A 144,179-nucleotide genomic window follows, 5' to 3' on the forward strand; every position below is an offset into this window, starting at 1 on the left:
AAGGTCATCACTGACAACTATGGTCTGTTTTATTTCAACAAGAATAGGGAGCACAGACTGCATAAAATAAAAAGTCTGCACGCTCAGATTGACGAAGTCAAAGACAGCAAGTTCATACACGAAATGTCATGGACATCCATTATGTTATTCACGATATTTTATTTTACTGTCCTGAAGAAAGAGTTAATACAAATGCTTACAATATTGTCCATACTCATATAATTTTCAATGGACTGATCGAAACTCGAGTTCAGGGACGTGTCAAAATTTGCTTTTCCCATTTTGTTATCTGCCATGACTGATCTAAGTAGGTAATGAAAATCAGTCTGTGAAATAATATAATTAATGACAAGGTCGTATAAACTGTACAGAAATGTAAAAATGTATAATAGCATCGGTTGGTCATCACCATTTATACAAAGAAATACTTGCAGATTTAGCGAAAATAGTGGAGCTATCAATCCGTGATGAGTAGTGTACCCATAAATGTCTAATATTTTCCAGAGAATGTGTGAAAGCTGTCCTGTGTGCATGTGGTAGAGCTGTACTGTGATTGTCTGATCTAAAGCTGTTCTGTGTTTGTATGTTCTAAAGCTGTATTGTGTATGTTCTAAAGCTGTACTGCGATTGTGTGTTCTACAGCTGTATTGTGTTCGTATGTGTTAAAGCTGTCCTGTTTTTTTATCTGCTCAAACTGTATTTCGTTTGCATGTGCCAAACGTTGACCTGTGTTTGTATGTGGTAATGTGCTATAGCTCTATTGTGTTTGCATGTGTTAAAGCTGTCCTGTGATCATTTGTGCTAAATCTGTCCTGTGTTTGTATGTGCTAAAGTTGCAATCTGTTTGTGTGTGCTAAAGCGCTCCTGTGTTTGCATGTGCTAAACCTGTATTTATATGTGGTAAATTGGTCTAGTTTTTGTATGCACTAAAGTTGTCACATGCTTGTATGTACTAAAGCTGTCATGTGTTTATATGTGCTAAGGCTGTTGTATGTTTTAAGTGCAAAGTAGATTAATAATGTTGGAACATTGCGTGACGCTAACCTGTATACGAACATCTTTATTTAATGGTAACTCACTTAGATCTCAGTGTAATTAAAGTGAGTATCCTAATCAACGGATACGATGAACCCTATCAGATGGATAGATCAAATCATAATAGAGGTATATCAGTTTATTGCATGGAGTCATTATTATCTCATTGAAGAACCGACCTTGAATCACAAAGCGATGACATCATTTGGGTGGAAGCCATCCTGAAAACCATGTAAATGCTAGTCGGCACTATATATCGCCCTAAACATTCGGATACACTATTGTGGTCTAGGCTTGAACGAACTCTTAGTGTAGTGTTAGATGGCACACCACATATTATCTTTTGTGACTGGACTGTAAATTTCCTAAAGTTGTTACCATCTGTTGTCTGTTTTATTAACCGTGTTAACATCTGTCTCTAACGTATTACCCGCATATAACCTGTTTGACATATTTACTGAGCCGATTCGAATATGACAGATTAGAAGCTCTCTCTCGGATCCAGTAATTCTAAGAGGGCCGCACGCATGTGATTGACTCGCTGTAGACCCTATTGAAACTACTATCAGTGAACATGATTCCACCTTTGATGTAATAGATACACCCGTTAAGGTCAGTTGTACTTTTAAGAGATATCTTTGGATTTACAAAGCGGCAAAGTTTGGATAGATTATGTGAGTTTGTTATTACAAAAATGGACTGAACTGTTTCCTGACGGTATAAATGTTGATCCGAACTTGAAGGACATATTGATACAATAACACTGGTCAACAGTGAAATCATTACTGACTTGAAAAGGCCCTAATCTGTAGTATTTTGGTGTGCCGAACACGAATATAACCGTGAAAAATTTGTATTGGCTCTCGTTTTGAAGATATTCATATACCTCATTTTCTATGTTTCACTGTGTAAATTTCTCCAGTAGGACTGCAGCAACATCCGGAATAATGATGTAACATTGCATAATACCATCATGCTCACATCATCCACAGTTGATTGCATCATTTTCTGATGCAATGCAATACTAATGCCATACGGCTGCTGAAGTAAGTTGACGTCAGCAGTGTACTATACATGTGTAGGCCTATTATACTAATGCCAGGCGGCTGCTGAAGCTGACGTAAGCAGTGTACTATATAAAGCCCAATCAGATAGGTTCAGCATTTAAAATATTTTAGACGTTGTGCGAGACAGTTCAAGCTACTGTTACATAAAACTTATTATTTTATCCATTTACGTACAATAAAGAACAGTAATGCCTCGAAAGTGTGTTAATACCACGGACAATTTTTGCTATATTTGTGGGGAAGTGACATTTGCCAACCAGAAGAAAAGTATCAATTCTCAAGTGAAGAAGGCATATCATCTTTACTTCGGATGCAAGGTTGGTGACCAAGACAAGCCTTGGGCTCCGCATATATGCTGTGCTACATGTACAACACAGCTTTCACAGTGGTTGAATTGCAAAAGGTCATCAATGCCGTTTGCAGTCCCAATGGTGTGGAGAGAGCCAAGCAACCACCTAAATGACTGTTACTTCTGCTTGGTTCCTCCTCTTTCCGGCGGAATAACGAAGCGAAAGAAGTCGAGAATAGTCTACCCAAACATTCCGTCTGCATTGAGACCAGTTCCACATGGTGAGGGACTTCCTATTCCAGAACCTCCAGCAGAATATTCTCTTGATTCATCTGACGAAGACAAAGGTGAGTCGACCTGTTCTTCTCCTGGTCCATCAGCATGCAGTGATCCAGATTTTCACTGTGGTGCATCATCAACCCCACACAGAATAACACAGGAAGAACTATATGACCTGATTCGTGATTTGGACTTATCAAAGAACAAGGCAGAATTGCTAGGATCAAGACTCCAACAATGGAATCTTCTAGAAGAAGATGTCACAATTACTGCATATCGAAAGCGCCACCAGCAATTGGAGCCTTTCTTCAGAAAGGAAAGTAATCTGATATTCTGTTCCGATATTGAGGGCCTCATGAATGCTTTAAAAATCACTCATGACCCACAAGAATGGAGACTATTTGTGGACTCTTCGAAACTGAGTCTCAAGGCTGTGCTTTTGCACAATGGAAACATTCTTCCATCTATTCCAGTAGCGTATGCTGTCCACATGAAAGAGACATACGATAACTTAAGGCAGCTACTGAATTCCATTGAGTATAACAAGTACAGCTGGCACCTCTGTGGTGATTTGAAGGTAGTTGCCCTTTTAATGGGACTGCAGCAAGGATATACAAAATACATGTGTTTCTTATGCGAGTGGGATAGCCGAGCAAGGGAAATGCACTACATGAGGAAGGAATGGACTCACAGGCAGAATGTAGCCATTGGAGAGAAGAATATCCAACACCCAGCTCTGGTTGAGGCTCAGAAAATCTTGCTACCACCCCTTCACATCAAACTAGGTTTGATGAAGAACTTCGTGAAAGCCATTGACCGGACTTTGCCAGCATTCCGATACCTGCATGAAAAATTCCCTCGACTCAGCGAAGCAAAGATTAAAGAGGGAGTTTTTGTGGGTCCTCAGATTCGAGAGCGTTTCAAAGATGACCGGTTCAACAACTTGCTGGAAGGTGACGCGAAACAAGCATGGAATGCTTTTCGCCTAGTTTCTACAAACTTCCTCGGAAATGTTAGGGCAGAAAACTATAAGGAACTAGTAGAAGACATGTTGATGAAGTATAAGAAACTTGGCTGCAATATGTCTCTAAAGATTCACTTCCTTCATTCCCATTTGGATTTCTTTCCTAGCAACTGTGGTATTGTTAGTGATGAACACGGCGAACGTTTTCATCAAGATATCGCAACAATGGAACAAAGATACCAGGGAAAATGGTCCACTACAATGCTGGCTGACTAATGCTGGACACTCCTCAGAGATGCTCCCGAACAGCTGTACAAGAGACAGGCGAAGAAATCTAAGATGTAGTCAATGACTTGATTTTTTATAGGTAGGCTATTACAGTTGACCTTTTACTGTTGGAATGCATTTCGTTATGTAAACATTAATTTCTTGCAGATTACAAAAAAACTAGAGCCAATTTTGCAATTTGACTGTCATATTCGTGTTCAGCACATAAAAATTGATAAGAATTGACTAATTTTATTTCAGTAACATGACTTTTGTAAAAATTTGTTGTCCAGTGTAATCCACTTGCACATTGCACAAACTGACTCCCAAAACGATTTCCATGTAGAAGAGTTGATGTTACTCAGATGACCAGTGTCAGGCTGTCATATTTAATTTAGAATCATATAAAATGTCACAATGTTTACACATATATTTTGACAGTTATTTATGTATTTCACTAAAGAACTAATTATATAAAATAGTAAACTTAAAAGCATGAATATTGAAAGCTTGGCATAAAAATCACGTCAAAGTTACCCTTTAACATTATGAGTTCTACGCAACTACTCAAAGTGGATTCATGTATTATTCTGAAATTCAATTGAATTCTTTAACTCATTTCTTCACTTAAACACAATTAAACTACAAAATTCAAATAAATACTATAATCTGTTAGATGCACTTTGACCGTCCAATAAACAAAACTGAAACTGTGCAAACTTTCTTGACTTGAAATATAAATACAAACTCGGCCACGCGCGTGTTACAATTTTGAAATTACATTTTGTCAGAAATGGGATGTTGTAAGGTCCCCTCTCCTCATGGTGCTTTCGTTATCGTTATCTTGGAGATGATAGACCACGGTGTTATCGCCCGGATCGAGTAAACAATAATTTAAAAAATATGAAATTAACGAATGGAATAGTAGAGCTATGGGATAGGACAATACGATTCCATGAATGTAAGCAATTTAATAAATTACATAAAAATAATAAAATTGAACATTACATTTGAATGATTACATTTATCTAAGAAATAAAGTTACACAATTTATGCGAAGTTCAATTAGCTGTTCTGTTACACTGATGAAACAAGTTTCATCATTTAATCGAGGGACTGATCTAACTCAAAATACCGCATATCAGCATCACCTGTGTACGTTCGGTCTTTTTCAAATCACTGTTGGTAATAGGTCGGCGTTGTAATATTTCTTTTCCTTCTCTCTCTCTCTCTCTCTCTCTCTCTCTCTCTCTCTCTCTCTCTCTCTTTTAGTCTCCTTGTCCCATCAACAGTCTTGGATTTAGACTTCTCTCTTTTCCACTGTGCAGTACAGGTATTGAGCTATTTTTGTTTTAAATAAAATATAATACCCAACCTAAGTATGTGTCAGGTTTTTCTGGTATCTAGCAATAATCCCACCCATTATACGACAGCTATTGTCTTATGGTTATGCAATATAACTAAGGTAAGTTCAGTTTGCAAACTGATATTGGTACACAAAGAACCTATTAACGAGAATTTATGGGTTTTTTTCTTCGAACGGCTATTCGCGTTTCTAACTGGAACTACGACATAATTAGGTTTCTTCGATAACCATTACACCCCACTGTGGGCTATACATGACTAGCTGACTATGTCAGTCAACACACGTTCATTATGCTAACACCACCGATTCTTAATTGAAAGAATTCATAACCTAATTACACAAACGAATTAATATACTTCACTCCTTGTCCTAACTACTTACCTTGCTAATTAGCGATTCATTTACATACATTTCCAGACATAGAACAATCAATTCTTAGCATACATGATACAAATATTTAAGACAGATAATTTACTTCTCACAATTCTTATCAGAAGAAATGCATATCTCTGTAGCACCCATGATTACTATATCATTCAAAACAAATTAATTAATTCTCACAATGGGTATCAGAGTAGTGCGTGAAATTCACACACTACATGATTTCCATTACATTCACGACTGATGAATATACGAGTATTTTCTGAACTTAAGAAAAATTGGAGCAAGAATTTAAAACGAATAAATTAAAGAAATTACAAACTTACATCAATGAACATATTTGTGTGCAATTGCAACTAACCTTGTGCTTTTTTGAGACTAGCTCTTACTCTGAAGTTAAATCTATCTCATTTAGAGCCCTCAACTTTCTAAAATTTGTCCCTTGGACAATCTAATCAGAAATACTTGTTATTTCCTGAAGCTCAAAGTCTGGTTTCCGTCAGAACGTAGATTAATTTTACGAGGGAGATTACTTAAAACTTTGAATTTTGTCTGGGGAACACCCCCTCGTTTAGCTGAGGCAATCATTGTTTCTTTTTTTAACCACCAAAAAATTTTAATACTCCCAGTGAAGTCAAAATAATTTTCTCTGTTCCGCCTTTATTAACAGCTATTGTGGAAAATATCATTTTATGGCACCTGTTTCAAATGGCCCAAGATTTCCCAAAAGTTTGGTCTGTTGTGTCTTAGCTTTGTCATTTCATGCTACATGACCTTACCCTAGCATCTCTGTCTCACTGTTATCAAACGGACTCTAATTGGAATTCACTTATGCCTTCAAACAAGAAAAGTTTCCTATTACAATCTGCCAAATTATTGCCAGCCTAGTCCATAAGTCATCCCTACTAGTTACGTATCAGGCTGACACGAAAGAATGTAATGCGAAATTATTAACACAAGTTTGCATTATTACGTAGGCTTCTTCTTGAAGAGTAAAATTCAGCGTTTTCACTCTCGATAATTTTTGAGATGTAATCCAAGTTACCTCAGTCCTTAGTTGAACTCTTCACATCAGATTCCCCTAGTCTACTTAAATAATCCGCCCTTACCATAATATACCTGGACCTGGTACTACTGGAGAAATAATGACCTTCTAATTAACCGTCCATTAGTCAACTTAGCTTGTACTAAATAGGCGAGTGGTTGGTGTTCAGTTTCCAAAATAAACTTTCATCGAAACAAGTAGCGTTGGAATTTAGATATTGTGAAGATAATTCCCAAGCATTCTTTCTCCAAGACTGAATAAGTGTAGTCTACAGCAGACAACGTCTTACTACCATATGCAACCGGAAATAAGTTTTCATATTATTAATGCAATATCACTGTCCATAAATCTCTGTTACAAGCGTAAATAAGCAAGACAAAGTTCTTTGTAAAGTATGGGGATACTACTACTGCGTCTGACGTCAGTCTGTCCTTTAACGTCTGAAATGCATGTTCACAAGCGTCTGTCCAGATAAACTTTGTCGGAGCCTTCTTCCTTGTCTAGTCGGTCAATGTACTAACAATAACACTGAAGTTAGCTGCATACCTACGATAATAACATGTCAGTCCCAAGAATGGTTGTACTTTGTCTTAGTGGTCGGTCGTAAAGCGTTCCTATGTAGGTCAACTTTAGACCTATTTGGGTTAATGTGCCTTTGCTGAAAGTGTGACCTAGGTATGGTAATTTTCTAACCCTGCTTGGCACTTAGATGGTCATTTGGTAAGTCCCGTCGGTCTAAGTCGTTCTAAAACTTTTCATAGCAAAATTATGGGTTCGTCCCGAGTAACTATTGCTAACAGTAAGTCTTGCATGAAATTCGAAACTCCGGTTCCCCTTAACGGTTCGAGTAACTTTCTCATTATAAGTGTGAAGTCAGCAGGCGCATTCTAGACCCCGAATGGTATGACTATTGATTGGTACGTTTAGTACGACTCTATGGTCTTAAAATAAATAATATAAAATAGTGAGAAGCAACCAGCCGTGTAAAACTCTATAAATAAATTATTTCCCAAGATTACACAGTGAAAATGTAAAAAAAGGAAAAAGAATTTACGGTATTGCAAATTAAATTCCAAATTATCATAGAATTACAGTCATATGTCCCAATGATTAAAGTTCTGAATAAACATTAGTGGTGGAAATCCAAATCAAATCCAGCTCTGGAAGTGTTGATGTGCCTGTGGTAGCCAGTGTATTGGTGGTGTGCCATCTTGTTTTGTTGGATCACAACAATACAATCCAAGAACATATCCTTATTTGAAATCTCACCAAAAAATCAAGTCTCTGTTTCCATGAATGTTATTTTTATGAGCACTTTGTATTTCCAGTGAATAAATAATTTGAATAAATAAAAGTCAAGCCCAAATGAACTGCTGGACACAACAACAATACTATTAATTCTACTCAGATCGTTAAAGCATGAATTAATAATTTCTAGAACAACAATATCTTATAATTCTCTACTTGACTTCAGGTCACAATTAGTAATTTCTTAAAGCAGAAACTATAATCTAATGAAAAATATCCTTCTAGAAGATTCTGAATATTTACAACATAAAATCTTAGTTATAATTGGAATATAATCGTTACAAATAGCGGCAATCGTTTCCCTCAGCATTAAAATAATTTCCACAGGAATACTCCATGCTTTAGATAGCTAAATTGAATTTCCACTTGTGATGGCATTTGGGAATTTGTAAATGAGAAGATCATTTTGTAAACAAAAAAAAACCCCACCTGTTTTTGAACTTGTTCGTTCGGGATATCGACCATGAAAATATTTTGACCTTTATTGATTTTGAGAGCTTGCGTAGTATGAATTGTTTCCAAAAAGGTAACTTCGCAATCAGCTTCGTGATCCAGTTAAATGGTTTTAAGCAATTTGGCTGTGAAACAACATGATGTATTGTTGGGGAACACATTCATAGAACTGTCACTCGGACAGAAGAACTAAAATTGGTTGTTCGTAATTGGATAGATTTTGTTTCCGAGAAGTCATTAGATTTCAAAGGTAATGATTTTCCAAATGTTCCAAAAGAGGGATGCTGTTGTCGTGACTGGATCAGCTGTTGTGTTGGTGACTCAAGTTGAATACAAGGCTACCGTTGTTGTTACTGTCCGTAGTATACTTCAAGGAAGGACTGGGAATAAGATAACCTCTACAACTGCTGAGTAATATTGTCCACAATTGTTTGTCTCCTTCTTGCAAGCTGAACTTGCTCCGATGACACAATATAGCACAAAGATCCAGCAGAAAATTATGATTTGATTGTTAGGTACACGTTCACCACACAACACCCGAAGAGGTTGTTTCATCAGTTCGTGAAAAGATGTACTCTGAGATGGAGCTGATGTGTTTTACAGAATGATGGTTACGTCTTCTCTTTATATTCGATGAATCGTGAAGCGTCAGTCAAAGAATGAAAACTAGGTGGATATCTTTTCCAATGTACTTTCACTTCTTAAAGCCGATGTTTGCATATTGTACGTGTTTTGCGATCAAGAATGATTTTGATATCGCACACATCTTCCGCATTGTTGGTCGCTTGCTGTAACTCAGGCAAGTAAAAGGCTGCTACACTCTTACGATGTATTGGAGCAGACGGAGTTTGAAACACTTCTCGTGTATCTTCTTCCATCCTTGTGGCTGTGGTTGTCTTGGTTGGTTTTTGTTCGGTTTCATGATTGTCTTGAAATCTTTCAGAGTAGCTTTGGCCGTTTGGTCTTAGGTTTTATAGGGAAAGAGCTGAAGGCGTTGTATTTCTTGGTCATCTCGGTTAGATTAAGATAATGACGTAAATGAGGTATCCGTTGTTGATACCAACGATCTAGTACCATCCGTCATTTATGTGGAACAAAAATGAGTTTTGCAACTTTTATAAAATCCAAAGATACAAATGTTTTATTTTTCCAGAAAATTGTGTCCTTTCTGATCTTTTTCTTTCTCTCCTTAGCTCTTGTGTCCTCCTAAAATTTGTCCAGTAATTGATCCTAACAAAGAGGTAACCACTTTTAACAAGGGTAGTATCAGCATGGGTAGAAATCCTCATCGTTGAACCAGCGTATTCTTTCTTTTGACTGATGGAGGATGAGATTAAAAAGGAGGTCATGTTGAATGCAGTTTGAATTAAAGAGGTGCAGGAAGTGATTATAGATTTTCTTGTTTCTTTCAGATAGGCGCCAAAGAGAAGGCATTTATGACAGAACCTCCTACTTTGCACTAATGGTGAAAGACATTGGTACGAAATCTCAAATAGTCGGGAGTGGTCGGTTTTAAATCAGTGAGTAAATACGAATGAGGTGTATGAGTGGCATCGTGATACGCATGATTCAACCAAGGTGTTCCTAACTGTTTGGCTAACACTTGAACCATAGACCTTTAAACAATACCAATAATGGGAAATGAAACTGATGGTGCGACGTGCTTTACTTTGTTGAAATAAATCATGAAATAATACTAGCATTAGGAAAATGTCCTTTTCGTGTAAACCAAAATTTAAGTTCTTCTTCGTCATTTAACACCTCCTAGACTTTCTTGGAGTAATGTGTAAGTCGATTGCCAACTCTTTGTAACACCACACGAGAAGTTGTGTTGGACGATCAATCTAGTGTGATTTGTGTCTGACAAAACGTTTGACAAATTAGGTATTACGTGAACCACTGGGTGTAGCAATCTATATGTTAAAGAGATGGAGAAGATACAAGGCGTCAAAACCTTGACGATCTAATATTTGGTCAATTACACTGAGAAGAGGGGGAGGATTTTGTAGTGACTATCGTGTGGAGAATTCGGGGATTACTATCAACAACACCATGTATTTTTATGCACATCTGATTTTATTCTTTTGAAAAAATTTAACCAAAAAAAAATTTTCATTTCAATAATTACAGCACTTAATTCTCAAATTACTCCGTACATCAGTGAGGCACAAATTAAAATGACTGCAAGTACATATAAATAAGTAAATGTACAAAGTTCTCGATCTATGTTTGTCCCATGAAATCTATGTACGACCTTTGGTGTTCTTCTAGTGTATGCAGAATTTCGTACTTTCTAATTTTTCCAGGAATGTTATTTCTTCCTCATTATTTTCTATGTACAATGGTACTCATATTATTACTTTTGTATAATTGTGGTATTTCTTCTCTGTTTCAAGTTCGTCTTCCACGGTCTCTAACACTGTTTGTAATTTCATTATCACTTCTTGCACTAGTTGTAAGTTGTTTTCTTCGATGCGTGACACACGGTGTCTTGAGCAAAGTCAGCCACTAACTGAATCTATTCATCGAAGCAAAGATTTTTCCAGTCACTTACATCATTTCAGTCGTAAAAATGTTGGTGTAACCAACTGTCTCAAGACACTTCTTGGTAATCATGAAGAATGGATAATATTCGACAAATGTCTTCTTCACTCGGAGTTACACAACTTGTTTTTAACACTATTTTCAACACTGTTAGCAATATTTGTCTTTCGTTCACGGATAAAGTTTTCGTGGTCATGTCTTTGCTCTGTGTACTTTTCATAAATAATCCACAATGAATATGATGGGAAAAGAGATCAGAGACAAGTAGTCACTTTTATTATTATTATTATTATTATTATTATTAAGAAAAAAACCGCAATACACCTAGGATATGTATTATTTACGTATCCGTTTATAGCTTTGAAAGATTTTAGCACTTATTTGTTGATTATGGTGAAGCGGTATTGGGAAGATATTTACCAATCCCGGTAATTATCCTATTTCTAGGAGCAGAAGTCATAATGCGGACGGTACTAACAAGATTTTACAATGGCATCGATAAGTTTCATAAAATGAACCCTGCCTAATTTCTTAACGTAATGAATTATCTGAATATATATGGGCATACGTGTCCTGTCCCATCCAAGAATAAAACATTTTCTTCTTCACTGCACATACATCGTATACATGCGACTCTATTTTCAAAATAGGTAAACTATGCGGCACACACGTCAACGCCGAAATATGATTGGCTCAAAAGGTTATACTTATTGTCACACGAGCTCGAACTTGTCTCAGCAGTAAAAAATCGCGAAAATCGCCCGTTTCCGAGCCCGTAACTTCAGTTTGGTACAACGCAGAAAAGTCAATACGGCTTGATGAATAGAAAAATATCTCAGGAGTAAAACAAGCCATATAGTATGGACGTGTGCCTTTAAAGACGGAAATAGCAGAAGAAAATCGTGGGTCATGGGTGGAACGAAGTATTTGGAAGTTACGTACCTTCTCTCATATATCATGATAGAGAGGGTCCTATTTCAGAACGGGTCATGGGGGTAAGCAAAGGTATTTTTGTCACTCGGTATGATTTTTTTCCGTTCAGATTAACTTTTTTGTTCTTCTCAACATCAAGCTCGCGTCGAGCACCTGTGATCAGAAGGGCATTTGGATTGCGCCACAAATAAAGTTTGGCTTAATATTCTATGACTGTGAACTATGTTAGACAAATGCTGTCACGTGACGCAGCTAATTTTATATTCATCTTGCGAAAGAAGGTTTTTATGCCTTGGTCAATTTTGGTGTTATTTCTATCCAATGGCTCAGTCAGTCGTTCATACAGAAGAACATACAGGTTCATATACGGACCAGTTTAATTTGATAGCATGGGAAATTAACAAACATTGACAACCGAAATTGTATCCTTTATCTAAATTTACAATAATTCCATAAGTTATGGAAACGAAATGGAAGATTACTGAAATCAGAAGAAATTATTTTTGTAAAAAAGCTATCAACCTTACAACAACAAAAAATTCCCCCGATATCCAACAAAAAATATTGCTGACAGCACGTGTAGAATATACATTGATAGCATAAAATAAAAATAAAGTGTCTCAGAATGTAACGAAAAGACGCAAAGCATAATTTATTGAATAAATGTATATTCTGTGTGTATTTGAATAAAATAGACAGAATTTTTTTTTAACAAACAGAAAAAAGTCTTAGGTAAGGCATGTTATTTAAAAGGTTATAAAGTCAAAGGTAAGGCATGTCATATAAAAGATTATAAAGTCTAAAGTAAGGCATGTCATTTTAAAGGTTATAAAGTCTAAGGTAAGGCATGTCATTAAAAAGGTGAACAAGTTTAAGGTAAGGCATGTCTATGGTAAGGCATGTCATTTAAAAGGTTATAAAGTCTAAGGTAAGGCATGTCATTTAAAAGGTTTATAAAGTCTAAAGTAAGGCATGTCATTAAAAAGGTGAACAAGTTTAAGGTAAGGCATATCATTTAAAAGGTTATAAAGTCTAAGGTAAGGCATGTCATTTTAAAGGTTATAAAGTCTAAGGTAAGGCATGTCATTAAAAAGGTGAACAAGTTTAAGGTAAGGCATGTCATTTAAAAGGTTATAAAGTCTAAGGTAAGGCATGTCATTCAAAAGGTTTTAAAGTTTAAGGTAAGGCATGTCATTTAAAAGGTGAACAAGTTTAAGGTAAGGCATGTCATTTAAAAGGTTATAAAGTCTAAGGTAAGGCATGTCATTTAAAAGGTTTATAAAGTCTAAAGTAAGGCATGTCATTAAAAAGGTGAACAAGTTTAAGGTAAGGCATGTCATTTAAAAGGTTATAAAGTCTAAGGTAAGGCATGTCATTTTAAAGGTTATAAAGTCTAAGGTAAGGCATGTCATTAAAAAGGTGAACAAGTTTAAGGTAAGGCATGTCATTTAAAAGGTTATAAAGTCTAAGGTAAGGCATGTCATTTAAAAGGTTTTAAAGTTTAAGGTAAGGCATGTCATTTAAAATGTGAACAAGTTTAAGGTAAGGCATGTCATTTAAAAGGTTATAAAGTCTAAGGTAAGGCATGTCATTTAAAAGGTTATAAAGTCTAAGGTAAGGCATGCCATTTAAAAGGTTTTAAAATCTAAGGTAAGGCATGTCATTTAAAAGGTTATAAAGTTTAAGGTAAGGCATGTCATTTAAAAGGTAAAAACTATTAAGCTTAGGCATGTCATTTAAAAGGTGAACAAGTTTAAGGTAAGTTTTTTCTTTTAGGGAGTGAAAACGTCTACCGTAAGGTATTTTTAAAAAGTGAAAAAAGTCTAAGGTAAGGCATGTCTTTTAAAAGGTGAAAAAAGGTCTAAGCTAAGGCATGTAATATGAAAGGTGAAAAAGTCTTAGGTAAGGCATTTCATATAAGAAGTGAAATTACGGTAAGGCATGTCATTAAACGGTGAAAACTAAGGTAATATATGTCATTAAAAGGTGAAAATGTCTAAGGTACGACTTGTCATTTAAAGGTTAACAAAATAGAGTTAACGAGACTAGACCCTAAAAGGCGCATTTTGGGTTGAAGACAAAGTACGCAACAAATTGCACCCGAATATGTTGAACGGTTCCTTAGTCATGTAATATACAAGGACAGACTTTGGTGGAAATATAATATTGACAAAATAAATGACAATATCTCTTTTAAATTTGAAGCTGACAAGACGACACACATAAAAGGCATATGCACATGTAATAAGCTATGCACCTACGAAATGGAATCCAATTTTATGTTACTGTTACAGACCTCACGTTACATGCGAATTCTCGTGTGAAGAGATGAAGTTAATTATCAAGGGCTATAACTCCGCCAGAAAAGTATTTTCTAAAACAAAACCCATAAAAGAAATCTCGACGTATACGAGACCATGTACGCACCAAACTATATTAGAACATTTTGTTTCCCGAACTACGCACGTTAGAATTATTGTGAAGATGCAATAGAAAAGGGCAATAACTTCGGATTCCTAATTAAGAAAAAGGACAAGGAAAAGGGACAAAACACACATTTTGCCCACGATTGCAATAAATCCAAAAAATAATTAATAAATAACATGCAAGGTATCATAAAGAGCACTATATATATATTCGATGCTGCACCTTTAAAAAAAATCCATCCATCGCATTATGCTAGAAAAAGTAAATTTATTCCTCATCACTTGAGCCATAACGAGAAGCGTTATCCCCAGTGTCTGAAATGTCAAAACTGCCAAAACTTTCATGTCCTTTTATCAAGCGTAGCAGGTGGATTGAACTTTAGACAGATAAGGGTTTCAATGGTAAACAGAAAGAACCATTCACTTTTCATACACCATACCCTGCTATTGTATACTATGTTTATAACGAAAAGAATCCAACATGGATTTTGTTCGCTTATTATTAGTTACGAAAACCTGCGAGTTATGTCCGTCCGCCTTTATTCTGATATATTTGTACATACAATATAAAAACTGCGGGTAATATAGTAGCGCGTGTTATAATTGGAAGTGTGCTATATTTGCTAATTTACATTAAGGAAGAAAACCGGAAATATTACTACTTGTTTTTTCAAAAGTGATTTATTCTGGCACGAAAAACTCATCTTAATACCTGCTGTTGTGACAAATCAGGCCTTAAGGGACACGTAGAATATGTGATGTACAACATCAACAATAAGGACGTTTCTTTTTGGAAAGTAGATTTCCTGAATCATTTCCAAAGGAAAAAGAAACACGAGAAGGGTCTACTGACTTTATAAATGAACCCCGTAAAGGTCTCATTAGTTTAAAAGCTGCATGCCAGATTTTTAAAATCTATCTTTATTTTATTAAGTAATGGTGTGGAAACCAAAGTCATAGGGAGCCATGCCTAGTGTATACGGAAAGATGCAGAGAGAACGTGCACATAATTTATCAACTTTATGATTGAAACCAAGAATCTTTGATGCGTTAGAACAGTCATCAAGTTAGTACTAAAGGAAAGAATATAGTTATGACACTGGTAAATCAGGGCTGATGTTTTTTCGGGGGGATTGGACCACAGGGGGGCACGTGCCCCCCCCCCTCCCCACCCCCCACCCCCGACTTTCCCCAGATTGCCGTGGATAAAATTGCAGGTGTTCAAATAAACCATATACAATTCTACATCCTGGGGTATCAAACTCAAGTCATCACGAGTGCTACGTTTGAAACAGTAAATTGGTCCGAGGGTGGCATCAATGCATTATTTTCATAAGCGAAAACCGTTTAAAAGGTAGCAAATGAAATGTAAACAAGTTAGTAAACGATGTAGCAATCGAATTTTTATCAAAACTGCCGGACTGCGACCCCTTGCCTAAACCGTCTAATACTTAGTGTAATATAGCTGAAATAATTATTCATTTACGAGGACAATTTAAGGACTGCTTTCAGGGTGTATCTGTAAATCAATAAATATCCATCACCACCATCATAAGTACCCCGCCCCGCCCCCCCCCCCCCCCCATCATAATCCGGTCCTGTTGTCAATATATGCGTGACTTTACTGTCAAAATTTTTTAAAAGTAGCATGAAAATAAAAGTACAGAACTATGAGTGTATTCATTAGATACATGAAGGCATGGACATCAGGAAGCCTGAAGAAAGGAAAATTATCTAGGATTCAATCAGCGAAACATAATGCATCTAAGAAAGGTATCAAATAAAGGATAAATATAATGAACTAAACATTATGACCACGCGCTCGTGGAAGCTATAATGAAGAGAGAGCGCCTTTCGAACACCTCAGACATTTCCATATTAATCCATGTGAACGAACGTAATTCAGAATTTAGTTCTCAACATCGATGAATCACATCCTAGGTTTCATGCTCGAATTAACGGAAAAGGTCGAGGACTTTCCGAATGGAGAAGTCTATTTTTATGTCCTATCACGTTTTATGACCGGAAGTAAAACTTTTCTCTATGTTATGAAGGGATAAGTAACACTTCTTACACTGAACCCATAGTGCTGGGAGTTTCTTTTCATCATTTAATCCTTTAAATTAAATGGGGAGGGAGCTAATTCTTTCTTATTCCACTCGCGACATGTCATAATAGGCCACGTCACAAAATAACACCCCTGACCGACCCATCCAATGGGAATTTTCTCCAGACTCGTAAACAGGTTTGTTATAAATATATTAATATTATGGATCGTAAAGATATATATATATATATATATATATATATATATATATATATATATATATATATATATATATATATATATATATATATATATACTATGGAATCTACATACACTCACCAACAATAAAAGACACAATATATATACAAATGAGAATATAATAATACAGTTGCGCAGAAAGAGGTCTTATCAATGACACAAAATATATACAAAATATAGCAATATAGGAGTTCAATACACGTGAAAGAGCATATGCAATCAGGTTATCTTTTCACTTAATGTGCCTAATTTTAATGGTTTATCCCTGTAACATAAAACTCGATCTCAACAATCTTTGGCTTTTATGTTTCATTGTGCTGATGAAAGTAAGTGGGTTGTGATCATTGAATAACTAGAGAAGAGGCTAAATTAGCACACACTTCGAAGTGTTGCAAAGCCAATTTTGAAGTCAAGCACTCCTTCTCGATAGTGGAATAACTTATCTGGTGCTTGTTTAATTTTCTTGTTAACTGTCTCCGTCACATCCAACTACTGAACATAAAATCGTTCCAAATGGATGAGCTGGAGAGATTGTAGAGCGAGTTAGAGGGATCTTGGACGGAGTTAGAGAGATCGTAGATCGGGCTGAAGAAGGCGAGCTGGAGTAAGGCGAGTTGCAGAGACAGTTCAGTACACTGGAGAGGGGGAGCGAGGTGCAATTGCCAGGAATGGGATAGAAGAAAATGGATGAGCTGGAGTGGTCAATAATTGTATAGATGAATGAAATGATGGATCCTTCTATGAGGAAACTGTTCAATAAAGTCTTCAAAATTAGCAGAAAATTGTTCTCGATGAAGCCGAGTACAATTAACTGACTTTATCATTTCATAGAAGTACAATCGGAAATCGCAAAGAACTGACCCAATCCGGTCGCAAACAGGGAAAACCATTTTCCTTTGACATAATTTGCTCGTATATTTCATGGTTACTAGTATAAATCAGTACATAAATTAATAACAAAATGCAAAGAGGATATGTGGATATTATATGAATAACCTCGGTCCATCATGCTACTTCCATCAAGGTGAGAAACATGAACAGGCATGTTAGAAGCTAAATAGAGATAAACAGTTTTATTAATATTTTTATTTTGTATAATGCACACTTATTAAAGATAGAGAAAAGAAATAAACAAATAATTTTTTTAAAAATAAAAATAAATAATAATGATAATAATAATAATAATAATAATAATAATAATAATAATAATAATAATAATAAATCTTGATATATAATTGACGAATGTTCAAGATTTCATCAGAACTCAATTTATATAATAAAAATGTATGGCGTGCATAATACTTATTATCAAGTATTTTATAAATAATTAATCATAATATATTGAGAATTAATCTAAAAATGCACTTTCATTTTTAAAGAATTAATAAACTTATTTTTATGATATTAGTTTGTAGAATAATATAAAAATATTCTTAACTAACTGTAAACAGGGGACATAATTCAAGAAAGAAAAAACAACAGGATTAATGTATGTCGTATATTGTTTTTGAATTTAGTCCTTTTGGATATACCGTATTAAGACGGTGCATCCAATCAGTTTCCTTTAGCAGATGTTCCATCTCAGAATCAGCTTTAACAATACTTTCGTCTTGTGATAAGGTACGTAAAGAATTTAGTTCTTCTTTAGATATGTTAGTAAAATGTTTTCTTTTAGGACGGCTATTTAAAATTTCTTGTTTAGTTGCTTCAGTATAAAAATCAAGATAAATATCTCGTCCACTAGAAGGTGTAATTGAACCTTGTGTGATGTGACGGGTTGTTATGCCGCCACTGTGGTAGGTGTTATGGTTGGGGTGGGGTGTTCCCAATATTTTATTTAAATTATTATAGAAGTCCCACCCAGGCTCGAATTTGGTTGGAAGTTAAATTAGTGAAAGATAGAGGTAAAGCTCCGAGCCCCCAGTCAGCAATGCCGACGGTTAAATAACTGAATATACAAAAAAGTGAAATTCAGCGAATAACAATTTAATGACAATTCAATAGTCAAATGATTAAAATTTCCAAAGTCCTCCCCTTCCGCTTGACCCTGTGATATCCTATTGCATCATTTATTAGTAGTGTGAGATAGATTTCCACCAGTCCTTGTATTCTACTCATCTGCGTATTCTTCTCTCTATTCCTTTTATTACTTCTCCTCTTCCTCCCGACTTTCTCCTAATTCCTTCTCCTCTTCGACTTCTCTATACTCCTCCTCCTTCTCCATTGTCTCCTGCTCGACTCATTTTTCTCTTCCTCCTCGACTTTCTCCACCGACTAGATTTGTCGACTCCGACTGCTCTGCTAGTCTCACTTCCGTCTCCCCTCTTAGAGACTCGGGACTTAACTGAACCGGAAGTTCTGTCCCCCAAAAAGCTTCTTTTACGAAGCTTTGTTTTTCCTTAGAATCTCCTCTCTAAGTTTACCGCCAAATACGAGTGGCTTCCTCTCAGTAACCCTATATTGCTTAGCAATCTTCCTAGGCGAGACTAAATTTTGGGTTGTAAGTTAGAAGTTATAATTCGGATATAAATTGTTTTCAAACCGTCCGTCTCAGTTCCGATTGGATGTCGTTTTGACCCAATCCAATCAAACTTAGCGGACAATGTCATTCTCGCTGTCTGTCCTTGTGGGGATGGATTTAGAACACGCCCCGTTTCCCTCTTCCGAGTTCCTCTGATCTTAGGACAAAGCTGTAACACATAGGTGGAAAATCTCGCTATCTAACGCCTGTACCGATTCAACCTTGCGTAAGAGATTAATTCTAACCTGCGGCATTGTTCAGACATCAAACCATGATTTGTAATAATACTTTAGTTTATAGACCACTTATGAACTGGGGTTGAACAAACGTGACACTCTTGAAGCTATCCTTCACTTTAGTCACACTTATGTTCTACTTTAAGCTCTTTATGAAACAACTGAGCCTGGTCCATTTCCATCCTGCCCAACAAGTCCACTCCGTCACTCCGACGTATTCTTATCATCTTGAATAGTTTTTCTAAGCTTCATTTGCTACTTGGAATCACTGTCTGAATAAAATTTCAATATTTTGTCCATGTGCTACTTTATATCGCAAACAGTTGATGAACCAATACCATATGTGTCACACAGCTTTCTTACGGAGACACCAAGATCCAGTTTTTTTAACAGTTCTACTTTATGTTGTATCGATATTGACTGGTGGTAACGCTTGACACCACCACTGACACTTGCATCTTTCTTTGAAGCAATAGCCAGGGTTAAATGTAAGTAAAATAAGCTAAGAATCGTACAAAATACAAGTATCACCACCAATAACTGCAGTGTAAACAATGCAAGTGAGTGCGCGCACAGTAAATTAATTTGGCGGTTACGGGAATTTCAAGTGTCCTCTAGTAATTTTGTCCGGATTAAAAGAGGTGCCGGACCATCCGTTGCCGGAAAATCGGTGGTTTACCTGTATTTTATTATTTTATTTTCTTCACTGAATCGTCTTAAATAAAATCCATGGGCTTATAAAACTTTCTACTTTCCTTAGTTCTAATTAATTTTATAAGAGACCCTCATAGCAGCTTTACGTTTGTCAGGGGAATAAAACGATGAGTATAATGTTATCATGCAAATATATGTGCAAAGGTATTATATTCAGCCTTTTCGCTCTGCGTTCTTCCGTTTGTCAAAAATCCCTAATTATGAGGGGATATACTATAGAGGTGTTCGTTTAGCGTGTACAGGAAGTCAGGCGATTTTACTGGGTAAACTTATCTACACAGAGACCTCTGATGAGAATCGACCCGGAATATGAAAGTTCTTACAAAGGAATGATACATTTCAACCAAATGCCGCCATGCGTAACCTATGATGTGCTGAAAAATGGAATTAAACCCGCAGAACCAAACCAAAGGCATCTACGCTCTTTTCATAATACAGGTTTTGTAAACCTCAGCAATCACCATAAGTCCGTCCTAAGTAAGAGACAATACTTTATATAATGTGTTATAAGTTGTTGAACACGTACTTTATGTAAGTTGACGGCCACGCACTCGTCCAGTGACACGAAACAATTTGGTGGTCCAGTTGTGTAAGTAACCTTTGTCAAAAGTGCGTTTGGTTTTGCCAATGCGCACCCAATCTCCTGCTGCCAACACTGCACCTTTCTTGGGGACTGTCTCCATCGCCGACGTACCGAACAGGCGTTCGAAAACGGTCACTTTTTTGTCGGGATTCACTTCTTGGGGGGCACATCCGATGCTTCGATGGTGCGATTGGTCGTACGCTTGGACCAAATGCGGCAAGACGTCGATGTACTTGAGAGTGTGTTGATCCGTAAAATATTTCCATATGAGTTCTTTTAAAGTGCGTTGAAAACGTTCCACGATGCTGACTTTTGTTTCGAGATTCTCGGTGGTGAAAAAATGAATGTGATTTTTTCTAATTCTTTTTGAAAAGCTTGATTCAGAAATTCGGTGCCTTTGTCAGTTTGCCATCGAAGAGGGTGACAACTACTTTGTTTTAACGACAGTTTTAAGGCTCGCACTAACTCACTGCTCGATTTGGAATTAAATGGCACTAATCAGGCAAAATAGGAAACGACGGCGATGACACAAAACAAATATTTGTTGCCACGATTGTAGGTGGCTAAATGAGAGACATCGGTTAAATCGGCTTGCTATTGATGATCGATGCCCTCCACTCGGGTGCGACTTCTAGAAAAAATTTCTTCGAATGGGCTTGTGTAAAGTGTACGTAGCTTGTTCTTGTAACCATCATCGCACTTGAGGTAAACGGAGGCTTTTTAGACGGGTTATGTCAGCACGACACAATTTCTGAACTTCTCTGTATCCATGCACCTCCTCCATTTTTGTTAATCACCCACTCTTCACTGATGCTACTCTTTTTATCTTGTAGTATTTTCTTAGATTATAATGCTTTGCGTGTCCGGCGAGCAATAGGTGTCGAGGAGGAGGAGAATGTCTGAACAGGGTTAATCGGTTCTTGTTTCACCTCTGTCTTCACCTTCCTTTTCTCTTTTGTGGAAGAAGGGGTGGCAATCATCTTTATAATCCATCCAATTCTGGATGTATGTGCTGTTGTTAAATTGCGCACTTTCTCTGGTGGTGTTATTAACTTGCGTACTTTTTCTGGTGGAGTTTGAAACTCTTCTTTTCCTTTTTCTGTCTTGGTCACTCGGGGTAGTGGTAGTGGTGGACTTTTCATCAGGGTCTTAAAATCTTTCATAGTCGACTGTCCTGTTTCGTCGACAGTTTTCTGGTGAAATAGTTGCCATCGTTGCAATAGTTGATGGTACATTTGAAGTTTTTCTGTTTGAGACAAATCGTTGCGATCCATCAGCGATTGCAATTCATGTTTTAACTGGATCATCTCGGTTAAATGAAGATTGGGAGGCAATTGCTGGGTCCGTTGCCCTTGCCAACGATGGAATTCCATCCATCGTTTGTAAGGCACTGAATTCAGTTTTCGTCCTTCCTTCAGATTACAAAGGTCATGTCTGAGATCTTTTGACCCCAGAGGTTCTCTTTGTCTTCTTTGTCCTTTTTTATCCTGCTCCCATGAGTCCTTCCAGCATTGTTCTCAATACTCCTTTCAGCAAGGGTCCTAACAACATGGGCGAAATTCCTCTGCGTTAAACCAACATCTTCTTCTTTTGATGGATGGGTGTTTTCTTCTTGACCATTTGGCGAAGAACGTGTCGATGCTTGGCTGAGCGTTCTTTCTGATGTGAAGACAAATATAGTGTGCCTTACAAGACGGTCAGAGAACATTCATACACGGTATCGACGACGTCTTTGGCGGATGTTTGAATGAGCTGTTTTGCATGGGTGGAGGTTCTTTTGATCCGACGGACAAACGAAGTCCTTTCCTTGTCTTTCCTTTGGGGTTAGAAGAGGGTTGGCTTCTGGTGGTTGACATCTTCGTTTGTTCCGGAGCAAGAAACACTGATTTCCATTCTGAGGCTGTACGCCGATCGCCACTCTTTGTTACACCACAAGATTCGTTGAGGTGTACGATCGATCAAATGATGTTTATGATCGATCAAACGTTTGACAAAGTCGGTTATGCCTTAACCGCTACGTCCGGCAATTACCATGTTAAAGCGATGGCAAAGATACAAAGCCTCCACACTAGCACGATCTAAGTTTCGTCGATGACTTTGAAAGTGGAGGAAGAAGGAGCAGAGACAGTAAAGATAGACATAGTGTAGGAAATGTCACTTTTGACACGAAGACAGACAAGACAAGAATTTTTTATACTTTTTCAGAAACGTTTATTGCAAGTTAAAATAGAACAACACGAAAGACAAACATACATAAAAGCAAAAGGGTTAAGTACAGCAGTTAAATGCGGATCACAACGATCAGAGTGGAAAATAAACAAGTCTTTGTAAAACATGTTTTTGGTAACAAAGGTGTCCTAGGGACAGTGTGTACTGTTCTTACAGTCTGTACATTGGGTTAAGTCACACAGGTGTCATCCCGGAACGGTCTTTCGGGAATGTCCATGACAGTCCTGTCCTGAAGAGAGTGGTTTCTCTAGGTGTAGGGTTCTTCTTCTGGCACTGTCACTAACCCAGATTTAAAAGTTACTTTTTTCACTGAACGTTTGAATTTAGTATCACAACTCTTGAGCATAATTGGCCACTTCTTCGACCCAAGCCTCGAAGCCCCAACTTTTCCAGTCACGTACATCTGTTAAGTGAAGGTGTAGGTCACAATTTACACACACAACGTCGTACACATCTTCAGTACCTAAAGGTTGACGAATCTTATATACCGTAGAGAACTATCCAAATAAAAACGCAAGGCTTTTAACAGAATGAGTCTCTCGTGGACATTTAAAGGGACCACTTTCATGTTTTTTGTTGGTACCTCACTGTAAAAATCGTACAGAACCCACAAGAATCGGTTGGTAAACGAAATCCCAGAAAGCAGGTCACTAAGACACACACCCCACGACGATCCCAATTCAATGGAAAAAGTTAGAGTAATCCTCCACCGTCTGAATACTCTCATTGATTTCCTTGCATGGAATTTGTTGTATCACCACTGACAAAGGCTGTGGCATAGTAGCCAGTTTTTATACATCTTTTTGTCGGAGGCAATAAATGTACTTTCTGTACAGAGATTATCGTACTTCAGAGGCGAATCTAAATGATTTAGTCACGAACTTGCACATCAGACTCCGTTCAGAAGTTTACTCTTGAACTAAGTTTACATTGTGTAAAAGATTTTGGTACCCCTCTAACTCTTCTTCTAGAATTCGTTGCAGTATGTCTACCTTGTACTAAAAATAATCAGTCACAACAAACCACAAACCAGTCCATCTCTCCCACGTCCAGTTGAACAATGTCTGATCACTAGAACATTTTCATCTGAATAAGTCCTCTTATAGCATTCAGGTACCAGTGATTTAAACATCGGTGACGTAACGGATACAATAGTTCTTTGCGTTTCACTTGTATTTTGACCAGCTCTCGGTAAACGCCTTCTCTCAACTCCACAGGCAAACCATGAATGATCTCTTGTAAAGTATTCATTTAGTGTCCTTCAAGAATCAGGAATTGCTGTGTCGTGGCCAATAGTCTCATTTATATTGTGACTGAAGTAGTGTCCTCCCGAAATCAGTCTTCGTTTACTTTGGAAAATAGCAATGTTCTCTTGCAAAGTATCCATCCAGAGATTACTGAGGTCGTCCCACTAAAGGTAGGTAGTGACAATTTGGAGACTATCGAGCATATTCCGGGTAAGCCGAATGTTTTGCTTCCACTCGTGGCGTGACACACCGCAAGTGAAGCACTTAACTTTATCCCCTTCGCCCAAGTAGATAAATCTGGCTCTGGCTAATTCTTCGGGGGTCAGTCCTCCTAGATATTTAGGCCATCTTCCTTGGAAGGTTTGGAATCGACTTTCAAAGTTTCAGTATTTAGGCAAACGCACAGGTACAAATATTCTTTTTTCACAGGCTCATTTCGATGAGGGTACGGTGAAACCCACAGGAGTTTGCTCATCTTTGGATGGCATCCTTAGGGTGGTAGAGGCAATAAGCGAGGAGGATGACATCCACTATGAAAACCAGTAAAGAGGCCATGATTACGAGTGGCATCGCTTTCGCAACCGTTAGGTTTGACAAGTACAGCATAATATTCCATGGTAGGTGTAGTGTTAGTAGTCATAGCAAAGTTCCCATGATGTGACACTAAATCTCTGAGGTCACAGTGTACGTCGTCTATGCAATCGCAAATCACAGCATCGCACTCCACTTGAGAATCACCGAACATGAATGAAGTCTGTTTAAACGTATTGAGCATGGGCTGTCACGTAAGCCGCAATGATGACATTTCCAAATTCATCAACTTCTACAAAGTCCAGTAATTGACTAAGATAAAGGCCTCACGAACGACGTCCACGTCTTTCATGTATTTGGTTTTGTCGTGAATCATCTGGAAGTAGCGGGAAGGTTCTGTCAAATACTCCATCTTAGGTAAACCAGATCGTTGTACCATTTTACTACACCATCAATTTAACAACACTTTGGCAAATGACCGCCTTCCTTCGTTTTTCTCAATGTGGTCTAAAGCGATGCCTTCATGCTCCCATTATTTCTCATTGATTGTATTTTGGTCTTCGGGAGAGAGGCACCAGGCAGGATAGCCGCTGGCTTCTTGTTTCAGTTTCATAAAAGCACCAATGTAGTCTGCAAAAATGCCTTTCTTTGTCTCGTCAACTTTGCATTATGTATCTCTCTCAGGAAAGTGGTAAATTTCATACACTTTTAACAATTGGTATCCCAGGTCCGGAGCTTTAAAGAATTATACGCTGACCCACGTTCCCGTAAAGGCGCGTTCTTCCTGGGTGTGCTGACAAGATTGGTCTTGATTGCACGTTCCGACACAAGTACGACACAAGAGAAACATCAGTTTTCCTAGGCAATGGTGAGCTTAAACTGGATGGTAAAAGTCCGTGGGAGGCAAGACTTTGCACTTGATGAATCCTTCGTATTGTTGAATGCTGTCCAGGTCGATGTGTTCCGTCAGCAATTGCGGATGACCTGCGTGAAAGCGACAGTATTTGCAAAACGTAAGGGTATAGCAAACATACGTCCACATATCTGATTTCTTCTTCTTTCTCTCGTCGGCGTGGTACAGCAAACAGGTGGCATTCGTCCGTCCTCCGTACAAACTGTCCAGCGGGTTCAGAGGGTCCACCAACTTCTCACTTTCAACTATAAGTTTAAACTCCGGATACGTTTTCAAACGGTGATTGTAATCGTGTTCCCACATTTGCATCACTTGGCATCCTTGCTGTTCTAACTTCAAGCCCCGCTGACAAGTGTCGTGGTAGAAGTCTTCCATGGTTCATTGTAAAAACTGAATTTTGGTGTCACGTTGAGGGTAGTTGTTGTGGGGTTTAATGCCATTTTTCAGCACAATGGGCTATACATGGCGGCCAGTATTGCTGGTGGAGGAAGAACCCGAGAAAACCCTGGAAAGAACCAACGACCCACGAGAAGCTACTGGCAAGCTTTCTCACATAGCAGAGGGGACATTCGTGAAATAAGCATCCGTTAAGATCGTAAACGATTTGTGGGATTTCTATGTCCTAGCCATCCACAGAATTACGTTCCGATGGTCTTTTCGCCTCCTCAGTTGCGAACATATTGGATCCATATGTCTTCCTTTTCGCACAAGTAATGTAGCCAGCGTAAGGCTTTGACCGAATATTGACGTTTGACAAAGTTCGTCGTTTGAGGACTTATGACAGCCAGGGTGTTTTCGGGCATTAATCGTTGGCGGTATACTAAGGAACACGCTCTGGCAATGTTGCAGACTTCTTTCAAAGGATCGATCCCTCCGTGCTCCAAGAACAATTCTCGAAATTTTTCACAGCAACTCCGTAAAATGTCCACGTCGGAACGACAATACTTTAACATTTCTTTCTGAAAGTCGAAAGGGTCTGAGGCGTTAGTCTGGTACCAAGCGTAGAAAGCTTCTCCTTGTTCTATGCGCGTGTTGTAGGGGTCGTAATAGTGAGCTTCAGCAAATTGGGTAGAACGGCGTGTTAATTTGCTTAGGTATTAAACAAAAGTGCGGAAATAACCTTTAGTCATTTCTGTCATTCCAAACGTTTCAGGCATTCGGCTAAAAGGCATTGCCAAGTAAATCATCGAATCTTTAAACTGCACTTGTCCCACTTGCATGGAAATGAATTTGGCTCCGTTCAAAGTCACTTTAGGACGTTCTGTACTTTGGTCGGTATAGTATCTCAAAAGAAACTGTCCATCATATCCCGAGAAATTGTGAGCCATCATCGTGGCATGGTGATGACAATCTCCGTAATGTTCGATGCCCTCTTGGCTCCACGTCTCGTCGATGGGGTCTAAGATCCATTGGATGAAATCGGCTAGCTTGTTCGGTCCCCGAAAGATTTTTCACATCATCCAGGAATCATGCTGCTGTGAGGGCAATGACTAAAGAGAGGCTCTTTGATGCACCTCTGGCACGCTTGATGAGCTACACGGAAATTAGGAATGTGATTGCCGGTCTCTTTCATGCATTGGAAATGGAAAAAGATGAAATTCCTTTTCTTCTGGTCATCATCTTCCTCTTGAAGTTTGGAATGGTATTTTTAAATGATGAATTTGTGTTCCAAGTTCACAACTTAGCGACAAATGTGACGTCGTTTCTTTCCTCGACAAACGTGCAACCTGGCACTGCTGCTACATATGCCTTGTCCACATGTAGGGCACAATCTCAGGAGTTGGCATGCACTTTTCTGCGGTGAACCAGATGTTGTTGGTAACAGGTAGGGCAGAATAAAATGTGCTCTCAAGCTGGGCAATGCACTCGTTCTTGTTGAGAGGTCAAACATCCTGATCACTTCGATCCACAATGCTTGTATTGCTCTCGATTGTTATAGCCATAGTCACATTTCTCACAATAATAACCGTATCCCAGGAATACAGTGATACTGGTGATGGCATCAAAATGTTCATTGTGATGATAGACTTGAATGAAATTTCCGTCTGTGAAAGTTTCGCCTCGAAACAATAGAGGTCCGCGCACTTCTTGAGGGTGCACTTTCAAGGTGTAGCGTGGAGCCGGGATATCTTGCAATTTTTGCATTTCAGGAATGCCACAGGATGTGTCTTTGGAGATCTCCCTTAGTTGTAACGAGTTCTGCTTCTCTTCATTGTTTATCTCGGTCCGGTTTTCGAATGTTCTCCCAGGCTCTTTTCCATTCTACCGTGTCGTTCTTTTTCTCATACGTTCGTTCTACGACCATGGCACGGGCTAAACAATCTTGTCTTGAGGGTTGTTAATTCGGACGAGACTCTTTTTGGTGCTGCGAATTTTGTCCACCAATGACACCTTTATGCATCCTATCCCTTAGGGAAGAGAAACGTGGGTCATGAACAGTGTCGCTTTTCCTTGATGATGTGAAACTTGTCGTTGGATTGTTGCACGTGTTGAACCTTTTCGATGACTTTGGAAGGTGTAAGTCCTGCCGGGTTGCTAAACGCGATCCAAACGGGGAACTTGAAACTGTCGTGATGAATGGAACGTCTCAAGCGATCGTCTTCTTTGACTTCACTTTGTCGTTTCAGTGTGGTTAACAAAGAATCCCACGCTCAGTGATAACCCCCTCTGCTTTCTCCAACGGTATTTCGGACTTGAAATCTTTAAACTTCACCGTGTACGTGTAAGCCTTAGTTCTAAATTTTCTAGAGGAGCACTTTTCCGTGTCTCGAATGTGGTAGTACTTTTCGAGTGATACTGGTGAACTTTGGTTGGGTGTAGACTTTCTGGGTCTGGATTCTGGCTCACTCACGTCATCTTCAAAATCACTTGCATGAATTTCAACCAAGACTTCAGCTACTGTACGACGCGATAAATCACGTTTCTGCCTCTTACTTTATTCTCCTGTCTCCACGAAATGATGCGATCGTTTCATCTTGACTGCAAAATGTCCAATGATTACATTTTAAAAGCTATGGGTCCCTATATCCATGTTTGACTAGTGTATTCCCTTCCAGTATTCAGTTCACTTCAAACCGACCAGAAAGATGGAAGAGCCCACACAGATTGAACTACTGAATAGAGCTTTGCGAGGTGTCATACGAAAGTTTTCTTCAGACAAGTCGACGGACTACTTCCCCTCCTTTCGAGATAAGTCAAGATACTTGCTACATCTGTAAGAAGAAAGGGCATTGGACTACAGAGTGTCCAGACGGTCGGAATTGCAAGACAGGTGTCAGAAGAGACAGAAGTCAAGATACCTGTTATCATTGTCAAGAGAAAGGACATTGGTCTTCAGAATGCCCTATAAAACAACAGTAGCAAGAGGAAGAGAGGGAGGGAGGGGTTCAGAACAGAAAGAAAAGGTTTCTTCCCAAAAGGAAGAACCCATACAGGTCCAGAAAGAGAAAAGAGAAGAAAAGAAGACGAGACGAACGGAAAAAGAAGACGGAGGAAAAACCTGTGCAAGTAAAGAAATTCAATAAAGGAGAGTGGAAAAAAGACAGAAGTATGCGAACTTGTTAAAGTGTGTTGGGAACTGGATTGTAAAATGTAGTAGAATAGACAAGATAGAAGATGTTAGTGTCTCTTGGTCTTGATTTTTTTGAATATGGACTCACACTCACGCACTCACACACGCACATCATGGGCAAAATGGATTTTGAGTTTTAATTGATTTTGGCGAAATGAATACTATCTCTTTTCGATAGAAGTGGGTGGCCCTGACAAGGACCGTTGGGTGTTTGTTTTTTGAAAAAACAAGCTCAGGAACGGACGTAATCAGCTTTAACTGCTTTAAGCATTTGCCACAGCCAAGGCCTACTTCTGGACTTGCTCCTGTCGATGATGATTGGGTAGAATTCACTAGGGTGTGTATCTCAGGCGTAGCAACAGGGTTGGGTTGCTTGGTTCGGGAAGGCCTTTTTCTCTTGGGTCATATTAAAGAAGTCGGATACATTTGTTTCAGACTTCTTAATTCTGCCAAAATACCGTTACCGTTTGACTTTCACTGTCCTCCTTCTCTCCGAGACCTTGTTTCTTCTCTGTTGCAGCTTTTTCTTCCGGTCATTTCCTTCTTCTTGCCTCTTCTTCTTGATGTTGCTGTTGCTGTTTAAGGAGAAAAGCTTGTTATACTTCTCTTCTGCTGCTGTAAAAAACTCTCCAATTCTTTTTTCTGTCTCTTTTAAAAACCCTAGACGTGTGGTAAGGAAGGAGAAGGTGGTGAACGTGCTGGTACCAGAACAAGAAGAGAGAGAATCCACTAAATCCCAATTAAAATCGGTCTCTTCTGGATGTAGAACTGTGTTCACTTTGGTAGCCACTGCTATGCCATCGCTTCTCGTTTCCACGGCCGGTGTACCCCAATTCATCGTCTTCTTAGTTTCCGTCATGTTTTAAAACTTTGTCGCATTAATTCACTGAGCACGGATGCTAAGGCACCTATATAGCGAATGTGACGTCACACGAGGCTCTCTTCAGATTGAAAGACAGACTCCGTACTGTGGCTGAATTTTGTAACGCGTGTTAGTATTGGTGAAAAAACTCAATCTGTTTCAATCCGCTTTTCCACTATAAATAACCACGATTCATTTCATTCGCTTCATCTGTTCTCGTCACAAGATGTGGACATACATTGAATCATCTACCCTCGTTAGTACATTGCACAATCCACTTCGATTCCAGTCCAACAATCTAACAAAAGGATGCACGCGACTTATATCTAAGACAAGACAAGACACTGTAAAGTAGGTAATCTGCTCGAGACTATCAGCTTGATGGAGCAAGTACAGCACGTCCTGGATCGGGAAGAAGAACTGGAGTCCTATCACACACCATCGACTAGCTACATGAAGACGGGTATCATCTCTGAGACTTTCTAAACAGTTCGTCACAGACTAGTTCAGGGAGAAGACGAGAAAATCAAAGCAGCTTGGGCAGAGGAGAGAAGGGTAAAAGAGCGGGAGAAGGAGAGGCGGCAATTTCAAGACCTGAACCAGAACTGGATGAAGATCCAGGATTTATTTTGCTGAATGGGTCTTCCAGACTGGATGCCAGAGGAGGAGAACAAATAAAACTGGTTCAAAGATACTACTGATCTTAGTTTTCGATTTGTAGATTCCTGAATTTGCAGTGATCACAAAGGACAACTGGTGACGAAAAATCCTAACGACCCTTTCAAGACAACACAGATCTCTAAAAAAGAGTGATATTATTCCTATTTCCAAATAGTATACATTTTGTATGTTTGTGCATGTTGATGTTGTTGACAAGCAAACTTTAAACCCCCTATTCTGATTCTCCTTTGATAGTATATTTGCATGTGCGAGAGTATAGTGGTGTGTCTAAAAACACTTCCTACTCTTGTGTGTGATAGCATATTTGTATGTTGTGTGAAAGTTTGTGTATCATGTAAACCTATCGGCTAATGTTAATTTTCCGTCTGGCTCTCAATTGTCCCCGTGTGTAAACATACGAGTTAGCTAAAAATCCCGTTTGGCTCTCAAGTGTCCCCCACATGCAAACCTTTGACCTAATGTTAATTCCCATTTGGTCTCAAGTGTCCCCCAGCACGTAAACCTAAGGGGTAATGTTAATTCCTCTATGGCTATGAAGAGGATGATACAACTAGTTTTCTCACAGAAAATTTCTTACTGCTACTGTACTGCAATTATGGGATGTGAGAGAGAGAGAGAGAGAGAGAGAGAGAGAAGGGGATGGACCTTACTCAGAGATTAGAGAAAAAATACTGTAAGTTTTGCGCATTTAAGAATATTTCAGTTGACACACAGGTATTTCTTTTGTTCGACATGAAAACACTATTATTCAGTATGTTTTCTTCTAGTGTATGTTTGCAATTTAATGTAAGGCGATTTTAAACAGATAATTATTTTTAAATCCATGTTAACACATTATACACGTCATTATTGCAAGGAATTAACATTCTCCATAAACAATTGCTATAGATTTTTGTCTGCAGTTATTGAAAATTTACTTGGATTATACGGCACTGTGTTTAATGTTAGCCAAACGATGCATAGATGTAGTAGGACATTGTACAATGCAATTTTCTGGAAGCGCATCCTTGGAGACCTTATTGCATATTAAAGGAAGTATGCGAGAATAAAACTAAGGGAAATAAATCATATTTTCTACATATCAAATGAAATGTGTCCTTGTCCGGATTGCACCGTTTCACTGACATGCTGATGGATATATGGTTACACAGATAGACAACATACATATAGATGGATATTTAGGTAGAGATAGATAAACAATCTTACCAATATGTGTGGATAGCATTAGCAAATATGATCAGAAGGGGATTCGGTTTGCGCCACAAATAAAGCTTAGCTTAATTTTATATGAGTATGGACTATGTTAGGTAACTGCTGTCACGTGATTTTGTATTAATCTAGTGAAAGATGGCTTTTACCTCTTGGTAAATTTTGGGGTTATTTATATCCAATGACTCAGTCAGTCATACATACAGAAGGACAGACAGGCAGACAAATAGGCGGATGGATAGGTTGATATGCGGACCAGTTTAAGTTCATAGCATGGGAAATTAACAATTATCAATGACTGAAATACTATCCTTTATTTAAACTTATAATAATTCAATGTGTTACAAATACATAATGGAAAATTAATGAAATCGAAAGAAATTATTATTGCAAAAAAAAACCTTACAAAATAAAATTTCCCCAGAAGTCCAACCGAAAAAAGATACTGCTGGCAAATTACAGTAAATGTTGAATATATATAGATAATAGAAAATAAAAATTAAAAGTTTCTAAAAAGTGGAAGGAAAAGACGCAAAACATATATTTATTGAATCAATGAGTATTTGGCATCTATTTGAATAAAATAAAAAGACAATTATTTAATTTTTTAAATAAACAGAAAAAAGTCTAAGGTAAGGCGTGTCATTTAAGAGGTTAAAATGTCTAATGCAATGTATGTCATTTAACAGGCAAAAACGTAAAGGTAAGGTATGTTATTTAAAAGGTAAAAAAGTCTAAATTAAGGTATTTTCTTTTAGGAAGTGAAAAAGCCTAAAGTGAGTCATGTCATATAAAAGTGACGAAGCCATAGATATGGCGTGGCATTTAAGAGGTGAAAATGTATACGGTAGGGCATGCATTTCAAGATTTTAAAAAAAGTCTAAGGTAGGATATTTCTTTGAGGAAGCGAACAAGTTTACGGTAATGTATTTCTTTTAAGAAGTAAAAACGTCTGAGGTAAGACATGCCATTGAAAAGGTGAATAGATCTAAGGTAAGGCATGTCATTTAAAGGGTGAAAAAGTCGAAGTTGGGCATAATAATTAAAAGGTGAAAGATAAGGTAAGGAGTGTCGTTAAGACGTGAAAAAGCCTAAGGTAATGCATATGATATGAAAAGCGAAAAGTCAACGGTAAAGTAACGTGTTTTTTTTTTTTTAAAAAAGAACAAAAAGACTAAGGTAAGTTATTTCTTTTAATAACAGAAAGAGTCTAAAGTAAAGTATATCATTTAATAGGTGAAAATTTCTAAGGTAAATCATGTCATTTAAAAAGTTAAAAAGTCTACGATAAAACAAGCCATTTAAAAAGTCAAAAAGTCTAACGCAGAGCATGTCATTTAAGAGGTGCAAACGCCTGATGTAATTCATGTCATTTAAAGGTTGAAAAAGTCTGAAGTAAAGCATGTCATTTACAAAGAGGAAAAGTCTAAGGTAAGGCATGTCATTTAAAAGGTGAAAAAAAAGTTTAAGGTAAAGGATGTCATTTAAAAGATTAAAATGTTTAAGGTGTGAAAATTGCAAACAAGAAAACAGGTTTAATACAAGACCGAGTATCATGCAATCCACAAGCTTAACTTGACAAGCACATCTATATGGAACTATCTGTACCTGGCTACTAGAGTTCGTGTATATAGAACACTTTGTACCTGGCTACTATAATACATGTATATAGAACACTTTGTACCTGGCTACTATAGTACGTGTATACAGAACACTTTGTACCTGGCTACTATGTATAGTATGTGTATATAGAACACTTTGTACCTGGCTACTATATAGTACGTGTATACAGAACACTTTGTACCTGGCTAATGTATATGTATATATAACATTTTGTACCTGGCTGTGACTATAGTACAGGTATATAGGACACTTTGTACATGGCTACTATAGTACGTGTATATAGGACACTTTGTACATGGCTACTATAGTACGTGTATATAGAACACTTTGTACTTGGCTACAATAGTACGTGTATATAGAACACTTTGTACCTGGCTACTATAGTACGTGTATATATAACACTTTGTATCTGGCTAATATAGTACGTGTATATAGAACACTTTGTACCTGGTTACTATATATAGTACGTGTATATAGAACACTTTGTACCTGGCTGCTATAGTACGTGTATATAGAACACTTTGTACCGGATTGCTATAGTAGGTGTATATAGAACACTTTGTACCGGACTGCTATAGTATGTGTATATAGAACACTTTGTACCGGACTGCTATAGTATGTGTATATAGAACACTTTGTACCGGACTGCTATAGTAGGTGTATATAGAACACTTTGTACCTGGTTACTATATATAGTACGTGTATATAGAACACTTTGTACCTGGCTGCTATAGTAGGTGTATATAGAACACTTTGTACCGGATTGCTATAGTAGGTGTATATAGAACACTTTGTACCGGACTGCTATAGTAGGTGTATATAGAACACTTTGTACAGGACTGCTATAGAAACTCGTATGAAACTCTTAATACAGGGCTACCTTAGTACATGGATGTAGAGCTCTTTGTACTGGGCTACTAGAGTTTGTTTATTTTGTTGGTTAAAAAAATACAGTGTAAAAGCTGTATTCAGTTTGAAGATATATTCATTAAACACTGAACATGGCTTGATTATACTTTGGCGAGGCTGCTTACTGGAATATTACGAAGAAATCTCTATGATCAAGTAGACTTCTGGTCAGAGGAAAGGGAAGTAACCCTTGTCCCAGAGTTATTAGTTATCCATGTCAAATCACTAAATGAAAAACCTTCACAGCCTAAATGATGTATTTTCCTGTTTAACCCTTGTCATGTTCATCAAAAGAGAGAAAAATAGTATAGACCCAGGCGTGATTTACAGTACCAACCATAAACACTAATAATTATTTTGACTCGAATTGTTTAATTTTACATCATCTTATAATAGATACACCTACCACAAAATACATGTAATTATTTGTCTTTGTAAAAATGGCAGTAAAATAAGAAATATGTCATCTCTGACCATTCCATACTGAGCTTTTACTAGCCATACCAAAATTTTACTGTGCATTGTTCATTCTTGTTAAAGATGAGAGATAATATTTATATATGACTCATTTCTTGCACAGAATACAGGTGAAAAATATTCTTTGATCACACTGAATACTTCACTACTAATGAGATAGCAGAATCACGTATTTACAAAATGTCAGAAAGCATGATTCCATATCTAATGGAAAAATATATTTCAGGCAAACTAAAAACAGGCCACCAGAAATTCGTCTAGATCGATTTGTCCATCACCATTTATGTCGGCCGCTTGCAGAATCTTCTCAACATCCTCATTATTGTAGGTCTTTGTTGTCTGGCACATTTTAGCCACTTCATCCCGACCCATCTTCCTGGTGACCGGATTGCACAGCTTCATGAATTCTGCCTTTAAGGTCTCTCTATAATAATAATAATAATAATAATAATAATAATAATAACAACAACAATAATAATAATAATAATAATAAGAAGAAGAAGAAGTTGAAGAAGAAGAAGAAGATTTGGAGATAGCATCAATGGGTGCATCGCCCCCAACACCTCTCAAATTTGCTCTGAGGAGCCTTAAATACTAGTTGGAATATGAAAGTTCGGAGATGAACAGTCAGGAGATGTCTGTGTGTGTGTGGTTTGGATTTTTAACGTAGCTTTTACAATTTTGTCATCATATCGCTACGATGTCTGTAGTATGACAGTTTATAGTGATGTCTAGCACTGGGGCATCATGCCGAAGACATGTAGCATGGTGTCCCACCCATTCACATTATCCTGACACCAGGCGGACAAGTCATAGTACTAACCTCTTAATGCTGAGCGCCAAGCGAGGCAGCTGTTAGTACCATTTGATATGACTCAGCCTCCCAGCACTGGAATTCCACTCATCCAAAGGTTCCAAAATAAAATTGCACAGTAACTTTGGCTGAAAATCAAGGTTAGGAAACTGAGCAATTAGGGTCAATAACCCTTCTGAATGATAGTGTGGAATATTTGAAACTAAATCCATGTAAAGGCTTGTCATTATAAAGCTACATTCAAATCTGGTTAAAATGCTATCATGGTTACTAAAGTTATCCAGAGTCATGAGGCCGCAATAAGGGCCATAACTCCCATAAATGTTATGGAAGGCTGGAAACAAAGTACACTCAAGGTCTCATCAATCTAAAGCCACCTCCTACTATTTTAGCTAAATACAGCAAATATTAGTGAAGTTATCATCCGGAAACAAATGATACGCATAGAATACCTATAACGGACATGAGAATTTATCAGGCAATATTCATAGGAAATTGTAGCAGAATATTTTGATTGGTTTTAGAGCTACGATACATCCCATGTGAACGTATGAAGCAACTGTCAGGTGCTATAACTCTGTGCAAAATAAAGTTAACAAGACGAAACCCATAAAATGCGCATTTTGAGTTCAAGACAATGTACACAATAAAATGCATCCGAATATGTTAAACGGTTCCTCGGCCATGCATACAAGGATATACATTGGTGGAGATGTGATATCGATAGAAAAAGGTTAACGGTTCCTTTAAATTTGGAACTGACAGAAGACACACTCAAGGAGGATTCTACAGATATGAACTTCGGAGAGAGTGGTAGGTATAAGGTGAAGTTGTTTAAATTTGCAACACACGCAATGGAGAGAATATTCGTATATATTTATGTTGTTCTCATGTACTGTGGCTGAAAGTTCCTCGGATATTGTACTTATGGTAACTGTACATAATCTAAGCACACAGCCGACTAAAATGACTGCTTAGCTTGAATTGGTGTAAAATACACTATCTTTAGCAATTATTAATATAGGGAAAATAAATGTTGCCATACTAGACAATATCTGCTTCTGAAAATGCAATGACTTAATTACCATCTATATCTGAAAGTGCAATGATTGAATTACCATATATATATATATATATATATATATATATATATATATATATATATATATATATATATATATATATATATATATATATATATATATATAATGTAAAAAGAAGGTATTTGCTCTCTTTTATAATTCGCCTCTGAAGTCCAGGAAGTGAAAATGACCAAGCGGAGCTAGCAGTTTTTTTTTAAAGGTGTACATCTGAAGTAAGGCCAAGCTGTAAACAACACATATATCACACATCAGTTATACACTAATATGAAGGGAATTAAAGTACTTCGAACAATACCTAAGATATACAATGTGTTTTAATATATGTATTAGATTGATGCGTATCGTTCAAATTCTGACAAAATTAGATCCAAATAGTACTAGGAAAAATAAACAATCGCCCTTGAAAGCCTTAGATATCATACAATCCTACAATGCTTCGCTATGTAATCACATTAAAGACGTATCTTTATCATACAATCCTACAATGGGTTGCTGTATAATCACATTAAAGGCGTATCTTTATCATACAATCCTACAATGCGTTGCTATGTAATCACATTGAAGGCGTATCTTTATCATATAATCCTACTATGCGTCACTGTGTAATCACAATAAAAGCCGTATCTTTATCATACAATCCTACAATGCGTTGCTGTGTAATCACATTAAAGGCGTATCTTTATCATACAATATGTCGCTATGTAATCACATTAAAGACGTATCTTTATAGTACAATCATACAATACGTTGCTGTGTAATCACATTAAAGACGTATATTTATCATACAATCCTGCAATGCGTCGCTATGTAATCACATTAAGACGCATCTTTATCGTGTTCAGATTCTTGACACCTCTTTTTGCTACTGCAGTGGAACAGAAACCAACCTACATTTCTTCATATTCTGTCCCAAATACAGTCACGATCGAACCTGGTTCATAAGACAAATTACCCTCAGTGTCATCTCTGATTGTTAGGTTAGATTTGCTGCTACGGGGAAAGCTCGATACAAATGAACAATATTGAATTTTACAACATGCATGCAAATATATAAATGATACCGGACACGATTTCAATAATTAATTCCGATTATTTATGCTGTCGCTAGGCTTCTCTCTCTCTCTCTCTCTCTCTCTCTCTCTCTCCAATTATTGCAATACTCCATTGTTTGTTACTCTCTTAGGGAGGGATATAATAAGGTAAGGAGAGGCAAAAGAAGTTGTCAGACCTGGTGTCCAAGTCAATTTTATCAATAAACCGTCCATTGTGAAATCAGACGCTTCAATGAACAAGAAACAAATAAACAAAATTCTCGTGAATGACCTGAATTTATATGAGACTCACAGAGTCACCAATTCTGTAATTCTGACCTAAACAAATAGCAAAATGAGGTGTCAGCAACCAGACTGACTGACGTTGGACTCCCCACGATGAACGAATAATCATTAAAACCAAACAAAGAAATACATGCAAACGCTAATACAAATAGCATACACCATGGGTATATTACACAACTGTAATTCCCTTTTTATCTACGTGCATGATTGTTGTTGTTGTAGGGTTTAAGGCCATTTTTCAGCACAAGATAAACTATACATGGCGGCCAGTATAAATGGAAAACCCCGGAAAGAACCGACCCATAAGAAACTACTGGCAAGCATTCCCACATTGGTCGAGCCCTATACTCAAACCCACGCAGTCAGAGGTGAGATGGCAGTGATCTGTAATGGTGAGCGCTTTAGACCACTCGGGGCTCTCCAAGAAGTTATAGTGTGTGGTAGCAGCAAAAAGGGAGAGGTAGACACCCAAAAATAGCGGCAGACACATTTTTATTACCCAACGAGGTGCCAGTGATCAATCTAACTGACGTTGGATATGTCTTAAATATTGAGTAATTTATAATGTTCGATTGTTGGATTGCTGAGTGCGAATTTTCTTTCTCATTGTACGTAAACACACCCTCCCACCCCGTGAATCGCTAAGTGCGAAACGAAATATTGGAGATTTTGAGTGCTTTCCATGCTGAATCTTAGTTTCTTAAATTTATAATGAAGCACGAATGACAAACGAGCGGTAGCGATTATTAATAATCTTGACACAAGTACAAATTCATAATGCAATTTATTGCAGTGACTTTGTGGCGTGACGGGTTGTTATGCCATCACTGTGGTAGGTGTGGGGTGGGGTGCTTCCAATATTAATTTAAATTATTATAGAACTCACACCCAAGCTCCATTTTGGTTGGAAGTTAAATTAGTCAAAGATAGATGTAGAGAAGCGAGCCCCAGTCAGCAATGCAGACTGTTAAATGATTGAATATACAAAAAAAGTGAAATTCAACTAATAACAATTTAATGAAAGTTCAATAACCAAATGGTTAAAATTTCCCAAGTACTCTCCTTCCCCTCGACCCTCTGATAGCCTTTTGCATCATTTGATTTGTAGTGTGAGATAGCTTTCCACCCGTCCTTTTATTCTACTCATATGTGTATTCTTCTCTCCTATTCCTCCTATTCCTTCTCCTTTTCGTCCCGGCTTTCTCCAAATACCTTCTCTCCACCGACTCCTCGATACTCCTCCTGCTTCTCTCTATCTCCTTATCGACTCCTTTTCCTCCTCCTCCTCCTCGACTCTCTCTTGACTAGACTTCTCGACTCCGACTGTTCTGCTAGTCGCACTTCCGTTTCCCCTTTTTAGAGACTCGGGACTTAATTGAACCGGAAGTTCTGTTACCCAAAATGCTTCTGGCCTTTACGAAGCCTTGTCTTTCCTTAGAATAACCTCTCTAAGTTTTACCACCAAATTACGAGTGGCTCTCTCGGAGTAACCATATTTTGCTCATCAATCTTCCGATAATTCTGATAAAAATTGTTATCACACCCTCCGTCTCAAATCCGATTGGATGTCTCTTTGATTCGATTCAATCAATTTTAGCGGACAATATCCTTCTCGCTGTATGTCTACATGGGGACTAACTTAGAACACGCCCCAGTCCCTTGCGGTTCTTCTGATCTTAGGACAAAGCTGTAACACCTAGGTGTGAAGTTGCTCGATCTAACGCCTGTGCTGATTGAAGATGCCGGATCTTCTCTCTGGTCACGGTACATTGCGTTCGAGATTAACTCTAGTCCGCGGCTATGTTCAGACATTAAACATGGTTTGTACTAATACCTTAGTTTATACACGACTTATGCACATGGATGAGCAAACGTGACAGACTCCACAATGTCTGATTTCTGGAACTTTTGACACCCTAATGATCTACTAGTTGTATCGAGGAAAAATGTACGTGGTCAGCGTAAATTATTCGAGCTTCACAAGGAAAAATTTCCAACTCAACAAGTCCTGCTATGTTAGTGACCAACAGATACACGTCGACTAAATATATTCGTTGACATTCCGGCAGCAAATAGAGTTTGCCGGAGACAAACAACTCGTTCTTGATGATATCGTCGAGGTTCCAGTGGAGGCTGTACAACAGGCGTTGTCGTTAAACCCATCGTGCTGGACTCTGGGATATGCGATAACAATCCATTCGTTTCGGGGATTAACAATATCAAACACTGTTATCCTGATTGTCGATGATCGCACAGAATGGTCAAATTTAGTTTATCTGGCTGTGTCTAGAGCAACAAAAATATCTCAGTTGCACAGGGTTATCTACGTGTTGGAGTTGACCACAGCGTTACAAACAACAACGAGGTCACCAGGAATTATCAAAGCAGCGAAGACAAAATGACAAATTATGCGCGGGATGACACCAAAACAAAATGATGCCAGTTTGATCTTGATGTGGAATTTGTCATGACGCTAAAACAACGACATAACAATCATTGCGACAGCTGTAACACAATAATGTTGCGGCAATATTTTCTTAACGACGTACGACAATTTACCGTGGGCAGAATCGAAAGCAGTCTCGGCCACACACGGGAAAATGTTTTGAATGTAACAGACATTCAGGAGCTTCGTTCCCCAGCGTGTGATTCTTGTTAGTGCGCTTTGTTGGCGCGTGGAGGGGTGGTGGTGGAGGCGACGTGAAGAGGGCAGATATACGCTGGCGGCCGAGTACAGATTTATCCAATTACTCCAATGCGAAATGGAAATCATTTCGAGTACGAGTTGGGAAGACATTTCTCAACCCGGGTAATAAGCCAGTTTCTACGAGCAGACGTCACGCTGTACAGCATTTACGAGACTGTATAGCAGCATGAATTAGTTGCAGAACATACTGGTTTCTTAACACAAGGAATTCTCTGGATATTTTAGGTTATGCAGGTTTAGTAATTTCAGATAGGAATAATTCTTTGTACTCGATGCTTGGGTCATGGGTTGTACTGCACAGCGCAAGGTACAAAATACGGCTTGGAAAGGCTTATTATCAAGTCGTACAAATGTGAAATAAATAAAACAACATGCAGGTGTGAAATCTGAATTTTTTATTGTGTGGTTATTAGGCAATTAGCGTTTAACAACCCTTCCACAGCGACTCATATCTTGAGGTCATAGAAAATAGGGAAAACATGGACGCCAAATCAGGCTCATGTAACTGTATGATTTGCTCAGTTGTGAAATTTCCTAGCATATAAAAATATTACTACACACCGTGTACGTGTAGGAAAATAAAGGAAACTACTGAGCTGTTGGCGTTAAGAAAATCTAAGAAAATTTGATTTCTAATCTTACAGTTAAAAGTCCATCACACACACACACACACACACACACACACACACATATATATATATATATATATATATATATATATATATATATATATATATATATATATATATATATATATATACCTTCGATGTGGCAGCATCATTTCTTGCAGGAACTCTTTCTTCGAGATGCTCTTGCTTCCGTCCTTGTCTAGATCGGTGAAAATGTCCTGTAAATTGTACAATTTAAGCATCTCAATTCAAATTCCACTTTTACTTCTTCGACGTACATAGCATTTTACTGCATTGTATTTTACACAAATAATTCGTTAATGTCGAAGCTCTACAACTGATAACAAGTTACAGTAAATCATCGAATGTAGCACTCGGGTTATCCAAGTTTTTCCCTACCATGAACTTCCCCCTCCCCCTGTTACGGGTTATATGTGCCCGCGTGTTATGCAATTCGATTTTAATTCGTATTACCACGTTGTAGTAATAGTTTAGAAGACTCGTTTCCTATTTCAAGCAATGCACCAAGTTCGAAAAAGTAAATGAATCTAATGTTGATTATGTAGTTGCTTTTCAGTTCAGTTGAACTTTAAATTAAATGTGTCGAAGTTTAAAGACGATGTAATAACAAGAAACAAGATCAAACATTCATTCCGCATCTTTATTTAAATAACTTACTAATTTATGAAGAGCGGCATTGTTGTTGCGTTTACTAAAATCTTAGACTGACCTAGATAGAATTTTATAATATAAACGTGCATCGCGCAGTATAGCAATGCCAATACTGTTAAGAAATGAGTTATAAAACTTGTGTTAATTAGAATTTGTGAACTTCTATAGCACCAAATAAAAGTTATAACATTACTTACTGTAAAGCTAATAACTGTTAATAAATATGATACTGAAACTTAAAGATATCCATCCTACGCACTGCCGTACAATAAACAGTACACGATGCAGTCAATGTCTAAAAAAGTAATTTTATTCTGCATCATTTGGGTCAAAACTAGCAGCAGCATCCACAGTATCTGAATTTTCAAAACCGTCAAAAACTTCCTTCCTGCACGCTCTTCCAAATCATCATAACCTCGGCGAAACGTGCTTCATTGACGTTTGAGACCTGTGATGCTGCGTCTAATTAGCTTCATTGACGGTTGAGACCTGTGATGCTGCGTCTAATTCGCTTCGTAGACGGATTAGACATGTGATGCTGCGTCTAATTCGCTTCATTGACGGTTGAGACCTGTGATGCTGCGTCTAATTCGCTTCGTAGAACGGATTAGACATGTGATGCTGCGTCTAATTCGCTTCGTAGAACGGATTAGACCTGTGATGCTGCGTCTAATTCGCTTCGTAGAACGGATTAGAGCTACACGAGTCAAAGCTTCCGGAAGAATTTCACATTTACGGAATCCATTGCACGGCTTTGAAGAACACTTATGCTATATTAAATGATATGGCCTCCCAGGAGAAACAAGATATAGAATTTCGCAATCCAAATTTAAACTGGCCGGCTATATGGAAAAATTGGGCAGGTATAAGACAAGCTTCCATACAAAGTCGGCTCTTCCTATATATACCAAACCTGCACGATAAGTGGCTGACAGGCGAGGCTGTCTTTAAGAGGCATATTATAAGTGTTATACCGCATTGTAGATTATGCGGCAATCATGTGGATTCAAAGGATCACTTAATACTCAGATGTCCTAAAATAAATATAGAAAGACAGGAGTTAAAGAATATTTTCTTTAAAAATACGGTATACTAGAAGATAAGCAATTTCTATTTAAAAATAATATTAATGACATGAAGATTTATAATGAATTAATAAATTATTTTAAGTCCATAATGAAGATAGCACGGGAAGACTTTAAAATCAAATAATATCCACCTTCAAACCAATTTAGATAATAGTATACCTTGAAGAGGTCCTTGTACTTAACTAACAAACTATCTATAACAAATACCTCGTATAAATTAACACATTACTTAGAGCAACAATTACACATGCAAGGGACAGGGATTTGTCCTTGCTGACTAATGAACATATGACGGTACGACGCCTAAGCTACGTGACTCACGTGTGGTAGTACGGGTCGTACCGGATCTCCCCGACAGCAAGGTCAGCAAGAACATTACCAGGAACACGGGGAACAAACTAGTAAACAATACGAGGTATAAATACACACAACATGCACACGCTTAACATGCAAATGTCTATTTCAATCCTTTCTTTCTTTCCTCCTACACAAGCAGATACACTAAAATTATATTATAGGTTCCAAAAGACCGAGAGGCACGGTACTGACACAAAGAGATCACAAGTGTCACCGCCGAATTTCCTGAGCCATAAAGGAACCATTAATTAAGTAATAACTTCAAGAATTTGATCTCTAATAACCAATCCATACAAAAAAAAAAAAACAACAGCAAAAGGATAATTGACAAAACAAATAGCACACACATAAAGCAAACACCGGACAACACTGATCCCTGGCAAGGATCACTCTTTGTATTAAAACACCAAGACCAGCCAGAGTCAATGAGATTCTAAACACTAGAGTAGGGCGGTGTATAAACCCTAGATCAAAATTAATTAAATCGAAATTGTAATAAATGTAATACAAACAAAAGTTACACGATGGGGGGGGAAAACAAAAACACATACAATCCTTTAATTTACGGCACTCTGGGGATCCCTTCTATGATGCAAGTCTGAGAGGGACCACACCAGTAAACATTTAACAAAGAGAGCACATGGTGTCATCGTGGAAGGGTTAAAGGTGAGGAAACTAAATTTAAATTGAGCAGTTTGGTTGAAACGGCTCTGTTGCAGTATGTCCTGTTATCAATCGGAGTACGTGGATGGAACTTCAGACAGTTTAGCCTCTCAATGGTAAATAGAAAAGATGATTCACCACATCATACTTTTTTATTCAATGTATATAATTAAAAGAATCCAACACAGATTTTGGTCTTTTATTATTCTTTACGAAAACCTGCAGGTTATGTATGTCAGCCCGTATTCTGATATATTTTTACATACAATAGAAAAAAACTTCTGGTAATATAAGAGTGCGTGTTGTACTTGTTTTACTGTAAAGAAAATCGGAAATAACACTGCTTCTTGACATAAGAGATTGATTCTGGCACGGAAATGTCATGTTGTATATGTAACAAACCAAACCTACAGGGACACGTAGAATACGTGATGTACAACATCAATAATAAGGACCAGAGCTCCACGTTTCTTTTTGGAAAGTAGATTTCCTGAATTATTTCCAAGAGAAATACGATTAAAGCCTACATACTTGATAAATCAATCTCTATTATGTCCAATCAGTATGAAAACTGCATGCCAAGTTTTCTTGAAATCTATCCATGGTTAAGAAATGGCGTGGAAACCAAAGTCAGGACAACAGATACTTCCCGATAAGATCACTAGCAGACGATATATTCTGCCCGGTGTATCTCGACGACGAGCAACCTGGCAGTTAGTTTCTCCTACATGCGGCCACCAAAATCGACCATTTTGAACAAGACACACCGAAGCAAAATCAACCTATAAATTAAAAATATAGATACTACAGAAAGCCTGGTTTGTGATCTGTTTATGCATGTATTTTTTTGTACCAGCATCTTGAGATTTAATGAATTGATTTCAACTTCCAAACACCATATAAACTCAATGGTAAGTCTACCAGCATACCACATATATGGCTGCTGATGACATCATTCGGGGACTATTGTATATGATGATGTGGATGATATAAATCAAACTAATTCAAGGTGTGTCAACATAAAGTTACATCCTAAATTTGGTTTATATCCAAAAATATTTAGAAAAGTTTTATTGCAGATCCCAAAGTTCGAAGAATAGAAAACCAGTGTTAGTAAGTCATTCATGTGGAACGCTGTGGATTGCCATGGAACGCTGTAGAACACCGCCGAATTATGTGGAACTGCTATAATCCATCTCATTCAGATAAATCTTCATGGCAGATATGGTTGACATTCAACAATCTATGGTAAAGTTGTGCTCGATACCAACTTATATATAAGCGTACATGTGGTGAACGTGCCCTCAGCTGACATCTTTTCGCTTGAGGCATCATCGTTGCAAGTGACGTGAGACAGTCCGCACCGCTGTCGCCCGTGGCTTGCAAAGATACAGGGGCATGGAACATGAAATATTTCCTTCGAACAATGCCATGTTTTTAACGTTGACACATACAATTAGAGATGTGCGAAGAATGCATCTATTGATATGATGCTTGTTTGTTTTGCATGTCAGGTTATCTGTACCATATTGTTGCATACGCCAGCCATTATGTACAGATCTTAATGGACGAGTCCTATAGAAACATTTGGTACCAATAACACGTTCCTTGCTCAACCAGACTTCAGTAACAGCTTTCACATAAAATTCTTGTCAAAACTACCTGACCTGCTTTTAGTCCAAACAGAAAAATGTGTGATTCAGTTTGCACAGGTTTTAAAATTAGGGTAGGCAGGTTTATTTATATATATAAAACAATATATATTAAATGTGATTTATTTTTTAATTTATTTTCTTTTTATTATTTTTTAACCTTTTAAGAAAGTGTCGGCAATGAGAAATGAACGATCGGCCACCCGGAAACACGCATAATATTTTGATTGGCTTTATGTGCAATACATTTAAAGAAAAAAGATCTGTTTATGCCTGAGGCACATACAAAAAAAATTGTGCGAAATTATGATACATATTGGGCAAGCATTATTTTCTCGCATTCAATTCTTTATAAACTCTCTGCAACACATTTTATTTTGGTGGTTTGGAAAGCCTTTTGACACAGAAACCAGTGAAAGGATTATTCATGCATGAAATAAATGTATACAGATCACTGGTCCGTATATATATATACCAGGCAGGACAATTCTCATATTTCACAGTAATGTAAGCAGGTATTGTTGTCACATGTCATCAACCTAGTTCTGACGAATTCATTTGAAAAGTTTAATGAAATGTGGGAGCCAGGCAGACCGATGAAGAGGTAGAAAACGCCATGGACAGACAGGCAGTCAGGTGTAAATACAGATCGGCGAGATAAAGATTGTGGCAGATACTTATAGAAAACAAACGGGTAGACGAATGAGTTGATGCACAGGCGAAAAGACAGACATCAAACACAGCGAAAGAGAGTTGGGGAGAAGAGATAAATGCTAAGATGAAACATAGAGACAGAGAGAACAAGTCGACAGAAACATAAAGAGGCATATGGTAAGATGTCGAGAGAAATGAAGACAGAAACATAAATTAAAATCTTTACTGCTTAGACCAAAAACCTTTGACGCCGGTAGAACAGTTAAGTTAGTACTAAAGGTATGGATATAATTATAACATTGGTAAACTAGGGCCAGATTAAGGGCGAAGGGCTGAGATTAGGGGCGAAATGCTGAGACAGGTGGCACGTGCCATGCCCCACTCCACAATTGGAGCCTTCTCCAGCGTGCCATGAATAAAATTTTAGGTGTTCAAATAAACGATAAATAGATCTGAAACATGGGCTCTCAAACCCAAAGCACCACGAGGTTCCTATTAGACGAATATATTGGCTCGTGGGACCCATCACTGAAATCTTTTCATACAGCGAAAGCGTCTCATATAAAAGGTAGTCAGTGAAATGATGGAAGACAGAAAAAATATACAATGTAACAATCATGTTTTTATATAATCAAAACTGACTGACTGTTATATAAAAAAAAAAATGCACAATTATTTATTTTAAAATTTCCGGGTGTTGTTGATGGCCGCAGGAAATAACTCCACGGACCACATTCAGTCCGCGGGACACATGTTTTAGACCCCTTGTCTAAACCGTCTAATACTTAGCCTAATATAGTTATTATTACACATACAAAATCGGCAGTTAAAAGACTGCTTTCAGGGTGCATCTGTACATCCATAAGCCCCCAACCATTGTAAGAACCTGCCGCCACACCCACCCCGTGTGGTAAATGGATGCGTGACTTTTCTGTCAACATAAGCTAAAAGTGGCATGCAAATGAAAATACAGAAGTAGGAGTGTATTTAATAGATATACGTAGGCGTGGAATGAGGAAGCCTGAAGAAAAGAAAACTAGAAAGGATTTCAATCAGTGGAAGATAGTGCACCTGAGACAGGTATCAAATGAAGGTTAAATACAATTGCCCAAAAGAGGGATAAATACAATTGCCCCAAAGAGGTTAAGCATTGCTATCAACAATATACTTGCAGCGGTTGTGCAAAAACAAGAACACACACACACACACACACACACAAGAGGCTCAGTGAATGAATGATCATGTTGCACGTCTTATCTGAACATTTTGAAACTTACCACGATGACGCTGTCAGGTATGCATTTTACTTCTCCTCCCTTTTTTTTCTCAGCTAAAAATGTATGCAGACCGGCTTTTAATTCGTGTATAGTCAAACTGCCATCTTTATTTGAGTCAGCGTAGGTCCAAAACTCCTCACATTGCTCCGGTGTAAGGGACATTTTTTGATGTTTGGACAGGTCCCTGCAAGGAAAGAACTCTTCTTATGACCCAGCTTGATACCTGTAATGTTAATTCTCCGTGGCTCGAACGAATGAAAGGGACACTATTCATAGTGTACATATAAATAACTACCTAGTGCGGTATAGATTCATCAAGCGCGGGGGGGGGGGGGGGGGGGCAGCGGTTGGAGTAGTATTAACTGACCATCTTTTTGTCAAAAGGTTGTAATTTACAACAAATCTGACTGTCATGCCAAATATATCAAGCTTAAGTATACCGAGTTGATAACATCATATATGAGTTATTTCACTAGAGTATTTCCTGGCGATTATAGTTTGTATAATAGGAAATGAGTTTCAACTGGGCACATAACATGTTTACTAATAAGACTATGGGGCCAACAAATTTCAAGTAGGAAAATAGACGAAATAAGAAAATAAATTAATGTTTACACTTTTATTTAGACTGATTCTTGTTTCTTTTCATCATTGAAACAATTTTTAGCGCTGCATACTATGAAAGACTATATACACGCATTTCTTCTCTCTCTCTCTCTCTCTCTCTCTCTCTCTCTCTCTCTCTCCATTTTGTTATCGGCGTTCAATCCAATTAGGTGAGACATAGGCAGTTTTTAAACAACACTTCCATCTGACATAAGCAGTTTTTAAGCAATACTTCCATCTGACGGAAGCAGTTTTTAAACAACACTTCCAGCTGACACAAGCAATTTTTAAACACTTCCAACTGACATAAACAGTTTTTAAACAACACTCCCATCTGACATAAGCAGTTTTTAAACAACACTTCCAACTGACATAAGCAGTTTTTAAACAACACTTCCATCTGGCATAGTCATCTAACCGTTTGTAAATTCAGTTCTTTCTTTTGTATTTATTTCTTGTTTTGTTTGTCTCTGTTATATAATTGCCGTCGAGAAAGACTCAGTGAGAGCTGAAAGCGCCTGTTATTTCTTGTTTTGTTTGTCTCTGTTATATAATTGCTTTCAAGAAACACTCAGTGAGAGCTGAAAGCGCCTGTTAGTTAGTTCCAAAGTCATATCAATTGACATAAAGGACGCAAGACAGATTTTTGACACATTTTCTTTTTGATAACATTTGACATCTGTTAAATCTGTCATATTATGATAATTAGTTGTTGTTGATAGATCAACCAATCATGCATGATGTTAATTATGTCTTATCAAAAAGTAGAGAAGCAATACTCAAATTTAATCCAGTCCACCTTTACAACTTAATTCAGTCAACTGTCATTCACGAAAGAAAAGGCCGCAAAAATACATTTTTTACTCCAAACCTGAAACGACTCACAAAACAAAAAGAAACGAATTTAGCAATCTATGCATGTGTGATAATTCTTTTCTATCGTCCCAAGTTTAAAATATCGAACTATCTGTACTGAACTTTAATGCATAATTTAGCAAAATATATATTATCAGCATACAAACCATCCCCGTCCGCCTCGGATGCGGGAGGTCCTGGGTTCAATCCCCGACCGAGTCAAACCAAAGACTTACAAAAATGGTACTAACAGCTGTCTCGCTTGGCGCTCAGCATTAAGAGGTTAGTGTTAGGACTGGTTGGCCTGGTGTCAGAATAATGTGACTGGGTGGGACATCATGCTACATGTCTGCGGCATGATGCCCCAGTGCAAGACATCACTATACACTGCCACATTGCAGACATCGTAGCGATATGACTGAAAAATTGTTAAAGCTACGTTAAAAATCCAAATCATACAAACCACCCCCAACTATTTTGTGGACTTCATACATCGATTTAACAATTTCCCAGAGTTAAGTATCCGTACACCGTGTTCATAATGCCGTAGCACACTGCCTTATACATCTGTGGATATTTATGTAATCGTGGGTTTCCAATAAAATATATCGTTTTAGTCTGATAACAGTGACCATATCCGGGCGATATATGTTTGGGTCTTCCTGTCTAGCTTTTGATTAGAAAGAATTATACAAGACTGTAAGGAATAAACATCGAAATTATTTATTTGTGAATTACCTTAATTACAAGAACAGGTGAACATGCAATTACCGAATGTCAATAAAATTACACACACACACACACACACACACACACACACACACACACACACACAGACATGGACGTCTGTGGTGAAGGATTCACACAGAAACGTGTAAATGAATCAGATTAGATCTCCAAAATATTAGAGAGTAAAATCCTTGATTTTGCTCTCATGGAGGGGCCTATGTGAGTTGGCAAATATTTGTCGAGTAACGAAAAGCACATTAGTTTCGGCCAGAGAACAATTAATTAGATTTATGGGGACAAGCGCTTGTTAAATCGATATACTGCAGCGATTCCTAATGTCTGGTAGGTAGAGGTAGAGATTTTTAAATTAAACATTCGTGTACGTAACCGCGAGACGGACTATTAGGGACACGGCTAACTTCGATTTCATGGTAGAACTATTAAACTTGAAAAATTCCAGTTGACAACAATTTTGGCGCCTAGAGGAAAAGGCGTTAAATATATTTCATCATGATTGGTTACGCTAAATAGGGGCGTGTTTCCAACGCTAAATTTCCTAGCTGTAAATATTCCCACCCCCACAAAAATCTAATTAGTCTAAACATTGCTGCAAAAGTAAAGGTACAGGGGACTCCGATCGTCAATTTGGAAGAAATTCTCTTGTAAAACATTTGTCCAAGGTCCGGATGTCTGGAAGGTCGACGGGCATAATTTTGGCGGTATAAACGAACAACGCTTGAAAGCACAAAAGGTATTTGCATCAAATTCATGAGATTCGTTGATACCAATATAATGTTTTGCTTGAATTATTTGATAATATGTGCATGAATTTAGTCGTTTAAATTCGTAGATCAATTCTCTTGATTCTTAATGTGAGTATAACTGTGTTGAGTTTTATATATATATATATATATATATATATATATATATATATATATATATATGAATTCGTACAATAATCTTCTTTATATAAGGTTGTCGAATTGTTTGAATCAGTCATCTTTTTATATTAATTAGGTTCTAAGAATTTCATATATTTCTTTAGTTGATATGAGTTACGAGAATCCGTGTAAATTCACCGATATCAGGGGATTGCATGTATGCTAAAGACTTGAATGTGTATTCGCTGAACATAACGTAACGCCAGGTAGTGAACTTCATTCATTCATTTGAGTAACTGAGAATAGAGCGGAACTTCTAAGTCTCCTGTGTTAATGCGAAGTGATGAATTAGCCATTAAGAAGTACAGTAATCTTATAAAACTAGGTTTGTTTTGGTCTGCCATGCTTGACCCAATTAAAAAGTCTTTTGTATCTGTTTCAATACCGATAGTAGATCTGATAATGGGAGGGGAGTAATGTTCTATCCCCAGTAGGATAACCGACAGGACATTTAGGTTGTTCTCTGTTTGTTTTCAAAGGGGAAAATAACTCTTCAGACGTATTCCCACACGTATCCTCAGATTTACCTACGCACTGACGTATCTACGTGCTTACATACCCACCTACCCACCCAAAGTTTGACGGCCGAAAGGAGGCGAGACAGTAGGGAGGTTGGGAGGGAAAGAGAAAGGAAAAAGATAAAAGGACAGAGAACAGCTAGAGTGAAATTGGAGTGAACCAGGGATAAGCAGGTTATGCAATAGTACAAGGCAACGACTTCGATTGTTCACTCGATTGTATGATGAACTAATCCTATCAATAAAACAGATCGACTATTTTTTATAATTATATTTGTGTTCTGAATTCGGTGCAAGATTTATTCCAAAAGAAGTGTATCTTCCTGATGTATTGTATTATCACCATTGATCTATGTTGTGGTGTTGCTCTGGGGCGTGTTCTTGGACCTGTTCTCTTAATTCTATACACTCAGCCGTTCTCAAGTGTCAAATATCATCATCCAGTGTCTCACCAATTGTACGCTTATGATACCCAAATATACAAATCTATCCACCCAACTGAAGCTGATACTACCATCCAAGGTGTAGAGAGGCGCATTTCTGATGTGAAATCATGGATGACATGTAACAAGCTGCAGATGAATGATGATAAAACTGAGGCCATTCTGATTACAACACAAAGACTTTCTCATTCACATCCTTTACCTCAAACAATAAATATCAGCAACACCAACATTAAATTCACACAATCAGTACGAAACCTAGATGTTACTCTGGACAGTACTCTCACATTGTACCAACATGTCGTTAACATATGCAAGGCTGCATATCTTGAGCTGAGACGCAACAGCTCAGTTCGCAAATATCTTTCAGCTGATGCCACTAAAACACTTGTATGTTGATTATTACTTTCAAGACTGGACTATTGTAAATCAGTTATGTCTGGTTCATCTCAATATCTACTCCAAAAACTTCAAAATGTTAAAAACACAGATGCTCGGATCATACTTAGAGTACCACGATCAGAGCACACCTCGCCACTGCTCTGTACCCTACACTGGCTATCCATTCGATCCAGAAGAAAACAGAAAATTTGTTCTCTGTGCTACATTTCACTGTTGGACTCTAGTTAAACATACCTATCCGACCTCACCCATGTGTACAATACCAGCAAGATACTTACGCTCCTCTTCTGACAACCGTACACTCATTATTCCCACTATGAAAACAAAGTCACATGGACAGCGTTATTTTGCATACCAGGGCCCAGCAACGTGGAATGAATTGCCCATTGAACTTAGACACAAAGACACAGTGATCACATTCAAGAGTTCTCTCAAAACGCACTTATTTCGACTGCAAGAACAAACTTAAAGACCTAATACTGTTTCCTTCCTTAAATATTCTCAGCATGTTTTTTTCTGTTTTCTAATTTCATGGTGTTTGTGTTTGCAATCATATCATTATATATGTTTGTTTTATCTTATAGGTGTTGTCTAATTCTGTAAAGCGCTTAGAGCTTCTAAAGATTAGACGCTATACAAAGTCCTCATTATTATTATTATTATTATTATTATTAATGCAATTAATAAAATTGTGATTTTTAATGTACGGGGGATTGAATCGTTTTGTTTTATATATCTGCTCCGATCTTTATTTATTCTACCTAAAAGTTTACTCGATCCTGGCAATAACTCCGAGGGCGATCATCTCCTAGATACCGATAACCGAATAAAGCTGACAACTTAAAAGACGGTACAATCCGCCGATCGACCCTCACCCTTTACAAAGAGTGGATGCGTTTACAGGTGGTATCCCTGTGGCACCAATTTTCCATCCCACCATACTAATGTAAAGCACACATTCTCGATAGTGGAATAATTTCTCTGGTGCTTGTTTAATTGTTTTAGAGAAATTATCACGATGGATGATCCACACAATTGTTTTTCTTCAAATAATATGCCTCCTACCCCTGCATCACTTGCATCAACCGATATTTCTAAATGATTGGTCGAAATCTAGAGCTGAAACAACTCTTGCGCTCCTAATTATGGCCTTTAATTTATCAAAAGCCTTCTGACAGTTGTCAGACCAATACAGTCTGGCTTTCCTGCTCTACAAACTGGTCAGTGGTTTATTAATTATGGAATCATACGCATCACACTGAGCACATCGTATATCAAATATTGCCGTCCCATAATGCACTGGAAGATCTAAATCTACGCTGTGGATTGGGCAAAAACAATCGACTGTGATCTGCCGGCGTAACACGCAACTATTGAATGCAAAATCGTTCAAAACGAATGAGCTGGAGAGATAGCATGGCGGGATAGAGAGAATGTAGATTGAGGTGAAGAAGGCGAGCTGGAATAGGGCGAGTAGCATAAATCTTGAAGTTGACTGGAGAGAACGAGCTGCACACGAATCGGCGAGAGAGAAAACAGGAGGAAATGGAATAATCAGTAATTAGGTGAATGAAATGATGGATAATTATACGAGGAAATGATGGATAATTATACTAGGAAATGATGGATATTTATACAAGGAAATGATGGATAATTATATGAGGAAATGATGGATAATTATATGTGGAAATCATGGATAATTATATGAGGAAATGATGGATAATTATATGAGGAAATGATGGATCATTATTTGTGGAAATTATTGATTATTATATGAGGAAATGATGGATAATTATATGAGGAAACGATGGATAATTATATGAGGAAATGATGGATAATTATATGTGGAAATGGTGGATAATTATATGAGCAAATGATGGATAATTATATGTGGAAATGATGGATAATTATATGTGGAAATGATGGATAATTATATGAGGAAACTGTTCAATAAAGTCTTCAACAGTATTAGAAAATTGTTCTCTTTGAAGACGATTAAAATTCACTGACTTTATCATTTCATATAAGTGTAATCAGAAATCATACAGAGGTGACTCAAAACGGTCGCAAACAAGAGAAATAAAGTATATAATCCCAGACAACCATTTAAAAAATATAATTTGCTAGTTTATTTCATGTTTATTAGTATAAATCAGTACAGAAATTGATGACAACAAATGCGAAAAGGTGGTGGAGATATTGTATGAACAACCTCTGTCCACGAAGTTACCTCCATCAAAGGAAAAGTGAAAAACAAGAGAAGAAATATGTACATATTGTAAGCCAATATCATTATGTTCCTTTGTTGCGTTTATTTTTAAAACATAAACTATGGAGAAAACAAAAAGACCAGTAATGATTGAAATTGAAAGATATCTATTTGATGAAGCATGTTTTGCATGATGGCCTTCGATTTTCTTTGTCTCCTCATCGGTATTTGTTCAAAATAAACAAAACCTCTTCGATGATTAGTTATCGCAAATACATGCTTATCATGTAATGCCGTTTTTCCTTTCCAGCTTTTTGTTGAAAAACTAGAAGTATTAAATTGAACCTTTTCATTCTGCGTTCTTCCGTTTATCAAAAATCCCTAAGTATTAGGGGGATACACTATAAGGGTGTTCATTGCGCATATACAGGAAGTCAGGATGTTTTTCTGGGTAAATCTGCCTACATAGCAACCTCTGATGAGATTGAACCAGGATGATAGAAGTTCTTATTGGGAGAAAGTGGCTATCTACTGTGGGGACATCAGCTGGGCCACTATGAGGAGCTTTCGACGTATCATGTATTTTCCAATTCTTCTCCACGCTCTCAACAGTTTACTCTAAAACCCTCCAGCTTACCCAACGATCTCTGCAGTTTACCTTAAGATATCGAAAGCGCGCTCTACGATCTCTCCAGCTCAATCTACCATCTCTACAGGTCATACATTTTTGAACGATTTGGCATTCCTTACCCAACTAGCTCACTGACATTTCACCATTGTCCGCGTCCATTCGAGTCTCGGCCCGACCGATGTAGGTATGTGAGAAAGCTTACCAGTAGCTTCCCGTTTGTCTATGGTTCTTCCCGAGATTTTCCAGGTTATTCTAAATATACTGGCCGCCATGGATAACCTATCATGTACCGAAAAATGCCCCTTAAAGTACAAAACCAAACCAAATGCAACTACGCTGTTCACGCTGTTCACATATAAAAAATATAGGTTATATAAACCTCAGTAATCACTTCAAGTCTCCTTAGCAGCCGACACTACTTTATATAGGCCTAAGGTGTTTTAAGTTGTAGAACACGTACTTTAAAATGTGCGCCATGCATGAGAACACGTACTTTATATAATGAGTGCCAAGTTGTAGAGCACATAGTTTATAATGTGTGCCAAATTGCAGAACACGTACTTTATATAAGTTGTGCCAAGTTGTAGAACATCCGAAGTAAAATATGTTTCACAAATACTGAAATAAAACTGTTAGCCACCACCAACATCTGAGCTTTACAGTAGTGTATTTGCAAGTATGTTGCCTACTCTATTAACCAATTATAAGAAAATGAAGAATGATGGGGAACACTGTGACATTTCCGCTCTGAAAAATCACCTTATTTAAAACGCATATGTGAACCAGAGGCAGATGCAGTGGAAAGGAGGCTAGGGTTGGACAGGTAAATTCATGTCCTAGAAACACATAAAATGGAAGAGCTTACTGGGATTTAGCCCCCACTTGCATCCACCCGCCCGTGCCCTAGTTTGCATAAACAAATAACCAATTACCTTAAAATTTACTTCCCCCCACCCCGCAGAACACTATTTCGGAATCCGCTCCTATGAACAAACATCCCAGGTTTTCTTCTAGTTTCCTGATTGATAGTTTCCCTCTGTGATATAATTCGTCACTGTGATATTGAAATCTACGGTTATTTTGTTATCTCCTCAAAATGTGTAAGACTGAAATGGTGCCTGAAATGAAACGTAAACCACGTTCTGGTATTCGAAGCAGTAGTCCACAAGACTGTAACAATACCACATAGGTATACTCACGTTAGACATTCTTTTCAAATAATACAACATATATTAACCTTAAAATTGTCTCTCAGAAATCATTAACGAAGGCATGTTGCCTGTTATACACAGTGTTGTATCATTGTTCAAATTGCATGAATCATGATCTCGATACTACAGTGTTGTAAATGGATAAATAATTTTGTCCACAGGCTTTGAGACATGTCTATAAATAACTTCAGAATCATCACAGTGCGTGTCACATGATCAAACGCACAACAGAGCTGCAATGAGGAGCGTGCTAAATCAAATAGAATGGTGATTTAAGAGAATGAAATTATGTCGGAAAGGAAGTAAGAGGGAACGACGGGTAACAAATCCCCGAAAATATGCCACTGTGGTAGACTTCCCTGTATGTCACAAATAATTTGGTCAGGATACAGCATTTAAGGGCGTTGAATATAAGAAAACCAAAAACAAATCTTTGGTCTTATAATTATTTACAGCACGTGCATTTTAGCTAAATATTTCGTTCACTACTGGAAGACAAGGGTGTTCCATGTTAATAATTGATATGATATTCAAAATGCCTTTAATATATTTCTCAAAAATACTACGCTTATTGTTTGCTTTTTTCTTCATTGAATCATCTTAAATAAACACCATAGGTTTAGAAAACTATCTACTTTCCTTAGTTTTCGCTTTGTTTAGTCATCCTCATGAAAACTTTCTACTTTCCTTAGTTTTCGCTTTGTTTAGTCATCCTCATGAAAACTATCTACTTTCCTTAGTTTTCGCTTTGTTTAGTCATCCTCATGAAAACTATCATCCACACCATGTGCACCCGCACATAGGGGCAAGGGATTTCACCTCTAAACATGTTTTGGCCTCCATCCGTAAAACTTAATAGCACACAACTATATGTTACCCCCTCCCCCCAAAAAAAAATAAAAAACGGGGCCCCAAGTGGCCGAGTGGTCTAAAGCGCTCTCCGTTGCGGATCACTGCCATCTCACCTCTGTCTGCGTGGGTTCGAGTCTCGGATTCGGCCAATCTGGGTATGTGAGAAAGCTTGCCAGTAGCTTCTCGAGGGTCCGTGGTTCTTTCCGGGCATTTCGCGGGTTCTTCCTCCATCATTAATACTGACCGCCATGTATAGCCTATCGTGTGCTGAAAAATGGCGTTAAACCCTACAACAACAACAACAAAACCCCGAAAATAATTCTGCAAACAACCTTGATCCACACCACTCATCATCATCATCATCATCATCGTCGTCATCGTCTGCAAAAACAGCGTTGTTAAATACGATACTGTAAAGGGCATTTTATTCTACAATGAACTTGATACAAGTTGTTACCGTCTACCATTTCATTGATACTAGTTGTTATCGAATCCTTCATTTTCGACGAAAGATTGAAAAACAAATTGTATTTTCCCTGGGAGTATCGTAATGGTCTTGTTCATTTGATGCATGCATGTACTGACAATAAATTAGAAGAAGCTACCTAACGCATATTGGCATGCTATTTCTCTATTCCTCGTTCCAACTCTCTCGGTCCCAGCCCAGAAGACCCAAACACATAGATTCAAGGCGATGGTTCAGTTCTTAGGCATGTCGTGCACATTTCGATATTCGAATTTTTCCAGTACTTTGCAATAGAATCACGCGGCGTTTTGACCCTGATGCACGCACGCACACCCACAGAAGGACAAAAATGACCACCATGAAAAGTGCAGTACACTGAGAAGAAATAAAGATAAATCTTAAAACAATAAGCACACAATGTGTAAACTTACCTCAGTTTTACAAAGCAACAGCTTGATCTGTTTTTGCCTCACTCTATGAAGTCAATCAATATAACACTGTTCCAGGTATTAGGACAGAATTTTTCAGTACAAGTAACAAGATTGGAAATTCCTCTAAATTGTGTTAAGAGTAAGTTTTGATTAAATTGTATTAGAAGTAAATTGATAAATCATACTGAAAGTAATCTTCTACTTAAATATATTGAGATTTAATCCAATTATTCGTATCCTACTATTCAACAATGATTGCGCTATTATGATCAAGTACGAACAGTCTTATACAAAATATTACTTGTATCGCAGACTCAGCACAAAAACAGTATGTTCAGCAGGTTATAAAAATAGCGAACTAGACAGATTCCAAAAATTCTTATGGAGGGCAAATGTGCTGATCTTGCAGAAGTACTTACGTAATAATGTACATAGACCTAGACAATAATCTGTAAGAGACTACGAAGCCTCGCTTTGAGATTCTGGCCAAACGCAAGAGCTAAAGAACACGCCATATTTGGCGTTGTCTTAAGAAAGCGGGTATATTAAGCCCAGCCGCGGGTCGACACCAGTTTTGCTAGCCAGAAACTCAAGCAGGCTCTGTCTTTTGCAGCTCGATCCCGAGTACCTTCAATTCCCCAAGAATGTAGTCACGTCTTCATCATCGAGTGACACTACATCAAATGACTTGAACCTCCTTCCTTTCTTCTCTCTCTCTCTCTCTCTCGGAATTGAGAAACGGATTAACTTAGACTCTACGAATTATAAAACTCTTCGTAAAAGCCGGTGGAGAAAGAACAAAACAATTCGTAAAAGTTGGAGGAGAATAAAATGAAGTGAAAAAAATGGATAGTGTCACTCCGCATATTGATGATTTACGAGAGAGAATCGCGCCAAGACCTTGCGACCATCAGATGTCACGCCGCCCAGCTACGCTACATGAACTCTGGAACGACTTGACAACTCTTCTGCTCTTCTGTGATTTTCGTACTTTTCGCACACAAGAAGGGTTTGTTCTGAAACATCAGCGCCAGAAACATTACAAAGGCAACGAACATATTACAAGTATACAATGTATACATTGCCGGTGAGAATTCTTCTTGCAGTAACACCTGAAATTCCAGACATGTCGAATGCATACTATACATAGTCCAGCCCCGAATTCGAGCTACCTACAACCCAGTCTGAAATACATCTATCCATGCCAAAAACAGATTTTCATGGGTCCAACAGCGACATCTCCGCCAGGCCCCAAGTCAACGACAGTAGCAACGACAGTTTCCTTTCCAGTGATAGTGACTCGAACTTTTACAATTTGAACTCTTTCTATATTAAAGACAATAAGTGTATTGTTTACTGTTCATTTAATATACAGTTCGTTTCATAAGGAGAATATTTCTGGACTGTGGTAATTCTCACACAGGTATGTTTTTGCTATACCATATTTTGTATCTTGAATTACAAAACAATACAAGGTTAGTGCGTTAATTTCAAAATATTTCCAAACAAAATGATTTAATTTATGCTGTATTTAATGTCTTATTTAGTAACAATAACACCTTCTATTTACCTACTTCAGTAACATTCATCGCGCTAGCTAAGATTTCTACTACAGAGAGTGAATGAACCTACCGACTTTAACTTGCATTCCAGACTAAGCTTTTACATCAAACCTGTTCGTACTGAAATCTGAAACCACCGTATACACGTTTCGTAGCCTACACATATAATAATGTCTTACCGTATTCGCTTATCTTAGGGAGAATTGTAATTTCCGCCAAACCGTCTCAAACATATTGATGCAGATGTTTATTGTGTCAGCCCAATAGGGTTCGATAATGTTATTGAGAGTTTTCTCTTATGTTTTTATACGAATCGTATGAATATATACCTTATGGTATTGTGTCACGGCGATAACGCCATAGGAACGGCTCTAATGCCTTCAAACCAGTCAGAAGAGGTGCTACCTTCCCTGGTTAGGCAACATCGATTGATGTTGTCGTGTTGTTCATTATATATGTATTCTAAAATGATAAATTAGTCAAAGTGTTGGAGCGATTACTCGAAACCGAGTTTTCCGCGTTGAACAGCTCTCATAAGACATGAGCAGCTATTGGCCTACATACGGCCAACTTCTAAGTCAAATTTGTTTGAAACGATAACGGCGATACATTCTCTTTGCTACGTCACAGGTAACTTCGGTAATACACGCCCATTTCAAAGTTGTACTTGACCACACCAACCAGTGTACGATTATAATGATAGATTATAATGATATTTTCACTTTTGCTCTTATGTTAGATACGATTTCTAATTCATACATACGCAGTTCAAGGTTTGATTGCAAGTGAATATACGTTATGGTTATAAGGTAGGACATAACACAACATTAAAATTGTTACTTTCCTTATTCTGGGCTAATACCAAATTCTTATGACATTCTCTTCGCAACCATTTTTACTTCATTGTTGCTGGTATTTCATTGTTGATATTATCTATGCAATAGGAAGATGCGCTCAATATCGGCTCACTAGTACTATCCATGAAAACGGGAATTCTTTTCACCACACTTGGCTGAAGCAAAATAATAACCGTAGTCACCCAAAAATATGTTATGCTGATGTTGCACAGAGTAACTTCTTTAAAAGAAAATAAAAATAACAAAAAAGAGTAAAATAACATACAAACAAAAATATAAAAAATTAAAGATAACAAGAACTGCATGTTAATATTAGTGTTATAATTATTTAACAAGCCTAGTGGTAGAAGTAGATTGCGTATGATTCTACTGAATATTTTTCAGTGCTTTTTCTCATTGTAATTTTTGTATTTTACTGAGTACCTTGAAGTGTTTTTTCTCTCATTGTACCTTTTAATATTTTATGGATACTTGCATTGTTTTTCTCATTGTATATTTTGTATTTTACTCTATATTTGCAGTGTTCTTCTCATGTATTTTTGAATTTACAATATATCTCACGACGTTTTATTATTGAATGTCCTGATCCGTCATCTTTTACCTTCTATTTATGAATGTAATTTTTTTTCTCTCGAGCCTCGAGGACTCGGCTCAAATGAACCGGAGGGTATTATTAGGACAGAATTTTTCAGTACAAGTAACAAGATTGGAAATTCCTCTAAATTGTGTTAAGAGTAAGTTTTGATTAAATTGTATTAGAAGTAAATTGATAAATCATACTGAAAGTAATCTTCTACTTAAATATATTGAGATTTAATCCAATTATTCGTATCCTACTATTCAACAATGATTGCGCTATTATGATCAAGTACGAACAGTCTTATACAAAATATTACTTGTATCGCAGACTCAGCACAAAAACAGTATGTTCAGCAGGTTATAAAAATAGCGAACTAGACAGATTCCAAAAATTCTTATGGAGGGCAAATGTGCTGATCTTGCAGAAGTACTTACGTAATAATGTACATAGACCTAGACAATAATCTGTAAGAGACTACGAAGCCTCGCTTTGAGATTCTGGCCAAACGCAAGAGCTAAAGAACACGCCATATTTGGCGTTGTCTTAAGAAAGCGGGTATATTAAGCCCAGCCGCGGGTCGACACCAGTTTTGCTAGCCAGAAACTCAAGCAGGCTCTGTCTTTTGCAGCTCGATCCCGAGTACCTTCAATTCCCCAAGAATGTAGTCACGTCTTCATCATCGAGTGACACTACATCAAATGACTTGAACCTCCTTCCTTTCTTCTCTCTCTCTCTCTCTCTCGGAATTGAGAAACGGATTAACTTAGAGTTTACGAAGTAAAACTTTTCGTAAAACAGGTATGAAGCAGGTTTTATACCGCTAGTAGCTGTATATCTAATGCATATATAAAAACTAAATAATCCATGTATAATTTATTTGTATACTACAGCGTGGCATTTATGCTTTTTGTTCAGGTGCATATTATAAATGTATAAATGATAAAGCTTAAGTTTAAAAAATGTGAACGAGAAAAAGTTCTTCATTCCAAAAATTGGAAGACAAAATCATCAATATTATTTTAATTTTTTTGAATACCGGTGTATGAAAAATAAAAATGACACATGAAATAACAGATCAATTATTTACCATAAGTCTTCTGTGACATGACGGGTTGTTATGCCGTCACTGTGGTAGGTGTGGGTAGGGTTTTCCAATATTTTATTTTAATTATTATAGAAATACCACCCAGGCTTGACTTTGGTTGGAAGTTAAATTAGTGAAAGATATAAATAAAACCCCGAGCCCCCAGTCAGCAATGCCGACGGTTAAATGATTTTTTATACAAAAAAGGTGAAATTCAACGAATAACAATTTCATGACAATACAATAATCAAATGATTAAAATTTCCCCCAAGTACTCTCCTTCCGCTCGAACCTGCCTATTGCATCATTTGATTATAAGTGTGAGATAGCTTTCCACCTGTCCGTGTATTCTACTCATCTGTGTATTCTTCTCTCATATTCCTCCAATTCCTTCTCGTCTTCCTCCAGACTTCCTTCAAATTCGTTCTATGCCTCGACTTCTATATACTCTTCATCCTTCTTCACTTTCTCCTCATCGACTCCTTTTCCTTCTCCTCCTGAACTCTCTCCACCGAATAGACTTGTCGACGCCGACTGCTATGCTAGTTGCACATCCGCCTTCCCTCTTAGAGCCTCGGTACTTAACTGAACTGGAAGTTCTGTCCCCCCCCCAAAAAAAAAAAAATTCTTGTGAAAACACAAGGACGGTACAATATTTTCCTTAGCTCTCCTATCTCACAATACACCCAGCCTATCATCAGATAACGGCTCTTAAATTTATTCGGTCACGCATTCATTCACATCGAAATACTCATAGGTTCTTGTATGGTAAAACAGCGTCGTAATAAAAGCACGGTATCTATTACCTCTCATACATACAACAATAAATTGCGTCACATCAGCACACATGCCTAGTCCCATTATACTACACAATATCACAACAATCAGACGCATTTCTTTACATTGCAACTCATACGAAGTACACAAATATTCAAATATCCATGCTCTGATATATCCATACATTCATATTAACTAATCTTACACACTTCAACCACTTTTCAAATTCACAGTTCAGGCATGTGTACAATCTAACATGTCACAGGAATAAATGCACTAGTTTGTTACGAAGTAACCTAATAACGAATTTCAAAATTAATTCTGACCACAAGCTAACAATCTAGATAATTCTCTACATAATACTCAAATTCATTTCTCAAATATGTATGTAAATTAAAACCTACGTACTAAACGGTCCTGCTAATTAAGTATACACATTACACATAATTAGAATTACAATGCCGTAATATTTTGCAAAAATCGAGCAAATAACTTACTGACCTTTACGAAGCTTTGTCTTTACTTGGAACCTCATCTTTAAGTTTTACCGCCAAATTACGAATGGCTTACTCAGAGTAACCGTATATTGCTCAGCAATCTTCCTAGGCGAGACTGAAGTTTTCGCTTGCTAGTTAAAAGTTATAATTCGGATCGACATTGTTACCATACCCTCTATCTCAATTCCCATTGGACGTCGCTTTGATTCGATCCAATCAAACTTAGCGGACAATGTCCTTCTCGATGTCTGTCCACGTGGGGACAGATTTAGAACACGCCTTGTTCCTCACGGGTTCCTCTGATCTTGGGACAAAGCTGTTACACATGGGTGGGAAGTCACGCTATCTAACGCATGTGTCGATTCAAGATGCCGGATCGTCTCTCTGGTTACTGTAACCTTGCGTAAGAGATTAACTCTTGCCCGCGGCAATGTTCAAACATCAAACCGTGGCTTGTAATAATACCTTAGTTTATACATGACTTAAGAACTTGGGCTGAGCAAACGTGACATCTTCCAGTAGAAAAGTGAATAAAAGATAATATATTACGTTACGTACCAATAATAGAAAAGAAAAAGGAACATAAAACAACAACAACGAAATAACTTATGATTTGGGACATCTTGGTGCAGTACGTAAAATTCAGTGGTGACATGTTAGATGTGTGCCTTTGCAGTCCCGTGTTCAATCAAACGTTCCGAAATACGTATGGGTGTGTGGTCGAGCTTCCATCGTCTGTGCCTTTCTCTGGGTTATTCGGTAATTCGATTTTCTCAACCACTAAGATCACAAGACAATGTCGTCACTATTAAAAACACCAGCACAATCACAAGACAATGTCTTCATTATTAAAAGCGCTAGCACAGTCACAAGACTATGACTTCACTATTAAAAACACAAGCACAATCACACGATTATGTCGTCACTATTAAAAACAACATCACAATCACAAGACTATGTCTTCACTATTAAAATCACAAGCACAATCACACGACTATATCGTCACTATTAAAAACAACATCACAAGCACAAGATGATGGCTTCACTATTAGAAACACCCGCACAATAAAAAAAACTGTGTCATCACTATTAAAAATACCAGCACAATCGCAAGACGATATCTTCGCTATCAAAAACACACCCGATTCACTAATAGAACCAGTCACATCGCACACAAAAAGTGAATTTAGGCTCAGGAACTATTTGTACAGTGTTATTGCGCAATTCATTTAGGTCCCACTACTAATGTACAGTGTTTCAACATAATGAATGGAGGTTCAACAACTATTGTACAGTGTAACAACGAATTGCATTTAGGTTCACCAACTTTTTTTTCCAGAGTTACCACGTTATGAATTTAGTTTCAACAACTATTTCCAGCTTTTGCCACGTAATAAATTTAGGTTCTTCAACTATTCGCAGTGTTACCACGTAATGCTAGTAACAACACATATTTTTAAAAAGAAATGTAATATAGCACACATTTTATGGAATGAACGCACAAAGTAAACTTCGACAAAAGCCACCACTTTTCTTTCCTTCATGCTAAGGCAGATCTTACTTTCTCTATGGTAGTTTTTTCTTCTTCTTCAGAACGGCCTGAGTTTGTCACGTGATTTGTACAGAATAAAAAGAATGACTTAGATTTCTGGGTAAAACATCTAATGCCATAAAACTCACACGAAAAGGTATTTGAGGTCTAACATACAACAAAGCACAAAGGAAACGTGATTGCGGTCTAAATTACAACAAAGCACACAGGAAACGTGATTGCGGTCTAAATTACAACAAAGCACACAGGAAACGTGATTGCGGTCTAAATTACAACAAGGCACACAGGAAACGGTAATTGAGGTCTAACATACAACAAAGCACACAGGAAACGTGACTGCGGTCTAAAATACAACAAAGCACACAGGAAACGGTAATTGAGGTCTAACAAACAACAAAGCTTATAGGAAACGGTAATTGAGGTCTAAAATACAACAAAGCACACAGGAAACGTGATTGCGGTCTAAAATACAACAAAGCACACAGGAAACGGTAATTGAGGTCTAACATACAACAAAGCACACAGGAAACGTGATTGCGGTCTAAAATACAACAAAGCACACAGGAAACGGTAATTGAGGTCTAACATACAACAAAGCTTATAGAAAACGGTAATTGAGGTCTAACATACAACAAAGCACACAGGAAACGTGATTGTGGTCTAAAATACAACAAAGCACACAGGAAACGGTAATTGAGGTCTAACATACAACAAAGCACACAGGAAACGTGATTGCGGTCTAAAATACAACAAAGCACACAGGAAACGTGACTGCGGTCTAAATTACAACAAAGCACACAGGAAACGGTAATTGAGGTCTAAAATATAACAAAGCTTATAGGAAACGGTAATTGAGGTCTAACATACAACAAAGCACACAGGAATCATGATTGCGGTCTAAAATACAACAAAGCACACAGGAAACGGTAATTGAGGTCTAACATACAACAAATCTTATAGGAAAAGGTAATTGAGGTCTAACATACAACAAAGCACACAGGAAACGTGATTGCGGTCTAAAATACAACAAAGCACACATGAAACGTGACTGCGGTCTAAAATACAACAAAGCACACAGGAAACGGTAATTGAGGTCTAACATACAACAAAAAACACAGGAAACGGTAATTGAGGTCTAACATACAACAAAGCACACAGGAAACGGTAATTGAGGTCTAACATACAACAAAGCACACAGGAAACGGTAATTGATTTCTAACATACAAGAAAGCACACAGGAAACGGTAATTGAGGTCTAATATACAACAAAGCACACAGGAAACGGTAATTGAGGTCTAACATACAACAAAGCACACATGAAACGTGATTGCGGTCTAAATTACAACAAAGCACACAGGAAACGTGACTGCGGTCTAAATTACAACAAATCACACAGGAAACGGTAATTGAGGTGTAAAATATAACAAAGCTTATAGGAAACGGTAATTGAGGTCTAACATACAACAAATCACACAGGAAACGGTAATTGAGATCTGACATACAACAAAGCACACATGAAACGTGATTGCGGTCTAAATTACAACAAAGCACACACGAAACGTGACTGCAGTCTAAATTACAACAAAGCACACAGGAAACGGTAATTGAGGTCTAAAATATAACAAAGCTTATAGGAAACGGTAATTGAGGTCTAACATACAACAAAGCACACATGAAACGTGATTGCGGTCTAAATTACGATAAAGCACATAGGAAACGGTAATTGAGGTCTAACATACAACAAAGCACACATGAAACGGTAATTGAGGTCTAACATACAGCAAAGCACACAGGAAACGGTAATTGAGGTCTAACATACAACAAAGCACACAGGAAACGGTAATTGAGGTCTAACATACAACAAAACTCACATGAAACGTGATTGCGGTCTAAATTACGATAAAGCACACAGGAAACGGTAATTGAGGTCTAACATACAACAAAGCACACATGAAACGTGATTGCGGTCTAAATTACGATAAAGCACACAGGAAACGGTAATTGAGGTCTAACATACAACAAAGCACACATGAAACGTGATTGCGGTCTAAATTACGATAAAGCACACAGGAAACGGTAATTGAGGCCTAAAATATAACAAAACACAAATGAAACGGTCATTAACGGTCTTAAATACAACAAAGCACCCATGAAACGGTACGTTAGGTTTAAAATGCAACAAAGCACAAAGAAACGCGGTACATGCAGTCCAAAATACAAGAACACATAAAAGAAACGGTAATTGAGGTCTCAAATACAACATAGCACATACGAAACGGTAATTGAGGTCTCAAATACAACCAAATACGAAGGGAACGGTAAATAAGGGTCTTGAATACAGCAGAACACAAAGGAAATGGTAAATACTTGTTTTCAAATACAACTAAACACAAAGGAAACGGAAAGCAGGTCTCGAATATATATTTAAAAAATCCCATCAAGGAAACGGTGGATTATGGGTATCGAATAAAATAGAACACAAAGAAAACAGTAAATACTAGTCTTGAATACAACTAAACACAAAGGAAACGAATGTGCTCTTGAATACAAATAGAGACGAAGGAAACGGTAAACAGGTCTCGAATACAACACAAAACAAAAGGTAAATACTAAGGTATCGAATAATAATAAAAATATCTACAAGGAAAAAGGTAAATAGCCGAATACACTAAAGCAAAGGAAACAATAAATAGCGGTCTCGAATACAGCAACAAACATATTGGCCTAATGAACCCAAATTCACTTTTGATATTTTTCTCTCTAATAATTTGTGTCGGCCTGTATTTTATAATAGCTAATATAAAATGATTTTGTTCTTATAACAGAATTTCTTTTATTTTACGATATACACTTTATCACCTTAATGAAAATAAGATCAGATTAGATCAATTACTAGTGAAAATAAGATCAAATCAGATACAATACTGATACAAATAACATCAGAACAGATAAAATACTGATAAAAATAACATAAAATCAGATTATATTGGATAAGAAAAGACAAAAACATCTTTATTTGATATCGGCATGAATGCACAATAGTTAATACTAAATATAAGTTACTTATCTATCATAAGAATAAACAAAAACAACATATACATTTATTAGCTTTTGCAAACTGAGAAAAATTTAAAAATTACATATTTAGTTGCATTAAATCACATACTTCGAAGAAACATAAAAATGGCGTACATGCAGTACGAGATATTTGGATGTATTCGTCAGAAAACTAAAGTAGGCAGAGATAGAACACTTAACTTCGAAAGCAACTATTTGTTATTTTCTTTTCTTTTAACTTGGATTCAGGTATACTGAGGACAGCTTTTAAGGTTATCTTCACTTAGAAAGCACCATTATAAATATGCCGACTTGAAAGTACACGTGAATATTATCTTCACGTAAAAGCACCATTATATACACCGACTTGAAAGTACACATGAATGTTATATTCACTTAGAAATCACCATTATATACACCGACTTGAAAGTGCACTTGAATGTTATATTCACTTAGAAAGCACCATTATATACACCGACTTGAAAGTACACATGAATGTTATATTCACTTAGAAATCACCATTATATACACCGACTTGAAAGTGCACTTGAATGTTATATTCACTTAGAAAGCACCGTTATATACACCTACTTGAAAGTACACGTGAATGTTATCTTCACTTAGAAAGCACCATTATATACACCGACTTGGAAGTACACGTGGATGTTGTCTTAGTTGGAAAGCACCATTTATACACCGGCTTGGAAGTTCACGTGCATGTTGTCATACTTAGAAAGCAACCAGTCACACACAGATTTGGTAGTACACATGCATGTCGTCTTAAAAAGCAATTTACACACAGACTTAATTTAAAAAGCACCATTTATGCACAGAATTCGAATTACATGTGCCTGTTGCCTGCACTTAAAAACCCATCATAAATACACAGACTTGAAAGTACACGTGCATGCTGTCTTCACTTAGTTTTGAAAACGATACAAAATGAATAACAAAGCGTCAAAATATAAATGCGAGTTGGACGTGTATCTGTCGTGTCATATATGCAAAGGAATGATTATCAGCCGATTAAGGTATACTAAGGAATGATTATCAGCCGATTCAGGTGTAGTAAGGAATGATTATCAGCTGATTCAGGTATACTAAGGAATGATTATCAGCCGATTCAGGTGTAGTAAGGAATGATTATCAGCCGATTCAAGTGTAGTAAGGAATGATTATCAGCTGATTCAGGTATACTAAGGAATGATCATCAGCGGATTCAGATATATTTAGGAGAGATTATCTGCCGATTCAGGTATACTGAGGACAGCTTATCCGCCTATGCAGGTATACCGAGGAGAGATTATCTGCCAATCTTGGTATTCTGAGAAATGAACTCACTGGGCAAAATTCTTTATTTGACAAACTTTTATAGTACTGAGAACACAGAGGTTACTGACCAGGATACAAACTTTTGATAAAACCTTCATAGTCAACAATACAAATAAAAGGAAACATCTGCCCAATGGTCTGTTGTAATATAGTTGGAATGTCAGGCCCTCTTCCATACTACTGGCTTGTTCCAGTATTGTACAATATAATATATGAACAATAAATATGCGCAAATTAGTGAAAAGAAACGAAACTTTAAGATATTTTTGTCCGTACGAGCTATTGGTCGAATGAACTCTCTAAGAACCATAGCACAACGAAGAGCGATGCGGTGTGGCATAGCTTGCGCGGTCAACTCCTATTAATCACACAGAAAAAACATGTACGATATTAAAATGAAGCGCGTTAAAGAACTATTTTATTATATGCTCATTTATTTCTTCGTTAACTTTGCATTTTTAGAATCGTTCAGTATTTTACGATATTGAACTCGCGCGCAACTTCATATTGCACTCATAAAGGAAATACTTTCTATTGTAAACAAACAATGGAAGCAGACGCCAGCACTGTATATTGTAAACAAATCATGTACACTCACATAGGAGGCGGTTTACGTTTTGGTTGATTAAATTTGTTTCTGAATGAACTAAAGCAGAGGTTTCGTTGACTGCCACATAGCAGCTGCTTTGCCACATTCCGCGTTAACTTTTTATACAATGTTTTCTGATTTAGGCGGGCGATAGACGTCAGATTTCATGAAACTGTTGGGTTCATACAAATAACATGTACGTAACAAGGCATACATTGTCTTCTTTAGCTAACAATAAGAATGGCACAAAATCTACTTACCGTTTTATATCCTGAATATCCTCAAAATGTATTTTCTTAGTTCTGCAAATCCTAATTACATGAGCCATATCATGGGTTCTCAAGCTTGATTACATATATCGAAATTGTATTGCAATTTCGACTATATTCGAAGTGCAATTACATCCTTCTTAATGAACTCAAAATGAAATAAACTTTGTATTCCAAAGCGTCTTTTTGATAACTGCAATTGAAAGACTTCATATTTTCCCCACATTATGATTCTATCATTCAGTGACAGAACAGAAACACACTTGCAGATGTCAACACGCTGCTCTGTTGCCACTGAAATCCGATGTACTTCATGTAGAACTGGTATAGATAAAACCATTGCATAATCAAAAATTTCGTAGAAACGACAAAAATACCAAAATCTATTCATTCCAGATCAAATGGAAAAGTTATTGCGATATGCATTCATCCACAATATGACTCCAAAATTCAATTTTAAGTAGACAATGACGCCATTTTCTTTCGAAAGTTGTATAGCGCGCGACTTAATTCAGATTTAGCTGGGCGGAGTTATGTGCCCATTAATAATGTTGTTGTCGTGTAATGATGAATTTCCGCTTGTGTATTTAGTTTGGAATAGGGCATACGTTCAGTTGCTTTGTTTTTTGTATTGTATTTTTGTTTACATAATTAAGCCTAAGGTAGAATAAGAAAATGAGCATATAACAAAACGGTTACTGCATTCGTATGGGAAAATATAAACTCAGATCATTAGTAAGATATTAGAACGTTTCAGATCCAAACTAAGATGCTGAAATGTATCAGCTCATTAGAAAGATATTAGAAAGTATCAGATCATAGTAAGATACCAGAATGTATCATATCATTAGTACGATACTAGAATGTATCAGATCATTAGTAAGATACTAGAATGTATCAGACCATTAGTAAGATATTAGAACGTATCAGATCATTAGTAAGATGCTGAAATGTATCAGATCATTAGTAAGATGCTATAGTCTGATAATACAAGCCCGTTTGTTTGTAAACCCCCACCACCAATTTAAATAATGGAAACCTTTAATGTGATAAAAAGTGCAAGGACCTTAGTCAATTCATACATTGATTTATAGTTTCTATCCTGACTCTGCGTAGAATAGTCCTAACACCGTCTTCTTATGCGCGTTTCATGCTTAACGGAAGTTTTCAGTGTAATAGACGGACATGCTCATATCCATTTCCAGTTTCTGGACAAGTCCATTTTCAGCAAAGGGGTTTATCATGACTACAGATGTACATACATAAGTCGTCTGCTTCCGATATTTACAATGTCGAATCAAGCAAAGGAAAATGACAACTACGCTTTTCATGTGGATTTAACAAGCGGTTTAATTTCTGTGTTCATGTATGCAGAGGGATATAATTCAAACTCTCAACGTTATGTAATTTACGCAATTATTCAGCATTTGCCGAACAGGATGAACTACGTCATTATGTCGTCTGATGGAAATAAACTAGCCTATAGTGTACGCAATATGGCGCCGTGTTAGTATGGAAAGTCCGTTAAACATGAAATGGTGCAGGGGATGCCAGCATTAGTGCCATTCTGGTCAAGACAGGTTAGAAATTATGAATCAATTATTCAATTGACTTAGTTCTGTGCACTTTTTATCACATTAAACGTTCTCGTTTTTTAAATCGGTAGGGGGGTACAAACAAACGGGGATGTAGAGTCAGACTTATATAATGTATCAGATCATTAGCTTGATATTATAATGTATCAGATCATTAGTAGATATTAGAACATATCAGATCATAAGTAAGATGCTGGAATGTGTCAGATCATTAATAATATACTAGAATGTATCAGATTATGACTAAGATACTAGAATGTATCAGATCATTAGTAAGATACTAGATTGTGTCAGATCATTAGTAAGATACTAGAATGTATCAGATCATTAGTAAGATGCTAGAATGTATCAGATCATTAGTAAGATGCTAGATTGTATCAGATCATTAGTAAGATGCTAGAATGTATCAGATCATTAGTAAGATGCTAGATTGTATCAGATCATTAGTAAGATACTAGAATGTATCAGATCATTAGTAAGATACTAGAATGTATCAGATCATTAGTAAGATACTAGAATGTATCAGATCATTAGTAAGATACTAGAATGTATCAGATCATTAGTAAGATACTAGAATGTATCAGATCATTAGTAAGATACTAGAATGTATCAGATCATTAGTAAGGTACTAGAATGTATCAGATCATTAGTAAGGTACTAGATTGTATCAGATCATTAGTAAGATACTAGAATGTATCAGATCATTAGTAAGATACTAGAATGTATCAGATCATTAGTAAGATACTAGAATGTATCAGATCATTAGTAAGATACTAGAATGTATCAGATCATTAGTAAGATACTAGATTGTATCAGATCATTAGTAAGATACTAGAATGTATCAGATCATTAGTAAGAAGTGGGTCAGCAACTTATATAGGTTAAAAAATTAAAAAAGAAAAACACATATTCGTCTGCAAAATACACATATATGCAACTTATCTAGATTTGTTTATTATAAATGCAAGAAAATTTAATTTAGTTAATATTACTATTAGCATGTGATTTAACATTAATAGATACGATGTCTTATAGTAACTTACTTGGACTTATCAAGATTCTTCAGCAGAATTGTATCATTGTCTTTTAGATGATACACGAATTTCTTCATTGCTGTTAGAAACTCGCGAGATACGAAATTTTTCTTCATTTTCTCTAGTTCTTTGAAACGATACATTTCAAGTTCCTGCAGCCACAAGTCTGTTCGTTTAGCCGTCTTTTCTGTCACAATATCTTCAGCCTTTTTGCTTCTACATAAGTCAATCAGAAATTCTGGTAGTTCACGCAGAAAATCAGCCTTGTTCCTGAAATTAAAAATCATCAATAATGCGAGACTAAGGTTATTATAATATTTAAAATGTCCCCAATATTAATTGTGGGATATGCTTGACAATACAATATTCAAAATGTCTCCCATATTGTGGGATATGCTTGACAATACAATATTTAAAATGTCCTCCATATTAATTGTGGGATATTCCTAACAATACAATATTTTAAAATGTCCTCCATATTAATTGTGGGATATGCTTGACAATACAATATTTAAAATGTCCCCCATAAAAATTGTGGGATATGCTTGACAATACAATATTTAAAATGTCCCCCATAATAATTGTGGGATATGTTTGACAATACAATATTCAAAATATCTCCCATATTGTGGGATATGCTTGACAATACAATATTTAAAATGTCCGCCATATTAATTGTGGGATATGCTTGACAATACAATATTTAAAATGTCCCCCATAATAATTGTGGAATATGCTTGACAATACACTATTTAAAATGTCCCCCATAATAATTGTGGGATATGCTTGACAATACAATATTTAAAATGTCCCCCACAATAATTGTGGGATATGCTTGACAATGCAATATTTAAAATGCTCCCCATAATAATTGTGGGATATGTTTGACAATGCAATATTTAAAATGTCACCCATAATAATTGTGGGATATGCTTGACAATGCAATATTTAAAATGTCCCCCATATTGTGGGATATGCTTTACAATACAAGAAATGGCATTACAATCTTGAGGAGTCTCATATAATTTGAAACCGTCACACCAGAAACTACATTGTCTATAATATACACAGCAATATTTCTTTCTAATTTAATCTTCCACTCCCCCACCCTCACAAAAATCCACCTGAACCGTAATCATCAATGTAAACTCATTTTCCTTATCCTTGACTGCAGATGTCATATTTGGTACGAGATATACACGGTCATACCTATTAAAATGTTCCCATCTTTACGGCTTTAAAGTCTAATGTAATTCCTTTTCTTAAGTTTTTGTTAACCGGAGACACCCAAAATCATTACGTGAGTTTAACGAGTTTTCTTCAATAACTTAGTTTTTAAGTTTATTCTAAATGTACTACTTGCAAAGACGTATCTTATATTTTAAAACTAACTTTTAAACAGTTTAACTCTGTCAAGTAAGTTTTTCCCCTTTAACACTGGTGAATGTTGAAATGAACGGTACCTTTAGGAGCAGAAAAATAGGACTTCTTCAGTCCTAACTAACGAAGACTAAAACATTGTTCAGTTTGAAGAGTTGATTTCTGCAAAGATATGTATTGCAACGATATCCATAGTTGATACAAAACTTAAAGTACTTAGGTGAGAGTAGTTTCTGTGTACATGATTGAATGTTGACTGGATGCTGTTTGTGAAGATAAAAGTTTAATATCTTTGGCTCAGCTCCTTATTTTAGATATCGCATGTGTAAACAGGGTGTTAGAACAATTGCAGAAATCACTTACTCCCCTAATATATAGTCCACAAGTCCGATTTTACAAGCTTCTTCCGCCACCAGCGGGTCCTCACTTTGCGTCAACCGTATTGCCTCCATTTCCCCAACTCGCTTCGGTAAGAAATAGGTCCAGTATTCAGAGCCGTGGAGGTGCATAGAGCAATAGGATGGTGTCAATAATACACCCTAAAATGACAAAAATAGTATTACGCTTTGTCATGTTCAGTCATTAATCAATTAAACGAAACAACTATCTATCTCGTTGATTGTAATATGTTTCATTTTTTTAAAAATTAAGAATTATTGTACATGCTAATTAGTTCATTTGGTAATCCTTCACAAGTTTCTGGACGTTCCATACATATTTCTTTATATGTTGTGACATAAAATCGATACTTGACACAAAAGGATTTGTAAAACTCACCGGATGAGATACAACAATGTCGGCTGCTGCTGCGAGCATGGCGCCACCTGCTCCCGCATTCCCTTGTAAAACTGCCACCACCAGTTTGTCTGGGACGGTAACCATCGCCTTTATGACGTCATTGATCATGTTGATATTTGCCCATGCTTCACTGTACTTATTTCCATTTGCTTCAATTGAGCATAAGTTGATTCCTAAAGAAAAACTTACATTTACATTGTCATTTTCTTCTCTTCATCGCCCTTCTTATCTTCATCATATATCATCGTCATTATTATCTGTCTTGAACCCTAAACATCATATTCTTCATCATACAAAAATCTGATATTAAAAAAGTAGTCACATAATAGCAAAAAGTTTTTCAAAAGACATAGAGAACATTTTTTTTTCCGACGTTAATACCGGATATATTTCATCGTGTGTTACCAAAAAGTGATATTTTAACAAGTGGCGAAGCCACGAGTTAAAGTACATCGTTTTGGGTACAATAAGATTAAATATATCCGGTATTAGGTTAGGGAAATATTTTTTTTTATTACATACCAAACGAGCTCTAGAATCGAAGTTTTAAAGATTAAAGTCACTATTCAGCAGAACACGCAAAGCTCGAAGACATAAATATACGCGAGTTAAGAAAGCTGTAGGTTTTGGTTAATTAATATGTCGCAGCAAATTACATTTTTGTAATTTCGCAAACTGTTTGACCCTATCTAAAAATAATACGAGTCCGATTCAGCAAAGCATATCAACGGGTTTATCGTTCGGGTTTATCGTTGTTAATAAAGAAAGGGGAGATTACTTCCGAGAGAAAAAAAAATAAAGGCGTGTTGTCAAATTTCTTTGTCAAAGCTTAATTTCCATCTCTGTAATGTAAAACAATTTCTATTTATTTATTTTAGCTGACAGAGTAATCGCTTTTTTTTTGCTGCAGATACAACGTTTGTGGGCACACGCAATCAAACGTAGCACGACATGAATGGAAATCTTATATTATATAAGGATATATTTTTCACATGTAAGAATATAAGAATGAAAATATATGAAAGATTTAACATATTTACCTGTCGAAAAGAAGCGATCTCCACCCATAAGCACTAGCATTCTGACATCAGCACATTTGGAAATGTTTTCTATTTCCGACTTAAGCCTAATGCATTGTACCTTGTCCATTGCACCATTGTAGAAGTCAAAATGAATGTAACACAATGATCCTTGCCTAATAACTCGGATATCGCTGAACTCACAATCGTGTGGTAGGATCTCGAGATTTTTCGCGATGTTGAATGGAAGAGCACCGACTGACTGTAGTTTCAATGCAGGATGATTCACGTGCTAAAGATAAATAACATCAGGCAACTGCGAATTAGTGGTTAACATTATCATCTATTGCAATAACGAAACAAACCTTATCTCCATAATCAGTAATTAAAACTGGGTTACGCATTGTAATTTTGTCAACAAACAAACAAACAAACAAAATAATCCCAATGCATTTAACTGAACGTATGATATATTTAGATAGAATTTGTAACAAATATAATAATATTTATTCGCATCGAAATCCAACCATTGATCATCTTTCTTGATATAAACGCTAGTATCCTGTTCACATGTACCATGTTTGATTTGTTTTCTATATTATTCTGTATTGTTTTCGCGTTGAAAGACATTCCGATTTTATAATAATATACGTATTTCGCCGATATATGTAAACAAATGTGTGTATTCTTTAACTTCAGTGTATCTTACGGTATATTCGGAGATTTTATATTAGTCAAATACATATCCTATACATGTACGTTATATCATCTAGTATGTACAAGACTTTAAATCAATTATGCCAATCAAGTAATTTAAATGTATTTGAAAGACTAGGATGTAGTCCAGAATATGACAGTTTAAAAGAAGATAAAATATATTTTAATTTTAGGTATATCTATCTTTTTTTTAAATTAAGACTAAATTTTCTTTTTATTTCCCTAGTGAAGGAAGAATTATCCAAAACATGAATGATGTGACAATAGATATATATCATTTCATATATACGAATAGAAGGATGACCATTCGACCGAGAATACAAAGCGCATCCCCACCACAATAAACAGATTATACAAGTTTCAGTATTCAAGATAGATACCCTTTTCATTTGACCAATCCATACGCCATTTTCATCTCCAGCCTTAACCAGAATTGCTCCGTGCTTTCGTCCAATTATCTCCCCTGGACGGGCCTCTGTAAGTCGTTCATGGATGTACTGTGATTTCACACCACACTCAACATGGACATCAAAAAGACGGAAAGGTATCGAATCTAATCCATCAGCACCGGTCATTAGAAGGTTAGCCAATGCTCCGGGTTGTGTATCTGACATGCGCACAATGACAGCTATTTCTTCAGCCCGCATGCGCCAGTCAACCTTCCGATCTTTAGTTTTCATGGTGGAATGCAGTTGACCTTTGACTTCTGGATGCGAATAATCTAACGGAATTGGGTTCATGTTGTTTTGCAATCGTCGTAAAGCTTCCATAACGCATTTTGGAGCTGCATCGGATACCTCACCAACGTACATTGCGGCCTTAGTCAAGTTATTCCTTACTGGAAAATCAGAGGTACACCAAATATCTCCTGCATCCATTTCTTCTGTTGCTTGTAGCACAGTTAACCCCCAATTTGTCTTCTTATTTTTGATAGCCCATTCGATGGAACTCGGTCCACGGTCCCCAGCAATGCCTGGGTGGACAATCAAACAGCGCCTTTCTTTCCAAATGCGTTCTGGGATACGTGCAGTGAGAAATGGGCACACGATCACATCAGGTCTGTACTGCTTTACAGCCTCTTCCATGTCCTTCTCCAACGAGGTGAACACATTCTCAACATGGCCCTGAAAAATAGTAAGGCTTATTATTTATTTGTTGCTTGCTTTATTTGTTGTTGTTGTTTGTTTTGATTTATTTTCTTGGTGTATTCTAAACAAAGTTTTTCAAACATTAAGGTACAGGTGATTATAATGGTTCTTTAACAGGATTATCTTTATATATATATATATATATATATATATATATATATATATATATATATATATATATATATATATATACGCCAGGAAATATTGAATGGTAATACCACAAATGAGAATTATCAGACTTATGTACATACAATCTGGATAGAAAAATTCGTATTATCAATAAACAAATGTATGTACGAAACTTATGATGTGTATTGGGAATTAGCTTTTCGATGCACTAAGAGTATTGCAGTGAATAATGTTACACACTATATAGCCTGCAAAACCTTTACTGCAGATAATGGTTTTGAACAAGAATTGCCAGTAATGTGGAAATCTGAATACAAAATAACACTTTGTCTTCACAAGATCACGCTGAACAAATAGATTTTGAAGTTATTCTTATGAAAATAAATATGAATTTAATCTGTCATTGAATAATATAATGTGTCTTTTAATTTTTGGTGTGTGTCTGTTGATTCCATATGAGTTATAAACAAATGTTTACAAGTTTAAGATTATTAGTAATATAAACCTGTGGTTCAGTCAGGTGGTTTCTGCGACGCGAAATGTTGTGAAATGTGTGACGCAGGTGGTGATGCGAAATAAATTGAGTAGGAAAATACTGCAGTGTAGAACTGTAAGATATATATATATATATATATATATATATATATATATATATATATATATATATATATATATATATATATATATATATATATATATATATATATATATATATATATATATATATATATATATATATATATATATATATATATATATATATATGTGTGTGTGTGTGTGTGTGTGTGTGTAAAATTAATTCATTCCTATTTCTTATTTCTTATTAAGTTGCTTTAATATCTATCCGAAGATGTGTTTGATGTTGTGGTTACATATAAATTGAGAGGAAATATTTGTTTATACTATAGTAGTAGTTAGAGATAGGGGTTCTGGCTCACTTTTATAACTTCGTGATTAAAGAGTGACTGATATTCCCCCATAGTCCATTTACTTATTTACTACTGAGATATGTGGTTTCTGGTTCACTTAGCGCGAAATAAAATCGGTGTTATGGACCACTCCGAGGGTTCTGGCTCAGTGCATGATAAAAGAGTGAATGTCCCCATGATCTACTGGCGCACTTATGTCCTTCTGGCGCACTCAGAGGTTTCTGGCTCACCTATATCGTGCGATAATGTCTATGTGCGAATGTGTGAATACCATCGGTGGAGTAACGTTTAACATCGAATAATCATAGTCACCTTTTGTTGATAAGCATGCTGGAGAGATGATGTCCCCAAGCGATTTTAACTGAAGGCATGGGATAACTTGAGTGTCACCGGAAATCGGCCACGTAGTAGGAAGTCTCGTCAGAGACTGGCTGGTGGGTTTGAGCAAAGTGATCGCGTCACAAGTAGTCGAGATCACTTCCTCGACAACTAAATTTCTTGAAATGACTCCTCCCCTTTTGTCGCATTTGTATGCCAGGGACACCACAACATCTGGTGCGGAAATGGCTTGAAACGACACCATCTCCAGTCCGTTTAGTGCTGAAATTCCTTGTCAATGTTTCTCGTCTTTGTTCCACCAGTCAGTGACAATTTAGTATGTTCACGTGAGGCTATCGGGTGGCATTGGCATCCGAAGGTAGATAACTCATGTCATCGAGATTGACGTGGCTGTGACCACCCATGTTGAGATTACGCTGCAAGGAATCCCCAACACGGTTGGCTTTTTATTCAGCTCATGATAGCTGGCTGATGAATTATCTCTGGACGCTATCGGCGTACCAAAGGGATGTCCAGGACCTGGTTCCATACAATAATGAACATAATTAACTTCGTCACGAAAGAAGAAACGAAATAGCATCCACATAATTTTTATGTCAGATTGTTATTCATGATGGTGGTTCGCACTTGTCGTGGAAAAACGAAACACTCTCCTCAAGAACATGATAAAGTATGAACGTATGATTATTTATATGCTCAATTTCATCAGGATAGGTACACGGTTGACGATTTGTTTCACGATAGCAGATCCAGAGGAGATCCAGCCCGTAGAAGAAATGGATTCAGACACGCACAAAATCATCGTGTTCGACGTTATTAATATCGACTGAGACAACATGAAAAAAATCTAAGAGTATTTTTAGTTGTCGCGGAACAAGCGCTGAAGCAGCCTTATCTCACTCAGTCGTGCCTAAGTACATCCCAAGAAACACTGGATGCGTTGTCCTCTTTTCGGGACTGAACAACCAAGACATCGACGCGATTGCGAGCGCTCAATGCCACCGCCAATCAGTTCGAAGACTGCTATGCAACAGCGACGTCGGGTCCTAAGCATTATTTTACGAACCTTCATCGCGATGTGGAAAATATCCCGGAACTTTATCAAAAAAGCTTTGACGAATTTTACCTTCCTGATTAGTATAGCCATACCGTTTGAAAAGGTTAGCAGGCGTCCTAAACGCGACGATATTCTCAGAAAATTTATCGACCAACGGGCTGCCTTGCACGAGCGCGACCTCGAGGACAAAATAGGCCATCTCTATCTATGATGTCAAGTAAGAACAGCTGCTGCATCACGTTGAAAGTGAATCAGGATACACTAAAGTCGACTCAGCAACAACTGATCAAAGAAATAAGGGCGATGTCCGCTGATGAGTTACCTCCAACCCATGAATAACTAGAGGAGAATGTTGCCACCCTGATGAAGAGACCTGAGGCCGAACAAAAAGGAGAAGCCAAAAAGATCAACTGAGATGAAAGATGCACATAAAAATGGTGTAAAGAGAATGCTGAAGCCAGATCAAGAAATGAAGAAAAGGAAAGTGAAATGAAGAGGATCTCTGATACGTGCAAATCTATTGCATGCACGCTTAAGTTAAGGGAATGATCGGAAAATCCAAATATCGTGTGGCTAGAAAAATTTGTGGACCTAGATGTTCCAGTAATACAGAAACTCGGCAAGTCCACTGCGTTCTATGCCGACGATTACTTCAACTCTTTATCAGCATACGGAATACTGAGCACCGTCACTCAGAATTATGGTACAACCACCAGAATGAACGAAGACGAGACTGAAAAGGATGACATGTTGAGCCTTGTGAGAGAGTACAAAGACAACCTGCAAGAGGAACATAAACAGAGAAAAGGCTTTTCGAAGGGTCATAGAGGTGTCATATTCTCCAACGCTATTAAGACAATATATGGAAGAATCTGATTTACTTACAACGAAATCATTAAGAGAGCACTGAGAATTTGTGAAGAAGAAACTTGCTGAAAAGACCAAGAGAATAAAACCATCCTCTTGTGGAGGCGGAAGAACGTCGTGAATAATGAATGGAAGAGGAAACAAAATAAGTATTACAAGGAACAGTTGAATGCTCTCCCCACACCTTATACCAGGAAGATAAAAGGGAATTTTAGCCAAGAGGCAACGCAGCTGACTAACGAAGAGTTAATGGAAAGATCAAAACAGCACATGGAAGTAAATGAACAAAATAAGGCTGATAAATTGATATTAAGTAGTGAACAAGAACAGCTGCATCCACATTAATTGTCATCACCTGGAGATCTAGTAGTAGAAGGTATCCGCTACTATCACCATCCCTCCGAGATCGTCTCGCGACTCAAGTTGCTGATCGCTTCTAAACCAGCCAAAAATGTCGCCTTGGACGTCGATAACGAGATGTGAAAATTCTAAATCATCTTCTGGATCAAAAGCTGGTAACGTCGGATCAGTATAAGATTTTATACGAGGACTTGATATAGAAAACAAAGTTTTCCGACATGGCTCTCGAGAACACCACGCTGCTATTATCCCCCTCAGTACTGTATCAGCATCCGTAAGATCGCGTTGATTTCCGCTGAAAACTGGATTAGGTTCGTTAATGTCACCGCGTAAAACAATCTGTTTTCGCGCGTGAGCTCGTCTCCGAATATTCAGCAAAAAACGATTACGCTCTCCACAGGCGGATTCAACACCACCGACATCTAATACGGAAAACTCCAGACTGATCACAGATAACGAAGACTCCGCCGCGAACATGAAAAAGCAACCCAATTACTCCACGCTGAGAACCAGATACTTGCTCTCGGGAAATTACCTCTTGCGATTTGACATGGACAACTCGATCGGATCCTTTTAGCGTGGGCACCACTCTAACGCAAAAGAGAGTGTACGAAGGAGATCTACCCGTCAGCATCCCCGACGTCTGTAGCTTTCCCACCAGCTGCTCGATCACAGTCGTATGTCGATTCGGTCTGCAACGAGATTTACTCGACATTGATTAACGTTTCCACGGGATCACTCATGCCAATTCGTCCTAATCCCTCCATTTCGTATCCCCTCTGAACATGTAACGCGATCTCAAAAATCACCATGCGGCTTATATATCAGTCTGGAAATTCAGACGATAATAACAATGAAAGAATTGTCTACTCTCTGCATGTCAGGGGTAAAGATTGATCATAAAAATGTTCTCAGATAACATAGCAAACATGATGCGAGTGCACTATTGCAAAATCCTGGGTGGATTTTCCACCTGTTCTTGGTATTGCAGACAAAGCCTCCCCGATTAACCTTAAAGCATCCGAAGAGGGAGCTACCAGAGCTTCCTCTGCCGCGACAACGGCAGTGTGACAAAATTAGTGAGCAAGATCATGTCACAGTCATCGACAACGACTGCTGAATGATCTCTTTAGAGAGGCTAGAGGCACATGCTCGAACTGTAATCGACGTTAGAAGATTTACCACGCAATACTTTGCTGCTGTAACTCAGGTCACCACGTCGTGGAGAGTGGCCACCAATCCAGGCAAAGAACTTCCCATACACTTCTTTGTACCGTTCCAACTGGCTGACCCACGTGCAGCTCAGACGGGAAACAAGCATGTGTTTAAACATTTCAATGCCTTTCATTCAATACCGCATTGACTCCAGGCAATATCCCGAGCGAAAACTCGAATGAAACTTCGACGTCTGTACCTGAAATTATTCCCTATCCTACATGATTCTGATGGAAGCTATGCAGAAGTACTAAGACGTGGACACGGGCATGCAAATCTCGCTAGATGATTTCGCTAACATCTTCCACTTCGATATATCCAAACATTTGGAACGTCTGAAAGATTCTTCTGTTGACGTTGAAATCCGATTGACTATTAACGCTCCAGTTAGTGATTACGTCTGGTACGCGCTGTTGACCTCGGATAGCTTCATGACGCTGGACGTACAAATAGAAAAATGAATATCCTTGTACAGACAATCATGCCCATGAAAAGGTCACAAGGAGACGGTCGGAAGAGTGAAGATACGATCATTTCGTTTGTCAGGACCATGGTCAAAGTTACTTGCTTCAGTCCTTGCACCGTCAGGAATGTCCGCAGCGACGGGTGCCATCACCAGAGCTACTAAAAACCGGTAATTGGTTAGAGAAGCTTGTCAAGCCATCATCACATCACCAGCTGTATATCGAAATGTCAAAAAAGGCGGGGAAAAATAGCATTTTATATAATACCATGTCGTACGCTAGAGTAGAGATTACGCTGTCATCGCAGCAAAAGAGAAGCATCACCGTTACAGCCACGTATATAAGACCTGTCTGGATCAGGTTGATGGCGTCAGCGCTCGTCGGACCGGACAGACTAATGCTGACACAATATCAAGACACTTCAGTCGCTAAACATGCCGCTCCATGAAAAGAAATCTTTCTGAACTTATTAGCGTCGCAGCTGTTCAAACAAGGAGGATTTATCAGACCCCAGTTAGCATGGATCGCCGGATCGTTACTGCCTCGATTCCTCGGCATCGGAAAAGGACTACATCTGCCAGGAACTACCCGCAGTAAAATAACACGATAAAAGGGTTTAAAGTAACATCGATCTCAAGAATCTCTTCGGACCGAGCGTTGAACATTTCCGAGATGTCTTTTCTAAAGATCATCTTCCCGAATACATCATGCCTGACGAATGCTGCGTCATTAACCGACAAACTTTTAACGATGGGCATAGACCTCCTGGGTCGAAATCGTCAATGATCTCCACTGCAGCGATGTGAGTATTTCGATTCAATTGGTTTACCTCCTCACGATGAAGTCGTGCGTTATCTCCAAACAGCGCACAAGGGAAGTGTGTACAACTCGTTGCAATTTCAAAACGGCAGCGATATCACATGTAGATGGAACTGCACGGACTACATCCAGAGCAGGCATAAAGGAAAATCACCCGTTGAAACCGTTTTGGATCTGAAATAATGTACATTCCTAAAATAACAACATGAACTCGTGGTGTCTTAAGTGCAAGGCCAACACAGAGAGTGTGGACCCGGTCGAAGTGGTCACCAAAAATAAACGCGTCGTGATCAAATGGAGGTGTGCCATGTGCGGTTCCACACATCGTCACAGGTAATGTCACACAAAACGGCGCCCCTTAAATGTAGCGCTAATCTGTATAAAAACGAATCATTTCAGACATTGCGATTTCAATACATGCTGTAAAGACCTTCGTGCGGACAAATCTGTACACCGTAGACTGCAAATGCTACGGGCAGCGACAGATTCTCGGTTGAGCCATGGACGTCCATGCGCTGATCGAAAAACTTCCAAGACCTTAATGCCAAGATACTAATACAACGGACCGTGAAATCCACATAAACAACAACTGAATGAACACATTCAGCCACTGGCAGGTCAGGATCTTCACAAGTGACGTTCATGTCATCCCGATGCAACACGATATATGTTAAAGATATTAACCTGATGACAAAGCTGGATAAGATCGAGTCATGCTGAGGGTCTTAAAAGAACTCAAACCTAAAAATTTCAGAGAACTTATAGATCGAGCTCTTGTGCATGACATCATAGGCACCAAAGATAAGCTGGGCATTGGCGTGTCAGACGACCTGGAAGAAAAACTACATTTTCCACGACGCTGAGTTATCGCAGTCAACGCATACGATATATGGTCAGCAGATCTCGTCAGCATGAGAGATTACAGCGCGTACAATGATCATTTCAAATATCTGATGTCGGTTGTCGACGTGTTTAATAAATATGCATAATTAGTTCTTTTCAATAATAAAGAAAATTATGTCGTTGAGGCTTGTGATAGCATTGTACGTAAACGCAGACACAATAAATTATGGGCAGATCACGGAAGTGAATTTTACAACAAAACTTTTTCAGATTACCTTACAAAACTAGCATCACCTTGTACAGCACACGCGATCCTATCATAGCATCCGTCGTCGAACGCTTTTAAAAATCTCTTACAAATCGCATGTGGAAGAGATTCACCAGCAATAACATTAATCGATACTTAGGTTTCTTATCAGACAGCGTTGATCAGTACAATCATACCTGGTATCTAATCTAAGCATTATAATGACTCCCGCGGAAGCGTCTTAGACTGAACAAAACCTCTTCAGAGTCGAAAAAGTGATTTTTACCAAAGGGTAAAAAAGTGATTTGGCTATCCTGAAAAAATAAACTCGTGGATTCCTACAACCTCCTTGACTACGATAGCGCGTCCGAAATGATCTTATCATACACCTCACTCAAACTCTTCCCAGATACTGTCTTACATTTTGCTACATGCTGGAGAAGACCCATCTTCCCAAAGATACGCTTAAACACATACTCAAATTTGATAATTGTGCACGACCTTATCAACTGTAACGCGAGTCACCTTATTCAGCCAGTAATAAAACTGATCTCGTTGTGTTTATGATAGCTGAAAACGCTTCAGCTTATTTTCGATGTAATACTGCTGATTGCACTGCTGCACCTGACGACTATGGCTACGCCTCACCCACTCCTCATTTTCTTCTTCTTCGCTCTTCTCACAATAAATTACTTCAGGCACATAAGCTATAAATTCCTTTGCACGCTTCAGCCACTCCTCTTGACTTAAATCAGGCACTGGACTTTTGCTCCTCTTACTCAATCCCAATCGATCTAGACTCCATGAATAATCATGGAAGAGGCATTCTTCGCTATATTACAAAGTCCAAATCTAATACAGTGAACCATAAGGACAAAAGTGAGCCAGAAACCATAGTAGACCATGGGAACACACTCTTTTATCACGTAAAAGTGAACCAGAATCATCGGTGTGAACCAGAAGGACAAAAGGAACCCAGTAGATCTTGGGAACACTCACTCTTTTATCACGCAGTGAGACCGAACCCTCGGAGTAGTCAAGAACACCCATTTTCTGCGCTAAATTAAGCCAGAAACCCCATATCCCAGTAGTAGATAGACCATGGGGGAATCACATTCACTCGTTCAACATGAAGTGATAAAAGCTAGCCAGAACCCCCATTTCGATCTACTACTTACTCTTCGTTGGAATTTCAAAGTGCAGATTGGATATGGCTTAAACAAATTTTCTGGTATTTTTGTGAATTTATTGAAAGGACATTTTGATAGTGCAATTGTGATACATGAAGACTGTTGGCATATCAGCACATTCGAGGACTGGAATTCATTATGAACACTCGATTCTTTCGAACTTGTGTAGAACATTTCTCTGATTATCTTGGATTAATTCATAATACTGTAATTTCCTCTTACATTTTAATTATATAACCTAGAGAATGAAATTATTTGTTAATTTAACAAAACTTGCATCTTTCTATTCCTTAGTTTAATAGTTCCATACCACGAGTCTTCACTATATATTGTTACTACTGTTTGCTACGGTTCTTTCAGTCATAACATATTCTGGGTTCGCCTGGTACTGGCTTGAGGTGCAATGCGTGTAGAATTTTTTATTGTGTTGTTTGTATTGATATTTCTGTACAATAAAAGTCTAAAATGACAGAGGAGATTATAGAGAAGAACAAAGAAATGTGTGCTATTAATGATATAAATAAATACAGAATAAATTATATTTTACTTTTTATTGTGTTCTCTTATTTCCTTTTTCTAATACTCACAAAATCACAATTACACTGACAAAATAATAATTTTACTTCATGACCATACATTTACTATAAAACATAAGCAAACAAGATTACGTTTTAATACACAATTGTTCAAGTATACTTTAAGAAACGCCGATTTTAGCATAAATGTTTTATAAACTAAATTTGATAAAATGAATTTTATGTTTATATATCATCAAAGTATAATTATATTGGTGGAGAAGTGTACTAACCTTATTTATAGAAACTCTCTATAAAATAAATTTAATGAAAATCTGGGTAATTCCGAAATTTAAGACAAACTGGAAATTTGTATAAATCAAAATCTGGCAAATCCTAATTTTGGACAAATCCTAAATTCGGATAACTTAAAATCTGGACATGTCCGAAATTTGTTTAAATCAAAATCTGGGCAAATTTGAATTTTGGTATTGTAACAACAAAACACTTTCAGAGATGGCTTTTTACCTGAGTAAAATTAGTCATGACTGATAAATATTTGGATTCATAATTTATAAATTTTGGTCCGAAAGGAGACAGACGGGTCTGACTTAATCCTGACGGTCTCTCGTCTGCAAGACAGGGCCTTATTTATACTCTCTGTACCCATGGAGAACCTCAGATGTTTACACAAACATAAACAACGGGGACACTCGAGGTTCTCCGATTCGGGCGTGAAACAGTAACGCTACCACCTCGCGCTCAGCAACATAGAATGCTGAGAACAATGGCGCCGTTACAAACCTAGTGGAACACGTTCCGGGAGGCATTTGATTAAAAGACACTGTAAAATTAAGTAAGGCAAAAACATATCGTCATCTAGTACATAGGTATCTATCAGTTACTTGAAACATAGTGATGAGTTGAAATAATCATCACAATGTTTGAAATGAGGGTTGGTCGATCATATTCAAAGCCGACATGTGCTTTCAACGAGGAACTGTCTCAAGGCAACATAATTATTGGAAAGAAGGCTGGCTTCTGTTCCAGTTAAGAACAAAGTTAGTGAACGATTGCTTGTCGCTTTAATATATGACGCATATATTTAAATTTTTTTATCAAATCTTCTTGCACGTTAAGTTGTATCATTGTACAAGATCATGATGTATTTTTTCAGGAGATGTAAATACCCAAATAAATGCTAAAGAGAGAAGGGGTGGGGTGGTTGTGAAAGTTCTTCTCAGTACTCTTTTATACAGAAATATGAAGTAAATTCAAAATGGATATTATCCTATATAAAAATAAAAACATTGATTGAAGGGAATCGAGAAACATGTAAGAGACTTTTTAACGTCATCGGGGTCATTATTCATTGAAATTCTGGTGTTAGAGTTAAACCAGTACATTCATATCCGTATGATTCAGCAGTACGCATTTCCAAGCCATAAACCATTATTTCATGCAAAGGACTCCAGAAACACCTCATACACAAAATTATTTCTATCTCATAAAACGGGACCCAATAAATACCTAAAACAAACAATTTTTTGTCTCATAATATCCCTAGAACTTCCTATATTAAGAAATTTGACAAGGGCCATTTTACAAAACTAATCTATGATAGTTCCCTAAATACCGTTCAAAAGGATGCCTGGGCCTAACAAAAGGCCAATAACTCGGTTTGATCAAGATCTTTCCAGCAGAGGTTAGCCCCCACACAAATACATAATCCTTCTTCAAATCATCAGTTTTCGCCAGTAAACCGAAACCCTTCCACTCTGAAGACTGAAACAAAACATTTACTTCAGTCTTGGAAATGTATTTTCTGTTGCTGAAGCTCAGAAATTGACTATGGTTATGCGTTAGATAAATCACACACACTGGTCATTTTTATTAATGATTAGTATGGTAACTCAGTGCGTTAGATAAATCACACACCTGATACACGCTGGTCATTTTATTAATGATTAGAACGATAACGCAGTGTGTGTGTGTGTGTGTGTGTGTGTGTGTGATTGATTTTGATTTTAACGTAGCTTTAACAATTATTCAGTGATATTGCTACAATGTCTACATTGTGTTAGTGTATAGTGATGTCTAGCACTAGAGCATCATGCTGCACACACTTGATACAGAGTCACATTATCTGGGCGCCAGGCTGACCAGTCCTAACACTTAAGTTCTTATTGTTGAGCGCCTAGCGAGGCAGCTGCTAGTGCTATTTTATAAGTATTTGGTATGACTCGGCTGGGTTTCTAACCCGCGACCTCCCGCATCCGAGGCGGATGTTCTAACCACTTAGGTCATGGAGCGGTCTAGGTAACGCACTGCCTTAGGTAAAATGCACACTTAATACTCATTGGTCATTTATTACCGATTTGTATAATAACAATGCAAACAACTGTAGTACTGCAAAAATCGGTGACGAATTTCATTATTTGCTTCAATTTAAATTATTTGGAACAACCACGAAAGTGTCACTTGAAAAATACTTGTATAGTAGACGGAATATTAAAAAGTTATAGCACTTTTATCTGTGAAAAATATTTGTAAAAGTGCATGTAGGTTTCTGAATATTCCAATAAATACCTTTTAGTCATTGCAAATATGTGATCATTCTTTAAAATTAGTAAATCACACGTATGTACATGTTTCTTGTTTTCCTCATGTGTAGGTGAAAGCGACCTGGGAATAAACAAATCTGTTTTGATTTTATTCTTGTTAATCAGTAACCCACTTATATCCCCAAAGCATTTAAAATAAATAGTCGACACGCCTGACGACACATATTATGGACGAGAGGGGTGGGGGCACCAGACTATATTGTGTGGTTGAGACCCTGCAATGGCTTAATCCGGCACTGCATACATGTAGCCTTTATTTATCGTTTTTCTTTTCACCTCAACCAGTTTCATTTCTTTCACCAACATACACAGGAAGGAAAGAAAAGGCAAAAAGAAATGCTTGTTAAAAGAAACTGATGTTATGTGAAGAGTCTAATTTCACTTACCCCATGTCCAATGATTTCGTACTGCACTCTTCTGTGTAGATTATTGCTGGAATTGGAAAGTAGAAGAACTCGCAAATTGTCTAAGCGGAAGGAGCTGTGAAGTGCAAAGCTTGATACTCTTGGTAACATCATTCTCCAAAGTTCTTGAAAACTGAAACAAAATCAAAATGTTAGTAGTTTCAAAGACGAAAGAAATAGTCCAATATATAAAAAATTGCAAATTATGTACCATACAGATTAGAGAGTGCTAGCCCTCGGAGTGTTCAGGAGGTTTAATATGGAGAGAAACATGATCACCATATCAATTAGAGAATTTTTAATTCATCCTCTACTGAGATTCAAAGGCGTGTTTTCGGGTAACAGAATCCATCGCTTGGAAAGCATGCACACAACCCATCTTCGTGACCTCGCACAAAACCCATCCTCGTGACCTAGCACAAAACCGATCTTCGTGACCTAGCATAAAACCCATCTTCTTGACCTAGCATAAATCCCATCTTCGTGACCCAGCATAAGACCCATCTTCTTGACTTAGCATAAAACCCATCTTCGTGACCTAGCATAAAACCAGTCTTGGTTACCTAGCACAAAACCTATCTTCTTGACCTAGCATAAATCCCATCTTCGTGACCCAGCATAAGACCCATCTTCTTGACTTAGCATAAATCCCATCTGCGTGGCCTAGCATAAAACCAGTTTTCGTTACCTAGCACAAAACCCATCTTCGTGACCCAGCATAAAACCCATCTTCTTGACTTAGCATAAAACCCATCTTCGTGACCTAGCATAAAACCAGTCTTGGTTACCTAGCACAAAACCTATCTTCGTGACCCAGCATAAAACCCATCTTCGTGACCTAGCATAAATCCCATCTGCGTGGCCTAGCATAAAACCAGTTTTCGTTACCTAGCACAAAACCCATCTTCGTTACCTAGCATAAAACCAATATTCGTGACCTAGCATAAAACCAGTCTTGGTTACCTAGCACAAAACCTATCTTCGTGACCTAGTACACACTCCAGAAAAGGATAGAACATATCCGTGGATATAGCCATTCGCGCGCAGCAGACACACTCGCATGGCGATTACATACATACATACATACATACATACATACATACATACATATAAAATCTACGTTATGCACTCTGTGATGCTGAGCAATAATTCCTCACTTATAACAAGCAGATACCAGTGTATACAATCAAAGGCTATGATATGTAATGTAATTATGGGTCAGACTTTGAACATTTCCTGGTCAAATGCAGGCAGACAGTGTACCAAAGTACTAGCATGGCATAAAACATGACATAATTTCTATATGTTAAAACAATGCATCATACAGACCGTATTATCGCAACCTGTGAAGATGATAAAGGTCATTTTCCTACATATGGGTGTGATGGCATTACCACCAGTCACAACACTTGGCGAGATGGTGGACAGGTCGCTGAAGATAGCCATTGAATCATGTCAACATAAAGACATTTCAGTTTGGCAAAATGCGACAGACATAACACGATTTCATTGTAGAACAATAGTAAAGAAGTAAAACTTAAACGTATAAATACTGTTCCAGAAAATATATTTTCCATTTTTGATCGACCAGAGCTGTCAGAATTTTAAAAAATTGGTTTTGCTCCCAAACTCTTAGCATATTCATGTAATCGGACCGACTAAATGCATCCATTTTGCTATGGCCAAAAGCGAAATAAAAACTTCAGTATTTCGTTTCTTCTATTTTGTTAAGTTAATCCTTATGAAATTTATACAAACGTCACATATTTAGTTGGACCATAAGATGACAGGGTCAAACAAGCTGTACTATAATAATAATAATAATAATAATAATAATAATGATACCACTAACAATTCACAACACTCCAGCGACGAGACAAGGAACCTGATATATCAAATCTCCAAAGTAATTTCTTTGAGTCTGAACCCTATTTCCTTCGGTATCACTTAAATTTATGCTGTGACATCTAGGAGTTAATTTAGAAGAAAACTCATTTCTCAAGAGCAGATATCACTATTAAGACAGTGTCTCATCCATGTCGGATCAATGATACCGGACTCTGCTTCTTGTCTATTGCAAAAACACATTCCGAAAGATCTACAACGACAGTCACATTCGTTATCCCAGCTTATGATGAACATAACTCTCGCATTGCTAGATCATGCAAATTAGCCTTATATAGATTCCTGCTCACTACGGTTATTACACGAACAGTTTCCGTCCAGAAACCATCCGCGACAGAAAGCAGTACCCCAGCACCTGGTAAAGCAAGAATCTGTCGATGAGTGAACTGACCACCACCTACGCAGGAGGATGAATTTGGTAGCTGTAATAACCATAAATTTTCTGTGTGCAGTATTTGTTGAATCCCAATTCATTACGTGTTGTCAATTTTGCACGTGATGGAACGAACCTATGGATTATAAACGTAGACGCTAATTGGCATCCAGAAAAATGCTTGCATGGAATATGACGGATGCACAGTTAGCACAGCTGCGTATTTTATCACACTTACACAATATACATACCAAAGTATATATAAATATTACCAGTTGGCTACTCTACCATGAGAATGGCAATTTCAGGTATAAAGAAAAGCACTCGAGCCTAGTCTAGGAAAAACATCTAAACACTTCATTCTAAAGTATTTCACTTAATTCATTATATTATTCCTTTGTGCCATTTTTATTTCTAAAAAATGTTCTTGGACAAAAGTTATTTTTATTTTGGTTGTTTGATTTGAAATCGTGGGTAATGTGTGGTTCTATTTCTTTATTCTAAACGTTTGTATCTTTTTTCCCATATTACATTTGCTGAATTGACCTCATTCAGTCTTTATATTCAGTTTCAAATCATGTTAAATCAAAACAGTTATTAAGCTTTTCGGAGGGAGTGGAGTGTAAATGGAAATACATCCAAGGAAGTGTTGATTATATCTTAATAATGAATCTTAGTTTTGATGTAATATGTTTAATTTATACGTGAGATATTTTCTACGCAAATAAATATTTTTTAACAGAAGGTTTCAGGTCTCAATCCCATGCCGTTCATTTGGTTTAGAACAGCGGAGAGTACCTTAATTTAGTGTATCACTTAATGATTTGGTCTTAGCATTTATCAACTCTTTAAGATATGTGGTGTGTCCTTTGACAAATAACTGGTCGATAGGTAGACAACAATATAATGGTCTACGTTTACAAATATCGACTACTTATCTCAACAAGATTAAAGAATAAAGACTGTATAAAATAAAAAGTCTAATAGTCAGAGTGTCAAAGTCTAAGACAGCAAATTCAGAAACGAAATGGCATGCACATTCATTATATGCTTATCACGGTATTTTATTTTACTGTCCTGAAGAAAGAGTTAATACAGATGTTTACAATGGTGAACTTAAACTCATAATTTTAAATGGATCGATCGATTCTTGAGTTTACCGATGTGTCAAAATATCGTTATCTGATTGCCTCATCTTTTATGTGTAATGAGTAATTGAATTAAATGAAGAAAGTTTGTAACCATATACTGACAATGTCATACAAATAACAGAAAATATATAACACTGGCTCATAATATTTCACTTCGATATTGAAAAGATTTCGAAAGTAACTAGAGCGATACATATCGATAATACGCCCTCACGGGACGGTTTTATGTACCCATGGATTATAACTGAACTTATGAATAATGTAATGTTTGCTATTCATTGACGGTCGATTCAATTTAAAAAATATGAAAGCACAGGACAAAGCTAAAATTCTTATGATTCAACTCATCTTGGCCATATGTATTTATTTATTTTTTTAAATTTGATGTTCAAATTTTTTAAAATTTGTTAAAATATTTTTAATATTTTTTTTTAATAAATACATCTAACACAACTAGTTGTCGATACGAGAAAACAGTTCATAAAGGAATTAGCGTAATGGCAGTATCCAGATGCTATTCACGGTTGAACGTTAACGTATTTACAACCCTATGAGCTCGATGAACTGTAAAATCTTTATTTTCTTCACAGTGTAATTCATCAAATGAAAAAGCCAGGAGAACATGTTTAATACACGCTGTTCAACCGGCGACTGAATCGGGAGTTTTACATTAAGTTTACATTAAGGATTATAATACACGCTGTTCAACCGGCGACTGAATCGGGAGTTTTACATTAAGTTTACATTAAGGATTATAATATACGTTGTTCAACAGGCGGCTGAATCGGGAGTTTTACATTAAGTTTACATTAAGGATTATAATACACGTTGTTCAACCGGCGACTGTTCAACCGGCGGCTGAATCGGGAGTTTTACATTAAGTTTACATTAAGAATTATAATACATGTTGTTCAACCGGCGGCTGAATCGGGAGTTTTACATTAAGTTTACATTAAGGATTATAATACACGTTGTTCAACCGGCGACTGTTCAACCGGCGACTGAATCGGGAGTTTTACATTAAGTTTACATTAAGGATTACATGTGCGGCGAAAACAAATAAGTGAAAATAAATTCTGATTCAAGATTATAGTTGTGCACAATTTACCCATATATGGACGTCTTGCGAAGAAAGATCGCTTATGATATTACGGCATTTATTTTCAGCCAATCCCCTACCTTCATTTTCTTATGTAAGGTTTCTCCCACCGCACCAAAACTAAGGGAGATAAACAGTTTCACTAAATAATTAGTGATATGGGACCTAAAATCAGACTTTACTTTCATAGTATTTTTTTTTTCATGGCCAGAGGCATTTTGTTCAATACATCGTTGAAAGTCATAGTTGTCTCCTCAACGTTGAAAGTCATAGTTGTCTCCCCATCTGCTTTTTAATATATCGGGTTTTGTTTGAATCTGAGAAAGCACTGTAATGATAAACTGAAAATTCCACGAGAGAATACAATTTAATCCCTCAAAATGCTTGAAATATACAAATGTATTTACGTTCATATAGGGATACATAATGTATGTATATCGTTAAATTGAAAGCTTTACGACTTTAACACTGGGATGTTAATTGTAATCGTTTTGTAGGCTCCTAGTCTATAGGAAATCTTCAAAGTTTTATGCTTTGCAAGAAATTACTCCAATTTATCCAATATGAATGCATCAAATCGGTAACAGTTGACTCTCTTCCTACAGAAGAATAAATCTTGTGAATGTATTTGATAGCTGTTGGTGTACTGGGGTTGGCATAGAAATGGAGGTAAGTCTTGGAACCCAATTATACTACTTCACTGACAACCTTCTTCGATCAAAGAAGCTACTCTCAAGTTTCAAACTGAATCTGGTATGAAAGGAAGAAGTCTTTTAGACCAATTGCACGATTGTACCTGAGATCCACGTCCAATAAAAGCTGGGTGAAATGTGAGAGAATTGATGCAGATCAGGGAACAGTAAGTTATAGACAGTAATCAACTAACCTCATTTAGTGCTCTGTTTTCTATTTCGGTTTCAACAAAAACGGACAAAATGCATCATTTTGGGGTCGGAATTTACTGCTAATGCTGTACTAGTTATCTCCTAATCTTATAACCGGGCTGAATAAATTATCCCCTTCACAGATGGTCATTAAGTTATCCTAGTATACTGGTTTTCATTGTCAAACCTGTCTAAACATTATGCTGTAATTAAACTTGTCTAAAACTTAAGTAACAGAAAACGTATTCTTAAACTTTACAAACAAATGCACAAGAATAGACTGATGAAACAGGAGAAAACGTTTGGGCATATTTTATCTAGGTCGTTTTATGCAGGGTACTTTTGATGCGTGTGTATGCGTGATTTGGATTTTTAACGTAGCTTTAAAAGAATTTTAAGTCATATAGCTATGTTGTCTGCAGTGTGGCAGTTTAGGTATAATGATGTCTAGCACTGGGGTACCATGCCTCAGACATATATCGTCATTTCTCATCTGGTCACATTATCCTGACACCTGGCCGACCGGTCCTAACACTAACATGTTAATGATGAGAGTCAAGCGAGGCAGTTGTTCGTACCATTTTTGTAAGTCTTTAGTATGACTTTGTCAGAGTTGAAACCCGCGACCTACCCCATCCGAGGCGGACGCTCTAACCACTAGCTACCGGAGCTGTACATTTGTTGTAATATGACACAGATAACTAAATCCATCCATAATTTTATAAAGATGTCTCATTAGCCATTATCAAATCAAAAACTGCCATCTCACTCTATCGAGTAGGCTTGGATGCATTCAGACAGGTTTATCTGTTAAGGCATTTATACCAAGGCAAACGTAATTCTTACTACTTCTCATTCTCTTCAGAACTAAATAATTATCACTAATAACATTTTCAAATTTATTTTTAAAATTATCCAAGAATAATTTCGACAAACTCTGTCATAATGGATTTTGACAACTTAAAGGCAAAATCATTGTCTCATCTATGAGAAACGTTGATCTAATCCAGTATAATCGGAATGTTTTAATAGCAGATTTCAATCAGTGTCGGAATACCCATTAAACCACTATGCACGTGCTAAAGGGCACCAGCCCAACAGGGGCACCAGAACAAATTCAAATTAATTGATGATGAAATGGAATGAATTATGTATGATCATTTAGATCCTGCACGTAGGAATATTTGATTTGGAATGATGGCAACACTGGTATTTTCGCACCTTTATAGCACTTAGCATTGTCTTTTGAGTATCACATTTTGTAATGGGGGAGGGGGGCACCGTACTATTTTCAGTGCTTAGGGCCCTGGAAAGCTTTAATCCGGAATGATATCTATAGACAGCCTTGTTAGTGTTTTGTAAAATGTCTACATTTTTGGGTAAAACATGCAAACACTTACATTACATGCATAATATGCTTAAGAGTAAGTGTTTAAAACGATGCTAATATATGTTGCGAGGTTAGCTTAAGAGAGGAAAATTGAAACACCTTGTTAGCATACTCTAAAATTCAAATCGGTAATATCTCGTTTACATCAAGGACTACGTGTTCGAAAACAGCCATAATAAATTTGGTTTTAGATTTAAATCTACTGCTGCGTACAATGTACCGATAAATAGGCTTCTTGCACACACGAAAAATACAGTAACGATTTTCAGTTCATCGGAAACCTTTTTATTTTTGTGTGTTAAATAGTCTATTTAATAGTCCACTACGGATAGGCTGGTTCCATCGCTCACAAAATAATCAATTGTACATGACCATTTAAGTAATTTACCTTAAATTTATTTTATACTTCGGGGCCAGATTAAAATATATACAGGTAGACATACTTTAGCGTAATAACGATATACTAAACAGAACACAACAGAACAGAAAAACCGTATTGAAGGAAAACTTATAATCGGGCCATACAGATACGGCATATGAGTAATGTACAAAGTTTATTATATAAAACGTCATTGTGATGTAGATTGAATACGGAAAAATAAATCAGAAAGAAAAATTGAGAATATGGATTATTTAAATAATAGAGTATCTAAACATTACATGTTCAAAGGAAGCTAAAGAAAAGTGAAACTTCATCTTTACAATGCTCGAAGTAATTTCTGTTCAAACTAACATCAATAATTTAAATGATAATTTTTATAATATATTTCAGTTTATATATAAATCGAGTCGTGATCGGTTCAAACATGAAGCATGTCGAGACCTTTATATATTTTTAATTGAAATATGAAGCAAATCGAGGTCTATATACAGTTTCTAATTGAAGTGTGAAGCGAATCGAGGTCTATATACAGCTTTTAATTGAAATGTGAAGCAAATCGAGGTCTATATACAGTTTCCAATTGAAATGTGAAGCAAATCGAGGTCTATATACAGTTTTTAATTGAAATGTGAAGCAAATCGAGGTCTATATACAGTTTCTAATTGAAGTGTGAAGCGAATCGAGGTCTGTATACAGTTTCTAACTGAAAATGTGAAAGATATCGAAGTCTATGTACAGTTTTAAATTCGAATATAATTTGGCAAACAAATTTACTTAAGTTTTTCACTCTTAGCTTATTGGCAGTTGTCATTAAATTTTGATATTGCAAAACTATTCGTATGTATGTAATATAATTTCGTAATTCAGTCTAGCCGTTCTAATCAGTTAACACTCAAAGAGATAATGGAATTTGCCACCAAAACATTATTCCTACATTTTGTACATTATGCAGTTTAATATATAAGTTTATCCCAGGGACAAGTTTTAGTGTATAATGTGTGGTTTCATGTCCTGAATTGCATAACCGGTAAATTGACCTTTTAGGAGATTTGATTGAAGTATTCTTCCAACTGAATGCCTGTTTTACCAACAAGAAAAAAAATTAAATTTCCTTAAAACGATTTTTCTTCATAAAATAGATGCCTAATTTTCTATGAGGAAGATTTTAATCTTGTTCATTGTGGCACGACAATGGTCATTTCTGTTATGCAACCATAAATCATATGACTGTGTTACCTTTACATATTACATCATTATTTCCCTTGTTTCCTTTTAACTTTCATGTATATGAGATTCAAGACTGTATTCACTCCAACGAACCAATAACATGCTGCATAAGGAGTACAGAAAGCGGCGTCGGGGATAGAAAGTTATATACATAACTGGATCAAAACATATTGAAGATTGTACATTCATCTATACTTTGGATAATTTTGTATGAAGAAATAAACATTAAGGTCTTAATATAAATTGCTGCAGTATCAAGGGAAAGACTTACCACGTTGATGAAAACACAAGCAGAATGGATGCCTCTACTTGACTGCACTGAATGCACTCACTGTACTGATCTCAGGGTGCAGTTAAAAGAGTCTTCTGATAAGAATGAAAACATGCATTATATATTACAATAGATCCCGTTTTAATAATGATGCAATAGTCCTTGTCGTTAATACAGTAATGGTCACGTAATGTTTTATAGAAAGGGATCGCCTCCATTCATATTTGTCACGTATCGTTATTATATCATACTGGTGTAATGTTTAACATACTTGATATGTAATACTGAATTTCATGTTTTAAATTGACAAATTAAAATCATTTGGGGATTTTAAAATAAAGAAGAAAATTTAAAAGTTCAACACTCTCCCCAATCCTCCGAATCTCTCTCTCTCTCTCTCTCTCTCTCTCACTCTGTCTCTCTGTCTCTCACGTTTACTGTGCACACCAGCTTCATCCGAGAACTCATTGTCAAACATTCTGTACAAGATACTGCTATCCACCTCAACTAACTCATATTTCTAGATCTACAAACCGTGAAGTGCACATAAACTGTTTGTCGATCCTTAGGAACCGTCCATAAATGACGTCACGCACCTGGGGGGAGGGGGGTCACACATTTGTGACGATGTGTGACGAGAGGGAGGATGGTGTTTAAAAAATGTGACGTCACATCAAAATGCGCAACTTTAAATAAAAGTACCTTTTAATTTTTTTATTGCTTACAATTTATTTAATGACGTTTTAACTTGCTTCACGCGTGTCGTGCATGTGCTCAAATTAAAATGGACTCGTCTTCGAATTACCAACACCCCTACTAGCCCCAATAGTTGTTTTTTTCAGATAGAATTCTTCCGTTTCCAGTCCGCTGATGTCGACAAAGCGAGGTTGAAATGATCTTTTTTATAGCCAAACTTACTTAGTGATAAGCGAACTTTCTACAATATTTCGTCCAGCGAATATTTTGAGTTTTGAAAGTGATTTTAATTGATTCAACGTCCTTTTGTGAGTACATCCGATTAACTTGATATTGATTCTTAATTTAAACTATGAATTACTCAACGGCATGTTCCAGTAGACACGTGTGTCAAGCTAGCAGAAAAAAAAAAAAATCCACAAAACTAAACTGTTAACGCGGTTGGTGAAAATAGGTTTGTTTTCTAGGGGAGTAAATGACATTTGTAGTAATGTATAATACACATTTTCTCGAAATGCATACTTTACAGATTTCTTGAGATAACTTCGAGTAACCACAGTGGGAAAAGCGTACATATTAACCAAATGACTCCTTATGGTACTCTCCGATTAACCACAGTGGGAAAAGCGTACTTATTAACCAAATATCACTCTTTATGGTACTCTCCCATTAACCACAGTGGAAAAAGCGTACATATTAACCAAATATCACTCCTTATGGTAATTTCCGATTAACCACAGTGGGAAAAGCGTACATAACCAAATATCACTCCTTATGGTACTCTCCCATTAACCACAGTGGGAAAAGCGTACATATTAACCAAATGACTCCTTCTGGTACTCTCCGATTAACCACATTGGGAAAAGCGTACATATTAACCAAATATCACTCCTTACGGTACTCTTCCATTAAACACAGTGGGGAAAAGCGTACATATGAACCAAATATCACTCCTTATGGTACTCTCCCATTAACCACAGTGGGAAAAGCGTGCATATTAACCAAATATCACTCATTATGGTACTCTCCCATTAACCACAGTGGGAAAAGCGTACATATTAACCAAATATCACTCATTATGGTACTCTCCCATTAACCACGGTGGGAAAAGCGTACATATTAACCAAATATAACTCCTTATGGTACTCTCCTATTAACCACAGTGGAAAAGCGTACAAATTAACCACATATCACTCCTAACCACAGCGGGAAAAGCGTAATATTAACCAAATGTGACTGCATTTCTTAACATTACAAATATAGGTTGGCATTTGTTAATAATTTAAACGGTATAGCAATAAACCATTCTGGATATTTTAAAAGTGGACTATTACTTCATATTTTAAGTTATAAAAGTGGTTCCAGGTTGTGTGTGCGATACCGAATTTTAGGTGTGTGATACGGAATCACAGATCTGAATATCTCAAGAGCACGCCAGATCAGCCATGTAGTACGAAATGGATATATAATAATATTATATTTGCAATATTCACCATTTATGCATTACAAGATACAACCATTTCGTAAAGTGTATGTTAATTTGTTGAGTTATTTTGTCCTGAAAAATGAAAACATATTGTTAATATTTTTTTAAGTCCTAACAAGACTACTATGGAATTTCCGTACATTACTTTCCGATTGAAACTCCGACGTACCGGTACAGTGAAAAATTACCGAGGTACGTACCACCGGGATTTTTTTTACCGCGGTACACCGGTGTACCGGTAATACCGCGCCCTTCTGGTAGCTGACATGCAATCATAATTAATTTACATATATATATGAACAAAGAGAGACTTACCAGTTGATGAAAGCGCAAGCAGAATGGAGATTGCACTTATTAGACTCACTGTACTGCTCGCAGGGTGCACTTATAACGGTCTTCTGATGAGAATCAAAACATGCATAAATTATTAAGATACGTCTTGCAATAGATCCGGTTGTAATAATGATGTATTAGCACTTGTCATTAATTCAGTATGTGCCACGTACCGTCTGACTAAAGATACCACTGCAAAAAGTAAGAACTGAGCTATGCTGTATGGAAGATATAACAAAATTTGTCACGCGTACTCAATATCATACTTTTAATATTTAACATACTGGATATGTAATACTGAATTTCTTAAGTACGTTATTGTGATGCTGAAGTGTGTGTGTGTGTGATTTGGAATTTTAAAGTAGCTTTAACAATATTTCAGTCATATCGCTACGATGTCTGCAGTGTGACAGTTTAAAGTGATGTCTAGCACTGGGGCATCATGCCGCAGAAAGGTAGCATGATGTCCCACCCAGTCAACTTATCCTGACACCAGGCCGACCAATACTAACACTAACCCGTTAATGCTGAGCGCCAAGCCAGGCAGCTGCTAGTACCACTTTTATAAGTTTTTGCTATGATTCGGCCGGGGATCGAACCCATGACCTCCCGCATCCGAGGCGGACGCTCTAACCACTAGGCCACCGGAGAGGTACGATGCTGAAGTGTCTTCTGATTCCATGTGAGTGATTTCATGTGCAATTTTTGCAGTTGACAGATTTCATTTGATAACACGCTGATAGATATAGAGATACTGGTAATATGGTGGGCAAGGCGTGTCTCGTCAACAATGCAATGAACATGGATACCGTATATTCCATATTCGAATCATGGTAGGCAAGGCATCTCTTCAACAATGTCATGAAGATAAATGCTGTATATTGCATATTCTAATCATGGTAGCCAAGACGTGTCTCTTCAACAACGTAATTAACATGAATACTGTATACTGCATATTTTAATCATGGTGGGTAAGTGTGTCTTTTCAACAACGAAATGAACATGAATACTGTAAATTGCATATTCTAATCATGTTGGGCAAGGCGTGTCTCGTCAACAACGTAATGAACATGAACACTGTAAATTGCATATTTTAATCAGGGTGGGCAAGGCGTGTCTCGACAACAACGTAATGAACATGAATACTGTAAATTGCATATTCTAATCATGGTGGGTAAGGCGTGTCTCGTCAAGAACAAAAGGAACATGATTGCGGTGCATTGCATATTCTAATCATGGTGGGGAATCCGTGTCTCGTCAACAACGTAACGAACATGAATGCTGTATATTGCATATTCTAATCATGGTGGGAAAGGCGTGTGTCTTCAATACCGCAATGAACATGAATACTATATATATTGCATATACTAATCATGTTGGTCAGGGAGCGTCTCTTCAACAACGTAATGAACATGAATACTGTATATTGCATATTCTAATCATGTTGGGCAAGCCGTGTCTCGTCAACAACGTAATGAACATGAATAATGTTTATTGCACATTCTAATCATGGCGGGCAAGGCGTGTCTCCTCAACGACGCAGTGAACATGAATGTGGTGTATTGCATATTCTAATCATGTTGGGCAAGGCGTGTCTCCTCAACAACGCAGTGAACATGAATACTGTAAATTGCATATTTTAATCAGGGTGGGCAAGGCGTGTCTCGTCAACAACTTAATGAACATGAATACTGTTATTGCATATTCCAGTCAGGGTGGGCAAGGCGTTTCTGGTCAACAACTTAGAAGCTGATGAATAATAAAACGCTATAAATAACTCTCTTACAAGTTTTCTTTTATCAATGAATAAGTGCTCTGCAGGTTAAGAAAGGAATTTTCAACCTCACTAATCCAAATTAGGTCCAGCATAATCTCCGGTTTTCTTATTCAAGTATTATTCTTTGTTTCTTTGATCTTGTTTTTGGGGTGGGTGGGTGGGTGTTTGCTTTGTATTGTTGAAACACCCATGTTTTAAATTGACAATCTAATTACAATCATCTGTGGATTTTAAAATAAAGAAGAAAATTTAAAAGTTCAACACTCTCCCCCAATCCTCTGTATAAGAAATCTTCCTGTTAAAATGCATCTCTCTCTCTCTCCCTCCCTCCCTCTCTCTCTCTCATGTTTGCATACTGTAACATTTCGCATTTCGCTATGTCAATGTATGAAATCAGCTAGATATATTAGGAAGGTAGTCACAAGCTGAAATAAATGGCCACTATATCAGCAATACTGATCAATTTATTCCACCCAGCAACGCACTATTTCTGTTTCAAAAACGTGCGATTTTATTGATTTAATCTTATACTAGCCGTACGAAATAGCCGTCTAACTTTACTTACCTATACATACTTCAAATCGTCCGTTTCAAAACAAACACTACTGATTACGTGAATAATGGGATAGATTGTATAAAGAAGCATTTGGAAAACAGTTAAGACACATGGATGCTTACTATGTTTGTGATATTCAATGATCACTTCGAAAGCTTCATATAATTCTCATTCTGTGTTCACAACTTAAAAAGTAATAAAGTAAAAGTAAAATTCTCTTGTTAAAAACCTCCAATAATTATGCAGAATTTGGACCATATTAATTCTTTAATTTTCCCCCCATCCCCACCCCCCCACCCCCCACCCACCGTATCACAATAACTTGCTAAAATATAAAAACTAGCCAAAATAAAAATATCTTACTTCCTCAAGGATTCCATGGAGTTATAGTAACCACCTTAACCCCTGTTATATGTATTTGCCATACACGCAACTTAAAATAGAAGGATTCAATTTTTTTTTATTAATTCTCTTACGCGATACTGGAAGTTAATCTGGGGCTAAGGATGGAATTGTACCACATTGTTACTCATGTATTTGTACTGTTATGGTGCTACACATTTGTCATCAAATGAAGTGTCAAACTGCAGAGAGGATTTTAGAGACGGAATGATGCAATGTACAATGTTGACATGTGTACTGTTAAAATAATACGCAGATTGAATCAATCATATGCAAATTTACGATATGAAATTGCAATATTCCGATATCACACCTATCAAATTAGAAATGCAATAAAGTAAAGATGCCGAGGAGTTCAATTAGTGCGGTGATGCTCCTTCATTATGTTATCGATTGTCCAGTAGTAATGATCATGTTTGTTTTTGCATTTTTTAAAAATCGTTTTTTAAAAACAATTAAGAATGGAACTGAGTTGAACGCATTCACTTTAGATGACAAGTGCATCACACTGGTTTACTGATATCTGAGTTGAAGGCCTAGCATTATTTGCAAACTTACAATGTTCTGGAAGCGAAATTGTGATCTACATCCTGGTAATTGTATTGTGTCTTAGATTTTTTAAGGTTGTGGTGAACAAAATTATCCTGTCCCGTTTTAAGTTCAGTTTGTGGCATTATTTACTGTTGTATTTTCAGATATAATTTGTAATGAATCATTTACATCAATTATTGATTGAAATTACAATGAACTGGTTGACGTTTTGAACTAAAAAAATATTTTGGGTTTATTGTGAATTCGTTCAAAGACATTTTGTATTATTTCATTGTGATGCAAACCTGTTCAAGACAATTAGGTACATCACGTAATTAAATATTAGAATTGATTCGGAAAGTTCTATACTTTTGGACTTGTGATAGAACATTTGGGATTATTTGGGATTTTATTCACAATACTGTGAGTGCCTCAAAACGTTTCACTTTCTAACTTAGAGAAATAAATTATTCGTTAATTTTAATAAACGTGTTGGTTTCACTTATTTATGTTACTAAGTTAAAACCATGGAGCCACATCACTAGGAATAGAAAACAAATCGTGAAAAACAGATTATTGAAGGCCTAAATTGATCGAGTTTTAATGTACTATGCTCACACACAAGAAAAACTCCATTATTACCACCAGCTTGGATTGAGATCAGCAAGATGATCGTCGCTACTTTCAACAAACAGTTGTGTTGACCACTGAGTCGATTTTGTATCTTGTCCATAATTTAGTAGGGTTTGAAACATTGCTCTTTAGGAATTGATGTTGAATATAATAGTTGATTCTTATGGCAGGAAGGAATCAGTGTAAGGAAATGAATAACTGTTCCGACATGTGATCCACTTAAATTAAAACTGTCTGATAAATTGTAAGCACTTATATGAAATTCAGTATTACTATCTCTACAAATTTCACAACGATTACGATCTCATTGATAATAAATTCAGCAATGACTGTTTGCATGAGAGACAAAACAAAATGAACCAATTAAACAGACATTCTCTGGTGAAAATTATCTAAGTTGTTAAAAATCGAATATATCTTTTTCAGTTTTGATTACCATTCATTATTCTTTTTAACGTATCTTTATTTCCGCCTCTGTGCTTTCCTATGTCACTTTTTTCTACTTTTGTACAGCGTTTCTTATACGATTTATTTGAAGTACTTTCTCTTCTTTATCCTTTTTTCTTTTGATACATTTGAAATACCGCATTTATAACATTCTCATCGCGTTTTAATTCACGTTTTGCTGGTTTTCTAACATGTTCCGCGAGGGCTACCAGTTTCAAAGGTACTTGATGGTTTGATGATGTTGATTCACTTGAAAGATCGACATATTTGTCAAGGGGAGGGGTGCCTTAAAATTCCGAGGATAATTTGATCTACCGGTGACCTGTTTGATTCATGATATTTATCTTCGTCGTCAATTCTGTGACAAAGTGACCCACATTTGCAGATATGAAAGAATCATTTAGAGGATACATAATCTAAATTGATCTCTATCTATATCGTATGCAGTCTCCATTCTATACACCATCTTCTGATTGCACATGTAATTCAATTTCCGAAAATGCGTTTTTTTCTTTTGACTGGTACCTACATGGATAAACCAATACTACAACTCCATCCATCTTTCTGTAGTCTATTCAGTCAAGGCTTCTCCTTTACATCGACAATGCTCTCTTTTCAAATCTTAGTACACACATTATTACGACTTAGTGGACTTTAAACTTATAGAAAAGAGCGAAAACAATCACGTTTTGTAACATTCAACACATTTTTTTAAACCTATAATACAAAGTGAAAATTTAAAAATAACTTACAGCATTGCGAATTAAATCCCAAATAGTCCAAAACGTTCTATAGCCAGTCCTAATGAAAAAAGCTGTAATTGAATTAAAGTGGAATTATAAAAAGATCCAAATCATGAATGTGTTGATCTGTCTGTAGTCTTCAATGTGGTAATGTGCTATTGTCCTCAAGTATAATAATGAGCCAAAACTGTTTTGATAAATCACGATAGTATAATGCAGACGTGTTCTTGTCTGGAATCACTATAATTCCAAATTGATTTTTCTGTCAAAGAATAGTACTGAGCACTTTGAAATCATATAGAATAGTAATTTGAATAAATGATTCATCGCAAATCAAAACCTAAACACAGCAATAAAAATGATTGCTGCTTCAGATTTTATCGCAGGAATAAATTATTTTTCAAGCAAACAAGATTATATAAAAAGCTAAAACATAAAATAAGAGCCAGGATGTAGGACAAAATTCATATTTGGACAATCTAAGTTAAAAATAGATAAGATCTGTTACTAAAATTATAATCAGGATTGTGATGAACATCAGATAGGATACGTATGCTTATGGTCATTACTAATGTATTTGACTCAGACCTAAAAAAATATGTTTACCTTTATTGACAGTGATCTTAATATTTAACCCACATTCCTAGGGACATATTAACTATGTATTAACTTTTACAGACGGACGGGCTCTATTTAGGTACATAATGAAACTCGATTTTTGGACAAGGTCAGGGGAAAAAAGATAACAACAATACAAATAAAATATATATAAGAATGTACAGGAAGTGTGTGTGTGTGTGTGATTTGGTTTTTTAACTTAGCTATAACAATTTTTCAGTCATATCACTACGATGTCTGCAGTGTAACAGTTTTTAGTGATGTCTAGCGCTGGGGCTTCATGCTGCAGACACGAGGCAGACACCCAGTCACATTCTTCTGACACCAGGCCAACCAGTCCTAACACTAACCTCTTAATGCTGAGCGCCAAGCGAGGCAACTGTTAATACCATTTTTGCAAGTCTTTGGTATGACTCGGCCGAGGATCAAACCCACGACCTCCAGCATCAGAGGCAGACGCTGTAACCACTAGGCCATCGGAGCGGTATATATACAGGAAATCATTGGTATGGTTATCTCTTTTTGATAAAGTATTAAATTCCATGCATCCCAATTTTTAAGAACCCATCAACTACAAGGGCTGGTTTATACAGAATGCCACCATTTTCCTTTGCTTTGCGTTCCATTGACATTGCTACGCATATTTGATTTAATTTAATTGCATTTTTATTTTTAATTTCATTCCATGTCAAAGTAATGTAATTTCGTTTACTAGGAATTTGATAATTTCCAGAAAATTCATTTTTTTTCTTCTTTTAGTTTTGACTTAGTTTCAGACCTTGATTCATAAATCACTGAGACAAGTAAACAACTTTCTATTTTTATTTTATTATCGGAGTAAAATTTTTGGTTTATATCAAGATCATACTGTGAGTACGTGATTTTAGATGTAAACAGCCTCTATTTCGCAATTCTGAGTTTTCCGAAATTGCGTAATAGTTAGATTTAATAGTAATGTTTAGAGAGATATTTCTCAGTTTTGGGCTTTTATCTTGGAAACTGAAAAGTGTTTCGTTGTGACCAGTTTGGAGGTACATTTTAATTTTTACTCAAATTCTTTTACCTGGAAATATTTGAGTGCTCATACAAATTTCTTGGACAAAGACATTTCTTTAAATTTATTTGGAATTAAAACACCGGAATAATATTTTCTGTGGTTCACAAAGAACTGTAAGCACATCAGCGCTATACTGACTACAGTATACGTCGTCACCTTCCATTTTGGATTTTTTGTTGGGACTCGAACTTGAATTCATTAGAAGATTTCATTAATTGGACTTCTAAAATTTAATTCGTGGATTATTCTTGTGTTATTTTTGGATTTGATTCCTAAAACAGTAAATTCTTACATTTTTCATTATTACGATGTTTCCACAGGGAAATAAATTATTTGTTGAGTTGTTCACAGGTTGTTGTTCTTTTTCACTCTTTCTTTTGTTACTGTTTATTAGAGCCTAAAACGTAACATAAGAAATTGGCTCGCTCGTCCTCAAGATATTTGAACTTTGGCTAAAATATTCAGAAAACGTTTTTTTTTTTCAAATTCAAATTCCCCATGTTTTTGAAATCTTTTAAAACTTCCAAGTAGTCTTTTACAATTTTGAAATCTTTTGTGAAATCGGCAAGCTTTTTCTACAATATCATCAAAAGTAGACAATTGTTTGAATTCTACACAGGAGTGGTTGGAAATTTTGAAAATGTAGGTGCACCTAAAAGAGTTGGAATTAGAGATAAGACAGGTTCAGTGTCAGATAGAAAAGATACAAATGGAAAGAGAGATGGAAGTAAGACGCAATAAGTTTCAGAAAGAGAGAGCTGAAAGACAAATGCAGTTTCAGAAAGAGATCGACGAAAGAGGAGTAGAGTTGCAAAAAGAGAGTGAGCAGAGTGAAAGACAAATGCAGTTATAAAAGGAAGAAAAAGAGCGATAGAGGCAAATGCAAAGGGAAATGGTTGAAAGGAAATTTCAAATTCGGTTAAAAGAATTAGAGTTTGCAAAAGGAAAATACTCAGCATCTTTTGATTTTTTAACAAATATTAAGTTAGTACCTCCTTTTCTGGAAGAAGAAGTAGACAGATATTTTCCATATTTTGAAAACATTGCTGAGAGTTGTAAGTGGCAAAGAGAGTACTGGACTCTATTATTGCAATGTGTACTTATTGGTAAAGCTAGTGATACTTACCGTTCACGGTCTGTTCACCAAAAGGGGTGATTATGATGTGGTTAAGGAATGCATCTTAAAGGGTTATGAGTTAGTCCGTGAAGGTAAACGGCAAAAATTCGCAAACTATAAAAAAGAATCTGGACAAACTCATTCGAATTTGCTAGCGAAAACGAGAGTTATTTGATAGATGGCGCTTAGCCAAGAACGTTGATCAAGGATATGAGAGTCTCAAACAACTTGTATTAATTGCAAATTTAATAACTGTATCCATACTGACATTAAGACTTATCTTTATGAGTATAACGTCAAAACCTTGGAAAATGCTGCTGGTGCTGCTGATGTGTATTCTTTAACTCATAAAGTTCCTTTTGTAGATAAGACTTCCTCTCAACAGTCTTCTGGTAGAAATGTATTTCAGGATAATACAAGTCCTTCTAAATATCAGACTGACACAACTTCTAAAACTCAAGCTTCAGATAAGCTTGACCAAAGATCATTGTCTCTTCCTACGTGTACCTATTACAAGAAGAAAGGACACGTTATTTCTGATTGCTAATAATTGAAAAATAGGCATCAGAATCAAGACAGACCTATTCCAAATGCTCTTATTTCTAAGAGATCAAGGTCACGGTATTGTATTGAAAGCAATACATTTGTTGGGTATAATAAACCCCAGTCTGATTTTATTATGGAGACTTATGAACCATTCATGTCCAAGGGTTCCATATCACTCGTTGGTGATTTGGCCAATCCTATCCCTATTAAAATTTTAATGGACACAGGAGCTTCTCATATCCTTTTACTATCAGGTTCTTGCCTTTTCTTGAGAAGTCTTCTTCTAATGAAAGTGTTCTATTTCAGGGAGTAGAGTGCGGCTTTGGTAATGTTCCTCTCCATTGTATAAATTTGTCATCAGACTTAGTCTCAGGACCCATGACAGTCGGAACACTGTCTGCTTTACCAGTTGGGGACATTCGTTTATAACTAGGTAATGACCTAGCTGGACACAAGGTTGTGGTTAATCCACTTGTAACTGACAAACCTTGCTTGGATCAGAAAGTCTATCCAATTGGAAAAGGATTCCCTGATTTATTCCCAGCTTGTGCAATTACCAGAGCTATGGCAAAGAAAGCTCTTGAGAATGATGTTGATAAGGAAAGTATTCTTTTGCTGATACATGTATTGGTCAGGCTTTTGATGAGGTCACTTTCACTCCTTGTTTGGATCAGTTAGAAAGAAATGACCTTATTATTTGAATATGAACACTTATTTCCAGATGTTCCCACAAGAACAAATGCATTTTTCTATGACGTTGAAATTGTAAATTCCAAACCTGTGAAACAACACCCGTACAGGATGAACCATCTCACACAGGAATACTTGAAAAAAGAAGTTCAGCATTTGCTGGAGAATGATTTGATAGAGCCCAGTAAAAGTGGCTGGAGTTCACCATGCATACTTGTTCCAAAACCAGATAAAACATTCCGTATGTTCACTGATTATAGGAAGGTGAATAGTGTGAGAAAGATCAATTTATTTCCATTACGAAGAATCGAAGATTATATTGATACGGTCAGAAAAGCCAAGTATCTATCCAAATTTGACCTTCCGAAAGGATTTTGGCAAATCCCATTAAAGGAAAGAGCAAAGGAAATTTCGGCTTTCGTGACAGATGGACTTTATCAATAAAAAATAATGCCCTTTGGGATGAAACGGTCGCCAAGTACTTTTCAGCGTCTCATGAATATGATTACCTCTGGTCTAGACAATTGTGATACTTGCATTCATGACGTCATCATCTACAGCGGCACCTGGAAAGAACATTTAGCAACAATTCGGAAATTCTTTGACAGACGCACAGATGCAAGTGTGACAATTAATTTATCCAAACGTAAGTTCTGCTGTATTAGTGTAACTTTTCTAGGACATATCGTTGGATATGAACAAGTTAAAGCAAGATATGCTAAGGTCCAGTCATCCATGTTCCTGCTAATAAAAAGCAGCTGGTGCGATTTTTAGGTACGGCTGGGTACTATCGACAATTTGTTCCAATTTTTCTATAATTGCTGAACCCTTGACAAATTTATTGAGTAAGAAAAACAAGTTCCTTTCGACTGAAAAATGTTAGGAGGTTTTTGACAATTTCAAAGTCATGCTTAAAAGCGCGCCAGTTCTTACATCTCCAAATTTCAGTCAATTATTTAAATTGTCTGTTGATGCAAGTGATGTTGGAGTTGAAGCAGTTTTGATTCAAGAAGACGAAAATGGTATTGTTCATCCAGTGTGCCGTTTTTCTAAGAAATTAAATAAGTATAATTTTTTTAATTAAGCAATCAAGAAGGAATGTTTGGCTTTGATATTTGCATTACAACAACTTGAAGTTTACAATAGTTCGGCTCCTTCTATTATTGTGTTTAGTGACCACAACCCCCTTACTTTCATCGGTAACATGCAAAATAAAAATCAAAGACTAATAAGCTAGAGTTTGTTGTTACAGGAATATAATATTGACGTCAGGTACATCAAGGGGAACGATAATTTAATAGCAGATTCACTTTCCCGTGTATAGAAATGTATCATTTCATGTACATTTTGTATAAATTAGAAGAATTTTTTTAACCTCATGTATAATTAATGTATGGTAGAAAGAAAGCTTTATCATATAATCTTTCTTTTCTTTATAGGGGAGGTGTAACATATATTGGATTTAATTTATAGTTTATTTAATTTAATTATTTGTAAGTTTAAATTTTTTTATTTGCATTACATGTCAAAGTAATGTATTTTTTTTATTTTTAGGAATTTGATAATTTCCAGAAAATTCAGTTTGACCTGGCTCTTTTCATAAACACCTAATAATAGAAACAGTTTTCTATTTTGACCTAGTTTCCGACCTTCATTCAGAAATCATTGAGACAAGTAACAAACTTTCTATTTTATATTATTCTTGGTGTAAAATGATTGGTTTTTATCAAACTCATAATGGGAGTACGTTATGTTACATGTAAACAGACTCTGTTTTGCGATTCTTGGTTTTCCGAAGTTGCTCAGTAGTGAGATTTAATATTGATGTTTAGAGAGATATTTCTCAGTTTCGGGTTTTGTCTTGGACAATGGAAAGCATTTGGTTATGACCAGTTTAAAGTTACATTTTAATTTTTATTCAAATTATTTGGATGCTAAAAGATTAATTCTTCTTCCTGGTAATATGTGAGTGCTCATACAGAATTCTTGGACAAAGCCATTTCATTAAACTTTATTCTGAATTCAAACACCGGAATATTATTTTCTGTTGTTCGCAAAGAACTGTAAACACATCAGCGCTATACTGGCTACAATATACGTCGTCGTCTTCCATTTTGGATTTTTCGTCGAGACTCGAACGTGAATTAATTAGAACGTTTCATTACTTGGACTTCTGAAAGTTGATTCGTGGATTATTCATGGATTATTTTTGGATTTGATTCTTAAAACCGTAAGTTCCTTTTCTTAGTTTTACATTGTTTTTCCAGGGAAATAAATTATTTGTTGAATTTTTCAAAGCTTGTTGTTTTCACTCTTTCTTTGATTACGGTTTATTAAAGCCTAAACACGTGACATAAGACCATGACCATGATGACAACATCTACTCCAAAGTGTTCATCAATTGGGAACTTGTGTCAAACTTTTCTCGAGGGTAAAAAATGATACACCTTTTGACGAAATGTGAATTGAACTGTCGGAATATTTGATTTATCATTTAATATAGCATCTGTGGATTAGAATATGGCAGAATTTCATGTGCCAAATGAACATTTTTACAAATTGTATATTTTCTGTATTTATCCATCATCGTTTGATAATAATAAAAAATATTTTTAAAAAATTTATTCAGCATGAGTATTGGTGCTTATACTCCGTTTTAGAGATCATTTTATTTGCAGCAAAAACGAATTTCTATTACTTTATTGTGGAAGCACTGAAAAAGGGAATGAATTAATAAATAATTGTGTAAGCTAACTTCATAATACTGTTGCTTTGTAAAAATGTTTAGAAATGGCTGTGCAATGGAATACTAAAACAGCAATAATCTAACGTCAAAAAATAATATATAAACTAATGATAGAGAGAGTATGAAAAAAAGGTTAGAAAACAATGACTGAAAAAGCACATATCCAAATTTAAATAATTAACAATTAAAACAGTCTGGGAGAAAATTTACATTTTTTTAAATTGGGTATGGTATAACAAATCTATTGATTTCTGAGTACATTAAATTTCTTTCGAAAGGCATTTTACATTAATAACTGTAATAAATATTAAGACCACTGTCTCAAATTGCAACGTGTGTAATAATTACGTTTAAATCTTCATAAGGAATAATTGTCAACACGGTATCGAACAGCTTCGTCTCACTGACTAGTTGTTAAATCAGTAGTTCACTATTCACGTACATAGTAGCAGCTGACATGAAAAATTACCGACCTTTGTGCTGTCCCCTTTCCATTGTCAGTGTAAAACCATCATATACATTGCCTTTCAATATGATATGATCTTATCACTGGTGGAATAAATAACACACCGATGATGCTCTGGAGATAGGCGATCGATAATAATAGTTTTCTGAGGTACTATTTAAATACTATCAACCACAGACTTTACAAAGAGAGTGTTGATTTCATCCTCCAATGCTGGCACAGCTTTACTTTTCTTTTGCTTTAAGAACTTTTTAAAATTCCCATCAACTTATTATTCATTTTATCTGCTTTGTGTGTCTCCTCAATACTAAAGCTCGGACGACACATATAATAAATGCATTTAAACCCATAATTATGGACCAAGGGTTGTACTCCGCCCCTTGTTGCCTCTGTCTGCCTGGTTACACTGATATCATCAGCTCACAATATGACCTTTCAAATCGTATCATTTCTTTTATTAATTCAAATATTTCCTACCCCTGGATTAGTATAATTGTCCAAATTATATTTTAAACTTATTCTTTAATTATACCGACATAATAGGCTTAAGTATATTCTTTTCATCCCATTGTTTTGGCTTGAAAATATATTTAAGTCTGTTGATAGGAGTTAGTTTTGTAGTAATGTAACGTGAAAGAGGCGTTGACTTCATCACATTCCAAAACTGTTACAGTCTATGGGTGATAAAACAAGAATCCCAAGCATGCACTTCAGTTTAGTTTAACAGCCATATATTTGACTCGTCCTGTCACGATAAGTACAATTTTGACTCGTCCTGTAAAGATAAGTACATTTTTGACTAGTCCTGTTAATATAAGTACAATTTGAATTCGTCCTGTGAAGATAAGTACCATTTTGACTCGTCATGTCAAGATAAGTACAATTTTGACTCGTCCTGTAAAGATAAGTACCATTTTGACGCGTCCTATCAAGATAAGTACAATTTTGACTCGTCCTGTCAAGATAAGTACCATTTTGACACGTCCTGTTAAGATAAGTACCATTTCGACTCGTCCTGTTAAGATAAGTACCATTTTGACTCGTCATGTCAAGATAAGTACCATTTTGACTCGTCCTGTAAAGATAAGTACAATTTTGACTCGTCCTGTAAAGATAAGTACAATTTTGACTCGTCCTGTAAAGATAAGTACATTTCTGACTGAATGCTCTTGGTATGCCAGTTTATACCGCAAGTAAATTAACAAGAGATATTCTTAGCACTATTTTTTTAATTGCAAGAAAATGTTATGATAGTCATTTCTAAACAGAAAGTGTCTAATATAAATCTGTTAGCAAACGGACTCATTGCACATGCTGCCATATAATCACATTATGTTAAATGAGATAAGTATCGTTTAATCATTTCCAAATATAATAACTTTATCACACATGTCCTTATAAAGTATTATCATCAAATTCCTTATTAGCGAAATTTTGACGTCGTCTGACATACAGAGAAAAGTTGTTATATATTCCCTTCCTAACATAATAATGTTCTCAGACAATTATTAGAGAAACAAAATTATTATGCAATAATTTTGAAACGAATTCTGCTGTAAGAATTGCTTGATAAACACGATTATTATGCAATCACTTTCACACAAATTTCAGACATAGCAAGAGAAAATAATTTGAAAAATCCCTTCGTAACAGAAGCGTCTTACCAGACAGAACCAGATAAGAAATTATCCCATTATTCGTGACAAAAGGAAATTCCATTATACACAGATAGTGAACCACTGTTACCATATTCCCTACCAAAATGACATCCGGGTATCTGACACACCAATGCAAAATTTATCTTACAGACCATCCCATACAGATTGTAGCAACAGGCAGACCGACAGAAACAATATTGTCATAAATTCGCTTCCAAACAGAAGTCAGCTATCTCACAGACCTCCCAAAACAATATCATAAAATGCTACCCAAAACAAAAGTACATAATCAGACAGACCAATAGAAACAATTAGCGTAAAGTCACTTCCTTAAGTGATTTTCTGTCCTTGTGAATATATTGGTCTACTATTAAATTTCTGTTTTCGATAAAAATCATGAATAATGCGATGCGTGGATAAAACATTATCTGATTTCCCAGCATTTGTTTGTCAAATTCTTTTCAGGATATTTTATCAAATTCAGTAACTCCTTATTTCATCATTCTGTCCTTTACCCAATCTGCCATGGAATCTCAGTATGCTTAGCCATCATCAGCATAACATTCATCCACGTGATCCTGTCATTTCTTCTCTAACATTCTGTTATTTCTCCAGCACACACATAGCACCGCTGCTCATGAACAAAACCATTTTCCATCATTTAATTTCTTCTCTCACCGAATAACTATAATTTCCATACCGTTTACATCAAAATCTTGCCACACAAGCGTCGTATTAATAACAATAAGAATTGATGACTTAGTAAAGCAAGTGATCTTTAAAAGGTTTACAACATTAGTTAGCACAAAAGGACAGACATATAAAAATAAGCACAAAAACATCGACAACAAAAATGTCAGACACTGGAAATTAAAAATAAACTTGTCATATAATATGTCTTGAATGCTAACGGTGCAAATCGTTATATTGGTACGTCTGGATAGTGGTTGAAGACTTTGCTTTGTTTCCAATATTTGTAAGTGATTAAAATGGTTTTGCAGCACGAGGTAGTAACTTTATTCCGAGTTCTATGGCATCAACGTAATGTTCCACCAAAGTGGGTGGTGCTATTGCTCAAAAGACAAAGGATGCAGTTCAACAATGATAGCAAGTAATATAGACTTTCTATTGATAGATTTTAGGCCGATTCCGGAACTGGAGTTGTCACTGGATATTTACTTCCTGCTCTTATACTCATTTTAAAGGTAGACCAGCCAAGACCATACATATAGTTGAACTTGTGCAAAAGGTAGATTAACTATGTGAATTCAATAAGCAACTTATAACAAAGTCTGTTTTCACCCATCTGTTCAAGTGGACAGTCAGAAACAACATTTACTTATGTATCTAAGCACATGACAATCGGCTGTAACCAAGAAAACAATTTTGTACCCACATTTGAGCAGAAAACAACAACAACAACAAAACAACCAACAAACAAACAAAACAAATAATCTCAAGGGAAAGTAAGTCCATAAAAACGTTATCATCCCGAAATTATCAGCTGTCGTATCACTTCATTTCTTTGTCTATATTCTTATAGATACATAAGTAGATTACATGTTTGTGTGTGAAAAATAAGCAAAGGCTGTTGTTAATATGCTTAGTTTGCAATACCCAGTGTCGCTATCACTTTTGAGAGAATCATTGCTTGGCACGATTTCAGATTTATCTAAATGCATAACGTGGCAAATCTGGAAATATTTGCTGAGCCTAAATTCATTGTGGGGTGACACTGTATAGTAGTTGTTGAACCTAAATTCATTACTGGGGAAATCTGAAAACAGTTGCTGAAACTAAATTCTTTACGTGGTAATACTGTACAATAGTTGTTGAACCTAAATGTATTACGTCGTAACACTGTACAATAGTTGTTGGAGCTAATTTCATTACTTGATGGCGCTAATCAAATAGTTATTAAACCTTAGTTCATTATGTGGTAACATTGTAAGTAGTTGTTGAGGCTAAATTCATTACGTGATAACACTGAACAATAGTTGTTGAACCTAAATTCGTTTAACCTACATTTATTACCAGATGACAATGTACAAATAGTTGCTGAAACTAAATTCATTGCGTGGTAACATTGTAAATAGTTGAATAATCTAAATTCATTAGCGGGCAAAACTGAAATAGTTGTTGAACCTAAATTCATTACGTGTTAACACCGGAAAAAATTTTTGAACCTAAATTCAATTCCTTGTTACACTGTAAAATAGCTGTTGAACCTAAATTCATTATGTTGAAACGGTGTAGACTAGTTGTGGGACCTAAATTCATTGCGTGAAAACACTCTACAATAGATGCTGACCCACAATTCACTTTTTGTGTGTGATGTGACTGGCCAGTGCATTGTCAACGCAGATTCAGAAAGATACCTTGCTGATTAATATCTAGGGAATTATCTGAATGGAGTAATATGAATGCACTGTTATTAAAGTTACGTACTTTCTTACACCTAAACAATAGATGATGGTATAGATTGAATGCTTTCTAGCCCAACCTAGGAAGAACATCGAAAGATTTTATTTTAAAATGTTACACTTAGTTCTTTATATTTAAAAATATGAAGTACTTGGACAAGTGTCTCTTTTGTTTTTTATGGTTAATTTAATATCGTGGGAAATGTTTCGTTTTATATCTTTATTTTCAACGTTTATACCTCTTTTTCTGTAGCGAATAACTTTGCTTATTGTATCAATCAGTAGATAGTACCTTTGTTTAGTGTGTCAATAGGTACAGAGTACCTTTGCTTAGTGCATCACTCATTTGAGAGTAAATTTGCTTAGTGTAAGAGAGAACATTTGCTAAGTGTATCACTCTGTAGAGAGTAACTTCGCTGAGAGTACCACTCGGTAAGCTACATTTGCTTAATGAATCACACAATGATTTGGTCTTAGCTTTTATCCATTGTTTAAGATAAGTGACGTTCTATGACAACTAGTTGGTCGATAGGTCAATAATGACGCAAAGGTCAGCATTGACAAATATGGTCTATTTTATTTCAACAAGAATAGGGAGCACATACTGCATACAATAAAATGTCTGCACGCTCAGGTTGACGAAAGTCAAAGACAACAAGTTCATACACGAAATATTATGGATATCCATTATGTTATTCACGATATTTTATTTTACTGTCCTGAAGAAAGAGTTCATACATATGTTTACAATATTGTCCATACTCGTATAATTTTAAGTGGACCGATCGATACTCGAGTTCAGGGAATGTCAAGATTTGCTTCTCCCTTTTTGTATCTGCCATGAATGATCTAAGTAGGTAATGAAAGTCAGTCTGTGTAATAATATAATGACAAGGTCGTATAAACTGTACAGAAATGTAGAAAATGTATAATAGCATCGGGCTGTAATCGCCCATAGTATCTCACTGCGATGTTAAAAAGATTTGTATGCAAGGGTAATACTTATGGAAAATGTTTAACATTCTTTATGCAAAGAAATACAGCAAATTTAGCGAAAATAGCGGAGCTATCAATCCGTGATGAGTAGTGTACCCATAAATCTCTAATATTTTCCAGAGAATTTGCGAAAGCTGTCCTGTGTGCATGTGGCAGAGCTGTACTGTGATTGTATGATCTAAAGCTGAACTGTGTTTGTATGTTCTAAAGCTGTACTGCGATTGTGTGTTCTAAATCTCTATTGTTTTCGTATATGTTAAAGTTGTCTTGTGCTTTTATCTACACAAACTGTATTTCGTTTGCTTGTGCCATATGTTGACCTGTGTTTGTATGTGGTAATGTGCTAAAGCTGTATTGTGTTTGCGTGTGTTAAAGCTGTCCTGTGATTATTTGTGCTAAAGCAGTCCCGTGTTTGTATGTGCTAAAGTTGTAGTGTGTGTGTGTGTGTGTGTGTGTGCTAAAGCGCTCCTCTGTTTGCATGTGCTAAACCTGTCTTTATATTTGATAAAGTGGTCCTGTTTTTGTATGCACTAAATTTGTCATATGTTTGTATGTGCTAAAGCTATCATTTATTTGTATGTGCTAACGTTGTCATTTGTTTGTATGCGCTAAAGTTGTGGTGTGTTGTATGTGCTAAAGCTGTCTTAAGTTGTATGTGATAAAGTTGTCGTGTGTTGTATGTGCTAGAGTTGTCGTGTTTCTATGTGCTAAAGATGTCGTGTGTTGTATGTGCTAAAGTTGTCGTTTGTTGTATGTGTTAAAGTTGTCGTGTTTGCATGTGCTAAAGCTGTCGTGTTTGTATATGATAAAGTTGTCGTGTGTGCGTATGTGCTAAAGTTGTCGTGTCTGTATGTGCTAAAGATGTAATGTGTTTGTATGTGCTAAAGTTGTCATATGTTTCTATGTGCTAAAGTTGTCGTGTTTTGTATGTGCTAAAGCAGTCATGTGCTTTTATGTGCTAAAGCTGTCATGTGTTTATATGTGCTAAAGCTGTCGTGTGTTGTATGTGCTAAAGCTGTCGTGTGTTGTATGTGCTAAAGTTGTCGTGTGTAGTATGTGCTAAAGTTGTGATATGTTTCTATGTGCTAAAGTTGTCGTTTTTGTATGTGCTAAATCTGTCATGTGTTTATATGTGCTAGAGTTGTCGTGTTTGTATGTGCCAAAGATGTAATGTGTTTGTATGTGCTAAAGTTGTGATATATTTCTATGTGCTAACTTTGTCGTGTGTTGTATGTGCTAAAGCTGTCATATGTTTATATGTGCTAAAGCTGTCATGTGTTTCTATATGCTAGTGTTGTCGTGTTTCTATGTGCTAAAGCTGTCGTGTGTAGTATGTGCTAAAGTTGTGATATGTTTCTATGTGCTAAAGTTGTCGTGTTTGTATGTGCTAAAGCTGTCATGTGTTTATATGTGCTAGAGTTGTCGTGTTTTATGTGCTAAAGCTGTCATGTGTTTGTATGTGCTAAAGTTGTCATATGTTTCTATGTGCTAAAGCTGTCATATGTGCGTATGTGCTCAGGCTGTTGTGTGTTTTAAGTGCAAAGCAAATTAATGTTGTTTGAACATTTCGTGACGCTAACCTGTATACGCCCACATGGGACAGTTGTACACGTCCAAGGATTATAGCCCTCACATAGAATTCTGTTTGTTATTCCATCATCGTCGATTAAATTTAAAAAGTATAAAACTCATGAGGCAAAGCCTATATTATTCATCTTTTCTATTTGTATTTAAAATGTTAAAATGTGAGGTTTAAACATGTTGCACTTTGCCATCATGTTATTTAAATACATCTAACACAACTGGCTGTCGATGTGAGAAAACAGTTCCAACAGAAATCAGTATAATAGTAGTAACCCGATTCTCTCGATGTTTGAACTAGTGCAATGGATTGGGACAGCACATCGTCATTCACGTTGTGATCAGTGAACCTCGGGTGGCAGTCTGTATTTCTTGGTCCTTGTGATGTTAAAGCTGAATATCAATTTATATACTACGTCCAGCATATTGTATTAGCTTAATAGCCTATACATACTTGTCATTTTCATGGTGTGATTCATCAAATTAAAGAACTAGAAGACCCTGTATGATACAAACTATTCTACCCACACCTAGATCGGGAGTTTTCGTTTAATTCCAGCGTGCCCAGTGTGTGTGGAATCATAAGTGCCAAGTTTCCAGTGTATAGCATTCAAGTGTTTCAATCGACCCATTGAAGTAGGAAAGATATTTTTCTTTGTTCCTGATAAGGATAAAGATCGAAGATTGAGAGTGGCATGGACTATGTGATGTCATTGTGGTTTGGAGGGATAACGACTCAGTGCTATTTTGCATTTAATAAACTAAGTGACCTATTTGGTGTGAAAATTAAGATAATGCCAGCCGTATCGTCTTATAAACTTTGCTTCCTAATATTTGATAAACTCACCAGTTGACTATTCTGAGTATCATGTGTGGGAATTCCTTTTTTTGTATGTACTAAAGTTGTCATTTGTAATACATGCAAAGTCCTTATTTGTTATCAATTTAAACATATGCAAACTTAACAAATTATGGATCAATTATAAGGTAGAATATGCAATAAAAAGCATTCTCGGCTCATAATTGTCTGTGCTTTCATAATTTGGTTGAAACTTTGACACAAAGATAGGAATAATTATATCGATCATGGTTGTACTGATAAAGTTAGAATTACGGTGGAATACTATATGGAAGCCAGTGAGTGTTTAGATCTAGATACGGGTTGTGAACAAAAATGGGTTAAAATGAAACGCGCAGAGAAGTCGTATATCTCGATGGAAACATATTACCGGGCAACAAGAGTCCTTAATGTATGCTTTTGATCAACTGAACACACATCTATCCAAAATTTAGACGAATCTAATATACAAAAATGACAAACTTATCTTAGAGGGATATTTTGATCATGTCATTATAGACCGTGACATATAAAATTTCGTCCCTCTATCTAAAGATAAGTGACACTGTGACCGACTAACCGACATTATTGAGTATGACCCAATAAAATTCCTTATAACTATTCTTTGTAAAGTAAACCTTGCACTTCAATACCGTAACCAACGAAGCATCCAGCATACTTATCTTTCTTAAATAAAACTTGAAACATTGTCCACTCTGAGTGAATTAAGGAGCATTGTAGACACAAGTACTCATAAACTATAATATAATTCCAACATTCTGAGACTCCGCAAATTAAACAAATCGAGAAAATTCTAATAAATGCAGCGCTGGACATTTTTTGTGCTGGATTCAACTGGGGTCAGACAACTAATTATTTTGTTATAAATTACCTACCAGCATTTCATTCAGACGAACATTCTAATGACACTAGGAATTCTTGGGGTGATATTGTCATTATAGTGCATTAATACAAACTAAATTGTTTGAATCACGGTCGAAACAAGCTTAAAAACCTAATGGGGTTATGATTCCATTTTGGGGTCAATGAAAACATAATTCTTGATCATATTTCACACTTACTTTTCCCGTATATACAATGAAAATTTAAAAAGAACTTAAACTACTGTGAATTTAAATACGAAATAGTCCTAAAAGGTCTATCAAAAAATCTAAATGCATTAAGCTTTTCTAATGTTCATTCGCTTTTTGGAATCATTGTCTGAATAGAATTTCAATATTTTGTCCATCTGTTTCTTTATATCGTAATCAGCTGATGAACCAATACCTGATGTGTCACAGCTCTAGCACGGAAACACCACGGTCCAGTTTTTTCGATTGTTCTACTTTATCTTGTATTGATATTGACTGGTGCTTATGCTTGACACCGCCACTGACAGAAGCCATAGCTAGGGCTAAATGTAAGTAAAATAAGCAAATAATCGCACAAAATACAAGTACCACCAACAACAGCTGCAGTGTAAACAATCCAAGTGAGTGCGCGCCCAGTGAACTACTTTGGCGCTGTCGAGAATTTCAAGTGCCCTCTCGTAATTTGGTTCGGACTAAAAGAGATGCCGGACTATCCGCTGCTGGTTGTATACGTGTACAATATACATAAATCTACCTCGGATATCGTTGTACACAAAAATAAAGCCCGAGTAAATGCATTTAAAAAATGAAAGGATTTATACAATTCCGTGTCACCGAGAAGCTCCTCTGTGCTTTATAATTTTAATATAAATGGAATTGGCAGAAACAGTAATAAGCAATGTAGAACCTTCTGATATGAATGGTACATAATTCCACTTAACAAAATCAGACTGGGGTTTGTTTTGAGCCAGAAAATGTATTGCATGACTGCGGCCTTGACCTCTTAAAAATAAGAGCATTTGGAATAGCTCTGCCTTGATTACGTTTTTAATTTTCAGTATGTGGCTATCGGATATAACGTGCTATTTCTTCTTGCAATGTGTGCACGTAGGAAAATATAAGGAGTTCTTATGAATCTAATCAGAAACTTCATTCCCGAAAGTTGTGCCAGAGGAGGCCGTCATCTTATAACCTAAGCGATCGCCATAGCTTCAACTTCCCAAAAAAAAAATTCAGGGCTACCCCATACTCTCGAAAAGAAATCACATTCCATTGCCTATGATACGTTAGTCAGTTAGAAGAAAAAATACAGAAATGAGTCTATCAGCACATGATTTCTTTATCTTGGTTAGAAAGTGTGACTCTAAGTTGTTCGTTTCCGTCGCTTATCAAAATTTTAAAAATAGTAATGTTCTGTAAAAAGTGAATGAGTGTTTCTTTTAGGTCTGTGCGTTTTGTTTTCTTTTGTTGGTGATAATATGGATAATGTAAGTTCGGGTACAACGAAATTTAAAGAATTAGGTCCAGAACTCGGTGTGGAGGGAAGAAATATACGCAACAGCAGCGGGAGCAAGAAATGCAGACCTAGCCAGTTAGCACTCCACCCACCTCGAGAACACAAATAACAGCTAGTCAACAGCCGACTATACCTAACAAACAACCCGTCCCGGAAAGAGTGGTGGCAAAACAAAGGTCCAATTATGTTACACAAACGGTATGGCAAACTCAAATGTAATTATCGGAGGCACTACGTTCTTTTCTCACTCCGATACTACAGGCAATCTCAGCTGAAAGAACAACTACAACAACAATAACAGCGACAGACACCATAGCAGCGGATTTGAAACTATCTACCTCAACTGAAGAATTAGTATCAGAACCAGAAGAGGAAATTGAGGCGGTTGAGGAGGAGGGGGACGCTGACCCTCGTTGATAAGTACACCGAAATGGGGCTAGATCAAGCATTGTATGACGTCAACATAGCAGGGCAGTTTATTACAGCCATACAATACGTTGCCTACAAATCTCTAGACACCTTTAAACCAAGACCTTCTCAATGGGGATTAGGGGTCAGAGTTCTTCCCCAATTCTACAGACAAGCCTACACTGGATACCCCCTCAGTCAACTGGTAGAAACCGCTGCTTACATTACCGCCCATCATGGCTACGCATTTCCTGATATCAAGAATCATGAGACTAGGAGTGCGGGAAAGAACGTGAAAGCAAAAGAGAGACGTGTTACCTTCTAACAGAAAAAAACAGACTTTTTTTTAGGGCTCCAAAAGATTGCTTTTTATTAAATAGGGAACCATATTTGGCTTGGTATCCCTCCTTGACTAAACTATTCTCGAAACAAACTTGACCCATTGGAACACCACAACAAACTTAACTTTTTAAACCTAACAGTGACCAAACTGGTATATGTCGCTTAGACATAATAATTTAAAATAAGATCAGTATGGCTATTTTTATGTACACTAAGTACTAATATTAGACAGATATGTTAGGAAGTAGGAAATTTAACAGACTCGTTAGATTTGAACTAATTGCACAGGTGGTTAACACATTATTGGTACCTTTTATTGTCCATTAGCAAAAACGGGACTTGATTTGAAATAAGTACGGGCTAGCGTTTTGGTGAGTACTTAACATCCATGGCTGTCTTGCTGAGCACCTTTTTCCTCCTTTACCACGCTCGGACAGAAAAATGAGTGTGTGGTGAGACAATTCCCACTTATGTTTAAAGTCTTTCAGTCAGGTTGTTAAGGACTAGTTAGTCCTACACCTGAGTGGCTAAATTTAAAAATAGTCTGTGAGTACATAAAAGCCTGGGGGATGAGGCTCTCTTTCCTTCCCCAGGAGTAATTAAAAATCACGCGGTGCGTTATTAAACCAGTGATACATGCTCCATTAGAGCGAAAATCACTTTAATTCAAGTAAGCAGGCAAGCAAGTTCGGGTACCGTCTCTAGCACTCTTGATGACACCAACTGTCTGGGTTATTTTCTTTCTTGCAAGCCCCTATGTTCCACTTCTGTTTGTGATAATAACTTGTGATACTTCACATTTTCTAAAGTAGAAATCTTTACAAGCCGTACAAAATACAAAACTTATATGACTTTGGCTTTTGACACTTGCACAGACTCTTCACTTTATAAGTGTCACGAGAAAATTGTATATCCAATTTTTACCATTTTCAAAAACACGCACACACTTGCAGCTTGACCAGAAATATGTATATCTTGTTTTGTGGATAAGTCACAGGCAAGTCCAAGCATATATAGGTGGTTATGAACGTTAGGAATATCCCCTCCTTTTTTCAGAAATATCAAAGCTTGTATGTTCATTTTCCCTTTTCCACTCTATATTAGTGCTTAGATTTGTTCCAAAAAAAAAAAAAAAAAAAGAAACGAAATAATTTTGAAGAAAAAGAAACAACTGAATTTTGAATTCAGGTTTCTCTCTGTTTATAATTTTTTTCAAGTTGACGGTGCATGACAGAGTACATTCGCCTACCTTCCAAAGTGAGAGGCATTTCTTCACATGTCATTGCCTTTGTTAAATTCGGTTTCATTGGTTAGTTATCGTTAATCTTTAATTTTTTTCATGCATTTCTTTTTGATAGAAGATTTAAGGCTTTATATTGTTGTAACGGTATTTATGTTGTTTGGTCTGTTGATGAAATTATCTATAGCAAAGTGCTTAAGATTTTTCAGTTTTTTTATTATTTCAAGCCCTACAAAAGGAGACCAAGTTTGTCTTCAAAGACGATTGAAACTCTAAATTACACGGGCGTGAAGGAAAACATCGTTGTGTTTAATCTAATCATGCTTGCCGTATCTCTTTGTGTTTTAGAGGTCATATTTCTTCTTAAGTAAATACACGCATCAATAGACAGACAGATTGGGTCATCATCCTTGAGTTTCACTGTACTTTCGGTTCTTTACTTCATACAAACCCCAAATTTATTAGTTTGAAAAAGAAAAGATAACATGCCCCTCAATACTGTAACACGTCTGTTCTGACTCTACCGATGTGAGTGTTTATGTCGAAATGTTTAAGTGAGATATAAAAAAATGGTCAGCTTGAAAACGCGAACCAATACTGTGACGCTCAGTATTTTGATGTGGTAAGAGGAAATGGTACAACACACACAAAGAGGGCTTGTAAGTTCACATTTCAGTCTGTCTGCACTGTAATGGTAACAACGCAAGAACATAGGGATTATTATGCCACACAGCCCTAGAACAAAACAATGCATCACCCGTTGTAAGCCATTTCATTGGCTATACTTATTTTCTTACCGCGTTCGCTTCGAATTGACTTGAGTAGCTATTCAGACAGTGACGAGAATGGCCATGCTTTACTGGGTCTATCCTATAGGCGATTTATGTAAAAAAATATTTTTAAAAATTAAACTAATGCACGAACAATCGTACCATGGGCGATCCCATGGAAATTGTGTCCGTCTTATTGCAAAATACATCAACATTTAATTTAACCGTGCAGATCGCTAGAACAAACCTCTGATAATATACATTTTGAAAAGTGTTGTGTGACACGGATCGCCATTGTCGCTTGGTGTCTGCTTTCTTGTTCGAAAAGAGATCGTTTCGTCTTGACTATAAAAATCTAATTTGACTAAGTTTTACGCACTACTTGAACTCACACATTTACGTTGTAGGTGTAAGCCGTCGTTCTCAGTTTTCTGGAAGTTCGTTTTTGCGTTTCTCAGATGTGATACTATTTTTTATGGACCGAACGAAATTTCTTTTGGCGTGAATCAGGACTCGTGGTTTTGTGGCATAATTGGAGAGCATTGATTAAAGCTCAGTTATGTCGTCTTCGAAATCGCTGACACGGATTTGAACTAAACCTTCAGGTTTTGTGTGAGGCGATACGGTACATCATTGCTTTTTACTTCCTCAATGAAATCGTTTCATCTTATTGCAAAATTACATTTGACTAGGTTTCATACGCAGCAGGTCCATGTATATAAGGAGAGTGTCTTAGCGTCAGAGTATTCATTCCGCTCTCAAACGATCAAGAAGATGGAAGAGTCAGCACAGATCGACCTGCTGGTCAAATATTTGCTAAAAGTCATACGAAAGCATAATTCACATGCGAAAGTGGCAACAAAACTTACTCTTTTGGTCGTTGATTTGATGAGAGTCATACGAAAGTGTGTAAGTGCTAATGAAGTTTGCTATATCTGCAAAGGTAAATGGGTATTTGTCTCCAGAATACCTGCTTGGTCTAAGAAAGAGAGACAAAAGTCAAGATACCTAATATCGTTGTCAGGAGAAAGGACACTGGAATTCAGAGTGCCCTACGAGAAAAGAGAAGAAACAAAAACAAGACGAAACAGAGAAGAGGGATTCAGAAGAAGAAGAAATTGAAGATGATGAAGAACTTGTGCCAGTAAAAACATGGAAATGGAAAAATTGACAATGTGAGCCGATGCGTTGGCCCTGATGTGAAATTTCATACTACCTTCTAAAAGAGAATAGACCAGAAAGAAAACGTAAGTGTCTCTTGGTCTTGACATTGTATAATAAGGATGGCTTGTTTTGTTTTTACTCACACTTTATGAAATTGTGCTCTTTCACCTCTCTCTATCCCTCTGGATCATGTTTTAGTTAGAATTGAAATGGAAGGATATTTTCCTTCACGCACGCTCTTTAGGCATGCAAGTCCGTAAACAATAGTCAGTCTATTCGTCCATCATTTTGTGTCTTGATGTTTCCTAAATCACACACTGATGCCATAAAATAACGGGTTAAATGGGTTTTGTAGTGTTGGGAGTGGGGGTGGGTGGGGTGTAGGTGTTTGGCAGAGTTGGTCATTGCAGGTGAGGGCTTAGGTGCTTTCAAAAAACTTTTTCTTCTTCACTCTGTGTTGATGGAATATAATGGGTTATTTTCTTCACTCTCTGTTGATAGTATATATATACAGGGTTATTTCTTCACTGCGTGTGGATAGTGTATAATGGTTTTCTTCTTCTTCCCTCTGTGGTGTGCGTGTGTGTGTGTGTGTATGTGTGTGTTCGCGTACGTTGTGTAGATCGCATATTTGGTTGTTTTTCTTCTTCTTCCTCCCGAGTGTGGATAGTATATTTGCGGTTTGTATGCGTTAGCGACGTTGTGTGGATAGTATATTTTGGGTTTGTATGCGTTCGCGTACGTTTGTGTGGATAGTTTATTTGGGGTTTGTATTATCTCCCTTCTGTGTTGATAGTGTATTTGGGGTTTGTATGCGTTCGCGTACGTTTGTGTGGATAGTTTATTTGGGGTTTGTATTATCTCCCTTCTGTGTTGATAGTATATTTGGGGTTTGTTTTTTCCTCTTCCCTCTGTGTGTGTGTGTGTGTGTGTGTGTGTTCGCGTACGTTGTGTAGATCGTATATTTGGTTGTTTTTTCTTCTTCCTCCCGAGTGTGGATAGCATATTTGGAGTTTGTATGCGCTAGCGATGTTGTGTGGATAGTATATTTTGGGTTTGTATGCGTTCGCGTACGTTTGTGTGGATAGTTTATTTGGGGTTTGTATTATCTCCTTCTGTGTTGGTAGCATATTTGGTGTTTGTATGCGTTCGCGTACGTTTGTGTGGATAGTTTATTTGGGGTTTGTATTATCTCCTTCTATGTTGATAGTATATTTGGGGTTTGTATGCGTTCGCGTACGTTTGTGTGGATAGTTTATTTCGGGTTTGTATTATCTCCCTTCTGTGTTGATAGTATATTTGGGGTTTGTTTTTTCCTCTTCCCTCTGTGTGTGTGTGTGTGTGTGTGTGTGTGTATGTGTGTGTGTTCGCGTACGTTGTGTAGATCGTATATTTGGTTGTTTTTTCTTCTTCCTCCCGAGTGTGGATAGCATATTTGGAGTTTGTATGCGTTAGCGACGTTATGTGGATAGTATATTTGGGGTTTGTATGCGTTCGCGTACGTTTGTGTGGATAGTTTATTTGGGGTTTGTATTATCTCCTTCTGTGTTGATAGTATATTTGGGGTTTGTATGCGTTAGCGACGTTGTGTGGATAGTATATTTGGGGTTTGTATGCGTTCGCGTACGTTTGTGTGGATAGTTTATTTGGGGTTTGCATTATCTCCCTTCTGTGTTGATAGTATATTTGGGGTTTGTTTTTTCCTCTTCCCTCTGTGTGTGTGTGTGTGTGTGTGTGTGTGTGTAAGTGTGTCTGCGCGCGTATGTTGTGTGTGTGTGTGTGTATTGGTCTCTGTTTGTCCCTATAAAACTCACTTTATCACTATCAGATACACTCTACCTACCTACCTACAGTAGCGCGTATTCAGGTCAGCCACTTGCAACACTGTTGCCATTTATCCCCTAGTGTTCAGTACAGTGACGTCACTGACGCTGGAAATTTTGAGACTATAAATATCGACTTGGGGATTTCCACATTTTGTAGCTATACATATATACTAGAATTCATAAACAGGAACGTCACTCAAGCTGAGGCTATAAAAGATAGTGGGATTTTCCAAAGGAAAAACCCACAAGTTGGAGCTATAAATAGATAGTGGGATTTCATAGGAATTTCAGCTGATTATAGATACATAGGTATTTATTCACGATCGTCACAGAAGTTGATATTGTAAGTAGTTACTAATTTTATCCATTTTAGTCTAAACCATTGTAACTTAATTTTCGGGGATATGTTTATCTTCCTTTAAATTCTGGGACAATTTCGTCATTTTAGCGTTACTTTTAGTCACATCCATTTTTGTCGTTGAGCATTTCCTTGATTATAGCTATTTATAGCATCATTACAATTATGCAAATTTTTGAACACCCCAGCAAGATTTCAGGTCTTGGTAATGCTTTATATATAAATCTCACGCTTGTACTAGTGTATGTATGTTTCTGTCTCTGTTGTGTTTGACCCTCTACCATCATTGTCCCTAGACAATCCCACCATGTTCAATTCCCCTTGACGCTATACAGACCCACCATGTTCAATTTCCATATGTTCAATTCCCCTTGTCCCTAGATAGACCCACACTTTATTCCCCCATGTTCAATTCCCCTTGAGGCTAAAGTGACCCAAGACTTTTTCTCCATGTTCAATTCCCCTTGAAGCTATAGTGACCCAAGACTATTTCCCATGTTAAATTCCCCTTGAGGCTATATTGACCCACGATTTTTCTCCATGTTAAATTTCCATTGAGGCTATAGTGACCCAGGGGTCTCTGTAATGCTAATTCCCATTGAGGCTCTAGTGCCCCACTTAACTACTTACATGCAAAGTCCTTATTTGTTATCAATTTAAACATATGCAAACTTAACAAATCATGGATCACTTATAAGGTAGAATTTACAATAAAAAGTATTCTCGGCTCACAATTGTCTGTGCTTTCACAATTTGGTTGAAAGTTTGACACAAAGATAGGAATAATTATATTGATCATGGTTGTATTGATAAAGTTAGAAATACGATGGAATACTATATGGACGCCAGTGAGTGTTTAGATCTAGATACGGGTTGTGAACTATAATGGGTTAAAATGAAACGCGCAGAGAAGTCGTATATCTCGATGGAAACATATTACCGGGCAACAAGAGTCCTTAATGTATGCTTTTGATCAACTGAACACATCTTTGTCCAAAATTTAGACAAATCTAATATACAAAAATGACAAACTTATCTTAGAGGGATATTTCGATCATATCGTTATAGACCGTGACATATAAAATTTCGTCCCTCTATCTAAAGATACGTGACACTGTGACCGACTAACCGACATTATTGAGTATGACCCAATAAAATTCCTTATAACTATTCTTTGTAAAGTAAACCTTGCACTTTAATGCCGTAACCAACGAAGCATCCAGCATACTTATCTTTCTTAAATGAAACTTGAAACATTGTCCACTCTGAGTGAATTAAGGAGCATTGTAGACACAAGTACTCATAAACTATAACATAATTCCAACATTCTGAGACTCCGCAAATTAAACAAATCGAGAAAATTCTAATAAATGCAGCGCTGGACATTTTTTGTACTGGATTCAACTGGGGTCAGACAACTAATTATTTTGTTATATATTACCTACCAGCATTTCATTCAGACGAACATTCTAATGACACTAGGAATTCTTGGGGTGATATTGTCATTATAGTGCATTAATACAAACTAAATTGTTTGAATCACGGTCGAAACAAGCTTAAAAACCTAATGGGGTTATGATTCCATTTTGGGGTCAATGAAAACATAATTCTTGATCATATTTCACACTTACTTTTCCCGTATATACAATGAAAATTTAAAAAGAACTTAAACTACTGTGAATTTAAATACGAAATAGTCCTAAAAGGTCTATCAAAAAATCTAAATGCATTAAGCTTTTCTAATGTTCATTCGCTTTTTGGAATCATTGTCTGAATAGAATTTCAATATTTTGTCCATCTGTTTCTTTATATCGTAATCAGTTGATGAACCAATACCTGATGTGTCACAGCTCTAGCACGGAAACACCACGGTCCAGTTTTTTCGATTGTTCTACTTTATCTTGTATTGATATTGACTGGTGCTTACGCTTGACACCGCCACTGACAGAAGCCATAGCTAGGGCTAAATGTAAGTAAAATAAGCAAATAATCGCACAAAATACAAGTACCACCAACAACAGCTGCAGTGTAAACAATCCAAGTGAGTGCGCGCCCAGTGAACTACTTTGGCGCTGTCGAGAATTTCAAGTGCCCTCTCGTAATTTGGTTCGGACTAAAAGAGATGCCGGACTATCCGCTGCTGGTTGTATACGTGTACAATATACATAAATCTACCTCGGATATCGTTGTACACAAAAATAAAGCCCGAGTAAATGCATTTAAAAAATAAAAGGATTTATACAATTCCGTGTCACCGAGAAGCTCCTCTGTGCTTTATAATTTTAATATAAATGGAATTGGCAGAAACAGTAATAAGCAATGTAGAACCTTCTGATATGAATGGTACATAATTCCACTCAACAAAATCAGACTGGGGTTTGTTTTGAGCCAGAAAATGTATTGCATGACTGCGGCCTTGACCTCTTAAAAATAAGAGCATTTGGAATAGCTCTGCCTTGATTACGTTTTTAATTTTCAGTATGTGGCTATCGGATATAACGTGCTATTTCTTCTTGCAATGTGTGCACGTAGGAAAATATAAGGAGTTCTTATGAATCTAATCAGAAACTTCATTCCCGAAAGTTGTGCCAGAGGAGGCCGTCATCTTATAACCTAAGCGATCGCCATAGCTTCAACTTCCCAAAAAAAAAATTCAGGGCTACCCCATACTCTCGAAAAGAAATCACATTCCATTGCCTATGATACGTTAGTCAGTTAGAAGAAAAAATACAGAAATGAGTCTATCAGCACATGATTTCTTTATCTTGGTTAGAAAGTGTGACTCTAAGTTGTTCGTTTCCGTCGCTTATCAAAATTTTAAAAATAGTAATGTTCTGTAAAAAGTGAATGAGTGTTTCTTTTAGGTCTGTGCGTTTTGTTTTCTTTTGTTGGTGATAATATGGATAATGTAAGTTCGGGTACAACGAAATTTAAAGAATTAGGTCCAGAACTCGGTGTGGAGGGAAGAAATATACGCAACAGCAGCGGGAGCAAGAAATGTAGACCTAGCCAGTTAGCACTCCACCCACCTCGAGAACACAAATAACAGCTAGTCAACAGCCGACTATACCTAACAAACAACCCGTCCCGGAAAGAGTGGTGGCAAAACAAAGGTCCAATTATGTTACACAAACGGTATGGCAAACTCAAATGTAATTATCGGAGGCACTACGTTCTTTTCTCACTCCGATACTACAGGCAATCTCAGCTGAAAGAACAACTACAACAACAATAACAGCGACAGACACCATAGCAGCGGATTTGAAACTATCTACCTCAACTGAAGAATTAGTATCAGAACCAGAAGAGGAAATTGAGGCGGTTGAGGAGGAGGGGGACGCTGACCCTCGTTGATAAGTACACCGAAATGGGGCTAGATCAAGCATTGTATGACGTCAACATAGCAGGGCAGTTTATTACAGCCATACAATACGTTGCCTACAAATCTCTAGACACCTTTAAACCAAGACCTTCTCAATGGGGATTAGGGGTCAGAGTTCTTCCCCAATTCTACAGACAAGCCTACACTGGATACCCCCTCAGTCAACTGGTAGAAACCGCTGCTTACATTACCGCCCATCATGGCTACGCATTTCCTGATATCAAGAATCATGAGACTAGGAGTGCGGGAAAGAACGTGAAAGCAAAAGAGAGACGTGTTACCTTCTAACAGAAAAAACAGACTTTTTTTAGGGCTCCAAAAGATTGCTTTTTATTAAATAGGGAACCATATTTGGCTTGGTATCCCTCCTTGACTAAACTATTCTCGAAACAAACTTGACCCATTGGAACACCACAACAAACTTAACTTTTTAAACCTAACAGTGACCAAACTGGTATATGTCGCTTAGACATAATAATTTAAAATAAGATCAGTATGGCTATTTTTATGTACACTAAGTACTAATATTAGACAGATATGTTAGGAAGTAGGAAATTTAACAGACTCGTTAGATTTGAACTAATTGCACAGGTGGTTAACACATTATTGGTACCTTTTATTGTCCATTAGCAAAAACGGGACTTGATTTGAAATAAGTACGGGCTAGCGTTTTGGTGAGTACTTAACATCCATGGCTGTCTTGCTGAGCACCTTTTTCCTCCTTTACCACGCTCGGACAGAAAAATGAGTGTGTGGTGAGACAATTCCCACTTATGTTTAAAGTCTTTCAGTCAGGTTGTTAAGGACTAGTTAGTCCTACACCTGAGTGGCTAAATTTAAAAATAGTCTGTGAGTACATAAAAGCCTGGGGGATGAGGCTCTCTTTCCTTCCCCAGGAGTAATTAAAAATCACGCGGTGCGTTATTAAACCAGTGATACATGCTCCATTAGAGCGAAAATCACTTTAATTCAAGTAAGCAGGCAAGCAAGTTCGGGTACCGTCTCTAGCACTCTTGATGACACCAACTGTCTGGGTTATTTTCTTTCTTGCAAGCCCCTATGTTCCACTTCTGTTTGTGATAATAACTTGTGATACTTCACATTTTCTAAAGTAGAAATCTTTACAAGCCGTACAAAATACAAAACTTATATGACTTTGGCTTTTGACACTTGCACAGACTCTTCACTTTATAAGTGTCACGAGAAAATTGTATATCCAATTTTTACCATTTTCAAAAACACGCACACACTTGCAGCTTGACCAGAAATATGTATATCTTGTTTTGTGGATAAGTCACAGGCAAGTCCAAGCATATATAGGTGGTTATGAACGTTAGGAATATCCCCTCCTTTTTTCAGAAATATCAAAGCTTGTATGTTCATTTTCCCTTTTCCACTCTATATTAGTGCTTAGATTTGTTCCAAAAAAAAAAAAAAAAAAAGAAACGAAATAATTTTGAAGAAAAAGAAACAACTGAATTTTGAATTCAGGTTTCTCTCTGTTTATAAATTTTTTCAAGTTGACGGTGCATGACAGAGTACATTCGCCTACCTTTCCAAAGTGAGAGGCATTTCTTCACATGTCATTGCCTTTGTTAAATTCGGTTTCATTGGTTAGTTATCGTTAATCTTTAATTTTTTTCATGCATTTCTTTTTGATAGAAGATTTAAGGCTTTCTATTGTTGTAACGGTATTTATGTTGTTTGGTCTGTTGATGAAATTATCTATAGCAAAGTGCTTAAGATTTTTCAGTTTTTTTTATTATTTCAAGCCCTACAAAAGGAGACCAAGTTTGTCTTCAAAGACGATTGAAACTCTAAATTACACGGGCGTGAAGGAAAACATCGTTGTGTTTAATCTAATCATGCTTGCCGTATCTCTTTGTGTTTTAGAGGTCATATTTCTTCTTAAGTAAATACACGCATCAATAGACAGACAGATTGGGTCATCATCCTTGAGTTTCACTGTACTTTCGGTTCTTTACTTCATACAAACCCCAAATTTATTAGTTTGAAAAAGAAAAGATAACATGCCCCTCAATACTGTAACACGTCTGTTCTGACTCTACCGATGTGAGTGTTTATGTCGAAATGTTTAAGTGAGATATAAAAAAATGGTCAGCTTGAAAACGCGAACCAATACTGTGACGCTCAGTATTTTGATGTGGTAAGAGGAAATGGTACAACACACACAAAGAGGGCTTGTAAGTTCACATTTCAGTCTGTCTGCACTGTAATGGTAACAACGCAAGAACATAGGGATTATTATGCCACACAGCCCTAGAACAAAACAATGCATCACCCGTTGTAAGCCATTTCATTGGCTATACTTATTTTCTTACCGCGTTCGCTTCGAATTGACTTGAGTAGCTATTCAGACAGTGACGAGAATGGCCATGCTTTACTGGGTCTATCCTATAGGCGATTTATGTAAAAAAATATTTTTAAAAATTAAACTAATGCACGAACAATCGTACCATGGGCGATCCCATGGAAATTGTGTCCGTCTTATTGCAAAATACATCAACATTTAATTTAACCGTGCAGATCGCTAGAACAAACCTCTGATAATATACATTTTGAAAAGTGTTGTGTGACACGGATCGCCATTGTCGCTTGGTGTCTGCTTTCTTGTTCGAAAAGAGATCGTTTCGTCTTGACTATAAAAATCTAATTTGACTAAGTTTTACGCACTACTTGAACTCACACATTTACGTTGTAGGTGTAAGCCGTCGTTCTCAGTTTTCTGGAAGTTCGTTTTTGCGTTTCTCAGATGTGATACTATTTTTTATGGACCGAACGAAATTTCTTTTGGCGTGAATCAGGACTCGTGGTTTTGTGGCATAATTGGAGAGCATTGATTAAAGCTCAGTTATGTCGTCTTCGAAATCGCTGACACGGATTTGAACTAAAACTTCAGGTTTTGTGTGAGGCGATACGGTACATCATTGCTTTTTACTTCCTCAATGAAATCGTTTCATCTTATTGCAAAATTACATTTGACTAGGTTTCATACGCAGCAGGTCCATGTATATAAGGAGAGTGTCTTAGCGTCAGAGTATTCATTCCGCTCTCAAACGATCAAGAAGATGGAAGAGTCAGCACAGATCGACCTGCTGGTCAAATATTTGCTAAAAGTCATACGAAAGCATAATTCACATGCGAAAGTGGCAACAAAACTTACTCTTTTGGTCGTTGATTTGATGAGAGTCATACGAAAGTGTGTAAGTGCTAATGAAGTTTGCTATATCTGCAAAGGCAAATGGGTATTTGTCTCCAGAATACCTGCTTGGTCTAAGAAAGAGAGACAAAAGTCAAGATACCTAATATCGTTGTCAGGAGAAAGGACACTGGAATTCAGAGTGCCCTACGAGAAAAGAGAAGAAACAAAAACAAGACGAAACAGAGAAGAGGGATTCAGAAGAAGAAGAAATTGAAGATGATGAAGAACTTGTGCCAGTAAAAACATGGAAATGGAAAAATTGACAATGTGAGCCGATGCGTTGGCCCTGATGTGAAATTTCATACTACCTTCTAAAAGAGAATAGACCAGAAAGAAAACGTAAGTGTCTCTTGGTCTTGACATTGTATAATAAGGATGGCTTGTTTTGTTTTTACTCACACTTTATGAAATTGTGCTCTTTCACCTCTCTCTATCCCTCTGGATCATGTTTTAGTTAGAATTGAAATGGAAGGATATTTTCCTTCACGCACGCTCTTTAGGCATGCAAGTCCGTAAACAATAGTCAGTCTATTCGTCCATCATTTTGTGTCTTGATGTTTCCTAAATCACACACTGATGCCATAAAATAACGGGTTAAATGGGTTTTGTAGTGTTGGGAGTGGGGGTGGGTGGGGTGTAGGTGTTTGGCAGAGTTGGTCATTGCAGGTGAGGGCTTAGGTGCTTTCAAAAAACTTTTTCTTCTTCACTCTGTGTTGATGGAATATAATGGGTTATTTTCTTCACTCTCTGTTGATAGTATATATATAAAGGGTTATTTCTTCACTGCGTGTGGATAGTGTATAATGGTTTTCTTCTTCTTCCCTCTGTGGTGTGCGTGTGTGTGTGTGTGTATGTGTGTGTTCGCGTACGTTGTGTAGATCGCATATTTGGTTGTTTTTCTTCTTCTTCCTCCCGAGTGTGGATAGTATATTTGCGGTTTGTATGCGTTAGCGACGTTGTGTGGATAGTATATTTTGGGTTTGTATGCGTTCGCGTACGTTTGTGTGGATAGTTTATTTGGGGTTTGTATTATCTCCCTTCTGTGTTGATAGTGTATTTGGGGTTTGTATGCGTTCGCGTACGTTTGTGTGGATAGTTTATTTGGGGTTTGTATTATCTCCCTTCTGTGTTGATAGTATATTTGGGGTTTGTTTTTTCCTCTTCCCTCTGTGTGTGTGTGTGTGTGTGTGTGTGTGTGTGTGTGTTCGCGTACGTTGTGTAGATCGTATATTTGGTTGTTTTTTCTTCTTCCTCCCGAGTGTGGATAGCATATTTGGAGTTTGTATGCGCTAGCGACGTTGTGTGGATAGTATATTTTGGGTTTGTATGCGTTCGCGTACGTTTGTGTGGATAGTTTATTTGGGGTTTGTATTATCTCCTTCTCTGTTGGTAGCATATTTGGTGTTTGTATGCGTTCGCGTACGTTTGTGTGGATAGTTTATTTGGGGTTTGTATTATCTCCTTCTATGTTGATAGTATATTTGGGGTTTGTATGCGTTCGCGTACGTTTGTGTGGATAGTTTATTTCGGGTTTGTATTATCTCCCTTCTGTGTTGATAGTATATTTGGGGTTTGTTTTTTCCTCTTCCCTCTGTGTGTGTGTGTGTGTGTGTGTGTGTGTGTATGTGTGTGTGTTCGCGTACGTTGTGTAGATCGTATATTTGGTTGTTTTTTCTTCTTCCTCCCGAGTGTGGATAGCATATTTGGAGTTTGTATGCGTTAGCGACGTTATGTGGATAGTATATTTGGGGTTTGTATGCGTTCGCGTACGTTTGTGTGGATAGTTTATTTGGGGTTTGTATTATCTCCTTCTGTGTTGATAGTATATTTGTGGTTTGTATGCGTTAGCGACGTTGTGTGGATAGTATATTTGGGGTTTGTATGCGTTCGCGTACGTTTGTGTGGATAGTTTATTTGGGGTTTGCATTATCTCCCTTCTGTGTTGATAGTATATTTGGGGTTTGTTTTTTCCTCTTCCCTCTGTGTGTGTGTGTGTGTGTGTGTGTGTGTGTGAGTGTGTCTGCGCGCGTATGTTGTGTGTGTGTGTGTGTATTGGTCTCTGTTTGTCCCTATAAAACTCACTTTATCACTATCAGATACACTCTACCTACCTACCTACAGTAGCGCGTATTCAGGTCAGCCACTTGCAACACTGTTGCCATTTATCCCCTAGTGTTCAGTACAGTGACGTCACTGACGCTGGAAATTTTGAGACTATAAATATCGACTTGGGGATTTCCACATTTTGTAGCTATACATATATACTAGAATTCATAAACAGGAACGTCACTCAAGCTGAGGCTATAAAAGATAGTGGGATTTTCCAAAGGAAAAACCCACAAGTTGGAGCTATAAATAGATAGTGGGATTTCATAGGAATTTCAGCTGATTATAGATACATAGGTATTTATTCACGATCGTCACAGAAGTTGATATTGTAAGTAGTTACTAATTTTATCCATTTTAGTCTAAACCATTGTAACTTAATTTTCGGGGATATGTTTATCTTCCTTTAAATTCTGGGACAATTTCGTCATTTTAGCGTTACTTTTAGTCACATCCATTTTTGTCGTTGAGCATTTCCTTGATTATAGCTATTTATAGCATCATTACAATTATGCAAATTTTTGAACACCCCAGCAAGATTTCAGGTCTTGGTAATGCTTTATATATAAATCTCACGCTTGTACTAGTGTATGTATGTTTCTGTCTCTGTTGTGTTTGACCCTCTACCATCATTGTCCCTAGACAATCCCACCATGTTCAATTCCCCTTGACGCTATACAGACCCACCATGTTCAATTTCCATATGTTCAATTCCCCTTGTCCCTAGATAGACCCACACTTTATTCCCCCATGTTCAATTCCCCTTGAGGCTAAAGTGACCCAAGACTTTTTCTCCATGTTCAATTCCCCTTGAAGCTATAGTGACCCAAGACTATTTCCCATGTTAAATTCCCCTTGAGGCTATATTGACCCACGATTTTTCTCCATGTTAAATTTCCATTGAGGCTATAGTGACCCAGGGGTCTCTGTAATGCTAATTCCCATTGAGGCTCTAGTGCCCCACTTAACTACTTACATGCAAAGTCCTTATTTGTTATCAATTTAAACATATGCAAACTTAACAAATCATGGATCACTTATAAGGTAGAATTTACAATAAAAAGTATTCTCGGCTCACAATTGTCTGTGCTTTCACAATTTGGTTGAAAGTTTGACACAAAGATAGGAATAATTATATTGATCATGGTTGTATTGATAAAGTTAGAAATACGATGGAATACTATATGGACGCCAGTGAGTGTTTAGATCTAGATACGGGTTGTGAACTATAATGGGTTAAAATGAAACGCGCAGAGAAGTCGTATATCTCGATGGAAACATATTACCGGGCAACAAGAGTCCTTAATGTATGCTTTTGATCAACTGAACACATCTTTGTCCAAAATTTAGACAAATCTAATATACAAAAATGACAAACTTATCTTAGAGGGATATTTCGATCATATCGTTATAGACCGTGACATATAAAATTTCGTCCCTCTATCTAAAGATACGTGACACTGTGACCGACTAACCGACATTATTGAGTATGACCCAATAAAATTCCTTATAACTATTCTTTGTAAAGTAAACCTTGCACTTTAATGCCGTAACCAACGAAGCATCCAGCATACTTATCTTTCTTAAATGAAACTTGAAACATTGTCCACTCTGAGTGAATTAAGGAGCATTGTAGACACAAGTACTCATAAACTATAACATAATTCCAACATTCTGAGACTCCGCAAATTAAACAAATCGAGAAAATTCTAATAAATGCAGCGCTGGACATTTTTTGTACTGGATTCAACTGGGGTCAGACAACTAATTATTTTGTTATATATTACCTACCAGCATTTCATTCAGACGAACATTCTAATGACACTAGGAATTCTTGGGGTGATATTGTCATTATAGTGCATTAATACAAACTAAATTGTTTGAATCACGGTCGAAACAAGCTTAAAAACCTAATGGGGTTATGATTCCATTTTGGGGTCAATGAAAACATAATTCTTGATCATATTTCACACTTACTTTTCCCGTATATACAATGAAAATTTAAAAAGAACTTAAACTACTGTGAATTTAAATACGAAATAGTCCTAAAAGGTCTATCAAAAAATCTAAATGCATTAAGCTTTTCTAATGTTCATTCGCTTTTTGGAATCATTGTCTGAATAGAATTTCAATATTTTGTCCATCTGTTTCTTTATATCGTAATCAGTTGATGAACCAATACCTGATGTGTCACAGCTCTAGCACGGAAACACCACGGTCCAGTTTTTTCGATTGTTCTACTTTATCTTGTATTGATATTGACTGGTGCTTACGCTTGACACCGCCACTGACAGAAGCCATAGCTAGGGCTAAATGTAAGTAAAATAAGCAAATAATCGCACAAAATACAAGTACCACCAACAACAGCTGCAGTGTAAACAATCCAAGTGAGTGCGCGCCCAGTGAACTACTTTGGCGCTGTCGAGAATTTCAAGTGCCCTCTCGTAATTTGGTTCGGACTAAAAGAGATGCCGGACTATCCGCTGCTGGTTGTATACGTGTACAATATACATAAATCTACCTCGGATATCGTTGTACACAAAAATAAAGCCCGAGTAAATGCATTTAAAAAATAAAAGGATTTATACAATTCCGTGTCACCGAGAAGCTCCTCTGTGCTTTATAATTTTAATATAAATGGAATTGGCAGAAACAGTAATAAGCAATGTAGAACCTTCTGATATGAATGGTACATAATTCCACTTAACAAAATCAGACTGGGGTTTGTTTTGAGCCAGAAAATGTATTGCATGACTGCGGCCTTGACCTCTTAAAAATAAGAGCATTTGGAATAGCTCTGCCTTGATTACGTTTTTAATTTTCAGTATGTGGCTATCGGATATAACGTGCTATTTCTTCTTGCAATGTGTGCACGTAGGAAAATATAAGGAGTTCTTATGAATCTAATCAGAAACTTCATTCCCGAAAGTTGTGCCAGAGGAGGCCGTCATCTTATAACCTAAGCGATCGCCATAGCTTCAACTTCCCAAAAAAAAAATTCAGGGCTACCCCATACTCTCGAAAAGAAATCACATTCCATTGCCTATGATACGTTAGTCAGTTAGAAGAAAAAATACAGAAATGAGTCTATCAGCACATGATTTCTTTATCTTGGTTAGAAAGTGTGACTCTAAGTTGTTCGTTTCCGTCGCTTATCAAAATTTTAAAAATAGTAATGTTCTGTAAAAAGTGAATGAGTGTTTCTTTTAGGTCTGTGCGTTTTGTTTTCTTTTGTTGGTGATAATATGGATAATGTAAGTTCGGGTACAACGAAATTTAAAGAATTAGGTCCAGAACTCGGTGTGGAGGGAAGAAATATACGCAACAGCAGCGGGAGCAAGAAATGTAGACCTAGCCAGTTAGCACTCCACCCACCTCGAGAACACAAATAACAGCTAGTCAACAGCCGACTATACCTAACAAACAACCCGTCCCGGAAAGAGTGGTGGCAAAACAAAGGTCCAATTATGTTACACAAACGGTATGGCAAACTCAAATGTAATTATCGGAGGCACTACGTTCTTTTCTCACTCCGATACTACAGGCAATCTCAGCTGAAAGAACAACTACAACAACAATAACAGCGACAGACACCATAGCAGCGGATTTGAAACTATCTACCTCAACTGAAGAATTAGTATCAGAACCAGAAGAGGAAATTGAGGCGGTTGAGGAGGAGGGGGACGCTGACCCTCGTTGATAAGTACACCGAAATGGGGCTAGATCAAGCATTGTATGACGTCAACATAGCAGGGCAGTTTATTACAGCCATACAATACGTTGCCTACAAATCTCTAGACACCTTTAAACCAAGACCTTCTCAATGGGGATTAGGGGTCAGAGTTCTTCCCCAATTCTACAGACAAGCCTACACTGGATACCCCCTCAGTCAACTGGTAGAAACCGCTGCTTACATTACCGCCCATCATGGCTACGCATTTCCTGATATCAAGAATCATGAGACTAGGAGTGCGGGAAAGAACGTGAAAGCAAAAGAGAGACGTGTTACCTTCTAACAGAAAAAACAGACTTTTTTTAGGGCTCCAAAAGATTGCTTTTTATTAAATAGGGAACCATATTTGGCTTGGTATCCCTCCTTGACTAAACTATTCTCGAAACAAACTTGACCCATTGGAACACCACAACAAACTTAACTTTTTAAACCTAACAGTGACCAAACTGGTATATGTCGCTTAGACATAATAATTTAAAATAAGATCAGTATGGCTATTTTTATGTACACTAAGTACTAATATTAGACAGATATGTTAGGAAGTAGGAAATTTAACAGACTCGTTAGATTTGAACTAATTGCACAGGTGGTTAACACATTATTGGTACCTTTTATTGTCCATTAGCAAAAACGGGACTTGATTTGAAATAAGTACGGGCTAGCGTTTTGGTGAGTACTTAACATCCATGGCTGTCTTGCTGAGCACCTTTTTCCTCCTTTACCACGCTCGGACAGAAAAATGAGTGTCTGGTGAGACAATTCCCACTTATGTTTAAAGTCTTTCAGTCAGGTTGTTAAGGACTAGTTAGTCCTACACCTGAGTGGCTAAATTTAAAAATAGTCTGTGAGTACATAAAAGCCTGGGGGATGAGGCTCTCTTTCCTTCCCCAGGAGTAATTAAAAATCACGCGGTGCGTTATTAAACCAGTGATACATGCTCCATTAGAGCGAAAATCACTTTAATTCAAGTAAGCAGGCAAGCAAGTTCGGGTACCGTCTCTAGCACTCTTGATGACACCAACTGTCTGGGTTATTTTCTTTCTTGCAAGCCCCTATGTTCCACTTCTGTTTGTGATAATAACTTGTGATACTTCACATTTTCTAAAGTAGAAATCTTTACAAGCCGTACAAAATACAAAACTTATATGACTTTGGCTTTTGACACTTGCACAGACTCTTCACTTTATAAGTGTCACGAGAAAATTGTATATCCAATTTTTACCATTTTCAAAAACACGCACACACTTGCAGCTTGACCAGAAATATGTATATCTTGTTTTGTGGATAAGTCACAGGCAAGTCCAAGCATATATAGGTGGTTATGAACGTTAGGAATATCCCCTCCTTTTTTCAGAAATATCAAAGCTTGTATGTTCATTTTCCCTTTTCCACTCTATATTAGTGCTTAGATTTGTTCCAAAAAAAAAAAAAAAAAAGAAACGAAATAATTTTGAAGAAAAAGAAACAACTGAATTTTGAATTCAGGTTTCTCTCTGTTTATAAATTTTTTCAAGTTGACGGTGCATGACAGAGTACATTCGCCTACCTTTCCAAAGTGAGAGGCATTTCTTCACATGTCATTGCCTTTGTTAAATTCGGTTTCATTGGTTAGTTATCGTTAATCTTTAATTTTTTTCATGCATTTCTTTTTGATAGAAGATTTAAGGCTTTCTATTGTTGTAACGGTATTTATGTTGTTTGGTCTGTTGATGAAATTATCTATAGCAAAGTGCTTAAGATTTTTCAGTTTTTTTTATTATTTCAAGCCCTACAAAAGGAGACCAAGTTTGTCTTCAAAGACGATTGAAACTCTAAATTACACGGGCGTGAAGGAAAACATCGTTGTGTTTAATCTAATCATGCTTGCCGTATCTCTTTGTGTTTTAGAGGTCATATTTCTTCTTAAGTAAATACACGCATCAATAGACAGACAGATTGGGTCATCATCCTTGAGTTTCACTGTACTTTCGGTTCTTTACTTCATACAAACCCCAAATTTATTAGTTTGAAAAAGAAAAGATAACATGCCCCTCAATACTGTAACACGTCTGTTCTGACTCTACCGATGTGAGTGTTTATGTCGAAATGTTTAAGTGAGATATAAAAAAATGGTCAGCTTGAAAACGCGAACCAATACTGTGACGCTCAGTATT

General features: G+C 36.8%; 1 protein-coding gene across 6 annotated transcripts; it reads right to left on the bottom strand.

Moving 5' to 3' along the window:
* Nucleotides 1-33,139: 33,139 nt before the first annotated feature.
* On the bottom strand, nucleotides 33,140-98,842 carry LOC149776743 (uncharacterized). Of its 6 annotated transcripts, XR_016416101.1 has the most exons (12): nucleotides 98,747-98,842; nucleotides 90,047-90,197; nucleotides 77,295-78,038; nucleotides 76,219-76,489; nucleotides 75,158-75,351; nucleotides 74,744-74,919; nucleotides 73,010-73,270; nucleotides 47,922-48,105; nucleotides 41,691-41,776; nucleotides 33,954-35,392; nucleotides 33,682-33,723; nucleotides 33,140-33,605 (listed from the first exon to the last, which is right to left on the bottom strand). XR_016416101.1 is itself a non-coding variant. In XM_089941278.1 (10 exons), the coding sequence occupies exons 2-10, from the start codon at nucleotides 90,176-90,178 to the stop codon at nucleotides 35,200-35,202; spliced, it is 2,241 nt and encodes a 746-aa protein (XP_089797404.1). In that variant the 5' UTR covers nucleotides 90,179-90,197; nucleotides 98,747-98,842; the 3' UTR covers nucleotides 33,140-35,199. The 6 variants fall into 6 exon arrangements, 1 of the variants encoding a protein (XP_089797404.1); XR_016416097.1 differs by having other exon boundaries at nucleotides 33,140-33,953; nucleotides 34,072-35,392; XR_016416098.1 differs by having other exon boundaries at nucleotides 33,140-33,723.
* Nucleotides 98,843-144,179: the final 45,337 nt, after the last annotated feature.

Source organism: Sinohyriopsis cumingii, chromosome 18 (assembly GCF_028554795.1).
Source record: "Sinohyriopsis cumingii isolate HCF-2022 chromosome 18, ASM2855479v2, whole genome shotgun sequence".
Classification (NCBI taxonomy): Eukaryota; Metazoa; Mollusca; class Bivalvia; order Unionida; family Unionidae; genus Sinohyriopsis; species Sinohyriopsis cumingii.

Coding starts and splice junctions, on each gene's coding strand:
- LOC149776743 (XM_089941278.1), bottom strand. CDS start 90,178: ATGATGTTACCAAGAGTATCAAGCTTTGCACTTCACAGCTCCTTCCGC. Junction 78,039..90,046: donor ACGAAATCATTGGACATGGG/GTAAGTGAAATT, acceptor ACTATTTTTCAG/GGCCATGTTGAGAATGTGTT. Junction 76,490..77,294: donor GGATTGGTCAAATGAAAAGG/GTATCTATCTTG, acceptor ATTTATCTTTAG/CACGTGAATCATCCTGCATT.